The sequence below is a fragment of the Erigeron canadensis genome, chromosome 6, assembly GCF_010389155.1.
Source record: "Erigeron canadensis isolate Cc75 chromosome 6, C_canadensis_v1, whole genome shotgun sequence".
NCBI classification, from domain to species: domain Eukaryota; kingdom Viridiplantae; phylum Streptophyta; class Magnoliopsida; order Asterales; family Asteraceae; genus Erigeron; species Erigeron canadensis.
This window is the reverse complement of record NC_057766.1, coordinates 6,317,411-6,461,589: the sequence shown is the minus strand read 5'-3', so window position 1 is coordinate 6,461,589 and position 144,179 is coordinate 6,317,411. Positions and strand designations below refer to the sequence as shown.

At 33.4% G+C, this 144,179-nt stretch overlaps 9 protein-coding genes across 10 annotated transcripts; 5 read left to right on the top strand and 4 right to left on the bottom strand.

Moving 5' to 3' along the window:
* Positions 1-10,334: 10,334 nt before the first annotated feature.
* Positions 10,335-19,695, bottom strand: LOC122606288 (protein argonaute 1-like). Its single transcript, XM_043779248.1, has 22 exons — positions 19,590-19,695; positions 17,825-18,621; positions 17,516-17,724; positions 16,711-16,860; positions 16,492-16,625; positions 16,246-16,355; positions 15,975-16,081; positions 15,742-15,880; positions 15,550-15,666; positions 14,920-15,027; positions 14,751-14,822; positions 14,501-14,623; positions 14,240-14,408; positions 13,587-13,846; positions 13,348-13,490; positions 12,801-12,863; positions 12,613-12,676; positions 11,678-11,813; positions 11,514-11,587; positions 11,315-11,409; positions 11,192-11,223; positions 10,335-10,735 (listed from the first exon to the last, which is right to left on the bottom strand). Exons 2-22 carry the CDS (start codon positions 18,611-18,613, stop codon positions 10,524-10,526), a joined length of 3,306 nt encoding a protein of 1,101 aa, XP_043635183.1. The 5' UTR covers positions 18,614-18,621; positions 19,590-19,695; the 3' UTR covers positions 10,335-10,523.
* A 3,932-nt stretch (positions 19,696-23,627) lies between these two features.
* LOC122603153 lies at positions 23,628-35,132 on the bottom strand. The gene is made up of 12 exons (XM_043775780.1): positions 34,961-35,132; positions 33,781-34,106; positions 33,158-33,232; positions 33,019-33,077; positions 32,482-32,617; positions 31,425-31,521; positions 31,278-31,344; positions 27,834-27,932; positions 26,885-26,974; positions 26,150-26,304; positions 24,951-25,052; positions 23,628-23,987 (listed from the first exon to the last, which is right to left on the bottom strand). The coding sequence occupies exons 2-12, from the start codon at positions 34,031-34,033 to the stop codon at positions 23,849-23,851; spliced, it is 1,272 nt and encodes a 423-aa protein (XP_043631715.1). The 5' UTR covers positions 34,034-34,106; positions 34,961-35,132; the 3' UTR covers positions 23,628-23,848.
* Positions 35,133-37,913: 2,781 nt separating this feature from the next.
* On the bottom strand, positions 37,914-44,442 carry LOC122606228 (dol-P-Glc:Glc(2)Man(9)GlcNAc(2)-PP-Dol alpha-1,2-glucosyltransferase). 2 transcript variants are annotated; one of them, XM_043779191.1, is made up of 8 exons: positions 44,241-44,442; positions 44,031-44,119; positions 43,231-43,564; positions 41,392-41,659; positions 40,749-40,886; positions 40,094-40,298; positions 39,218-39,360; positions 37,914-38,471 (listed from the first exon to the last, which is right to left on the bottom strand). In XM_043779191.1, the coding sequence occupies exons 1-8, from the start codon at positions 44,328-44,330 to the stop codon at positions 38,212-38,214; spliced, it is 1,527 nt and encodes a 508-aa protein (XP_043635126.1). In that variant the 5' UTR covers positions 44,331-44,442; the 3' UTR covers positions 37,914-38,211. The 2 variants fall into 2 exon arrangements, with proteins under 2 accessions (XP_043635126.1, XP_043635127.1); XM_043779192.1 differs by lacking the exon at positions 39,218-39,360 and having other exon boundaries at positions 38,248-38,471.
* A 6,547-nt stretch (positions 44,443-50,989) lies between these two features.
* LOC122605787 (zinc finger CCCH domain-containing protein 3) lies at positions 50,990-54,707 on the top strand. Its single transcript, XM_043778742.1, has 5 exons — positions 50,990-51,147; positions 51,228-51,295; positions 53,503-53,584; positions 53,691-53,762; positions 54,400-54,707. The coding sequence occupies exons 1-5, from the start codon at positions 51,003-51,005 to the stop codon at positions 54,507-54,509; spliced, it is 477 nt and encodes a 158-aa protein (XP_043634677.1). The 5' UTR covers positions 50,990-51,002; the 3' UTR covers positions 54,510-54,707.
* Positions 54,708-73,272: 18,565 nt separating this feature from the next.
* On the top strand, positions 73,273-77,282 carry LOC122602887. The gene is made up of 4 exons (XM_043775496.1): positions 73,273-73,631; positions 73,885-73,967; positions 76,514-76,569; positions 77,061-77,282. Exons 1-4 carry the CDS (start codon positions 73,460-73,462, stop codon positions 77,137-77,139), a joined length of 390 nt encoding a protein of 129 aa, XP_043631431.1. The 5' UTR covers positions 73,273-73,459; the 3' UTR covers positions 77,140-77,282.
* Positions 77,283-78,056: 774 nt separating this feature from the next.
* Positions 78,057-80,541, top strand: LOC122602886 (thioredoxin F-type, chloroplastic-like). The gene is made up of 3 exons (XM_043775495.1): positions 78,057-78,487; positions 79,665-79,764; positions 80,324-80,541. The coding sequence occupies exons 1-3, from the start codon at positions 78,177-78,179 to the stop codon at positions 80,456-80,458; spliced, it is 546 nt and encodes a 181-aa protein (XP_043631430.1). The 5' UTR covers positions 78,057-78,176; the 3' UTR covers positions 80,459-80,541.
* An 828-nt stretch (positions 80,542-81,369) lies between these two features.
* LOC122606068 (aspartic proteinase 36-like) lies at positions 81,370-86,046 on the top strand. Its single transcript, XM_043779030.1, has 10 exons — positions 81,370-81,647; positions 82,264-82,393; positions 82,626-82,873; positions 83,457-83,681; positions 84,544-84,706; positions 84,944-85,017; positions 85,196-85,286; positions 85,369-85,444; positions 85,565-85,636; positions 85,791-86,046. The coding sequence occupies exons 1-10, from the start codon at positions 81,430-81,432 to the stop codon at positions 85,934-85,936; spliced, it is 1,443 nt and encodes a 480-aa protein (XP_043634965.1). The 5' UTR covers positions 81,370-81,429; the 3' UTR covers positions 85,937-86,046.
* Positions 86,047-96,715: 10,669 nt separating this feature from the next.
* On the top strand, positions 96,716-103,687 carry LOC122603031 (calreticulin-3). Its single transcript, XM_043775644.1, has 14 exons — positions 96,716-96,843; positions 97,837-97,944; positions 98,643-98,835; positions 98,924-99,182; positions 99,807-99,863; positions 99,969-100,016; positions 100,457-100,543; positions 100,628-100,685; positions 101,108-101,175; positions 101,281-101,373; positions 101,700-101,756; positions 101,848-101,931; positions 102,544-102,564; positions 103,405-103,687. The coding sequence occupies exons 1-14, from the start codon at positions 96,735-96,737 to the stop codon at positions 103,414-103,416; spliced, it is 1,254 nt and encodes a 417-aa protein (XP_043631579.1). The 5' UTR covers positions 96,716-96,734; the 3' UTR covers positions 103,417-103,687.
* Positions 103,688-124,468: 20,781 nt separating this feature from the next.
* LOC122603365 (protein HEADING DATE 3A-like) lies at positions 124,469-128,342 on the bottom strand. Its single transcript, XM_043776042.1, has 4 exons — positions 128,145-128,342; positions 127,976-128,037; positions 126,814-126,854; positions 124,469-124,741 (listed from the first exon to the last, which is right to left on the bottom strand). The coding sequence occupies exons 1-4, from the start codon at positions 128,340-128,342 to the stop codon at positions 124,518-124,520; spliced, it is 525 nt and encodes a 174-aa protein (XP_043631977.1). The 3' UTR covers positions 124,469-124,517.
* Between the last annotated feature and the right edge of the window lie 15,837 nt (positions 128,343-144,179).

The window sequence follows — 144,179 nt, the reverse complement described above, 5'->3', positions numbered from 1 at the left end:
TATCATTTGCCATTGAAATTTGTGCAAAACTAAAGATTTTTTGATGCATGCATTTAAGCTATCTCTAATTTTATTTTATTTTTGTATTTAGATGTAAGGATATGTAAGGATATCTGCATGATTAGAGATAAAACTAAAGGATTTTAAAGATGTGTAAGGATTTTAAGGATTTGTAAGGATATGATGTGACAAAAACGTCCTTAATATTGGAGATAGGCTAAGGCTCAGTACCAGGATCATAGTGTACCAAAGATATAATATGTTGGATTAATCGGGTCATTCACGAGTTATGGTTCATCGGGTTAAACGGGTCAAGACTCACCGGCTATGGGATTTGGATATGGGTCGGATTTGGCTCCATATATGGAGCAGGAGAATTCCATATTAGTCACGTCTAGTATAGTTTATTGAGTATGTGGACTTGGTAAACAATTTAGTTATTAGCCAGCCGAATAATTAGGAAAAGTGGACGTTAAGGTTCAATGAAGTCTAGCAGACTTGTAGGATTAAGTTAGGATAATTTTTAGAGTTTTTATTTGTTTCTCACGTAGCATATTTGAGGCTATAATCAATTAGACAAGGTATACAAGTTCACTTGAAAAAAGAGAAGACATACAAATTCCATAGTACTAAACGTCAAAGATTTTTTCCTATTTATTTTACTTTAATATTTGTTTTACAATACCCATCCCTACATGTAGAACACCACTATTAACATGTCTATTATAAGCAGATTGGATTTAAGTTCGAATTTTCAACTCAATTATTGAATGAGTTGGGTTTGGTTAAAGTATATGAACCCATTAAAACGCTAGCCCGCAGCCCGTCAACCCAAACGACACTATTGCGGGTACTCACGTCTTTGGGGTTTCTTTTTTTTTATATAAGTTTTTGGGATTATATATTAATTGTTAATAGTAATCATTAAACATTTCACATTTAGATTACAGCTGAAAGGATAAGTACTATTAATTATCTCTAACTAACAGTACGTAGTTTGCTTTAGATAATTTAATTTGTAGGTTACAACTAAGATCATGTCAGGAGGAGGAAGAGTAGCAGTAGGTATTGATCTTGGAACAACATATATACTCGTGTGTGGCGGGATGGTTCGATAAGCACAACCGTGTCGAGCTGAGATCATTCCTAACGAACAAGGAAACAAGATCACACCGTCATGCGTTGCATGGGACGGTACACAAATCTTGGTTGGCAAGTCTGCAAAAATCAAATCGGCAGGAACCTTCATAACACGATTTTTGGTGAGTTACTTCAATTCCTTCATATGAAAAACCCTTGACTTACTCTTTGTTAATTAGTGTATTAGCTGCACAATATGTTTTAAAAAAATAAAATTAAATGGACGAACCCTCTTGGTCCATGTAGCGTCTTGACACGCAGAGCACATACCGCATAAAACTTATGTTTGTTAAGCCACCATTCTCACACATGTGTCACAAAAGATATAGTTTCTCCACTTGCCTATGACAAGTTTCGAACCCGTGACTTTCATCTATGGGCAGTTGGGCACATGTGGTTGTACCACTGGGGTTTCACTATATTGTCCTAACCGGTTAATTATGGGGCCATGGCCTAAAGTGAAAATGATTATCGATTAAATTTTTTACATACAAGTACTGGACTATACTAAAGCTTAAACACACATACTTTTGGTTGGTTAGTCTGCAAAAAAAATCAAACTGGTAGGAACCCTAGTAACACTGATTTTGATGAGTTAATTAGTTCATAGTATATACTAGAGAAACTCCGGGGGAGGTTTAGCGAGCCAACATCAGCAGCAATTGCTTATGGTTTAGATAGAAGTGCTGAAGTAAATTGCCCAAACGAGAAAACTGTATTCATCTTTGATAAGCTGTGGGTGGTGACACTCATTTGGGTGGAGAGAATTTTGATGGTGAATCATTGTGTTCAAGAATTCAACAAGAAATTAAGAAAAGAAAGATGTGACTGTGAATGCAAGAGCAATGATGAGGTTGAAACTCGCGTGTGAGAAAGCCAAAAAGGATCTTTCGTCCACCACTCAAACTCCAATTGAGATTTTGATTTCTTATATGAGAGGATTGATTTTTCAACAAAGTTCAGCAGGGCAAAATTTGAGGAGTTAAATGCTCTGATTATTTCAACTTGTGCATTAAGCATGTAAAGAATTGTCTAAGAGATGGGAAAACTCATAAGGATAATGTTGATGATATAGTAATTGTTGGTGAGTCAACTAGGATTCCCATAGTACAGAGAATGCTAATGGAATACTTTGACGGCAAACCACTTTGCAAGAGCATCAACGCGGATGAAACTGTTGCTTATATATGGCGCAGCGGTGTTGGCTGCAAATTGATACTGATGGATGTAACCCCTCTTAATGGCATCTTCCTTGACTCCTTCGGTCTTAATGGCATTCCAGCAGCCCCTGCACATCAAGGAAAGGTAAAGGTTGGCTTTAACATAGATGCCGATGGTATTCTCAATGTTTGGGCTGAGGTGGTATCAACGGGTAATAGAAGAACGGTTAGAATTGCAACGACCCGAGATTTGTCCAAGGATGAAATCAAAAAAGGGTGAAAATAATCAAGTAATAAAGCCTAGAATGAGAAACATGTTCTGATCTGTGATTCTGTTTCTATTTACAATGTATTTGTTTTTTTTAAGTTATTGACTAGTTAAAGTTCTAAAGTATGTTGCCTTTATCTATAACACTATACAATAAAGTTTTCTAATCGAAGGAATTACAAGTAACTGTAATCCATATTTCAGCTTGTGTCTCTAAAGACTTGCTCGATATCACGCTGGCTTCTGGTTTGGTCTATAAACATCCTATGAAAACTTATTAACGAAGGGTTAACGTATTCGCAACAAATGATAATATTCGTCATTTATGTACATATTGATTGTACGAAATGTAAATATCATATTCTATATATATATTCAAGTCCATTTTTGAGAGTTTAATCTCGCTTAGACTATATTGTTAAGTTAAGTTATGAATGAAAAAGAAAAGAGAGGGAGAGGAAGTTTTCCTTCCTAATCACCTCAAAAATGAGGAGAAAACTTTTGAAACAAAATTAACTATAACTTCCTTTACGTCTCCTCTCCTCTCATTTCTTTTCCATGTCATTTAAGAATATGCAACTGTATGAACCGCTTGTGTAGGATTTCCCCGCATGAAACAGACAATATTAAACATGTTCTTAAAAAAAACACCTTCTTGCCGACACATGGATTCTACTAATTGGATCGATCTCTTAATATTAGCTTTTGATCTGTCATGTGTCAGCATCAGATTACTAGGCATGTTTGTACGTCGATCACATTAGTCGCATTTATCATTTTTTTTTGAGAAAATTACATTTTTGGTACCTCAACTTGGCAACTTTTGCACTTTTAGTCTCCAACTCAAAAAATTGCAGCTTTCGTACCTAAAGTTCCGTTTTTTTTCAGTTTTGGTATCACGTTTATACGGCGTTAAATCTTGCCGTTAACGCCCTCACGTGACAAACACGTGAGGGGTATTAGTCTTTGACCCCCTTTTTTTCTGAGAAAATTACAGTTTTGATACCTCAAGTTGTCAATTTTTTCACTTTTGGTACCTCAAGTAGACAACATATTTTTATTACACTCTCCAATTTTCATTTAACACATTAGCACCTATTAAAGAACACACACTCAAAAATCAACACACATGATTTTTTATTTTTTTTAACGACTCCTAAAAAAACTCCCAATGGTGTGTATTTATTCTTGAAATATTATATGTTGTTGGTGTAATTACGGGTGATGGTGGAGGAACTGAATGCATTGGTGGATCGATGGCTGGAAAAAACTCATGTCACGGGATAAATCCTCTCTGATGGTGTATGATTGATATAAGAGATTTGAATCCTCTCACCCCTAAATTACCCTCTTCTTCTATTGGAATATGCTACAAACGACACTTGATCGGAATCTGCTACAAACGAGATCTTAACGGAATCTGCTACAGATGAATATATTTGCTACAGACGAGATTAGATCGGAATCTGGTGCATGGTGGGGAGGGAGATAGTCGGCAACCTTTTCTGGTGGTGTATGATTCATATAAGAGATCTGAATCTATTTATGCATGTTTATGTATTGGATTTGGTATGTTATAAAGATATATAGGATACATGGATTCATATGAATGTGTGTTGATTTTTAAGTGTGTGTTGTTTGATAGATGCTAATGTGTGAGATGAAAATTATAGAGTGTAATAAAAAAAATGTTGTCTACTTGAGGTACCAAAAGTGAAAAATTTGACAACTTGAGGTATCAAAACTGTAATTTTATCAAAAAAAAGGGAGGGCTAAAAGACTAAAATACCCCTCACGTGTTTGTCACGTGAGGGGGTTAACGGCAAAATTTAACGCCGTATGAACGTAGTACCAAAACTGGAAAAAAAAAACACAAAAATTTAGGTATGAAAGCTGCAATTTTTTGAGTTGGAGACTATAAGTGCAAAAGTTGCCAAGTTGAGGTACCAAAAATGTAATTTTTTTTTTTTTTTTTAACCAGGAGGCTTTGATTTTGTACTCACTTACATAGTCAATCTCTGATTTTCAATAAGTTAAAATAAAAAAAAAAAACACATAACACTGTCAAGGAGGAGTGTGTGGAACCATTCGTACTGACCTATCAACCAAAATGTTGCGGGTTAAAATCAGGTTTGTTCATCATAAAGAGAAGCTAAAACTGTTGAGATTTGATACAACATCTTACCTATAAAGAAAGTGCCAACATCTATTTCAACTCCGTTGTGGCAACATCTTACCTCTGGATTGCTATAAGTCGGGATTTTCATACAGATTGGATTGATAATCTGTTTTACTTGTAGTGGTTTTGTAAAGCAGAAGGCTGCCTGATTGAATATCCTTTCTGTATGTTTTGATCGTAGGTTCAAGTTTACAATGTGCTGGCTTTTTGATGTTTGGTTTCGCATGGATGTTGTTGTATATAAACTTACTAACTAGGGATTATGACCTACAAGTATAGTTAAGTAACCCCGAATGTTTATGTTATGTATCACTCTCGTAAAATGTCTATCTACCGTAATTAACTACAAAATCTGTCCAAAAAGGTGACGTGTAAGAAGGGACTGAGCCAGAAATTATTATATGAGGGGCAATTTTAAAATTTGTTTATCATACTTAGAAGAGACATATTTAATAATGTAAAGAAAAATATAAACCCTAGCTTGAAAATAAAAAATGAACCCTCAAATAAATTATTACTCGCACTGGGTGTAACACTCACATTTAAAAATACCAATTTTTTTTTAATAAATAAAGACCACTGTCAGACAAGGTCTTATTAAATGAAAACGTATTCAATCATAATATACGAAACTCAAAAAATATACTTTTTAGAAAATGATTAGCTTGTAAAAATATCTTTTCTACATAACTATTATCATTATTATTATTAGTTGTTTATTATAAATATATATAATAATTTGAGAGAAAATAATTTTTTCATAAATAGTTACACTATTAATGTATTACACATTTACATACTCAAATGAAAATATCTATTTCAAAATTAATAAAAATCTTTCTTAATAAAAAACTTTTTTTAAAACCTTTCTTTATTCTTTTAATAAAAATCTTTATTCCCCAATGAAAATATCTATTTCAAAATTAATATTTCGATGATAAGTGGACTTTTAAAGAATAAACTTATAACAACGAAAGTAATATTTGTATTTATTTCATACTTATCTTTTCTCAATTTTAGAAAATAATCACAAATATACCATTTAAATTATGAAAAGTTACATTGTACTAAAATTGGAGTGGGGGCAGGTGACCCCACTGCCCCCATGTTGTCTCCGTCCATGCGTGTAAGGCCCCCCATCGAGTCTTCTTAGCTACAGTGATTCACTTAAATTGTTATATACATGTATATTTGTAGGTTAAAGATTAAATTTGTCATTTAGAATATGTGAAAGGAGCAAATTTGCCACTAATTTTTTTAAAGGCTTAAATTTACTACTGCATAACCTTAAAAACAGCAAAGTTGGCACTCGAAATATATGAATGACCAAATTTACTATTGATTTTTTTGAATGACTCTTATTTGCCACTTAAAAAGTTATAAATGTAAATTGCTATAAAAAAAATATAACAATAGGTAAATTTGTCACCAATCATTTTCCACCAAATGCTCCAATTATTTCAAACTATTGTCGTATATTTCAAATATCGTACATACATGTATGTATACATACTCTAATATGTGATACTCTTATGAAACAATACATATTATGCTCACGATTTACTAAAATATTTCATTATGAACATGACCAACGGGAAAAAAAAAGTTGGTTACTTGAAATACTGTTTATATTAATCAAGCATGAATCTAGGGTGTATTGATCTAGAGTTTTTGTGTGTGTATGTGTATGTATTTTATAAAAGAATTTAAAACTTTACATTTTTTAAATTATATTTTAAAACGTCATTTAGAACATAAGGGCATCTCCAATGGAGGTTGAGCAAAAGCTTTTTTTTGAGTAAAAAAAGTCTTTTAAAAGCTTTTTATCATTGGAGTAAAAGACTTTTTTGAGGTAAAGGTTGAAGATTCTTAACCCTTTGAGCAAAAGCTTTTTTTGGTTTAAGAGAGAAAAAAAACTTTATAAAAACTTTTCCATTAGAGTGTATAGCTTTTTTATAGGTTAAAAATAATGGATTGGGAAGGTGTCAATATAAAAAGTTATTGAAAGGTTTTTCCCATTGTGGAGGCTCTAAGGGAACAATTACAATGCTTATTGTCAATGTGTGAAATCTAAAATAAATCTAAAAAAAAAAATATTGTAAAAGGTTCCGAATTTGGTCTTATTATAGTTATTTAGTGGCAAATTTGGGCCTTTAAAAAAAAGGAGAAAATGAACTGTACTGCAAACTTTATCTAAGCATAGGTACTACCACATTAAAAAAAGTTACATATTAAACATTTGAATTTGATAAACATACATAACCCCCTTAATATTTACATAAACCCCCCTGAACTTTATATAATCTCCCCCTGCTTTACCTAAGATAGGTACTGCATGTTTTACCTAACATTTTCCCTTAAAAAAATTAATGACAAATTTGCTCTTGGCAAATTTGCTGTTTTAACCTAATTTGTAAGATTGAGTTGGTGGAGTTCAAGTCTTTAGTAGAAGTGTGGCCGGTCACGACATTGGGTCGTCTTTTCTTAGACAACAACTATTTTTGGCCTGCAATTCGTTTTCGTTTCTTCTATGATTCGATCCGTCCCTGTTTAGGGATATATCAAAAACATCACAAAATAAAAATTGATGGGTTAGTATTCGTTGGTTGGGAGTTTTTTCTTATTGTCTTGGGCCACTATAATTGCCACGACTTTTTCATTCTTTTTGTAGTTTTCGTAGATAATTTCTTCGGAAGAGTTTAGATTAGTTGCATTTGATATTTCTAGATTTATACTATGTTTGTTTTTATGTTTTTTTATGTTTTTGTTTTTGTTTTTTGTGACTAGTGTCTTGGTGGTTGTTTAATTTAATAAAATTTCTGCAATTATGAAAAACAAAAACCAAAAAAAAGAAAGTGAATGAATATGGTTTGTCGATATAGATTAGGTTCACCAATTGATATACATAAAACTTGGTCTTAATAAACTTTTCACTTTCTATGTGTTCCATGTTTAGAGTAGTTTGGTTAGCGAATTATTGGTACATTATTTACGAAGAATGTGCACCTACGCAGTGTTAAGTCTAATTGAAGTATGAAATGTATCGACAGTTTATTTACCGTAGCCATAAGGTTTTCTACGAATAATTAGTCAATAAGACCCCGCGAAGTGAAAACTATTGGCTCGGCCTTCGTTGGGTGAGGGTTTTTTTCGTGTTTTGACGGAACCAGAACCGGAAGTAACCGGTAGCACAAATTTTTTTCCACTAGCATTGTATCGGCATAAAGTAACGATAACGACTAAATTTTTACGATATTTAGCATTTTTTAACAGATTTTTGACCATTTTTAATAGATTTTTTGGAATTTTTGGTAGTTTTTCTTTATATTTAGTTCTACAGATACATCTTTAAAAAATTTATTGATAAAAAGATGTTTCAAAAGTTTAAAGTTGGTTACAAAACCGGTATCCCATATTTATTTGACTCATAGCACCAATAAAAAATACATCATTATTCGAAAAATTTTAACTACATAAATTTAGCGGACCCGTAACCTGGGTTACCCCTTGTGTCAATGTAGTTCCGCCCCTGTATTTGTAACCGACACGAGTTGTTTAGCCCTTTTGTGTGTTCTTCGTAGTTCAAGCTCCAAGAAGTTTCTAAGAAATTGTGATTTTGTTAGTTTCTAGATAATATAATTGTATTTGTACTCTTTGTACTGTTTATTGGCCTTCTAGCACTTTGTTAGTTGGCCCTTTTATTTAACATATTTACTTATTTTACCGTTAAAAAAAATAAAAATATAAAATAAGCCCCCAAATTCTCAATTCTTGGATTCAATGCCACTTCATTTTCCACTTCTAAGATTTACTTTGAATTTGAATCTTAGAATTTTATTCATGAGCTTGTTGGTTAGTATAGACCGTATAGTATTGAAATTGGAATTTAAAACTTTTCTTCAAAATACTTAAAATTAAGAATTTACAATCATTTATTACTCATGAAAAGTTTATAATTTCTATGTAATTCAATCAGGTTGACAAAATAAACCCCGCAAAGTATACAAACTTGATTCTTTTTGACAATGTCAACTTACTTGTCGCCACCAAGCACATCCAAGGCAACCACCACCACACCTATAAAGCCTGCCATTAACCACCATTTCTTTTGGACCAGACACATCACCCGACCCACTGACTGCCACCATTTATTGATTGACTAAATACACATTGTTAGACCACCGTTGCCAACCACCCTACCCAGTACCGTTGTGGTATATTTTTTTTCTCTCCTTTTTATTTGATTTAAAGGACAATCTGTTTCATAAACACGAAATCTTTCAGAATGAGTGTGCGAAAGGCGATGCAAAGAAGGACGTCAGGACGGCCAAGATTTCAACTCCATGAACCGTTATTGACTCTGGCCTTACTTGATATTTCATTACAACACATTACTAAATTTTCTATTTCTTTGAAATAAAAAAAAAATGTACATTTTCTTAGACTTGGCAACGAAATATATAGATAGTATATTTCATATCACAAAAGTAATTTAAACTTAACACTAAATTTTTTAGGAAAGTCACCAAATTTAGTTGCTCTTTACCTTTTCATAATGTCATATGTACCCAAGGTTGTAAAACTCCTCCGAGTCAGCCGAGTTTCCAAAATAAACTCCTGACTCCCCACATCGCCAAGTCGAGTCCGAGTCACGAGTTCTCCAACTTTGATGCAGACAAGATGATGATGAACCATGATCTTATCAACTAATCTAACGTTTAATTTTCAAGCTTGAATTATTATGTTAATGTTTTTAAACAATTATGTTAAATTTGAAGTTTGGAATATATTTTTAAAGTTTTATTACATATAATTTCAAAAATACTTATATTTCCATATAAAGTTACAATCTGAGTTCTCCCCGAGTGGAGTCCGATTCTCCAAAAACCCCTAACTCACCCCCTCGCCGTGTCGAGTCCGAGTCACTAGTTCCCCAACCTTGTCTGTACCAAATTAACATCTCAAATCTATGCCAACGCCCACCTCGTTTGTTTATTTCATCTGAATCTTTGTTCAAGTCAAAAAACATTTCCTACAAGTTGTGCATAATTCAAAGTCCATGTTCGCTTCAAAACCAAATAAAAACCTACCAATTGAGACATTACCATCCCAAAGTTAACACATTAAGTTACTTATATTTTGTATATTTAATAAATATCAACTCTTTCAATGATTAACAAATTGCATCAATCACTTCTATTATAGGTCTCGATTATTGCGTGTTACAGTAAATAAACCGGACAGTCGTGTCAAGTTAACAAATCAATTGAACAGCAACATACCACCGAATAAAAAAAATGAAAATATATCTAATCCTCATAAAGTCGGAATAGGTCGAAACTCGAAAGTGGAGCAAGCAGGGAGTCATAATGTAGTCCATTGGAATGGAATCCCTTGTACAGGGAAACAAGTCAACAGATTAGAAATCAGAACGGAGTTGTATACCTATTTCCACCTTCCTTTCCTTATATACAAAAAAGCACAATAAACTATGTACAGTACACAACTGTTGGTTGTATATAGGAAAGATGGAATTACCTACGTTGTATAGCCACGCTAAATAGACACATCAGCAGTACATGTAATATGAGTAGAATAGCATCAAACATTATTAAATCACAAATCACAATACATATTTCCTTCAAACAATAACATCTTCGCTGGTTTAAGTCGTTACTAGACAAATGCCACAATACAGTACATATATTCAAGCACAGAAGTGGCAATAAAACAAACATGTCCCAATATACCAGATAAATAATACCAGAGTGTTGATCTAGCAATAGAACATAACCCGCTTCACATTTTCCCTGAGGGGAGGGAGAGGTCTAACAGCTGCATTTGTGCCTGGCACACGAGTGTTTCTACCACCTGCTCCCATACCACGTCCAGCAGCACCACTGATCATGGACCCACTGTCAGATGTATCTGGTTCCATGTAAAACCTTGCTCGGAAAGCAGCCAGATGCGCATAATATGCTGGGGGTACTGCATATCATAATAGACAAAATAGGTTTAAGAAATGACAGAATTATTTCCCATGATAAACAACAAATGTCGTAGAACTAATTGGTGGAAAGCCACAACTTTGACCGATTTCCACATATATGTCTATGTTTTTATCTCTATTGACCGATTTCCACATATATGTCTATGTTTTATCTCTAACAGGTCAAAAGGTAGCTAAAATGTTTTCCTAACTAAAAGTATAGCAGGTCAAACAGTTCAAACATCAACTGAAATATTTTAGATTAACATCCTAAATATACTCTCAATTGAATAGTTAGACAAATCAACTACATGTTAATCGCATTTTCCTAGGAGGTATTGTTGGCACTTGTTACCCGGTACTACCCATCCATGCTTTGACTCGTTATCTAAAACAACTGGCCCCCTTTTAATTGCTACAACTAGTCAAACCGATAGCCAAGATAACAAACTCACCAATAGACACAGAGCGTGTACACCTTGCATAACTGTTGAGCCAGAAACAAACCAATACAAGTTAGAGTAAAAATAACATGTGTTATGCAAGTCTGAAACGAAATAAAAGAGTAGTTAGTTTACGTGTAGCAGAGATTATTTGTGAGTGATTGCAGGTCATCAGCTGAAAACTTGTTCTCATCCCATAAAACATGGTAATGGGCAGGACGACTTGTACCCTGTTCATCAACAAACAATATATTGCAAATCCAATAAGCACACAATCACATCAAATCATATATCCTAATGCACTTAAAAGTGACAACTGGTATGTACAATTTACCTGAATGCCAGCATGGCTACATAAATAAAAATCAAACTCTGTAGGATGGCAAATCTTGGAATCAACTACTGTGCCTGAAAATTCCAATATGGCAAGGAACAAACTTGCAATCAAATTAAAAAAAAAAATAGTTGTCAAATAGATTTGCGGAAACTATAGCTTACCTGGCAGTATATTTCCACTCCTGTCCACAGAATTACGATCATTGTGGTTGTTAGCAAACAATCTAGTGTGATGCCGTTTTTGAACCACAACAAATGTGACTGGAGGCTGATAATTAGGTTCCAATGAAGCACAAGCCTGAGACGAGTTTATAGCAGTCATCATGGTTACATAACGAAAAGCAAAGGTAGCAACTTCAACTCATTTATTTGTGTTTTGTATCTAACAGATCAAAACAGAAACTAAAGAATATACACCTTAAAAGGGACAGACCGAAAATTATCCAGGGTGTTTTAAATGTAAAAGACCTATCCTAAACCAATAATAGAAAGATTCAGTTGCTACTGAAATTACATAACTTCTGTGATCATTCTGGACAGACCAATTACTAATATTGATGATAATTTGAAGAATTAAAGCTATGAAAAAGAAGTGTTCCAGGTCAAAATTACACATGCCATAAATTTACATGCTTAGACCAAAACTCATTTTGACAAGTTACCCAACCCGCATAGCCCACCCACAAAAGAAAAGGAAATCGGGACTACACTTGAATAATACTGCATATCAGATGTTTTTTGGTAAAAGGGGTCAACCCGATCAATTTAAGAACAAAAAAGAACTTTACAAAACAATGGTGTGGTACAGTGGTAGGAAGAATATCTAGCGCACACACAAAAAAAAAGAACCAAAAGGATCTTACTCAGGTAAATTTCATAAATATCTAAAACTATACAAAGGGATAGCATATCTACCAGACTACCACACATGGAAAGAAAGAACGAACCAAAGGAATCCTGGCCCGGTAAATTTCATAATTACATAACTTTACAATATGATGATATATAATACATTACAAGATGATGGTGTGGTAGCATATGTACCACATAATGAAAGCAAGAATAACCAAAAAAACTACATATTTGATGTGAATTACCTTACGAATTGCATCAAGTTCATACAGTAGGACTTGGTAAAACTGTCCTTCACTCACACCATCCCTTGATAATCAAATGCACATCATCAGATGAGTATATATATTTGTAAACATGCAAGAATAAAGATACAGCTAAAAAAAACATTTCATGAACATGTAAAACAATTAAACGTTTAAGCAAACAATACCTGTAGAAGATAATACGCTCTGGTTTTCGCCCAGTTGCTCGACGGAAAGATACAAGGAGTTCCCTGTTGTTCGGCAAAAGAGAATTGATTTCAAAAACTATATGAATCATATTCCAATACTGACACATTCTAATATTTTGTGCTTGGTTAAAGTAGAAGGGTCAATTTTGACCTACTTAAAAGTGAAAGGTCCCATATTTTATCCCTAACAGGTAAAAGGTGATTTATTAAAAGGTTTTGCTTAATGTTTTGCAACCTTTATTTTAAAAATTTAGAATATTATTGTGATAACAGAGTTTTAATAATTACATAAGTTAGAATGTTACTATTGTGATAACAGAGTTTTAGTAATTACATTAAACTTATTAGCTATACAAAAGCAACGACAAGATGGAAAATAATTGTTCTTGGTTCAACCTAACAAAACATGTATCACCAGTACAAAACACAACCCATTTGAATATGCTACCTAACCCTACCCATTTTGCCACCTCTAAAGCACAAGTATATATTGCCAGAGACATAAGAAAGAGTAACGAAAGCCTACTTTATCATGCCACCCGACACTTTGCCTCTATTCGGATCTTCCCATTCCTTATATAGATCTTGAATGAGTTCTTGGCGGTGAGTTTGTGCACAAACCAACCCCGCATACTTGGTAATCTCGGGCCAATCTTGAGAAGCTACAACCTACATACCATTCAACTATAATCAAGAAGGGCAACATAAAACTTAAATACAAAACATGTCCATCGAAAAATAATCGGGACAGGATATGTATCGTACAGCTGCAATCGAAGGGCTTGTATCTTCTCCAGGGTGTGGATGAGTGACATCAGCACCAAAAATGATTGTGGGAACATCACTGACATTAGGAATTCTCCTCGACAATGCATCAACTAGAACAGTATTCCTTCCACCAACCTTGACATTTATTTTTAATGCCACGTTGGCAAGGTACTGCTTACTCATCCTAAAGACATGCTTTGTTAGACAGCACTGAGAAACGATGCCAAGATCAGTCTCGCAGATCCTCTTCAAGTCACCTGCACAAATTACATAAATATATAATCACTCTCAAGAACAAGATTGAACATTCCAAAGAGGTGATAATTTCAACCTATTAATTTATTGAAGAATCAAGTTGTGTTATGTTTCATCTCTAACTGCCAAACAGGTAAAATAAAAATAGCTATAACCATGTCCCAAGCCAAATCATATTGTTATAATATCATATATGTCCTTTCAAAAGTTAAAAAATTTCATATATATATCCATATAAAACGTTAACTAAGATTTAAATGATTTAAAACACTAATTATTTATATAATTACATGCTTAGGGTCAACCTGCCTGATTACCAAACCCGCTAGACCCACCGTTTTCATCGGTCAAAAAAACCGATTCCAGTTAATAAACACATGCACAAAATTTGATACCATAAAGTGTGCCATTGTTGTCTGGCAGAATGACGATGAGCAAATCAAGTTCCTTCTTGTTGGTGGTCTGAAGTTTAGTCATGGCTTCATGAAATCGGGCTTTCAAAACTCTCTCGACCTGATTAGAACGACCACTAAAGGCAGGAAGCACAGGCTCAGGATTATATGACTGCATACGAGAACAGAAATGTGAAAGATAGATAAGCAACAGGCATTTGATTTGTAGATAGTGAACAAACAAAAGAGTATTCACGACAATACCATGCCAGAAGTATTACACATTTGTGCCAGCTCTGAACAAAAAGCACGCGCAATATTATCTTGCACGTTCTGCGCAAAGTTTATGCAGATCCAGTTGGCAACTGTTCCACCATTAACCATTTTCTGCCACAAATACCAATATTTAACAACACTAACCAATAACCTATAACTGATATTCCTAAACAAACATATATAAATGAAGGAAAAAAATGCAACCATTTACAAAACAAACCACAGAATCAGCAAATACCTTGTTCATCATATTCCATTGACCAACTTGAGGCAGACAGTCCCTTTCACGACCCGTATCGTGATACTTAAGCTGACAGAAGAAACAAAACATCGACTAATAAGATTCTAAACAAACAGTTAGAATTGATGAAGATCGATGGTATAAAAAAAAAGGCACGCTCATTTACCCGGGGAGGAGGCAATATTCGTGCTTCGACAGAGGCTAGGTTTGTGCTAATTTTTATCCCAAACTCCTTTGCATAAGGATCCTGTCCGTAAGCATTGTGCCTGACAGTCTAAAAAGGTAATATACAAGTAAGCAGATGGCACCCAACAAAAGTAAATTAGAAGTAACACGTTTAAAGAAGGGTTAATTGCAGAATAAGGTGACTAAGGTTGGTCGAAACTCTTGTGCAACATACCAAAGTTTTGCCCAAAAAGAAATCCCTTAATTCAATGAAAGCAGCTAAAAATTCCATTGATGTTTTAAAAAATGAATGAACTTTTCCAAAAAGATTAGCAAAACTGCTCAAGCATTCAGCAAGAAGCATGCTGAATTTTCTTGTGCACCAAATTGGTGCTGATGGGGAAATATTACTTAATGCCACAGTTCAAAATTCAACTTATTATTCGGTGCTAATGGGGAAAATATTTACCCATTACTTAATGTCAAAGTTAAAATATTCAACTTATATTAAAAAAATAGGAAGTTCGGGGACACTAAAGGTTGGTTACTCAAAATATGACCAGAGTAGATAACTTTTAAATGCAATATTCCCTTTAAAGAACAAAAACATCCATTGAACACAAAATCAAACCTTGAGAATATCACCCTCTCTTTCCTGAGGGCGTTGACATGTGACCTTAAGAAGGGCAGTAATTTGTCGCTCATTTAGCCTCTTCGAATACCTCTGGCCCTCCACGATCTTGCAGACCTGTAAGTTTGTTACATTAGAGAATGCACTTCATGTCAAAATATCACATACGGGAAAATGAAGTAATGTTAGAACCTCCATAGGCAAATAATTGGGTCTCTGAGTATTCCCGACTTGCAAGCACGGCCATTGTACATGTTTGATTGAAAAGCCATAAGTCTCCCGGAAGTATTCAACTACCGATTTCATTGTACCTCTGTCATCAACTGGAAAGCTGATGAACAAAAAAAAGAGAGAAGCATGTCATAATATGGAAAAGAAAGTCGGTACATAAAAATATAAGAACTAAACGCTTTTTTACTTCTCACTTTAATTCCCGCGTAGCCTGAGATGTCAAACCAGATATCCGATACTTCCTACGCATATTTCCCCGGTGAGTAACTTCAACCTTGACCCCTCTCAGTGCCTTTTTGATCTAGGGAGTATAAGAATGAGAAAAATGGAAACCGTCAAAAATGATATCTAAAAGAGATTTGTTAGAGAAACAATTATGCTGCAGAGGCTGCTTTGTTTTAAAAACTACTTAAAGTGGTAACCATATCAAAACAATGTCGCAACAGTTACTAAAATAATCCTTACCTTCACACGGTCAGCATCAGATAGTGGTCTTGCCGAAACTTCCCTATTTAGAAGCTGCGCGACGAACTCAATCACGGGCAATGGCTCAATGAACGCAGTGGAAGACATATCTGCAAATCAACATGTCACACAATTACATAGGGAAAGGTAAATCTAGATCAAGGTTGTTAAAACTCTAACGTTGACTACAACTCAATGTTTTTTAAGCAGCAACCTTAACTATCCGATTAACGGTAACAGACTAACCGATATTTAGGGACAGCCCCATCTGTGTAGGTCGTATGCTCTGATAAAACCCACGCCAGCTTTCCAACCCTTCACCGAGTGGTTGCCTACGACCTAAATGAGGAGAATAGAATGACCGTCCCACTGGAGAATACCTACATAAAATTTCAACCAATAATCAATTGGTAGGTCATTATATATGCCATAAGATAGCGACCAAAGATAATTGTCAAAGCATACCGATTAGTGGGCAACTCCCTTAAAACAATATCCAGAACCTGAAGCGCTTCTTGTGGAGCATCTGCTTGTCTCCCTGCTAAAAACATTTCCAAGTGATGCAGATCAGCACGAGAAGCTAGTTTGATCACAACTTTAAAGTCTCTTTCTCTCCTGCAATATGTAGAATGGAAAAATCATCAGAAATACATCCCAACTCATACATTAAAACAATCAACAATGACAAATAGGCTTGTTCATTGATTTGAGTTATCAACCGAATCTGAGACCAAACCAAATGCGTATTTGGAATTATCAAACCAAACCGGAAGCTAAATCTGCTATTGCTTCAATTTGGTTATGAACATAACAACTGACTACCACCAATGTACATTTGAACCAAACTACTGAACTTCTTCAGAAATACATCCCAACTCATACATTAAAACAATCAACAATGACAAATAGGCTTGTTCATTGATTTGAGTTATTCAGTTTAGCGACTTTCAACCGAATCTGAGACCAAACCAAATGCGTATTTGGAATTATCAAACCAAACCGGAAGCTAAATCTGCTATTGCTTCAATTTGGTTATGAACATAACAACTGACTACCACCAATGTACATTTGAACCAAACTACTGAACTTCTTCAGAATATACAGAAGCCTACACATGTACATGTCTACATATAACAAGATATATTCGGTAATCACACACACTGAATACCAAACTTGGTTTCCAATGCAGCAAATCACTGATAGCCCTTTTTTCACATACAACATGACCACCCACAATAAATAACCGCAATTAAAAAGAAGAAACAACTACCTGGTGCCGCCTGCGCCATCATCTTCGTCTAGAAGAGTGATTTTGAACTCTTTGGAAACAAAGGGAAGAGGACCAGCAGTATACAAACTCTTTCTTCCATCATATGCAGGAAGCCTCTTCCCAAGATGAGAGTCCCTGTACAATGTCACCAACTGTGCCATTACAGCACGATTAACACCGCGTGATGTCACCTCTGGATTGATTGTCACCTATATTGACAGAGAAAACAGAATGGTCACGTGTCAAAATAAGAGTTCAACTGCAACAATAATTAGAACAACAGAACAAGCAACTAGCATTAAAACTCACGTCATACTGGTGTAAATCCTTATCAGGCAGTTCAGCAAAGAAGTGGTTAGCCTTCACCATGCACCTGGTTCCAGTACTACCCTTTCCTGGACGCAAAGGAAACCTCAATGATTTGCTGGATGCAGGTGCGCCCTGAATAGGCTCTTCTTGCTGCAGCGAGAGCTGCTTAAACTGATCCATTGACTCGTCTACCATCTGTTCTGTTGAAGACGAAGACTCTGCTTGAACAACAGGCTGCAATGTTGCCACAGGCTGCTGAGGAGCTTGCGTTGCTTGGTACAGCTCGGGAACTGATGGCCTAGAAGGTCCACCAGCATACGAAGATCCACCACGATGTTGAGGTGGAGCAGTTTCTCTTGGAGGCCTTGGTTGTTGACCTTGTTGTGGTTGGTCATGAGGTCCGCCATAATACTGCTGGGGACCACCACCACGTTGTGGCCCTCTACCACCACCACCACCATAACCACCCCTCTGAACATAACCTCTTCCTCCTTGAGGCTGTCCTCCACCTTGATAACCCCCTTGTCCTCCTTGATAACCACCACCCTGCTGCCCTCTTCCTTGATAGCCACCACCCTGCTGCCCTCTTCCTTGATAGCCACCACCCTGCTGCCCTCTTCCTTGATAGCCACCTTGTCCCCGTCCCTGATAACCACCACCCATTTGTTGCTGTGGTTGCTGTTGTGCGGGTGGCCTTTGAGCAGCACCACTAGCTTGTCCAGTACCAGCCTCCTGGGGCTCAGAGCTTTCACCTCCGCTGGCACCATCTGTTCTCCTCTTTCTTACCATTTCGACAACTAGAACACACAGATACTTTTGTCAGATTAACGATCATTAAAGGAACACCATATATTAAGCATCTACTACAAAATCAATATCACAATACATACATCAACATATATATCCCGACAAAATATACATTGAAAAAAAAAAAAGTTAGTATCATATATATATATATAAAAAGAATAACCAAAAAATATATACACACAACACTACAACAATTATCTGATTTCTACACACCACACACGTCTATAAGACATGTAACATTTTCTCAATCGGTACCACTTATAGAGGTGTTTAAGATGTTTACATTAACAAGTGCGAACAAAAATTTTTTCAACGCACATTAGCAAGCACTTCATAAACAAAATTGGTGTTTGTAGAGGCACATGATTTCGCACAAAAATTAAACATGATTTCGCGCAAATATTAGTTCCAACTTCCATCATACATGAAAAAATATATCATACACACACACACACATGTATATATATATATATATATATACATCACTAATGACCTAAGTAAATTTAGCAATATAATTCAATATCAACTGACCAGAAATATATAATAAAAAGTAAATTATAGCTATGTTCACAACTAAAAAGATAACTAATATGAAAAAAATAATAAAAATAAATAAAAAGCAAAACACACAGCTAAAAATACATTTTAAAAATATTTAATACAAACATAAACATGAGAAATTTCATATAATGTGATATTTTAGATATATTACCTCAATATTACTATTATTATAATAATTTTTATTTATTATTATTACAAAAAATATCACACGCACTATAAAACACACATAACAAAACTATCAAAATGTAACATGTAAACATCATATTATTATACATTACAATATTAGCTGTATAATTTACATATACTTTTTAGATTTTTGATTTATATAAATTTATAACAAAAAGTACAAATAAAATATAGATGATGAAGTAATGAAAAAGAAAAAAAAAACACAAACCCTAAGAAATCGGAAGAGATCGTGCAAGAGAGGCGGAAAGGAAAGTGTAGGTATGTGATACTGAATGATCAGCAACAGTTGAAAAACCCTAATATTATTATTATTATTATTATTATTATTATTATATAGAAGAAAGAGAGAGAAATAAAGATAGATAGATATACAGTTGTCTCTATCCTTTCTGCTTAGTAAATTCCCCCAATTATTATCTCTACATTTGGAGTAGATTGTATGTATAATGTGATGAGTATTTAAAAGTGTTAGGTATGAGGAAAATGACATCATAAAAAATATTAATTAAATAAAATATCCTTGACCTAGTTATTTACTTCATCAAAGAGTCAAAGTGAGTCAATTCTGATTTGTATTGTTGTTTTTGACACCATTGATACTACCGTCTATATAAAGGTTTGGTTATGTATCAACAAAAACTTCTTAATCACATACGTTTAAAATTGTTTTTTAAATTAATTGGTTTGTTGACAATGCTTTTATTTATGTTTGTATCCGGGTAGGGAACCGAAAAGTTGAATATTTCCATATCTCTTCAACCATCCAATCAAAATACTTCAGCCTCATTTCAACCCTTCAACTTTTTTCTCAACTTTTTTTAATGTCAACCGAAACTCTCAACCTTTTCTTCAAATTTTCATAATTTATCCTCAACATATAAACTTTACATAATTAACCGTTTTTTCAATTTATATGTTTTATTAATAACAAAACACATTACGTAATATTAAAAAACACATTACATAATAAAAGTAAAAATACTACATAATTGGAAAAAAATAGTTTATACTATGTTAAAAAAAAGGTTGGAAAAAAAAAACAAAAAAAGTTGAAGAAGAAAAACAAAAAAGACTTATTCATTTTTATTAGTTTAAAAAAAATTTAAACAAAAAATTGGGATTAATTGGGATTTAACAAGCAGCTTAAAAAAAACAAAAAAAAGAAACACTTAGGGGGCATTTAGTTCGCGGAATTCATTGGAATTTTTAGGAATTAGAATTTGAATTCCATTGCTAACCATGTTTGGTTTATAAAAATGATGGAATTGGAATCTACAACTTTCCATCCAATTCCTTAAATCATTGAATTTGAAATTCCTTCCATATATTGATGGAATGTATTGAATTCCAATGGAATTCAACTATTTTGACAAAAACACCCTCCTCCTAATTAAACAAAAATTTATTTATTTAGCCTAATCTCCCTCCTTTTCTTCTACATATTGAAGAAATGGAGTAAAAGTAGCTTACCGGAATAACAACCACCACATTCGCTTGTTGCTTATCGGATTAAAAATCATCAAATCGAAGTAACAGTAGCCAAACGTTGTTGCTTATCGAAATAACAGTAGTCACTAGTCAGTAGACACCACCGCCGCTGCTTACCGGAGTAATAACCACCACCGTCGTTAATTACCAGAATAACAGCCACCGTCGTTGGTTGTTGGCTGTGTGTTTTGTGTGTGCGTGTGTATTGTGTAAGTGTGTTAGATCCCTATTAATAAGGCTATCAGAGTTTAGAGACATGAAAATGGGGGTTTCAAATATGGTGAATTGAGTCGTCGGAGAAGACGACTGATGGCCGATGGGGTTTGGTGAATATGGTTTTGAGTTTTGACTTTTGTGTGTTGTTTGTGCTAAATTAAATCTATGGATATAGTTTTTTTTTTTTTTTAAAGAAGTCGTATAGTATAATTATTATTATGAGAATATTATTATTATTATTATATTATATTTTTTATTATTGTTGTTTTTACCATTATGTATAAATAATATGTTATTATAATGAAATAAAATAAAAGTATAATAAAGGTTAATTATGTCATTTCATATAATATATATTCCAATTCCATTAAAAACATTCTGCGAACCAAACTGCCCCTTACGTACAACTAAAAAAAACAAAAGAAAATAAAAGTTTCACCAACATGTCAAGTTTGGTCCCTTGATCTTTCTTTCTTTCACTTCTGGTCCTCTAACAGTCATGATCCAAGGTTTCTAAAGTTGCCACTTTTGGTCCCTGTCTTCAACCTCCCCCCTCATCTCCCAGCGAGCTCCAAGCTCACGCCACCCATCTCCCTCTAAGTTCGCAGCCATGGCATCCGAAGCCCTTTCCATCTCCCTCAACCCTCTCCATCTCCCTCCTTCGGCTCCCTCCCCCCTTAGCAAATTTTTTACGTCATAGGATGAAATATATATTATAGTTAAGATACATTAAATACCAGGAATGGCAAAAAAAAACCGGACCCGACGGGGAAACCCGATACCCGAATCCGTTCGGGACAGGGACTGGGACATGTCTACCTCGACCCGACCCGATATCAATACATATATATCTATATATTTATAAGTAATTAGTTTTGAATCTATATTTCACACTAATATCAACAAAATTTGTATCTACGTTCAATAACTTGTACATCCATTTCTTAAAACATCAAGAATAAGCAGTACCTTTCTCAAATCATATAAGTTTTAGTAAATATTTTTGAAAAATAAATATCCTTATCGGGTCGGGTTTCGGGTTTTGGGCATGATTTTATCCCCGATGGGGTCCCCAATGGGTATCGGGTCGGGTTCGGGTCGTATATTCCTTATCGGGTTTGGGTTCGTGTTTAGTACTACACGCCCCAAACCCGACCCATTGCCATTCCTAGATGCTAAATAGTATTTTATTGGAATATATACGATGTAAAACTTGATCAATTGCAAAATTTGCATCAAAAACTAATACATTGAAGACAATTTAAGGATATAACATTTTTCTTTTATTTTGTTTCCAAAACTTCATATATCGAATGATAGGATCCAAGTATAAAAGATTGACACAATTTAAGGATTTAACAAGTAACTTTAACTAAAAACAATACAAATTGCTCATACATAACATAGAAAACACATGATAGGAAATTTAGCAACTTCAAACCTTGAATGGACTTGTAAATCTAGGAATTTGTATCATGATCTGCAAGAAGTTTCATTTATATTAGCTAAGAACTAAACTTCACAAAAAACATCTTTAATTTATTTAAATAATGTTAATCACTTATTGCATTTTGTTACGGAGAAAATATACATGTTAAAAGCACTTACTGCATTTCATGATGGAGATTATTCTCTCACAAAATCATTTTTGTTTTATAAATTATCATTTTAGAGTTATTTAAATAGTGTTAAAATTATTATATAACAACCAACATGCCATTCGAATGACACATGCGAGTCATGAGCTACATCGTATGCAAAAAATAAGAAATTAATTAGAGCATACATAACGGGCATGGGGTGGAGGGGGAAGGCAACCACTCCAAGGTTATCGTGATCGCCCAAAGTTGGTATGGCTCCGACATGAAGTGACTAACGTCAACCATACAACCATGAAAGAGATGTACAATGGTCATGATCTTAATGCATAGGTATTTTTTACTTGGATATTTGGTTATTGTGGGGTAAAAATTTTAAAGTTCTCGACTTATAGTTATGAAAATGGGTAAAAATCCTCTCTAAGTTATCCTTAATTTGAGGGGTAAAGTTACGATAAAGTTACGATGACCTCGACATTTTGATTAAAATTACGGGTCAAGATTTAAAAATAATAACTGAATCTTGACCAAATTAATGGTCAATAACGTTTCAACTTTTCTCCTCAAATTACTTTTAAAAAGTGTGGTGGTTGTGGTTTGGTGCAGTCGTGTAGATGTGACACCATCTTGACATGGTGATGTGACCACTACTAGGGCTTATTTATAAGACTAAGCGATTACCATTTGCCAACTAGACTTGATAATACAAAAGTTTAACTCTTAATTGCATAAAATGACCAATGGATACTTTGCATAAATACATGCAAATTTCATATTGTATATTAAAAAGGGACGTTACTTGACACAAATTGTGTGGATTTATCCTTTTCTACAACTGATTCAATATCACCGAAGTAAAAGACTTATCAATCATCTCAATTCAAGTGTACGATATGTGTATTATTTTAAAGCATCTACAAAGCAAATGGTCTTGGTCTTACACAAAGATCTGAACATTGTACAAGTTTCATATTTCATATTAAACACTTGGTGTACATATTGTATACATACATTTCTATATGAACGGATGATAACGCTTTTGAACAAACTCACCACCAAAATGATTCATAAAAAATGAACTTGTTGAAGTTACAACAGAGTGACGCTGACCATCTTTGATTGCCCAGATTCACAGCATCATGATCACATGATGTCATATTTGTTCTTAATCTTTGTTGTTGTTCCCAACATGCGCCTTGTTGACGTTTTCATTATTCCATGAGGAGTCCACATCAGGAAGTTGATATTCATCCGGCTTCAGAGCCAAAGCAAAATCAGGTAAAGTTGGTGCTGTTTCCATGATTCTACACTCATAATAAGATATTAGTACAAGCCTACAAGGTTCTACCCATATAAAAACAGATAATTAGTTAAAAGATACATACATGTTCTAATTATGGTGTTTGTTCGTCCACAAGTATAATTAGAGGTGGCAGATGTAACCTATTTACTTATAAACTATAAAGTAAATGGATCGACAAGCATTATCTTTTCCTAAGAGGAATCAGGTCACCTGCCGCAAAAAGGTTACCATTTGACCGATACCCAACCCCTTTGATCTTCAGCTAATTTACAAGCTTTAGAAGAAGATAGTAGAAGCTATTTATTTAAGTAGAGACACCACTTTTTTGTGAAAAAGAATGATATTGTTTCATCTTGTGACACTTAGATACAAATATCTATATACAAAAACTAGAGGGTACCCGCACAATGCAGCGACGGTGATGGCGGTGGTAGGGGCGGCGGCGATGAAGGATGCAGTGGCAGTGTGGTTATTAATATAAAAATAATTAATATAAATGAGGGTAGTGTAGTTATTTTGAGGGTTGAAGGATGTATGTTGTAAATAATTTCATTTTAGGTATTATAGGTATATGAAGTGGAGATATTTATATTAGTGAATAAAGAAGAAGGGTAGTTTAGTCGTTTAAGTATTTTAAAGGCTAAAAGTTGAAAAAAGGAAGTAGTAGTTTGATTTATATAGGAGTAAAGATATATGTATGTGGTCACACTTAATGCACAAACTTGATAAGTTACCATTAAAGTTCTATTTTGCATTGAATACTTGTACGAATTAGATAAAGTTTTTTTACACCATATTTCCATATATATATTGGGTATTTCTATTTACCCTGTTACTATGTACAACTGTACATATGCATGCATTTTCAGATATGTATGTAACACTTGTATAGTTGTATTTAGGTATACCATATGAAGAAAATATACAAAATAGATCTAAGCGAATAAAACTGATCAAGACTTACTTTTCATATGTGTATAGATCCCGGTTGATCCGCACCTTGCTAGAAGTGTCTTTGGGAATTTTTTCAGAGAGATACTTCATAGTTCCCCAAAGAGGAGGAGTTCTGCATCAAAATGCATGATCTAGATTAGAAATAACAAAATAACTACTTTATTTCAGCAAACACCAGACTTTGTAATTAAAAAAAAATAGCAAACAAAACTCAAGATCATGTAATAATACTCTTTTAGATAGTAAAGCTAATTGATATTGATGATAGAAGTGAAGATTTTGACTCATTTACTTATGAATGTGGGATTATGTTTTACAATCAGATGGCAAATGGGTAAAACTACAATAGGTAGTTAATAAAAGTCTGTGAAAGGGTCAAATAGGTCGAAAGTCTTCTGAAGTGCATTTTTTGTGCCTACAACCTCGATTGTTTTATTTATGAATTTGCATAATTGTAACAATGTACTTTGTAATACAGTGATATTATAAATGCAATCAACCGAAGTTGACCCACATCAAGAAGTACTTGTTTTGACCTGTAGCCCGCCCCATTCACATTTGCACCATCTAAGTATATAACAAATGTAATGAATACTACATCAACAAAAATACTACAGCATGCGCACTCAGATGAAAAGAGAAGACATAAATATTGTGATAAATCTAGAGTTCAGAAACTAATAATTAAAAATCAGGTTTAGAAAATGGGAATCGATTAAGGCGCTTTTGGCCACATGTTTGTGCATGTAAAATTTGTATTCAAGTAGCAAATTAAAACTTATGAGCCGATACTGCTGTTTAGTAGCGCATAACACTTCCCGTCCTTGATAGTTGAAAGATTAAAGTTACGATTTATCACTTAAACTTAGTATAGGATCTACTGCTATGTACAAGCACAATAGATGCTCTCACTTAAAGTTATTATTTTGGTACTCATGAAGATATGGTATACTGCTGTGTACAAGCACAACTGATGAAATGATTAGATACTTGTCGTATTTTTTGGTTTTGTTTTAGCAAAAACTCATCTTAACGTAAACGATATAACAAGCAACCAGATTCACATATGACTTGATCAAAGCAAAAATAATAATCTAAATATGCCCTAATACATGTGATTTATACATATTTTTATGCAAGTTTGAGTAGGATTACACATTTGATACTTCTATATCCTTATAGATCCATATCCAAATTAAGAAATTTTACCTAGAGATAGGAACTGCTGTATTGAAAGCTTCACATGCCTTTTTACTTTCTTTAAGATATTCATCTGCTGCTTGTAAAGCAGAAACAGCCATTCCATGTGATTTTTCTGTGTTACCTTCGTCAAGAATTAACCCATGATAATAATACGCCCCTGCCTACAATTCGCAAACAAATTATAATTACGTTACAAGGCATGCAAATATTTGTCAAAGGATATAGGGTGGTACAGAAACAAGTTACAGTGAATACGAGATGGATCTTTTTCTGTATGTAGCCAGCAGGCTGAAAATCATTTGATTATAGAGGTGAAAAAATGGAAAGGTCCAGTGGGTTGGGTACCGGTTTAGATTCTAAACAGGTAATGTTGGTTGGAGACGAACTTTTTGCCTAAATTTTTATTCGATTGATTGTAGATAATAGTGTAAAAGATGATTTTGCAATTTTGCAAAAACTATATTAATTTTAATAATATACTCATTTCTTCATTTCTTGGATAATATGACTTAGGACTACCAATGTATTAAAGATCCACCTTGAGCAACTTTCTTTTCTCCCACTTCCTTATTAGCTATTTTTTTTTAACAGCGCTATTATATTAATTTCTCCATGGCCCGTTAGAAAGGATGCATAACCAAACTGCCAAGCTAAATTAAATGAATGAAATTTTCCATTAATATCATTGTAAACGGTCCTTTTAGAGTTAAAGTACAATATAGGAAGTAACCAGAAAGATACCTTGGCTTCGATGTATTTCCACTTGATATAAAAGCGGTGTTTCTCACCCCAACCATTTGCTAGCGGAAGGTTTGTAATATTATCTTGCGCCTGCGTAAAAAGTTTTATTTATTATAATATCAATAAATTTATATGCATCTACCAAATTTAATCTAATATGTCAAGTGAAGTTAGAATAACATATGGCCAGAGTTCAGAATGTCTATTTTAATATGATAAATAACGATGAGATATAATCTCAACATCGACATGAAATGGTAAACACGGACACACAAACACAAAACAAAAATGTATGCCAGTTGTTTGCATCTAGATTTATAACGTTGGGAATCAGAAGTTCATAAATTTATATTTAGATAAGAAAACATGATGGCAACATATATGAAGCTTTTCAACTATGGTACTTTTATTCATTACTGCAGTCAGCAAAGTCCAGAAGTGGCAATTAGGACTCATTTGCTTATAAATGAACTGATCTGAGTTATGTTCTACCTCTAAAGAGTAACATAGGTAAAACAAAACTTGCTGAAAATAATTAAGGTTGAAACTTGTTCAAGTGTGCTTACATATGCTTATTAACTATTGTATTCAAGAGATCGAATCATTAATGAGATTATAGGAGCTTAAACATATATGACACACTTATTACAGTATTTATATAGAATAATAGTTAGAAATTTGTTCGAACAAGAAGCTTTCTGGGTCACTCCAAACCGACACAACATATTTCTACCTGCACCAAAAGACCCATTTTCCACCGTGACCTGCCCATTTTCTTACCTTTATGATGAACAGAAAAAGCTATCAGTAACAGTTCCTTTACTATTTACATTAAGGCATTAGAGCCATTAGAACTTCTAAAAAATGATAACATTCATGGAAATAATTACACAGAACGATTGCTTCTTTATCAGTGAAAATGTGGTAAGGTATAATATTTAATATCTACCTGTTGCCAATACTTGACCATCTCACAGGCAAGCCTTCGTTTCACCGCGAGTGTGGCTTTGGTGCTATCAATTGCAAGCCCAAGTTGTATGTCAACTCCCTGATTGCCAAGGAGGAGAGATGTAGTCAATACATACATACATATATATATGCGCGTGCGCGCGCACACACACACACACACATATATGGAAGCTCCTAAATATAAATCTCTAACAAGAGTGAAACAAAATTAGCAACATATTAGAGAAATTCTCCATGTTCTTTGTAAACCCCAAGTAAGTCAGCCTCTAGAAAACGTGTTATATCTTTGATAATTATAACCCACTGGGTACAAAAAGGTTCCCAAGTCTGATTATATGTTTAATGCGTTGCTTTTCAGAAATAGTTAGCTTCTATATATTAATTTCGAAGCTTCCAGCAAGGTCTAAATAGTAGACACAACAGCATTAAAGGTGCAAAGTTGTACATATATGATATATCTTAAGCCCCAATCATTCATTCTTTCGCAAAGGTTCAAATGTTCAATGTGACAAAGTGTCAGTATTAGTCGACTCACAAGGGACAGCTATCCGACATTGATTGCCTCACCATTTTCTCAGTTGAGGGTAAGTTTACAAGTCATATATGGGTTCGTTTGGACACTTGTTGTCTATTTACTACTTTTACAGGTTTCCCTCACAGAAAAACCCACAACAAAGCCTGGGAGTTGAACTAACTTTTTTTTTTTATTACTTTGTCTCAAATATATGGTATCTATGGAAATGAAGGGGGGGAAAAGCTGTATACATAATCTAACAAGGGCATAAAACACCCTTTTACCCAAAAAAAAGCTGTATACATGTAGTATTATAACATGTATAGCCCCTACGTATTATTGATATCCTAAAACCACATGGGTTAGCTGGTTTCAAACACAACTAGCTTTTTATGAAGTAATTACAAATAGTATTTCATAAAACAAGTTCCCCTCAAAACAAGGGGGGCTTTAAATTACTTGAATATATTGAGATACTGCCTCACTCCAACACAACAATTCCCAATCCCACTGACATGCAGCGTACGAGGGGTATTATGTAGGATTGTAGATAGACATATCCTTACCCAAGGGTACTGCCTTACTCCAATAAAAGGAATGATTGTTAGAGAGGACTAGTCTTAATAATGTGTCTATTATCTCCTTTAACAACTTTATTATTAACCCACGTAGCTTTGAAGAAAAACTTCTCACATAAATTTTTATGAAAACAGAAAACAAGCATTCACTATCCTTAAAATGACTCAAAAGCTTAAGGAAGTGATAAAGATAATTTTACTCAAATAAACAAAATTAAAACTATTATATGAACCAAGTTGTTGCAAGCATAGCTTGAATATAATCATTGACATAGATTTATGTCTCATTTTACATGCACTTGTAATGTAGCTAAAGCCATTGATGCAACAGGAGCATGACAGTTAGAGTACATTAGGATGAATACTGTGATAAAACTAGAGAAGTGATTCAACCCATTTACGGGCAGATAAGTTATTTTATAGATACAAATAGAATTTGCCAGTCAACATAACCCACTTCGACCAAAAATGTACTTGTTTTGACTTTTGACCCATTACCCTACCAGCCAGTCCATCCTCTATTACCACATATACTGATCAAACAGGGATTGAACTTTACACAGTTTTTGGTCATCATATTAAATAAAATGTAACTAGCGTGGTACCCGTGCAATGCGGCAGCAGTGGCGGCTACGGCGGTCTAATGGTGTCGGTGACGGGTGGTGATGACAACGACTATTGGTGTCGAGTGTGTAAGTTGATGTAAAGGTGATAGTAGAAATAATTTAGAAGATAAGGTCTTAGAACGTAAATTAGCAAAATAAGGGTTTAGAGTGTAAATTAATTTATTAAGGGCAAATTTGGTAATCTCTAATAACTCTTTCCAATAGGGTATTAATGGCAATTTCGTACTTTTGCATGTAACTATTGTGAAATACTTCCTAAAAATAGGAGTATAGTCGTATAGATATTAGTATATATACTAAAAACCAACTCTTTTTTTTACTCTTTTTAAAGCTTTTGGTACAACTTCTTAATGCATATACATGGTACAACTCCATAGCACAACAATACAAGTTACTTATTTCAAACATTAAATGTTAATATTTTTGGAAGGCCCACCTAAATAATTAGTAATTTTTAAAGCACATATAATAACTTAACTCATCAATCTAAACATTTACAAAAGTATTAATTAAAATTACTTTCAATATTTTATAAAAATTAATTGCTATTTTTCAAATAATTAAACCTCACTAGCACGACACTCACGCAATGCGGCGGTGGTCATGACGGCGACGGTGTGGTAGTGGGGCAATTGTTGGTGGTGGAAGGGGTATCAAGTGATGTAGATAATTAATGTAAAAGTAATTGATTTAAAGGGTTAATGGAGATATTTTAAAAAAACTTTTTTTCTTTCCTTTTTTAGGTATGATTGTGCTATATAACTACTTTCATCATCAACCGAAAAAATTGCGCCATCATATTCAATAGCAATCAAATATTATCGTTGTGTTATATGGAGTTTAATACTCGATGAATATCATAGAATCAAAGATTATACTCCAGCTAAATAATAACTAGAAAAATATATACGCCATGAAAAAACTCGGACCTCAGCAACGCTCGGGGTATGTAACTAGTTGCATACTACGTTCATGTAATTGCATCAACTGACACAAAAACTGTGCCATAAAACAAAATTTACATAAACACAAACACATATAAAAAGAAGTTTCTTCTAGTCTTTTGGCTTGACATAGATGTGAATACAAGGCAGAAAACTAATGATCCTATGGTTAAGAACAAGGCCAATAGTTCTTTAGTTTGTTGTTATATACTTGCATGTATGATAAAACAATATGTATTAGAAAAGCATCCAACTTCTCCCATATGATGAATCATGACAGCAATGGTTCTGAATAATAATGTTTGCTTCTAGAAGACCCACTAGGGTTATCTTTTATCTCAAATGGGGGATAATGGGTCAAAAGTTAACCTTACGAGCTTGTTAAAGTCGTACTAAATATTACCCAAACGGAACCGAATAAATAGTCAACTCACTCATTCTGACATCACTATGATGAAGTTCTATGTGATCTTTTTACTACAGTTCACCTTTCCATTAACAAAATTTTGTTGTGCATTGACCAATTATGAAAGAATGTCTATGGTGCCACAATTCCATGCATATTTCATAGATAGTTTTGAACTTGTATCATATATTCCACATTTTAATTAAGAAATACGCCTGTAAAAAATCTTAAGACAACATCTCAAGCACTATCGTTCACTTGCTAATAAGCCTGTCATATTTAAAAGCATGAAAACAAAAGGACCATTTGATGTATGTCATTAGTCTAATCAAAAGCAAGATTAAGCGGAAGAATACCTGTCCTAGTGCTTGAAGGCAGAGTGCTCTCAAAACTCCTTCAGCAAGGTCCACTGGCAGGTCTCTCCTAAAAAAACAAATTGGCTTTACAAAACTAAATTCCTATAAACAACAGATATGATTACCAGCCTTTACAATTCTATAAACCTGAGTTCTGGGGGCAGCTGTGGAAGTATGTGCCTTACTGCACAATCAAGGTATCCGGCTGCCTTTAACAAAATATCAATAGCAGATCTCCTGCTTTCTGTGATATCAAACAACATATCATATGTCATGTGACACAACAGCAAGATTGAACATGCAATATATACCGGAAATTGCAATTATAAAATTTTTTAATAGGAAATAGCAGCTAACCTAAGAGATCTATCCTTAAAATTAAACTAACTATGCTTTCTTAAATTACTCAGAACATCTTCTTACAGCTTTATTCAGGGGGTCGCAAAATAGGAAGGTCGGCAGATTCAGTAGAGGCCAAAAATGGGAATTGTCGACCTAGCAATTTTTGTGTAAAAAACTTGAACTTTTTATAAACTAGGGTGTTAAACTTGATAACAAAAATGGCATTTCAAAATAATATCTTATGTTCTGAAAAGAGGTGTTATAAGAAATTTTATGCATAAACACATTTTCAGAAACTTTCAACCCTAGTTGCATATCTCAAATATACGTAAAAGTAATATAAATATCCCGATAAATGTAAGAACCAGATTCTGAGGAAAAAAGTTATTAAAAATATACAATTTAGTAATGATAATTCTACTAAACCACTAGTAACAACCGAGTAAGTAGATAAAAGATGGAGCCATGTAGCATGACAAGAATAAGAGTAAAGATCGATTATTACTCCATAAAGCTCTATCCATTCCTAGATCTGTAAAGGTCCATTGAACTTCAAGAACGGCTTACAAACTAGTAGAGACTAAAGAGTAAGTCACAATTGTCACTACCCTCCACCATGAAGTGTCTATCTACATTCATTGGTTTGATTATATTACTTCAGATGGGGTTTTGGATATCCTGATACTAACAGGAGTAAACTTTTTGATTCTTCAATTGTACCATACATTGTTTTAGTGTCACATTGAATCTTGAATGAAAGAGTTTTTGATTAATGCTTATTGTAGCAAGCATAATAAAGTAGTAGATGAATTCATGCACATATATAAGCAAATTTCATCATCTCATGTGACACCACCCCCACCTTCTGTTACTTTAGGCAAATAACCATCACTGGACATTCTAGGGAGAAGCAGCAAGTTTGCTTGAGATAGTGATAACGTTGCCATCAAGTGCAAAACAGATAATATTTCATACCAAGCACTATACATCGCCATTTCCTGAAAATTATATAAAAAAATGTATTCTGAGATTTCCACTTCTTTCATAATAATGTGCTGAAATAAGACTATCAACTCCCCATACAAAACTTAGGTGGTTGTTTGAACCTTGAATTATCTGATAACAGCTTTTTGGCAATCAGAATTATCTAGGGGTTTAAATAGAATTGCCTATTTACACATTCATTATACCTAATTTATGAGACTTTACTCTGATTTCAAAAATATTTCCTTTTTGGTTAATTTTCCATCAGTTCTTGATATGTGATCATTACAAATTGAAACAGCAGAAACACATCCAATTAATCTCTCCCTGATCAGTTTTATTTAATTATAACTATCTAATATCATATAAACACTTGCAAACACACATCCCAATTCCCCTTATATTACTGTCTTACCTCTGACTCATCCTCCTGGTTTATCCATGTAAATTGTACTTTATGTTGTAGCGGGCTTCCTGAATGATAATTAATAAAAATTGTAACATCATATGAACAGAGCACATACATCAACAAGATAGATTATAAGATGATTTACCATCTTTAACCAGCCCTAGAAGGACCGGTAAATAATCTTCAAGGGCTTGCAGAAGATCGCCTAAAGTTGAGCCTCCTGAAATGAAAAACCTACCAGTAAATATACTACTATCACATAAAGGTGGCCATCCCGACTCATTTACATATGGATGGCTCAAGTTGGGTTTTTGTTTTTACCTACAGATCGAAGTAAAATAAAATTGCTACAAGGGGGGACAAGGTCAAAGGAGCTGAAAGTCCCCAAAATCTAATATAGTGCCTATGATGACGTGGTGACTAATATATGGAAGCCAAGTAAGCAAACATACCGTAAGATATATATCATATATATTGATTATTGAAAGTTCGATACACTTAATAGCAACATCTAAAGTAGGATACATGCTACAGGTTTCAGGCTATATAGTCAGATACATTTCCAAGCACTAAACCCAATACATAAAAGACAGAATAAAAAGTTTTCAACTTAACTCTACCCAGTTGGTTTTCACCCATACTAAAAAAATTGATCCGTTCTACCCAAATCCCATTTTACCCGTTTCCCAACCCACTCATCTTGTCTCCTCTAGTCATCTAGTTTACACTAACAACTAAAATATACAAGCCTTTTCTTTATGTACTAACCATGTTGGGTAGCACTTCTTCTTCGTGTTCTTGTGATAGATGGAGCTTCTTGTCCTGCCATAACAACTATACGTGTCCTAAGAGCAGAAAGTCGTTCCACTAAAGTTTTACACAAATGATCGCCGATAGACTCATTAAAATCTACAGGTTTTGGAATGCGTAAACCAGGAACAAAAACCGCTACTTCACCAATGTTTGCAGGCCTCCTCCTTTTGCCACCTGTATCCTTCGGGGTTGATTGAAAGCATCCCATACTATATTTAACCTATTTATTATCTTCCACCCGAGATTTAATATGAACAGTGATCTTCACCAAAATATCGATCCTATAAAAATTATAAAAGAGTTAATAAATATAAGAAATTTATCATCACTGAACAAGTCACAGATTGTGTCAAACCTCATAAATGTCCTCAACTAAAAAGCAGCAGACTACTCACGAGCACAACGTAAAAAAAAATAATAACAATAAAATAAAGATTACATTTTTATGATTGAAGCAAATACCTTTGAAATAGTTATATAAGAGAATTCACAACAACAACAAGAAAAAGTTGAAAATAAAGTTAACAGAAATATCACAAGAAAGGCATGATATATAAAAGTGACAGGTGTGTATTATCTAGGTGGTTTATGGTTCATCCAAAATAAAGTCCAAATAATGCATTCATATTTCATACATACATAATAACAATTTTGTATTACAAAATTTATTTCAACATATAAAAAGTACATACTTTTTTCATCTACAAACCTTTTACCTTTTTCCTGAAATAAAAGCAAGATGCTAGAAATTACAAAGATACTAAAACGACCGATAATACCGACCAAACCGATTCTAACTTTCCGATACCGACACACCCTCTTTATAACTTACAAACTTCACTTTTTATTCTTGGCCACACAATTTCTTTAAACTAAGAAGCAATAAAAATGAAGCTTAGATACAAAAAGTTTAAAACTTTGAACACAAAATGAGTAATTAACAATTCAACATCTTAGAAAAAAACTTGCAGTAATTATATATTTATATATATATATGTAGGAAAATTCTGTATAGAATTAGCTAAAGGTATAGCAACTAAAATTAAACAGGAACAACAAATTATAATAATGATAAATAAAAAAGAAATAAATAGTGTGAAGAGACAAAATTGAGCTTAAATAATTGAAGAATTACCTTGCTGGTGGTGGTTGAATTTTTGAAAGATATATTATATATGTTAACTTATATCCATATATATATCTTTTATAATTATTATTATAAGAATTTTTAAGTGAAATTAAATGTAGATGTAAATTGGAGAAGAAAAAAAGAGAGATTTGATTGGCCTTTCGGCCTCAATTTTATTATTATTCTTATTATTCTAGAGAGAGAGAAAGGGTGAGCGTAAAGGTTGATATATATATATATATATATATAATATAATATATAATTGAGGGGAAGGAAGGAAAGAAAGAAAGCAGGGAAGAGTGGATGATGATGATTAAAATTGTAAGATGATTAGTGAGCAGGAAGGAAGGAAAGAAGACTTGTGTGGGTTTTTAGTGGTATAGTACTGTGTGTCTGTTTGTTTGCTTTAAATGGTAATACCTTGCAACTTCCGGCAATTCTTATTTTAATTTTCAACTAATTTTACCCCACAAACCAAGGTCACATGTTGTTTTTTTTTTTTTTTTTTTTTTTTTTTTTTAACTACATATAAACTAGCCCTCTCTAACAGATAAATGGACAAGAAGTTTATAAAAGAAAACCGGATTTTCAATTTGAAAAACAACTTTACCTATAAATAAATTTATGATTTTAGGAAGGAAATTGATAAATCCTTCTAACCAAATAGCCTAATAATTATCTTAATACATTAAGAAGGTGACATGTGGTATCCACTAGTTCTCTTTCCTAATCTTGTCCGTGATTTTTCACATGTCATCATGTCATAGTTCGAATGATTATTAGGCTATTTGGTTAGGAAGATTTATCATTTCTCTTTTATGAAAGAATAAAAGTTAGTAAGATAATAAACCAAACCCACGGTAAAAACCCCACAATTTGTATACTCACGTCCCTTATATAAACATAGATATATGTGATCTAACTTGGAAAATCTCATGAAAATCTTATGACCATTTTCAAACAATTTTCTCCTATGGTATAATCGTCAATTAAATCGGGTTTCTTTACCAAGGATATGCGCTAGATGAGGTATCTTTCCTTTTTGTTTTGTATAATAAGTTTCGAAGAAAAAACCGGTAACCCGATATTAGTAATGCGGTTTTTACAAAACCACCTCAATCAAGCATTGCCAATGCTGAAAACCAGAATGCAAACTAGCAATGCCGCTTCATACTATATCACCTCAGTTTTTTATTATAGCACGTGTACAAGTTTTCAGTGTACTATGTAATTGCATCCAGACTGGTAGTATCAGTTACCACTTTTTGCTCAATGTTTGTTTGACATGTAGATGAACCCGGATTGAGGTGATTAGGAAGAACCCAATAGTAATCCAATACTGCCAATGCAGATTGCAGTACACTTGTTTTGCAAAATGAAAGGCAAATATGCCACTTGTGCCAAAAAAATTTCCGGTAATAATCGTTTCTTCTAGAAGACTTATAAAGGTTACTATAATTTGTTGTTACGAATATAGAGTGTATGTACTTTATATATTAATAGTATCACTTTTTCAAAAATTCTAGTGAACTTGGAAATATCACTTTTATAATGATCCTTAGCAACCTAATGAAAATCATAATAAAATTTAACTTTACCAACATAAAATCAACCACCACTATGATCATGCATTACTATCCCGTAAATTGGTACACTTCATGTAACATGAAGTTGATGTAACTGCTTGAAATCTATTCGTTATATAGGTAAGTTGATGTAATTTTTGTTAATGTGACAGTTCATGTAGGGGTCTATGTCCGTATCTTTTTCTCCAATAGACTTTCAGGAAAGGTTTTAGCCAATTTGTAATTCCTAAGAAAATTTAGGACAACTCAAGCGTGTTTTAAACAAAAAAGAAAAAAGAAAACTGATGAGTAAGTATCCATTATATAAACATGTTCCAGTAAAATTCTCAGATAAAAAATGCTAGTAGTTGACTCTTTCAAAAGTGTGAAGATTTTTATGGAGAAGAGTTGGTCTCCTAAAAAAGATGCTATTGAAAAAACTGCATTTATTCTAACATGAATTATTGTGTCATAAAATCTTAGCATTCACAATATATGTAGCACAGGGAACTGACATTTGGCATAATACACTCAATTGTAGATTCCATACGGTTTTCTATATTTTCATATCAATATCAATATTCAACATGTATGCTTACATCATTCCACCTTCGATAATAATAGAGATATAAGCTCCAATAACTTTAAATGTTTTGAAAGTACTTAGGTTACCAAAACATCAACTAAAAGAATATGAATTATCTCCGAAAAAACATGCCAATGTGTAGAATCAAAAGTTACAGTTTTGACATCTTCAATCAACCAGGCAAAAAGCATTTTATAAATTTTTTAAAAAGTTTCTTTTTTTAGCTTTAGTTTTTGCTTTTATCGAATTGTATGCATTGAAACATTGGGTTGGCCAAAGACTATTTATCAAAAACTTCATGGGCTAGCTAAAGTCTTTTGATCGAACTCTAGGCAAGTATGTATTAATCTAGAAAAATTGCCATTAATGATTTGTTAAACGCATAAATTGTGGTTTCATATCGCATGTGTGGTACAAACTCCACATACTGTCCAACTGGATATAATTGTAGTGTCTCAAATGCTAACTACTAACTTGCTATTTAAAAAAAAAATCCCTTCAAGGATGGAAAATGTAGAAATTGATTGAATTGGATTCTTGATGGTGTTAATCATTTTATTCCATAATTTAAAACCAAACAACTAATTTCCATCCCATATCAATGGTTTATGCTATTCCTTCTTTCATTACTACCTAACTAGGCCACATATCAAATTCGCTTAGAAATGCATATAACAGACTAAACCATTTAATTGGAAAATTATAACGAACTCTAATAACATTGTCTTTATAATTGTGGTACATGTAAAATTAACCATAAAGACATTAACAAAAAATGATTGCCACTCAACTCAAGTTGACCGTTAAATAGATACTAAAAGATGATTCATTCCACTTGGAGCTCATTTTGACAAGTTAGGTAACCAGCCTAGCATGTCCATTTTGCCATCTCTTAAGTTACCTAACCACAACTAGCTGGTACTACAAAACAATGATACTACAATATTGAAAGGTCCTAAATCCTAATATACTTGTAAATCATTAGAAGGAAGAACAGAATATTTACAAATCCATGTTGGGGTTACATAACAAGTGGGAATTACAAGACCGGATGTAAAATTAGCAAAACTGCAAATGCGCCTCATTTCTAGAAGAATAACAATCATTTACCATATGAATCTCTGAATACCAGGCTCATGATCCCAACGAAAAGGTCGATATAAGAACATTATCATTGTGAATATATTGATGGATGTATATAGGAGTCCCATAAGCAGCCACATTCGATCGTTACTGATATGACAATGAAGAACTAAGATAAAGAATGGGATGGTGTAGTATCTGAATTCTATGAGTGGAGTGGGGATAAGAACGGCAGCTGAAGCTAGGAAATAAACCAGGACCCACACTTTCTTCTGAGCTTTTGCTACAATAAAATCCATGGGCTTTCCGTGAAAAATAAATATATGGGGAAGTAAAGGTGGTACAATAGGTGGGTTTTGTAACAGGTCGAAACGGTGAACTAACGGGTCAACAGGTTGGCCTGACCAAAACTTTTTGTGCATATCCCTTTTTTTTACATATAACTTGTGTAGTAAATCAAATAAACAGAACTTAGAGGCAACAAGTTTCACCCGTTCACTTATGATGTGCTCATTCAGATCTTACGGGTAAAGTAATGAAAATAGCTTGAAAAGAAATGGGTCAAACAGGTCGAAAGTCACCCCAAGTTTTTTTTTATGCATAAAAACTCGTACATTATAATAAAAAAAAACTGGACTACGTAACTTTTGTAATCATTTAGACAGAAACTGTACTAAAAATAGTTTTTTGAGGTAAATCCAACTTGATCGGCATGTTTTGATAGGTACCAGAATAATCTTTTTTTGACCCTTTCCCCAAAGAGCACAGCCCAATCATTTTTCCATTTTTACAAAATATATACTTACATTCAACAATCTAACTTCTTTAATAAAGTGATTAATGAGGTTGTAGGTATATGAATACACCCATTTTACCTGACATGTTTCATTTATAGATACAATATTGTACTTGGCCTATTTGACCCGTGAGAGATAAAACATCACTCAGGTCAACCCATTTTTAAAAAAAAATGGTTGAAATTGTCACTTTTAAGGGGAAGTAACAAAGTGCACGAAGTGGCATACTGACCTAAAATATTAAAGATAGAAGTCCACGAGTACACATATAATGGAACCAGCAGGTATCTCATTGAGCTATGAACATTTATAATCTTTCTCCATAGATAAAAGGGATAGTGACGATTATCAGCAAGTATATAGGGGTGAGCAATGCTGAAATGATAGGAGAATCGTATTATGAAAAAATATATGTAGAAGTTACAGAAGTAGGCTACATTTCGATATACATGCTATTGGAGTCAATGTTCTATTTAACCGAACTAGACTGTAAACAACAAAGCCAAGGAAAACTTAAATCTGGATCTTGAAATTTAAGGGGTAGTTGGACATGTGATTTGGAAGTGATTATGTGATACTGAATAATATAGCACTAGTATGTGCGTTTCCTATCGCAATTATAGTAATCACTTCTGATGGTAGTGCGTGTTAGGGGAATTCTAATGCTTTAAGAAGGTAACAGTTAAAAGAGGCCATCAAAATAATCTTACTTTCAGGTAATCATAGGTAGAAGCAAAGAAACTAGTTACTGCGACTTGACAAAAATTGGTAAAATTTTGGTAATCATTTCCATTACGCATATCCAAACTTCCCTAGAACTAGAGAAAATCAAATGAAATCACGACTTCAAATGTTCAGTATACTATGTTCCAAGAATGTTAAAAGATAATCATTGGATAAACCAACAGGCCTTTAGCTTAGTGGTACCTTGGTTACCAAATAACCAAGAGGTTGTGGGTTCAAGTCTCAGCTGAGACAATATGTGTGTTATTATTGGTGAGTGATGGCCTGATGGGTTTGTATGTGTGCGTCTTTACCATTCAAAATATAAGGTAATCAAAGGATATAACAAATGGAACTCAAATATAATCCAGAAGAAAGATCAAACCTGAAGTAGTGCACTGAAAGAAACCCAACTACGATAGCAAGAAACGATAATAAGAAGCTAACGGGGCGATTCTGCCAGAATGATCTGGCCAAATTTGCAGCTTGACTAGTACTGAAGTGCACAGGAGCCATAAAACAACAAGAGACCAAACTGTAGTACAATAACTGAGCAAAATGTGGAGAAACTGTGTGAGCTTCTTTAGCCCCTGCAAAACATATACAAGGTTGCATTGGTTCGGTTTCAATGTTTGAAATTCTCTTCATCCCAAACCCAAGTCAAACCCCGATTCATAACACCAAATCATGTTTGTAACTTAATTTATGATTTTGCTTCGAATAACCAAAAGATGAACAGAAACCACTTGATAACTTCACAAAATAAATTACTGTTTTCATGATAAAATATATACACATACATATGAAATTCTTTTTTAAGGTTCAGTGCAATGCAAGTTGAAAATCAAGCTGAAATAGAATACCAAATATGGTACTTGAAACTAAAGCAAAAACTCGATACAGATTTAGTTTAACCTGGATTTAGTTTTTATGAGTACAAACAAAAACTGAAAACCCATATTTTTTAAGGTGAAAGTAATACATCACACACGTGAAGAATGGAAAAGAAACATATTGTAAAGAAAGGAACTGAGTTGTACCAAGAACTATACTGCCATTCCAAACAACAAATGCTGCAAAAGCCACTAGTAATGCAAAGAAGGGGCTAAAAGAGACAAGGAGCTCCCATTTCAGATGCCAAGCCACTGATGATATGCTCCAAATCTCACCAAACAAATCTTCAAATATATTATAATATAAATATAAATATGTTCAAAGATCAGTTAAACGTAATAGCGGGTTCAAACGGGTCAGCAACGGTCATCTTTTGTGTGGGGGTTGATTGAGCAGATACAATTGTTCAAAGTAAAAGGTTGATGTATTCATATAAACGCTAATACATATATAATTTAAAAATCAGTTTACTATTAAGATACTCTTTAGGCCACTCTCAACCTGTTCGACCCATCTGACCCATTTCCTTTTAGATTAATTTTCTATTTATTTAAACCAGTTACCCTTTGAGAGAAAACCATAACCCAAATTGACCCACTCAAAAATAAATGGGACAATTTGTCAGATGTAGTCATATTCAATTCAATATTAAGCATACTACATAACACAATTGCTAGCTTATAATAACGCAAATAAGTTACAGGGTAAATGGGACAAAACTGCCACTCTACTCATATGATACGACATGACGAATTTGTGAACTAATAAGGCAAATAAGATGAAGCTAACCAGATGAACGGTCACGATGACGGAATTGCCTTGATCCATTGACAGAACCAGTAGTAGTATAAGTAGCATTACCCGATCTTCTCTTTTTCAAGTTGGAGCTGATAATAGCACCTCTACTCGAAGAAGCAAAGCGGTCATCTTTAGACTCTGATAACAAGCTCTCTTCACGCTCTGGATTAGATTGAATAAGATCGAGAACTCCACTACATGCAACAAACAACATCCAAATAATATTTGTTTGTCGTACAAGGACAGCAACACCTCCAAGCTGCATTAAAGTTAGTTTTGATTAGTTACTAGGAGACACACACATCAAGATATTTTACTGAAGACCCAAATTATCACTCGAAAAATACAAAAAATACAAGTCTAAATTAAAAAAATTCACAAAAGGTAGTTCGTTGTTTTAGCCTACCACTTATGACCAATAATATCAGCACAAATTGGGCTAGTTGAGTAACATGTTAAACTGGCTACAGATTCAAGGCATATCAAAACAGGATGGGTCACGTTGGTTGACCTGCCAACATTTTCTTAAACATTATTTTACATGTCATATATAATAATTATGTCAGATATATACTAAAGTGCAGACCAACTCTATTGAGCAATTTAGGATGTTGCAAACGCTTGAGTATATTTGGGCAACTTTTAAGCTATTTGACTCATTTCATATTTAGAAAGATACTTTTCAGTTTATACCTGTGCAGGCCATTATGACTAACTTATCATCTACATTTACCCATTTTGTGGTGAATGCATTGAAATTGCCCCCTATAAAGATTGCAGATGATCTTTAGAATATTTTACAGGATAGTTATCACATCACCAATTCTAATGATGTTGATGATATGGCAAATTCAAACTTTTTGAGAAGCAACAAGAATACCCAATACTACTAGAGGGGGAGAGGGTATGTAGACAGTCATAATCACCCAAGGGTGGCGTGATTGCTTCCAAAATGACCCACGTCTTATAAAGTGCCATGCATAGATTTTGGGGGGGAAAAAAAGGAAGTGAGTTTTAAGAAGTGTCTATAAAAAACTAAACTGTTTGAGAGGTTACTAAAAAATAACAATAAAAAAACAGCATATATAAATAATGTTACACTACAAACGTGCAAATTCATAATCAGTTCTGTTGCAGCTAGTATCAAACTGTTATTAAAAACTGGCCATTTTATCCCTAAATAATCTGATAACCATAAGCAGAAGTAGGTTACCCAAAGTTCCAAACACTATAATCTGATAACAACATTAAAAAAGCATCCAAATATCTCCTAAATCATAAGTCTCTCCACAAGGTAAATAACTATGATTGATGCAAGCATTACATAAAATGGTCAGCATATCATGATTCTCACTACCACAGCACAAACCTGGACTGTATGCAGGAAGGCGGGAAACAATGTAAAGATCTAAACTAATCAAGCTAGAGATGGCATTTTCAAACCATTCACTTATGAATGTGTAGAGTACTAGACACTGGTTACATTTTTGTCTAATGGTAATGATTAGATTATTAAAAAAATATAATATAATTAAATAACAATTGATGCATTAACTATTCGTTATAGTGAAAGGTAACACTATTGACAGAAAGTGTTTTGGATCAATCCAGCCGGCCCTTAAAACCCATATCAAAATAGTACCTATTCAGACCAGTTACCCCAGGCTACATGACCAGCCGATTTCGCCACCTCTACATATTACAAAAGGGCTAAGAATACTCTCACATGACCCTCAAAGTATGACTGCATACACAAAGTCAAAAAATAACTACTTCATAGAAAAAATGACAGCCACAAAACTAAAATTCTGAAATAAAGCCAATAGTTACCAAAGCACTGGCCAGGTAGTTCTTCTTGAGACACATAAGATACATAGCAAGAACTACTGTAAGTGATGCAACATCTGTATAGTAAAGAAAAGTGAAGAACCAGTGGAGGGGGTATAGGGCTAGAACAATAGCATAGAGTGTTGCTTTTCGGTCATCAAGTGAAGGCTTCAATTTTTTAGTTATATCATAAACCAAGATGCTGCAGATTACAGCCAGAAAGCCATTGGTAGAGCGAAGAATGGCTGTTGAGCAGGCATTAACAAGATATGAGGTAGGTTGTATAAATTGCACGGTGGGAAACAAAGAAGCAACATAGGCAAGTGAAAAGAAATACCTGAAAAAAAAATTGTACATATATTTCTGTCAGACTGTCAGCACTCAGCAACATTCTTTACTTTGAAATCAACAAGTTCTATGTGTAGCCTTCTCAAAACAAATGCTAAATGTTTATGCATATTATATATTGATAAATTTCAAAACCTTAAACTGATACATGAAATAAACAGCTTTCTTAAACACAACTACAAGAAGGATCAATGACTATTGAAGTAACCTTAAAAACAAAAGTTATTGTTACAGCCGCAAAACTTAGCTATGATTCAAAAATGTATATTAACTTAGTTGAGCCCTTCCAGCCACAAGGTCCCCTTGGAAATCTTACTAATTGCAACTATGATAGTAGTACAAAGAGGTTACAAGCAAATGGATCCTATTTCAACCTATACATACATTACTAAAACCAAAACACATACATAACATTAAAAAAAAAAAAATCCAAACAAACAACGATAAATCCTTACAGTCCAGGGGGAGTTGTTATCATAGGATCCCAGCTTCTAAAATTGCCTTTACAATACTCCTGGACTTGAGGAACATGAAATATCTCATCCTACACCAAATAAGTATTTAAACTCCATTAAATTAATTTAAACATCAATTAATCAACTTTATTATAAGAATATATAAAATTGGGTAAATGAAAGTAAAAATTATATATATTTTTTAAGTACCATGTAAGGTTGAGGAACAATATGATTGACAAAAATGGAAATGGGTATGACCCATGAACTGACAACCAATGCAACTGTGATCCGACCCATGAACTGACAATCCGGGTCAGGATCAGTTGGATCCGAATGAAAAACCTTAAAATCCGGGATTCCTCCGAGTAAAAGAACAGACACAGTGGCACTTCTTAAAATGGTTAATCGTTAGTTACACTATGTTATTGAGTTTATTTTGTGAAAGGAAAAGAAAAGAACTTAAAAGGATGTTATAAGTTTTTGGGATTTTTAAGTTTTTTTTAAAGGAAGGAATTGAAGTGAAATGAAATGAAAAGGATAGAAGATTTAAATAAATTTATTTTAAAGTACTTTTTTTGTCCCTGTGATTTTTCGAATAAGCATTTTTTATCCTCGCCGTTAACTTTTGGTTAAAATCGTCCATGTGGTTTGCATTTCGTCTCTGCCGTTATAACTTTGTCGTGAACCCCCTCACACGCAAGTCACGTGAGGGGCATTTTCGTCTTTTCATAGAGTTTGCAAAAAACGTCCCTGTGGTTTACCGTTTTTGCATTTTTCGTCCTCGCCATTAACAATTCCAGGAAAAAATTTCAAAAAAAAAAAACAACAAACAAAAATTACCGTACCAATTTAATCCAAACAAAACAAAAACCTATATACATTTGAGGATATGCTCAATCAATTTCAAATGCAAACACGTACATATAATATTTTAAATACCGGTAGTATACCCGTAATACCGATATCGGAAGGTACCCCGCTACAACTATTTCTGATATTTTCGGTATTGCCATTCCGGTACTTCCGGTATTCACATTTTTTATTTTTTGAATTTTTTAAAAAATTATTTTTACAATACTTTAATGTTATTTTTTATAATTTGTGAACTTTCTTGTAATTTGTTATAAAGAACCTATTTGGTTTTTTTTTTTTTTTGAGTAAATTCTAATTATATTTTGACTATTTTCGTTATATTATAGTAAGTTTTATAACATTTTAAAAAAAAAAAAAATAAATTAAATTAGTTGTACCAGCCGATATTAAATTAGATCCTCATATGTAGGTGTATATATAGGTTTTTAATTTGAGTTTGTTTTGATTTTTAATTAAATTTTTGTTTTGAAGTTTGTTAAATTCAAGGATGAAAAATGCAAAAACGACAAACCATAAGGACAAATTTTGCACTTAACCAAATGAACAAATGGGTAAAAAGACATATATGCCCCTCACGTGCCTTGCACGTGAGGGGGTTAACGGATCCAAGGACGAAATGCAAACCACAGGGACGATTTTAGCCAAAAATTAACGGCGATGATATAAAGTGCTTATTCGAAAACCACAGGGACGAAAAAAGTACTTTGGCCTATTTTAAAATCAATTACCCCATTTTTTGGGTGATTTGGAAGGAAAGAAGTGGTGTCTTTTCATTTCTAATCACTTATCTTTTTTTCTTTTCTTTTCTTTTCTTCTATGTTCAAACTCAAGAACACAATGTTAAGTTGTTTGGTGATAGAAAATTATTTTTTATGGCCCTGGTTTTTTTAATGTGCGGTAGGGCGACTAAAACCCAAATGAAAACCATAAATTCCAAATTGAAAAAATCAAAAAAATCAATGGCTTTGGTTTTTAAAAACCGAAAGTTATGGTTCGATTTTGGTTTCATATGAAAACCGAACCGAATCAAAAATATATATTGTATAGTGTATATAGGGATGGCAACGGGCCGGGTATGAGTCGGGTTTAGCTAATCCCGGACCCATACCCGATTAAAAATCACCGTCCCAGATCCGACAGGTCCCCATTTACTTACTAACTGTCGGGTAACGGGTTTCCCAGCGGATAACCGGGGACCCGTTAGAAGTATTAATTTTTTGAAATCCGGATTATTCGTAACATCATGACTAAACTTACATTTTACAACTCCAAAAGTATGATGTATGTTATGAATTTGTGAATTCTGATAGCTAGAAAAGAAACAAATATGTAGAAAAATATATTATTAGTTGGCCATATTTATGAACTGCACAGATTTTATATAATCACTGAACTACTGAATTATATTAACTATAGCCACTTATTCACACTGAAAGTGGTGGACAAACAAGTGATTCGAATAAATTGGACTTTGTAGAGCTAATAGAAATATGCTTTAGATGTATGCATATTATATATAACTTTTACGTGAAATAATATATAGGCCGGGTATCCGGGTTCGGGGCAGGTTTCAGGTATATGGGTCAGGTATACGGGTTTTATTTAAAAACCAGACCCGAACCCGCTAAAAAAAAACTAAACAATTAAAAGGGTTGCAAAATCTATCATCTATCATTAAAGGCAATAAGTATTAATAAATGCTAACGGTAAAATTGATTAGTAGTATAGCAAATAAAATGTCAATGGGTTAAAACACCAGTGGCATGCTCATGCAGTGATGTTTGGATCCTGGGATACCAGGGTTCAAGTCGGCGAGGTTTTACTTCCAATTTAATGTCGAACCTTCTGTAATGGTTAAATTGGTGGGTTTTCCCTCCCCTGTGGTCCCAATTTAATGTCGAACCTTCTGAATGGTTAAATTGGTGGGTTTTCCCTCCCCTGTGGTCCCTGACTTCGTGGATCGATCGCTAGTGACTGCCTGCCCGAATGAATGTAACGGCTAGTCGTCCTGTGACACAAATGTTAAAAAAAAAAAAGCAAATAAAATCATAAGTAAGAAAATCACCTCCCTCATTTTATACCCAAACTAACAATTATTAATGTTTATTGACAATATGTAAAATTTAAAATATATAATTTTAAGAAAAAATGAGTGACAAATTCTTTTCTTCAGTGTTACTTGGGTGGCAAATTTAAGGTTTTAAAATAGTTAATGGCGAATGTGCTTTTATTTTTCTTTAATCATATTTTGATACCAAATGTATTTTTAATAGCAGGGTTTATCACCTCAGTATGTAAATAATTTTATGTGATTTGTCATAGTATATATCAAACTTGAATCATATGTATGTATGTAGTAAACTTTCAAATTCTGATTATTGTATGCATTCGGGTGTATGTGTCAATAATCCACGTCCATTGCTACATTGTCAGTTTGCAAGTTTTTGATTGACCGGTTACTTATAATAATCAAGATCTGAATTTTCATTATATACCATGCACATAATTGAAGTTCGATACACACTATGACAAATAATGCAAAGTTGTTTATTGTCTAAGGTTAAATTCCTTTGAAGTATCTACTCAAGGCGAGAATGTTTCCAAATTTTATATAAGATAGAAAAAACTTTCGGTTTGTAAAGACATGAGTCAATAGTTTATTGGTGGCCTAAAGGCGGAGCCAGGATTTTACGTTGAGGGGGACTCAACCATACTTTTTTTCTCGATCGTTGTATACAATATAATGTGAAAGACATAATCATTTAATAAAATGTTAATAAAATAAAATTTTATTGCGATGGTTTACTTTTATGGACAAAATGTAGAGATTTTACTTAGAACTATCATGGCTAAAAATCATACATTTATAGATTGAGAGTGGTTTGCTTCAAAAAACCTATTAGTTGGCTATGAGCTAGCCTTGCAATGGAAAATATGAATGGTTGGCGGGGGCTACGCACCCCCCAGTCCCCCTACTAGCTCCACCCCTATGGCCCATTGGTAAGGTCTTTGACCTTAGGGGGATCCACCTGAATTCGAGTCCTACTTCTCACATTTGTGGGAGTAGATTAATAGGGATTTTTCGAGAGCCTTGAGTTTCATCTCAGGCATTCGTGTAATTTAGAATTATGAGTAGATTAGAATGTCGTTTAAAAAAAAAAAACAAGCCTACTATTTCTACATTTTATAAGCATGTAAATATAAAAGAATGCTTAGTCAAACCATTTGACCGGTTGGAGCCTTCTTTGAGAGAATTAACGGAAAAAATATTGGCTTGAAGACCTAAATCAAATCTTAATTTTTTATAATTTCAGGAATTTATCTCATAAGTGGGTAGGCATACATGTTATTAGTAGTTTTTTTTTGTAAAGTGTATGGATTCCAATCTACCAATATACTAAAACAGAATTGAAGGCTTCTTTCTACGACACGTGGCGTAATCCTTGCTCGATACGTGTCATTTAGTTTATTAATTAAAATTTAGTTAGTTTTTAAATATGTGATGATAATCCTTATCTAATACGAATATAACTATAATATAATATTTAAAAATAATAATTCTATCTAGATTAAGAATCCTATTCAAACTAGGGACGAGCAAACAACCCGTAAACCCGTGACCCGCAACAAAACCGCGCCGTACCCGAACCGACCCGCCCGGACACCAGACGGGTCAGGTCACGGTTCAGTATATTAGTGGTTTAGCGGGTCCGGGTCGGTCTGGCTCAAAAACCGCGGGTTGCCGGTTTAACCCGTCAAAACTGTGACATACTTCATAATCATATATATATGTGGGCTAACTTCATATTATGTATGTATATTCGTTCGTATATAATCTGTAACAATGGAGTTTTGGAGGTGGAGGGTAAATGGTGAAAAACTCAAGAAAGCACATGTATTTGAAGTGGTCAATTTTGTCTTGAAAAGTGTACACACAAGCTTTGAAATTCCCATACGTAATTTATTATATATTTTGTATTAAAATAAAATTAAATAAATAACGACCATGGTACCAGCGCAATGCGGCGGCGTTAGCGGGGATGGCAGTTTTGTGTTGTCGGTGATGGTATTATTGGTGGTGGTGACGGTGTCAAATGGTTTAGGATTTTAGGTTGATGTAAAGGTGATAGTGAAAATATTTTAGAAGATAAGGGTTGAAATGTAAATTAATTAATTAAAAACATAAAATGTCCAAGGACACTTTTGGTATATTAAAGGCAGAACTTTCTAAAAATAAAAATAAGCTTTTGCTTTATAAAGTAGTAAAGATAAACTAAAGAAGTGGGGAGTGGGGACACTGGATAGACATGACATGACCATACAACAATTTTTTAATAGTATCTGATTTACACTTTCTTTTTGAAAGTTATCTGATTTATACTACCCCATCTTTTACATATAGATATAAAATATAGAGAGAATTTCATATTTCTCTTCTCTAAACCATACAAATATCATATATACCCAACTCAAATAAAAAATATTATATTTTCCCTTCTTAAATGCTATAAATATCATATATACCCAAATTAATAATTTAATTGTATTTAAAGTTCTTTAATAATTGTTAACTCGATTTTGTACATTAGCTACCATTATACCTTTTTCAGATTATCTTTTAAACACCAATATCATTTATAGATCTACACTAATGAGCTATCAAAATTAAATCACGAATCAGCTAATTTGTATAATCTAATTTACAAATAATTTATAACTTCAAAGTTTATTTAAAAATTAAAATATAATTAAAGTTCTTGAATAAAAAGTGAAATTAGGACATACGAGAACTGCATGTAACATTTTAGTCGAACAAGATAAAAACAATTCTTCATTGTTGAAATGACATTAATGAATAGTTTGATTGTTACAGATACAAATGTTTTGAATTTGATCCAAAATATTATGACATAAGAATTTGGTGAAAACGTAAGATATAAACAATACATATCATGTTATGACACTCATATGTTGAACATGAATTTAAATACTATCTAAAAGACTACTCACTCCATTCTATTTGTCAACTACGTACATAATGTAGTTATACACTTATACGTAATTGTTAAGTGTTTTAATTATTTAATAATTATCAAATTTATTGAATTGGATATATATGATATTTTTAGAATTGAAAGAGAGAAAATATGATATTATTTATTTGAGTTGGGTATATATGATATTTGTATGATTTAGGGAGGAGAAATATGAAATTAACTCTAAAATATATATACTTACACCTTTTCTCATTATTCATTATATCCTGAAAAGAAAAGAGATGCACGAATCAAAGCACTAGCACAACCACTATCTTGTCACCATGGCAATACGACCGGCGGCTCATCTACAGTCAACATCAGACTCTATCAATTGCTCTGTTCGATATGTAACATACTGATATGATACATGCTTCTGCTGCTACTTCATTTTGGCTTCTTTGTAAACCTTCTCCTCTATGTTTCTATATGTATAATTTGATTGGTGTGCTATTTATATAATTTTAGGTGGAAAAAACGGGTCTACCCTGTTTAACCGGACCCGACCCGCTAAAACCCGAACCCGAACCGACCCGCCCGGGAGGTTAACGGGTCGGGTCTAGGTTCCGTTTTTCTTGCAATTTCAGGTCACGGGTCAAGCCGGTTCGGGCCGGGTTTTGACCCGTGCACATCCTTAATTCAAACTATGTTTCTAATTTATATCATAAAACTCATTATTACTAATAGATGTATACACAAAAACAATCTTTAATATCACGTATATTCACCATTTCAATTTTAATGTGTTTTTATGTATAAGTTAACATATTAGGCATATATTAGCTTTTTGACAAAATACAATTAAAGGTTTTCAATCCTATATTCAAAATTCACAAACCAAAATCAACATAAATAATAACTGACGGATTTATATAATTATAATCAATCCGTACATCGTACGGGTATTAAGACTAGTCTCCAATACTAAATCCATAATTGTTTTTTATCGATAATCGTTTTTTTTCTTTTTTTTTTTTTTTTAATTTAAGAAAAGAATGCTTAATCAAGCAAGTGAGCAACCTCATATGAGCCTAGGCGAAAGAGGAGTGGCTAAGAAAGAATGCCGCTGGGGAAATACTATTGCGATTACTGCGATAAGCAGTTTCAGGACACACCCTTTCACCGCAAAAGACATATTCAAGGCCTTCACCACCAAAAAGCCAAAGCCCTCTGGTACGCCTCCCTTCATCAGCATCCACCATCAGGTCCCTCCTTCTTTCCTTTTTCTTTTTATATTCTCATACATACATACATACATTATATATCATACCATATATATCTGCAGATCACAATCACGTAACATCTTTCATTACTAATACCAATACTGGTGTCTGTAATCGCTTCATTCGTACGGTAATTCCTTCATCATTTTTTATTACTCCTTTTATTTTCATTAAGTTATTTTGTAAAGATTTTAGAATTAGACTGTACTTACTCACTGCACGCGCAAATGGGGGGTGTTTGGCTATAAGAAATATGCTTCTTTTTTTTTTTGCTTATTGTGTAGTTTTGGAAAAAAGCTTAAAAGTTTTGGCCTTTTTAACACTTTAAAAGTATAATAATAACAACAACAAATTAGCTATTAAGAAGTAGGGATTGCTTTTTTCAAAGCATTGGGATATCATAACTTTGTTCAGTTGGGCGTCTTCGGGAAAAAAAGAAGTTCTTTACTTTAGTCTTTATATCAGGTTCTAGCCTTGTTACTTTGTCCCAACTTTTACCCAAATAGACTCGATCGCTACAATATCCATATAGCAACAACAACGATCTCTAATCCATCCTCGGGCGAGGAAAACTACAATGTCAATATGTCATCCGGATAACTTCTTTGCCTACTTTGTGTTTAAAAATAAGAACAGTAAGTAACGTTAAGTTAATAATAATTCTTTGGTTTAGTGAGAGCATAGAAAGAAGTCGAGAACAGCGAAATGAGACATCTTCAATTTCGGGATGTTTTGTGTTCTCTTTTCTTCAAAACTATCTTCATATCCTACCAATTCTCTTATCAATTCCGCTCTAGTTTTCTATGGTGTATCCAAAACTTTTGCCAACTTGAATGTTATATAGGATATCCACGTAGTATAAGATTAAAAGTTATGAATGTATTGAAATGGCAGCAAATATGAGTTTCAGATCATCAATGTCTGTAAATCGTTACTAGTATTTAGTACTATATCTACAGCAGAATATCTCAAGAAGCTTTAAATCAATGATTATATGAATTTCATACACATAATTGAGATGCCAACTTTCATTAATTAAATGACTGACTTGTTTCAATCCACTCATCTCAGTCAGTGATTTGTATCATTAACAACCCTGATCGTGACCTACTATGATGTGAACAAATTACAAATAATAATTTTGTGCGCGGTTCTTTACTAATCTTGTCATGGCTTCTCGGCCATGTATGACTTTGATGTCCATGTGATAGTCCACATGCATACTAAAAACGTTTTTTCTGCAACCAAGTTTTAATACATGCTCGTGCTTAATACACCTGAAATATAAAAAACACCAAACTGGTGTTAATTTTACATATTGAACCGTTTTTCACTCCATTTTTGTTTGTTTGACCTGTAGACATATGTAGATTCATTTATTTGTCCTCGTTGAATAATGCCACATTTTTGGTCTTTAGCTTCAAAATGACATTGAACTATTGTACTGTTATGAAGTAAAACAAGGCTTTTCCATGTACAATCTTTTGAATGTTTAACAACTAAGGGTGTATGTCCAAGCTTATTGAGAAAAACTTGTGTGTTAGCAAAAAGCCCCAAAATCATGGCTTAAGCTTAGTAGCTTATATAGGAACATAAAAACATCATTACTTTAAATTTTACAAATAAGCTGGTTCAATCACTTAGAAGAGCTTAATAACTTAATTATAATACGAATAAGCTATCAAGCTCTTAAATAAGCTAGACCAGACACCCCTCTAACACAACTATCAGAATGGATTGGTGGCCAATTGGGCCATTGGTAAGGTCTTTGACCTTGGGAGGATCCACCTGGGTTCGAGTTCCACTTTTCACATTTCTCAGGGTCGATTAATAAGGGGTCTTCCGAGAGTCCTGAGTTCCATCTCAGGCATTTGTATAATTTTGGAGTAGGAGTAGAATAGTATGCCATTTTAAAAATAAAAAACTGAATGTCAAACAATGTTGACCACCACAGAATCTACTGCCAATTTCTTTCTAGACTCGTTTTCTATTTAACTTTTTTTTTTTCTCTAAGTATATAATCTAGTGATTTGGCATAAAAGTCCGAATATCCAGGCTTGATGTTTGAGAGCTTCGGCAAAGCAGAACCTGACATTCTGCTTCCGACCAACAAATCAACATTTGGCCCCTAGAACTGTAAACAATTCAAAGCTTTTACATTTGGCCCGTTCTGACATTTTTCTTAGACTTGGTCCAAAGCATTAGTTTATAATCTTCTTTTTAGGATTTTACATGGTAACAGTTATAATTTCATACATCACTGTAGACTGCATGTCGTCTTTTGTTATGGAAAATTTAATTCCTGACCAATTTCAACTTTCTGTTGTGCTTGTGCAGGGTTCATGCCCATACGGCGATTCATGTAAATATTTACATCCCAATCAAAACCTGCAAAACAGGAATATGCAGGGGTTTCCAGGTAACTCAATGCTCTTCTATATGTTTTCTTTAAATCAAGTCGTTTTAAAAATGATGTTTTTAGATCAAGTCGTATTTAAAGTATTTGCATTTGATGTTTTGTTTAGTTACCAACAGCATGGAAACTCAATTGGTGAGTTTCCCGGGGAGTCAATCTGTTGAGAGTTCCTCATTGCCAGGCAAGTTTTGATATAGGTGTTATTTTGGATTATCTGAGTGGTCTTATTTCCTCACATACGTTATATGTAGACTTTAGAAACTTCACAATTGTGAGGCAATAGCTTGTTATAAGTCTTTACCTATCTAAATATCTAATATCATATGGCAAGGACTGGCTTCTTTAGCAATCTATAAGATGCAGAGGGGATGTTGACCCATTTATTATAAATAGGGTTGATTCGGATTGTCTTCTCTCAAATAAGTCAAACTAAAAGATTAGCTGGAGTGAAACAAGTTTAATGGGTAGCTCATGTAAATTATATATTTAAAATGTTAATGCATACAAATATACAATCTTCTAAACACCTTTATTTGGATATTTAGATTCTTATTGTAAAAATATCATTTTAGTATTTATAATCTACCATTCAACTATATATATATATATATATCTATTCATGTAAGAAAAGGAGGACAAATAGGTCAACCCATCTCAAACGGGTCTGTTTAGATGATCCGCTTCAACCCAAACGAGTTTGACCCATTATCCAACCTTGTGCGAGATTTCCATCTTGCTAGGTTTTAAGAAGATGTCAAATCCAATCTATTGTTTATTGCTAGGTTTAAAGATTGTTTAATATGATGCTGTGTTTGCAGGTGGCATGGTGCTAGATAGGACTGGTTTTATGGTGGGAAATCTACCTCCATCATTAAGACCTCCACCAGAAGGCGGATATCCACCTTTGCCAATTGTAGATTGGGGATAAAGTATGTGTTACGTGTCAATTCTTTTAGCTAGGTGCATTCAAGTGATTGAATTTATCGTAGCCATTATGTGCTTGAGCATGGAAGATACTATTTGTTGGGTTGGTATGCCCTGTTTTTGTACATAATCTGATATCAAAATTTTGAAGGATAAATTGGTATACTAAGGTTACTAAATAGGTGGTATGCACTAAGCAGTATGCAGGACTGGTTCTAAGTTCTGTTTGTTTTACTATTTTGATATATTTTTTCCTTTTCCCGTAACATGCCAAATCATGAATTGTTTGATTGTTTCAAGAACTCGGATATTTTCAAAATCAAGTTGTGCAGCCATTCTTTTAAAAGTTGTGGATCAACCATAAATCATTATAAATACATTCATTGATTTATGAAGGCTACATTTAGTTTATTTAGTTTATAAATGAATACATAAAGCAAAACTCTAAAGACTCGTTATAATGTGTTACTAAAACTAATAATGATCATGATTCCCATATATTTTTAGACAATGATTATATTTTTCAAGTATTCTTTCATCATTCCCTTTTCCCATTTCCATTCCATTTGGAACCAAACACCCTCCAACTGTTTTTTACCTTGATAATTATGATCGAGTTAATTGTTTTATGTTGAGGAACATAAATTGATCCATGGTGCCGTGACATATGAATTGTTGGATGTTAATTACACGGAGAAGAATTGTTGTTTCCCAAATTATTAAGGTCATCAATATTAAGGAGATATGTAAAGTTCCATACTTGTCACTTCAAGTAGATTTGTTGCGTGAAAACTGAAGAGTGAGTTATGACCTGTGGCAGCTGGAGCAGAAGCTTCTTATAAAGTGTATTGTTATTGATGTCATTTTATATTTTAATTTTATTTAGGGAGGAGATTCCTTCAAATTATTTGCTCAACTTAGGTCAAGAGTTAAAGATCATCTCTTTGAATTTTGATCTTTGATTTTCATCTAAAGATCAAGATTACCTTAACATGATTAGTCATGTTAGGGAAAGTTAAAGGAATCTCTTCCCTTTTATTTTAGTAATTGATTTGATTTACCAATCGAAAGGTAAAATAACCTTTTTCATCTAAGAAATGGTAGCTAACTCAAACTAAATCATATGTATTGATGTTGGTGCATTTCCTAGTGACAACAACATTCGTGAAATGTCGTTTTAAATCTTTTGTTATGTAATAAAGTTAAAGGATAAACTATTATGTGTAATAAAGTCAAGTTCGACCTTTGACCAAGTCAACCTCGTCCGTTGACCAAGTCAACCTCGACCTTTGACCAGGTCGAGGTCCAGGTCGAGTTTGGGCTTTGGCCCATGACATACTAGGTCCGTTTAAGTCCTTTTGTATTAGTATAAATAGAGATTAAACCTTATGTTTAAGGTTATTCTTCTAGCTTTTGTTTCTTTCGTATTCTCGTGTTTAGGAACTTGGTATTTACTTGTAATTGCATTTACTGAAGTAATATACGGTTCCAGTTTATTCATATTCGTGTTCGTGTTCATATATTGTGTTGATTGCTAGTGTATAAGATTTTCCGCACTTATACATTAGATACTTAATCTCGTGTGATCCGGTGGCTAAGGGACTTTTAATTGGTATCAGAGCTGACGAAGGTATTCTATTGGTTCAGGATTAAGGTTTCAACCACGATTAAGGAGGTTTCAATTGGTTTTTGGTGCAAACAAGCTACATCCGCTTAAGAGAAGATCGAACAGGTCAATCCAAGCTCGACCAGGTCGAGCTCGACCTCCTCCTAGCTCGACCTCGACCAGGCTTCTAGCTCGAGCTCGACCTTCCTAGCTCGACCTCGTTCTAGCCCGAGCTTGACCTTGACCTAACTTTACTTCGTCCCATCTTCTGATTTTTAGTAGTTTTGAAGGTACGTGCCTATATAAACTCGTATCTCTTGTTTGAGTAAGGAACTTTTCGAGAATTTGCAACTTGCTTACTTTTAAGTCTGACATTTGCTGAAGTTTGAACACATAACTCTCTTGAGTTTAAGTTTGATTTCGGTTGTACAAGTTTTGGACTTGTAATCGTGATCAAGTTTGGATTCTAATCTTTTACTCATTGATTTTTCAAGAACTTGAAATTTTGTTTAAGTTTTGGTTTGAAACTTGTCTGAATATTGAACTTGTGGCTCTCTTGAGTATAAGTTTAGTTTCTGTTAATCAAGTTTTTGAACTAGTAAACTTAGATAATCTTTGGTTCTTGTATACGATCTTCTGAACTTGTAATCTTGCTTAACTTTTGGTCATAAATTGTTTGATCTTTGAACTTGAAAAACTTTCTTGAAGTTTTGTTTCAATTTCTGTAATTCAATTTTTGGATCTGAAAACTTGAGCAATTTTAGGTTCATTAATCTCAAGAATGGATCAAAAGTTGTTGAGTCGATTAATGGAGATGGAACATGTTGTGGGTAAATCCATATCTCCTCCGAAACTGTTAAGGATTGAGGAATATCCATCATGGAAGACTCGATTTGAAAACTATCTAAGATGGACAGATGTTTGAATGCTGATTTGCATTAAAGATGGTTTTAATCAAGCAACTATAAGTTTTGCCGATGTAAAAGAAAAGGCAAAATGGACAGCACTTTCTGATGATGACAAACGAATGTTCGAGGCCGAACACAAGGCATATGGTTGTATTACTATGTGTCTGCCTGAGGACATTCTGCACACTTTTGAGCAGGAATCATACTCTACGCCAAAGGAACTTTGGGATGCCTTGGCTAATAGGTATGAAGGAGATGACGTAGTAAAAAAGGGAAAACAAGAACTTCTGAAAGCTTAGCACTTAGTTTTCAAGGCGATGAAGAATGAGACACTTGATGAGTTGGTGAATAGGTATTACCATCTCATGACGGAGATGAGAAATCATACAGTGACTCTAACGAATGCTGAAAAGAATGAGAAATTCCTAGATGCCTTACCATCTCAGTGGGATTTTTATTCGGTATTGATCAAACGTGATCCTACATATGCTCAGATGACTCTAGATACGGTGATAGCGCATTTGAGGGGATTTAAGTTGAATATTAAGAAACGTGAAACTTAAACTGATGTCATACAAAATCCGGAGATTTATCGAGCTAAGAAGCCAAATACGGTTGAGCCATCTCGGTAGAGCAAGTGCTTTCTTTTCAAATTCTGTTGAGCAAATTGAGATGTTAGGAGATGAGAATAGTTATTGCTTTGTTGCTGCTTCGACGGAGAAAAATCAAGGTTCATCAGATTTAGTTGGAAGTTCTCGAAGGACTTTAAAGTCTATGCCTCTAAGTGTCAAATCCGCTGAAAGTCATGTTAGTTTATTGGCTGCTTTCATGACATCCTACGAGGCATTGGTCTCTGGAAATCTGATAGACCCGGAATTGGCTGATCTAGAGTATGAGCAATTGGATCCTGATGATCTTGAAGAAATGGATCTCAAATGGCAATTGGCTATGGTTGCTCGTAGAGCTAGAAGATTTATGGGGCGTACTGGAAGAGACTTGACGAATGAAAAGTAAAGTATGATTAAACTAAGGTTAAGTGCTATAACTGCAATGGATTCGGTCACTTTGCTAGAGAGTGTCACCGACCGAAACAAGAGGCAACCACTAGCTTCTTGAAACCAAATCAAATTGCTGGAAATCAAAATTCTGGGTCCTCTACTGGATCTAAAGCTTTGGTTGCGCAAGAAAAGGCTGAGAAATTTGATTGGAGTACTTTTGTAGATGAATCGGGAAACTCAGCCAATGCTTTTATGGCTGAAATTGTTGATCATGTGACATCAGCTGAAGAAGAGGCACCTAAGTCGACAGAATCAGAATTTTCTTCTGAAAATAAAGTTATTGAAAGTACTAGTGAAAAGAATGGTGGCGGAGAAGTCTTTAAGCTAAATATTGTTGAAGGATTAAAAATTGAAGAAGCCATTGGCTATATGGCTCAAGTTTCTGCTCCAGAAGACCAAAAGGTACTTTTCAACTTAAACTTTATTGCTGATATCTGTGCCATGTATGTTAATTTGTCTAAAAGAAATGAGGGCTTGACTAGACTCAATGATGAATATGCTTTAGGAATGCAAGCTATTCATAATTTACAAGAAGAAAACTCTATCTTTCAAGAAAGAATTAAAGATTTAAAGTCGAAAATGAAAGAAGATGAAAAAGATCGTACTGTTTTGAAAGCTAAAGTTTGTGAGCAAGGTCAAATCATCGATCTGGCTACAACAACTTTTGAAAACAATGTTAAAGAATTGAGCACAACTCAAAAGGAATTAGTTGGCAAATGCTCGAATTACTGCTTTAAAACTTAAGATAGATGATCTTCATTTGAAACAAAAGAGGATAGATGCTTTTGAACCATTACCTAACAAAAAAGGGAAGAATGGGTTAGGTTATGGTGAAGTAGAACCTCCTTTTAATAACAATTATTCTTTTCTCAAAACTGATGAAATAGAGTTGAATCCAGTTAAGCCTGATGATTTTTCTAAGATAGTTAGAACTACTGAACTTCCTGAGGTTTCGACTTCTGAGGAAGTTAAGTCTGATGAGTCAAAGTCAGTGGTTCTGGGTGAGACAATTCCGATAAGTGATAAGTCAATTGAAGATGATAAGTTGGTTAAATCTCACTCAATCCCAAGTGAGATTCATGAAACTGTGAAGAATTCGTTTTCAAATTTAGAAAAACATAAAATGATAACAGTTTTTACATTAAAAGGAAAGTCTCAAGTGTTTACTGAAAAAGAATTCAGTTTGGATAGTTTTAATCCTGACAAAATTGATAAGGTATGGTGTGTTGAAGAAAATGATGTTTTGTACTTAACTCCACCGTCAAAGTTACCTAGAAAGGTACATTTTGATGAAAGTAGTAACAAAGTTGCACACATTGAAAATCTTGAGACATCGAACTCTTCATCGTCTGGTTCAACTGATGAGCCAAAGGGTATTCAAAAGAAACCAGTTGAGCAAATGATTTGTTTTAAGTGTCGTGAAAAAGGACATGTTGCAAGTATTTGTCCTTACAAGAAAAGTAGTGACCCACCAGACCAGTATGTGACTGTTTCACACTCTGCAAAAGTTGAATCCAAAAAGAAAATTGATGGGTTAACTAGTGGTTTGGGTAAAAATTTGAATCATGGAGTCACTAAAAAAAATCAACCGCAAGTTTATACTAAAAGTAATGTGTCAGTTGGAACTAGCACAAGCAGACCTATAACACCGTTAAGGGGGAGAACTTCTCAACAAGTTCGTCCTCCATCAATGGTTCAGAATCGACCTCCCGTACATCACTATGTGACAAGTGCCCCTTTGTCTCATCAAATTAGAAGTCAACTTAGTGATTTAAGAACTTCTACTAATTATGTCCCTGATAAGCCTCAAATTGTACATGTTTCCCTACACCGAATTGGACATTTTGTACTAGTTTTATAGCCATTTATACCTGTTTTGTGGTGCATTATGGTATTTGCAAGTGGTTTCAGGCCTAAAGCAGGTATATTGCCCCAAATGGTAGAAAATAGCTCAGAAATGGTCCATATGCACTAACCAAAGAAGAACGAAGCTGAAACGGCAAATCCCTGCAAGACCTAGCGGCGCGAGGAGGGTGACTCGCGACGCGAGCCAGGGTAATTCAACCCAGTCGCGGCGCGAGAGATGCAGGTCGCGGCGCGATTTGTGGATTTTCAAGACAGAACTTTTCACTGAAGTCCCTAGCGGCGCGATTAGGCCCTCTCGCGGCACGAGCCAGGTTTTCAACCCAGTAGCGACGAGAGAAGGGACCCTAGCGGCGCGAGTTGGGCACTTTCGAAGTCAGAACTTTGGCCTGAAGGAGCTAGCGGCGCGACCCAAGACCCTAGCGGCGCGAGTTCTGCCTGACATCACCATTTTCTCTCTCCAGGGGTATAAATACCATCCACCACTCCACCCAAACCCTAGTCTCAGACACTTTAGCTCACATACTTATACTCCAGCCGATTTTCAAGGGTTTTGAAGAGTTTTTTACTACTCCAACATCATTTGAAGACTTGAAGATTAATTTTAGCTATTGTTACTCATTGTAGCTCGATTGTAACTTCGATTTGGATTCGTTCTCTATATTGGGTACATTATGTCTTCCTTTCTATTTCAATCTTTAGCTTTTAACATTATGAGTAGCTAAATCTTTATACATCTATAAAGATGAAGTGAAACAATTAGTTATGATTGCATAGTATTTTGAATTCAAGTTGGTTTTACTTAACATTTTGTCAAGATCTTAATGGAATGATTTCTTCTACTTAAATTTGTGTTCTTGGTGATATTTGTGTTCTTAAATAGTGGTACTAGTTGAACGCAAGTATTATTCTAGTTGTTTGTCAATGAACAATTTTTGCTAGGTCATGGTATGATAGTAAAGAATATAAGTTTAATAGAAATTAATTTGTTAAGTGAATTTAACGGTTGGTGGTACCACGTTTCCTTCACAAAGATAAAATTGTTATTTAAGTAGTCAAACAAACTAGTTAGTTCAAGGAAGTGTAATAAGGTTGGTGGTACCACTTGCTGCAAGGAATTGAATTGGCTAGGTGATTGAGTCGATTTTACAACCGGAGTGCACGCCGGGTGTGTTTTTGTCTTGTCACGATTATTGTCACCAACAATATTGAATTTTGAGCTTAAACCATATGCAACCTAAACTTCTTGTGTAGCGGATTCGACATAGATGGCTTTTTAATTATTTGTTACAACTCAAACTATTTTCGCATACTCTTGATTGACACCGGTTGAGTATTTAATTTATTTTACTTGTCGATTAATTAGCTTTCTGAAACGCAAAGTGACAACTCGATCACAAACCAAACTTTCTCTTGATTTACATTTTTACAACCTTAAGTACAACATTTAGTCCTTGTGTTCGATCCTGGTCTTACTCATTAACTATATTACATACGAACGGGTACACTGCTCGTAAGTGTGTGGTAGACAGTAAACGGTAGATCTTGTTATAAATTATTAAACTAGATTTCACACATCAGTCCCTGAATTGCGTATAGATACCGGTCCACCATTACGAAGGCCAGTAAATCCTTCGGTTTGGAGGCCTTTAGGATCGAATACGCATTCTGTTACAAGATCTTCTGTTCCGAGTCAATATGATGGGGAACTGAGGGAGATTATTGTAATGGAGGATGGAAGACCCAAGACCATAGTGGCTTGGGTCCCCAATAAGAAGTGATCCTTTGTTTGATTGTGCAGGAACAGTTAAGGAGAGCTATCAGTAAGTAGTATGTAGATAGTGGTTGTTCTCGGCACATGACAAGGGAAAGGGGGTTACTGTGTAAATTTGTAAAAGTTTAGGGTGGTCATGTGAAATTTGTCGGAGAAAATGGTGGAAGCATTACTGGGATAGGAAATGTTTCTAATGGCAAGATTACGTTAGAAAAAGTGAATTTTGTTGAGCAACTCAATCACAATTTAATGCGTGTCTCTCAAATTTGTGATAAAGGAAATGCAGTACATTTTAATGTGACTGAAGCTGTGGTACTCAAACCGGGATTTGTGATACCTGAAGATTGGATAGTTATGCGAGCCCCACGGGTGAAAGACACTTACATCATGGATATGAGTGTTGACGATCCAGATATGGATGCTACATGTTTGTTATCTAAAGCTTCTGAGTCCGATTCAGTTCTTTGGCATCGTAGGATGGCTCACTTGCATTATAGAAAAATGAACTATATAACGAGAAATAGTTTAGTGCAAGGTGTGCCATTGAAGAATTTTGTGTCTGAGGATAAATGTGTTTCGTATTTGAAAGGGAAGCAACATAAGAAGCCTCATAAGTTGAAGACAGTAAATTCAATTGAATCTCCGTTTGAACTTCTGCATATGGATCTCTTTGGTCCTATCCATGTGAAAAGTGTTGGTGGTAAACATTACTGCTTGGTTGTGACAGATTATTATTCTCAATATTCTTGGGTATCTTTCTTAGCTTTGAAAAGTGAGACGGTAGGTGTTTTGATCAACTTTTTCACTGAAGCTGAGAATGTGTATAATACAAGAATCAAAAGGATAAGGAGTGATAATGGTACGGAATTTAAGAATCATGCTATGGAAGTTTATTGCCTGAGTAAGGGAATTCAACATCAGTTTAGTGCACCCTACACACCGCAACAAAATGGAGTTGCTGAAAGGAAGAATATGACACTGATAGAGGCAGCAAGGACGATGCTGGTAGATTCGAAACTTCCTACTATATTTTGGGGGGAGGCTGTGAATACTGCGTGTCATGTCTTAAATCGGGTTTTGACGGTTAAGCGTTTTAACAAGACTAGTTACGAACTCTTGAATAACCGTAAACCAAATTTAACAGGGTTTGAACCGTTCGGCGTCCCATGTACATTGTTGAAAACTAGAGATCAACCTAAGTTTGGTGAGAAAGTTGACGAAGGTTATTTTCTTGGTTATAAGTCTAGTTCACCGATAAAGCGAGCTTGGAACAAAACAGTTCGTGAGGTTCAATGGGTTTTTGACATTGTTGTTTCAAGTTATAAACCTGAAGGTCATGAAGGACACGAGGCATTATTTGATTATGATGCAATTTTTACCCCGTTTACTGGTTCTATGTCTGTGGATGCAGGTACTACAGGAATTGATCTAGAGTGTCTTTTACAGAATGAAGATGATGGAGTTACACCAAGATCAAGCATACCGAGTTCTGTATCTGACACCTCTGAAATTGGATCTCCTCCGCTGGTACATGATGGTTCGTCTTCAAGTGGGACTTCTGGACCTTCTGATGATGTTGGATCTCCTTCGTTTGAAACTATGGAGAATGAAGATGAATTTGAAGGTGAGGTTCCGTTTGAGGTTTATGGGAATTATCGCGTGCATAAGGATCATCCAATTTCCAATGTAATTGGTAGTTTGGATGATGGGATGCAAACTCGATCTAGTCTGACAAGACAAACTAGTTTGTATGCCGAGGTTAAGGATAAAGGAGATTTTAATGAATGTTTGTATAGCTGTTTCATTTCACAAGTCGAGCCGAAAAATGTTCAGATGGCTTTGAAAGACAATTCATGGGTGGAAGCTATGCAAGAGGAGTTATCTCAATTTGAGAAGTTAGGTGTGTGGCATTTAGTTGATTTTCCTGACGGTGAATATCCGATAGGTACTAAATGGGTTTTTAAGTGTAAAAGAGATGACCGAGGTGTTGTAGTGAGAAATAAAGCAAGGTTAGTTGTGAAAGGTTGTGCACAATTACCAGGATTGATTATGATGAAGTATTTGCACCGGTTGCTAGGTTGGAAGCAATTCGTTTGTTTTTAGCTTTTGCATCGAATAAGGGCTTCAAGGTTTTTTCAACTTAACGTAAAGAGTGCTTTTCTTTATAGTGAAGTCTAAGAACAAGTGTATGTAGATCCACCGCCAGGGTTTGCTGATCCAGAATATCTGGATAGGGTTTATCGATTAGATAAGGCTTTGTATGGATTGCATCAAGCACCTAGGGCTTGGTATGAAAAGTTGTCAAAACATCTTCTGGAGAATGGTTTTGAAAAAGGGCAGATTGATAGCACCTTATTCATTAAGTGGAAGAATAAGGATTTTCTGTTAGTTCAAGTATATGTCGATGATATCATATTTGGTTCATTTGATGTAAGCATGTGCAAAGATTTTGAAAAGGTAATGAAAAGTGAGTTTGAGATGAGTGCAATTGGGGAATTAAGTTTCTTCTTGGGGTTGCAAGTTGATCAGAAAAAGGATAGCATTTTTATTCATCAGACCAAGTATGTGAATGATATCTTAGAAAGATTCAAGATGACTGATGCAAAATCAATTGCTACTCATATACCGGTCAATCATCAACTTGGAGCTGTAGTAGATAGTGATGAGCCTGTTGATCCCACTCTTTATAGAGCGATGATAGGTTCTCTTATGTATCTAACGGCTTCTCGCCCTGACATTATGTTTGCTGTTTGTAATTGTTCTCGATTTCAGGTTGATCCACGAGCATCACACCTATCAGCGGTGAAGCGAATCTTTCGTTACCTCAAAGGACGACCAATACTGGGAATTTGGTATCCTTCGGAGGGTGATTTGGATTTTGTAGCTTATTCTGTTGCTGACTATGGAGGCTGTAATCTGACGAGAAAGTCTACTTCTGGAGGTTGTCAATTTTTAGGAGGAAGGATCGTGTCCTTGCAGTGCAAGAAGCAAACGTCTGTTGCTAATTCGACGTGTGAAGCTGAATATGTTGCTGCTGGCAATTGTTGTTCTCAGGTTCTCTGGATTCAACAGCAGTTGCGGGACTACAGTTTGAATTTCACTAACACTCCTATTATGGTTGATAATGAATCTACAATCTCCATCACTAATAACCCGGTTAAGCATAGTAAGACTAAACATATTGAAATCAGACACCATTTTATTCGTGATTGTGCTGAAAAACGTTTGATTCATATAGTTAAAGTTCATTCTGATTACAACTATGCTGATCTTTTCACTAAGGCTTTTGACAGATCATGTTTTGACTTTTTGCTTCAAGCGAACGGAATGAGGAATCCCGAGTAACGGATCTTGCATAAGAAACATGTATAGTATGTGTCTTAGTTTTCTGTTCTTTACTTTTATGTCTTTTAATTTCAGTCATATATATTAAAATAATAATAATAATAATAATAATAATATAATAAGGGGTTACTACTGTTTGTGAGAACAAGATGACGAGATATTAGCGGTTGGTTTGCACCTTAATTTTTAATTTTAAGTTGATTTGACCAATGACTTCATCATATGATGTATCGGTAGGCACAAAGCACCAAGGTTTTCCACTTAATTAATATCGTTCGAGTTTAACAATGTACTTGTAGGGAACATGCTAGGTATATGGCCTAGAATGCCAGCTCATTAAGTGAGACTGGTCCTTAATTCTTACGAAATAGATTGCGTTTGATTTTTATGTTAATTGGGTATATGGGCCATCCAGGGGTGTACTCGCCTATGCTCTCTATTAGGGCTCGTGCTTTTACATCTATGAAGGAGTAGTGATGTGTGAGCATTCGTGCAATCCTTCTGGGGTAGTGTTGGGTTTCACTAAAGGGGCACTATCAAAGTTATGTCTCTCTGCGAGGTGTGATGCCTCGACCTGTTCACCTCTGTCTTTGGCAACCAGCACTGCTTCAGCGCTTGACTAAGTAGGTGTATTACTCTGACCTTAATTAAAGTACGTGCTTTAATTATTAATGATGTCTTCTGTTGCAAGGATGTAATACTCATATATTCTTTTAATATGGAAATTTGAACTCATCCCTAGATTGTAAGGGTATATTTGGTTGTGGGACACACAAGTACGCAAATAATAATTTGGTCATTAGTAAGTTACCTTGGTTACATGGGTAGATCCTTGGCCCGGGTATATCGAAAGTGTCCGTGGGAGCTGGAAGTGCCGAGTGTTTAAAAGGATAAACATATTGGTAATCGTCTTGGATTATTGGTCATACTAATAATAACAAAGAGAATTGTATTTCTCTGTGCAAACTTGGCTTAAAGTGCTAATCTGATTGTTTTCGTAGTAACTCTCACCAAAAGTTGTTTATTTGTTCTTGTTTGTTTATTTATTTATCGTTAAATAATAATAAGTATATTGGTGTTTCTTATGCTGAGAAAGATTGTTACGGATGAACATCATTCTGTGTTAAGCAAAAAGGTAAGATATATTATATCTGTGTTGAAAGACTGATTTTGTCTAAATAATCTTTCATTAGATTATTTTAAAAGTCTTTTTAATGGTTTGACAAGAAAAATTAAATTTCTTAAATACTTAATAATTAAAAGGTTTTTAATTAAACATTTTAATTAGTTTTGAAATTGGTTTTCTTTTTAAATTTCTGAAAAACTTGAATATTTAACAGGTTTTTAAACTTTTTAATTAGTTTTGAAATTTATTTGTCTAAAAACTTGAAAATAAATATATGGGTTAATCTTGATTTCATTTTGAAAGTTAAATGGGTTTTTGCACATGAAAGAAAATTTGGTGTCAAGGGTTGGTCTGGAGCTCGAGTGACTCGAGCTCGACCTGGACCTCAGGTTGGGCTGGCCTTGAGCTTGAATGGGTCAGTCTATCCAACGTTACCCTAATTTAAAAATCCTTTTCACCTTAAAAGCTTTTAAAACCTAAAAATACACTTTCACCTTCTCTCTTTCTTCTTGAGCTCGACCACACACACATCTCGACCTCACACACACACAAACACACTCGACCTCACAAACAGACACATCTCGAACACACACACACACACACAGACACATTCGACTGAGGAAGGTTTTTGGGCTTGAATGGGTTTGTTAGACAAAAATGGGCCGGTTTAACCTAAGTTTCCATAAAATACACCTTAAAACCCTTCACTTTCACTTTTACCTTCATCTTCCTCCATTTTTTTTGTCTCGACCTCGACCTCTCACACACACACAGTCAAACACACATACACACACACACACACAAACCTTAAAGATTTCACTTTTTCGTTTTCCTGGAACTCGACCGCACAAAACCATACACACACGCTACCAACAACAGCTCGAAGGAAAGGGTTTTGGGTTTCGAATTGATCTTGTTTTGGTTTCAGTTTCGAGATTTCCTTGTTTTCTTCTCTTTTCGTTCCACCACCAAGTAAGTATTCCTTTTAAAATCCCTTTGATTATGTTCTTGATCGACATTGTTAGGGTATTTGAGGTTGAAGATGATGAATAGTGTTTTGTTTCAAAAATCGTGTTGGCTCGTTTTTCCCTTACCCTAGCTCGACCTGCTGCTTCACTCGAGCTCGACCAAATTCAGCCGTAATACTCTTTTGTATAATGGAGCTCGACCTAGCTTTTGTATAATGGAGTTCGACCAAACCCACCTTTCTGTTTAGGGTTTTTGTTTTACTCGAGCTCGACCTAGCTCTTGGATAAAGGAAGCTCTTGGTTACCTTGATTAATGGAGCTCGATCCACTAGAATGTGTAAAGGCTCTACTCGAGCTCGACCTGCAGTCTGGTCTGTTATCACTCGAGTTTGACCTAGTTTGATGTTTGATGATTCGAGTTCGACCATTTTGGTTTGAAATTCAATACTTAGCTTTAGCTCATGCTTAATTGTGCGTTACATGCTCGACCCATTAGGATTCAGAGAACTCGAGCGCGACCCATTTGGGTCACTTGACTTGGGTTCGACCCATTCGGGGTCTAAAAAATGTCAGGCTAATGAAAGTTGTTTTGTTCTTTTTGTGATACTTAACTATATTTACCATAAATTTACCAGGATTGGTTGAATTCGTTTGTTTCCTTGATCTAGTTGATTATGAACATCATTAGTTTCTATGAGTTTGTTTTGCTTAAAATAGACGAGTTTGACTTAAGTAACTTGCAAATAGTTTAGTTGACTAAGTATTTGCTGAAAAAACTTACTGTTAAAATTGTTTTGTATTTCTAAAAGGCTGAATGTTTTTGGTCCATTTGAAGTTTGTGTGGATTTTGTCAACTGCATTGATTATATACAAAACTTGTAAAATTTGGTCAAGTTTAGGTTGTGACTTGTATTAATTTTGAATTTGAAAACTCATTTGGGTTTTGGTTCAGGTTATGTCAATCAAGTTTGCGACTTGTAAATTTGAATAATTTTAGGTTTTGTTTTTGTAAGGAACTTGTAATTTTATTTAAGTTTAAATCTAGACTTGTACTAATTTTAAACTTGAAAACTCATTTGAGTTATGGTTTGAGTTAGGTCATGCAAGTTTAAGATTTGTAGACTTGAATAATTTTAGGTTCTGACTTACAATCAAGGGTTATTTATCAAAGTAAAAACTGGGATTTTATCTTGAAAAATATATGTCTTGCACCTTTTCGTTAGTCTAGTATATAAATGAACTGTGATAGTCATTTGATAGTATATTTGCTGCTCTTTTTATTCTTTTGTGAAAGCTATGAGTTTTTGAAGAATAAGTTGAATTGTATTTCTCATATTTTCGTCTTGGTGCATTTTTGTTTGTCATGTGTTTGTTTTGCAGTGGCACTATGATTTGTGACTCTTCATAATTGTGTGTACGATCCTTTTATTGAAGATCAGACTTCTGAAGCCTTTCATCCATTGATGCGGTTTTTGCAGCGTTCTCGCATACGACATTTGATTTCTATGAATCCAGTTATTTGTGAACGTTATGTTAATGATTTCTGGACTAGTGTTACATATAATCCAACTCGAGATGGTAATCAGGCTTACATTCGGGCGATTGTACATGGAAGAGAGCTAACTTTTACTATGCAAGAGATGTGTACAGCACTACAGCTTGGAGATGCGGCTCAGTTTGATGAATGGATTGAATTTCCTTTGACTTTGCGAAATGGTTCTGCAGATAGAATGGGATATCTCTCTTCGTTTCCTAAGAACAAGGGTATTAAAAAACCTGGTTTCTTTGAGCAATGGAGGTTTTTTGCTCATATTATTGTTTCTTGTTTTGGACAGAAGAAGAGCGGTTTTGATTCTTTGAATGGAAGATAGTTCTCCATGATGATAACTCTCACTTACAATAAACCGTTCAGTTTTGCTAAGTTTTTGTGTGAAAATCTTCGGTCTAATATTTCTACAGCTCTTCATAGTCGATTTTTGATGTATCCGAGATTTATCAACGCTATCATTAATGATCGGTTGCCTGGTTTGGTGCCTGTCGGCAAATTGTTGAAGGTTAATGTGGTTGGGACACGTATCTTCCATACCATGAATTCTCATGATACTGGTAGAACTGATGAAGAACAACGGGTGCCGTTGTTTGGTCATTTGGTGGATGAGCATTATGTTGCGCCTGTTGATGATGGCTGGGAGGATGATGATTTTGTTGCTCCTCATGGTCAAATACCAGATCCTGCTATTGTTGATCCTCAGATTCCGTTACCTAATCCGGCTGTTGTTGTTCCCGAGGTACATGTTGTTCATCGAGACCATCCAATGCATAGACCTTCTGATCTTGTAGATGCTTTTCTTGATCATGTTCTTGAGGATGATGGACCTCTTCCTGATATGTCACACTTATCTATACCGGATGGTGATTTCTTTGCTGACAGTACTGGCTTGGATGAATCTTTTGATTGGGGTTCTGGTACAGCCTTTCTTGGGCTTGATTTTTCTACTCCTGGTTTCGATTCTTCTGTTGGACCTTCTACTAGTATTGGACCGTCTGTTGATCATCCTGCTATAGTTCCATATTCAGTTTCTACTTCTCTTTCAACTGATGATGACACACCTTCTGGGTATGTATATGGGAGAAGTGATTCAGTGTCGCCGGTAGGAACGCGCAAGCGCAAGAATTCTGAAGAAGAAGATGAAAATTATGAACCAGGATCAGATGAACTTGCTTTGGCTAAGAAGACTTCTAAGAAAGGGAAAGCAAAAGCTAAGTTGGTTCCTCGGAAGTGTCGGAAACAATGTGTATTTCGTAAACCTGGTGCGGTTGTTATTGATACACCGGTTGTTTCATGCGCTTCTGTGACTTCTATGGATGTTATGTCTTTTGGGATTCCTGCTACTTTTGTTTCTACTCCCATTTTTACTCCTGCAGTTGTTTCTTCTGATGCTGTGGAATCTACTGTTGTTACTTCTGTGCCATTTACTGATATAGGTACAGATTCTTCGCCTCCACAAACTTCTTCTATGCCTCATGTGTCTGAGATGGGTGATTCTCAGCGGATTCTTCGCTTGGAAAACATGATGGATAATCTGATGAAGAAAGTTGTTGATCAGGATAAGGTTATTAACGATCAAGCTCAACTTGTTGCTACTTTGTCATCTGAAAATGATCGTCTTGCTAAGCTCGAACATGATTATGGAGTGGTGCTTAAGCAACTGGCTGATAGTGAATCCGCCAATGCTGCTTTGAAAGAACATTCTGATGGTCAAATTCGTAATCTTGCTGATGCAATGGAGAAACAGCAAGCTCGCCATGACAGGACGATTGGTGATGTGCAAACTCTTGCTACTGGATTGTCCTCGACTATTACAGATATGAGTACATAGTTGGCGGCTTCTGATTAGAATTGGGCACAACTTCTTCATAAAGCTGATAATATTGAGAATTCTATGGATGATAGAGTCAAAGATGCAAAGACGTTGCTGGGTAAATTAAATGACACACTTGTTGCTCATCAACAGTCGATAAACAGTCATTGGGATACATTTGATAAATTTTCTAGCTGGATAAAGTATTTTGAAGATCAACTCGCGACTTTGGCATCTAGGGGGAGAGTAGTGATCCCTTCTGATGCTTGTAAGGTTGGGTATTCTTCTGGTAATGTTCGGCCGAATGATAAAGATGATGATCCTAATGAATCTAGAGGTGGTGAGATGCCAAAGTGCTCGACATCTCATGCTCAAGGTGTTGCTACCACTCAGGGGGAGTCTGATGCATCTAGAAGCAAAAGGAGCTCTGGAAAATCTCATGTTGTTATTCTTGATGATGAGGTTGAGGCTTCTAAAGCAGTAGGAAGTGAAAGTGTATCTGAAGAGCTTCCTGTTGATAAGGAAGTGGACTTAGATCAAATCATTTCTAATGATGGGATCGTTGAAACTGAAGATGCTGAGGCTGATGTTGTTAAAGTTGTCTATCAAAAATCTAAATCGATAAAGACAATTAAAGAATCTTTGAGTAGAAAAGCACTAAAGAAAGTTTTTCGTGAAGGAATTTCTGATGAAGAAGAAGAATGTTGTGAAAAGAAGATTAAGAAAGTTTCTAAGATTCTTTATATAAGCAAATTTAAAGATTCTTCTTTACCAAGAACTGGTGGACGTATATTGAGTTTCTTTTGGGATAATGAAATATATGCGTTTGCTGTGAAAAGTACTTCTGGGGTAATGTATTTCAGATCAAGTAAGATAGCATTGAGTACTCTACCAAAAAGGGATTTTGTTGATGTTGCAAAGGCTCCTTTTTTCAATTACAGTAAAAGTCCACATGCTGATCATTTTGTTAATCTGATGAAATATGAAGCAAGTACTGGTTATTTTAAAAATTTTTGTCCTCAGAAGGGTTAACTGTTGATTAAACCGAATGAAGTCGACCCTGTTACTAAGAAGCCGAAAGGTAGAATCGTTTTTAACGAAATTCAATGCTTAAAAGAAGTTCCGATAAAGAAGTTTGAGCCGAATATTTTGTTAAAAATGAAATCTTGGAGAATGGACGTAAAATCTTTTGAAGCTGTGGTTGAAGATGGTGATTCAAATGAGCTTCTCAGAATCTATGAACCATATCATCTAGCCAATCTGTGTAAGGAAGATCCTGTGATGTTAAGAAAGGAAAGAATGAAGACTATGGGTTGTAGTCTTAGATTAGTTCAACAATATGAACTAATGGTAAAGCAGTTGTTAAAAGACAAGTCTTATGCCAAGATTGTTTGAAGATTGGAATATTGCTGCTGCTGAAGATTTCAAGATGCTGATGTCAAGGGGGAGTTTGTTGGTGCATTTCCTAGTGACAACAACATTCGTGAAATGTCGTTTTAAATCTTTTGTTATGTAATTTAGTTAAAGGATAAACTATTATGTGTAATAAAGTCAAGCTCGACCTTTGACCGAGTCAACCTCGTCCGTTGACCAAGTCAACCTCGACCTTTGACCAGGTCGAGGTCCAGGTCAAGTTTGGGCTTTGGCCCATGACATACTAGGTCCGTTTAAGTCCTTTTGTATTAGTATAAATAGAGATTAAACCTTATGTTTAAGGTTAATCTTCTAGCTTTTGTTTCTTTCGTATTTTCGTGTTTAGGAACTTGGTATTTACTTGTAATTGCATTTACTGAAGTAATATACGGTTCCAGTTTATTCATATTCATGTTCGTGTTCATATATTGTGTTGATTGCTAGTGTATAAGATTTTCCGCACTTATACATTAGATACTTAATCTCGTGTGATCCGGTGGCTAAGGGACTTTCAATTGATGCATACATGAAGCCTGGAAGAACAATTAAAAAAGTCTTCAAAGGAATTATCTTCGTCTCTTGCTGGTGTATTTGGCGAACAAAAATTGATAGAATATTCAATAAAGGAACGACTAACATCAAGAAGTTCTTCCAAAATATAAAGGCCACTAATTTTTTTTAATAAAAAAAAGAGCCATGAGGTATAGTATACGTTGACAAGATTAAAATCAATTTAACATTTGTATATAAGACTATAAGTGTATATTGTAACTGGTGTCTGCAAATATAAATAATAAAGACCATCCTTAAACCGAATCAAGAGCCATGTTTAGAAAAAGTAATTGATGTGAAATCCAATCAATCAATTAAAATGCTTAATACAAGTACTTTATAATTATTCAATTAGAAGATCAATATACTTGAACTTAAACTTTCTAATCTCTAATTAACATCTTTGTAATAAGGGAAAGCTACCATGCTGTTAACAACATCTACCTGGCACATCCAGGGAATGATTAATATGGGATTTTCCCGTTTTCTCCCCACTCGAGATATCCCTTGTTTCGCCCACGAAAGATTAATGGAATCATCAAAAATTTGGAGCGTAAAGTGCAATTAGATCCACTTTTTGGGTGATTCGAATTACTATTATCAATTGGAAGATTTTATAGTTGGCTTAGTTGGAATACTACATTGAAGTATCCAGGTTCCGTTTAAAAAAAACTCTTACAGAATATATTTTCCCTTGTAATAATTAATTAAACTTAACTTTAATTCAATCAATTGAAACTTAAATCTCTATAATTAGTACCACACACAAAAAGAAATTTAAATCAAAAGCCTCGTTCTAGATAAACTACTTTTTTGTGCGAGTGTGTGTTGCGAGAGGGCAGGTGTGCTGCGTTGCTGACGTCACGTACTAAAGTTAGAAGAAGCTACCTACCTTCCTATACAAGTAAATAACAATAAATCAAAATCACACACACAAACACACAAAATCAATCAATCGGTAAATCAGTGAGAGAGAGAAATGGGGTTACAATGGATGATGTTAGGTTATGTAGTTGCAGCTGAAGTTGTGGTTTCCGTTTTAATCACTCTGCCATCCCCAAGGCCTTTGAAGGCAACTCTTGTTTCTTTTGTTTCCCTCATCTTAAACCCTTCCATGTTCATCCTCCCCTTTGCTTCCTTCCAGCTCCTCGGTACCTATACATACATATATATATCTTATAATATGTGTGTGTATGTATATAATTTTTGTAATACGTTGCACATAAAAATAACCGCCCCTAAAAGTAATTATCAACCGCCAGGGCTAGGGCTATGAATAGCAAACTCTATTTTGTAATATATATATATATACTGTATGTATAATTTTTGTAATATGTTGCACACTCCTTTTTTGTAATAATATTTTTAGCTGTTGATGTTGATGATGATGTGGTGTTTTTGTAGATATTTACTGGAAGAATGAGCACAGGCTGATGTGTTCTGGTGAGACTTGTACTGCTTCCGAGAGAGATCGTTACGAAAAATCGGTACATCTCTCATTCCTTTCTTTTTTTTAATTAATTTTTTATAATTAATTGTGGTATCGAATTGTAACATGATAGATTTTGTTCAAAATTGGAGTTATTGAGTTGTTAGATATGAGAAACATTGTGTTTGGAGGTTAATTAAGCTGCTATTGAAGGGTTTGGTATGTGATTCGAGTGTTTGGTTTCAGATAAATAAACAAAAAGTGTTGTTTTAGAAGTTTAGTTAAGATGTCATTGTGATTATTTTTATGAGTAATTAACATATAATGGTGGAGTATCTCTATCTATTTGTGATCTACTCCGATTGGTCATAGTGGCGGATTCTTTTACAATTCATTTAGTGTTGTGACGAGTAGTAATACGGATCGTCGCTTACGAATGTGTTGTTCAAAATGGAAGTTGCAAGAGCTCTAGGTGGTGAATGCTTTATTGGATTGTGACAGTTACACACCCACACACATTGATTCCTTCTTTTATGCAGCAATTGCCTTACTTATATAGCTACTAACTACATGATTGGTAAAAAAATGAGTTCTTTTAACTTTTAAGAGATCCTACCATTAACCTAAAGGAACATTTAGTGAAGGGCGGACATAAATTTGTGAATTGTTTTCTTATACACACATGACGAACTTTTAACCAATTTGCAAAATTCTATTTTGCATAATCTTTTTGGGGGTTAATGTCACAGAAATGTATTCATTTATGAAAAAAAAATTTACAGTGGAAATTTAAACTGGTCTATTGTGTGTATATAACATGTTATAATTGACAAGATAATGTATCTGATCGGCTATAACTAGTAAGAGGTGATGTTTGAAACCTTCTATGGACATTTGGTATATAGTTGGATACACTAAAAACTTTTGACCTATAGTTAGATACATTTCCAGGTACTTTGCTCTTGAAATTTAAAAGGTTAACTGGCTAATGTCTCAGCCGGTTTCATGCTACATCATTTGGTAATTCGTAAGCATTTATATGCATGCAATAGACCAGTTTGAAGGTCGATACACGCTACAGATTTAAGTCATATTTGAATAAGCTTTCGTGACCTTAACCTCGGATATTCTACTGTATAGGGATTACATATCTGTTAAAGAAAAATGTTTGCTACGTTCCATGATTCTTATAGATTAATTTAATATCAATAGTATATATGTACACATTCCACTCTTTTGATTTAGCTGGGAGAGTATGTATTTAGGTGACGATTTAGAAAGCTTAGGAGCAATATTCGCTTGAGCTCTATCTAATATGAATATATGGCCTACATTACAAAGACATTATGCTTTCAAAATGTCACATCAGTAAAGAAAATTGGAAACAATTAGGATCTAAATTCGTACATTGTCAGAATTACAACATCTTGCAATGAAGTATCCTCAGCAGGCCTATAGTTCAAATGTCAACATGAACACGGTACAAAGAGTATATGGAACAGGGTAAAATTTTGGAACATTACATGGTTCAAAATGTGGGTGGGGTGGGATTTGGTTCATTTGGGTAGCTATAAAAACAGGAAGCTAAGAAAATGTTGTGCCTAAAAGAAATTTTGTACATGATATGATAATATTAATCATTCAGTTCTGTATATGTCAATTGAGGTTTTCTCCTGATAATACTGCCATTCCTGTGTGCTAGTCTGGGTCTGTGAAATCCGGTGTCCTGGTATTGTCACACTAGTTCTCGGAACCTTGTTTTGTGCAATTTATGAGAACCATTTACCAAATATTTCCGATTCATGGTGACACGGAGTTATTTATTTCCTGTTTCTTCTTAATTTAATGGAACTCCTGTGGGTTTTTGAGTTATGTTCTTATACCGACAAAATTTTATTAAACTAAATTGGAATGTATCAGAATTTGTGCAGATGTTGGTCAGTTACAGCTATCACTGCTATTACCATTTATCAACTTTAGGCCTATTTATCGTTGCTGTATATCCAGTTCATGGTGTGACATAAGAATGGTTGAAAAGATGATAGATCGGACTGCAATTGCGGGCTTTTTCTACTGATTTTTTTTTATTTTACTTCAACCATTAGAACAAGTTACTTCAATTAGGTCATTACTATGATATACAAGTGTCACTAAAACCTTAGAAATTGTGCAGTATGCATAACACGTTTAATAAATCATTTATAGATGATGGGTGTTTTCTGCTTTTGTTGCTTAATATGTCGAGAGCTAAATATAGGGTTATTGGATTTGAAAAAGGTGTTGTAGCTAGAATGACTGCTTATGAAATTATGTTGCCTTACCAGTAGAAATTATTCGGTAGCACTAGAATGCTAAATTAGGAAAGAGGAAGAAAAACGTAATGATAACACAGTTGGTGAATCACCAAATCGAAAGGATGGGGATATTCTATGTCAGTTGGACAGACTGTTTCATGTTATTAAAGCTAAATTTTACGATGGTTGTGTCACCAGGTTCTACAGAATTCTAGTGTGCTGATGTAATAAAACGTTGATTTTACTCGAATGGGACTGATTCATCAAGTATTGACACAACTCATGTACTAATAGTGTGATGCTTGTGCAGATATTCAAGGCTCAGAGGAATGTAATTCTTTGCTGCTCAGCATGTATTCTCTACTGGTACATGTTCATTCCATCAAATGCTTGATACAATTAACACTAGAAATAAAAATTCGCTAGTCCCCAGACTTGATTTTTCTATAATACAATGTCTTAAAAACCTAGTTTTCCAAGTGCATATGTTAAAGCATAGTTGTGCTAACTGCTTCAGTTTATCTTTACATATGTCTATATACAAATAGGTTGATTCAGGTTGTCTTTTTAATTTCTGACGGCTCAAATGGGTTATGTTAATAGATATAATGAAAGATGGACCCGGTCAAATGGGTCGTCTGTCTTCAGAAGTGGATATTCAAATGGGAAATCTTTTCATTTTGCTTTCTTTAATAAATGTTTATTGATTGTGATTATATACAGTTGTCATTTTTAGCACATAAATTGTCTAAATTGTTCAAATAAAAAGACGACACTGTGTGCTGATGTTCTGATCCATGACTTACCCTATCATTTCGGCAATTGTAAATAAACATTTATATTTCAATACGGTATAGGTGTATCTATCGCATTTGCAAATTCCACAAGGAGATCCAAAGGATGGAGGAAATCGAAAAGAGGGCCAAGGAAGAGTAGCCATTCTTATATATTGAATTGCAGCTACCATGTTTGTATGTGATATCGGTATTTCTTGCCTTGGAGTTTATTGTACCTTAAACCTTGAATATCTGCATTATCCTGTAATAAAAACCTAATAGTTACATAGTGTTACATCCAAATTACTATACTGTCGGTCAATATCTATTGTGATGTTATGTCTTTTTACAAGACACCACTATGGATCCTTTTACCCCTCTGGTAGTTTGAATTGCTAAGTGTGACATGCTTAAGTTGGTTCCTCAAATCTAGGATGGGTATCTTCTAGAATTGGAGTAATTAATGCAGCCCAGACAAGGCTGAGTTTTTTTTTTTACTGATATCTTGGAATTCTCTCATTTAACCGGTCACGCGTTGACAAAGGTCCATTGCTCGCAAGTTGGGCAAACATCATCCCTTTAAGCATGACGGTCTTGAATGCAATTCATAGCATGATATATATTTACTTTGGCATGGGCCTTTATCTGTTTACAGGTTTGCTAATGGAGCATTGTTCCATTCCTATCCCATCAAACTGGATGGGTTTGTAATGGTCATGCTGGATGGGTTATGTCAGAGGGTTGACATCAGTTTCTCTTCTCTTTTTTTCTTTTTTTTTTTTTTTTTTTTCCTATTTAATGAGTTAAGTATAAGCTATACAAATCTTGTTTATAATGCCAATAGATATTTTCTTTATGATATAAAAGTCCTAGAGATAAACCATTGAATACAGTCTCTATAATTTTATATAACGTAGACATATTTTGTCCTATGAAAAATGACAAGCGTCTATCATCTTTGTTTGTATTTAGTTATTTGTGACTGGTGACTATGAATATTGGCCACAAGAAGTTTCTTACCCAAAAAAGATCAAAGTACACCTTCAAAATATTCGCATAAAATCCATCAAACTCAAAAGGACAATTTGGCAATTTCACATCACAAATAAACGATCAAATTTTCCTTCCAAAGCTTTCAAATAGCTCCACCTATCTCACCCACACAACAATATATTTTACATACACATTGCTTCAAAAATGGCCTTGCAGATTCATCAAGTATGGCGTCTGGCTCCAGCATCATCATCGGTGAACCAACCACAATCATGCTTCAGGAAACAATCTACTTTTATGGGAGACGTTAATCGGTTTCCATGTATGATGACGTTTGATAACAAGAATGTTATAAGGAAAGGATTGAGTTCATCAGTGAAAGTGAGGTCGAGTTTGGAAACCACAAGCCCCACGGTGGTTGTGGGTCAGGTGACTGAGGTTAATTTGGATACGTTTTGGCCACTTGTTCATGCTGCTGGAGATAAGACTGTGATTCTGGATATGTACACTCAATGGTAATGCAGTTAGTTCAAATTCCTTTTTACTTCATTTGTCTATTATACACGTATCCTTGCAACGTTAATACTCTATGCAATAACTAGTCTTTGTGATGCTGATTTTGGTCCATAGGATCGACCATAACATGTAATTTTTGGATTTTACTGATGATTTTATTTCCTATTTCTATGTGTAAGAAAACATGAACAGAAAACTATAAAGTTAGGCAAAAGTGCAAAACACTAACTAGTTTAACATAGGCAAAATGTATAAACACAATGATATACTTCTAAAACTTCTTCAGTGAAACAAAGTTGTTTAATTAGTAATCTCATATGGGTCGCTGAGTGGTGACAGTTTGGGATTAGGGTTAATTAATCAATTTAACGAGACAAATGAAGGGAAGTTACCATTTGGTGGAGAAAATTACCTACTTGTTATTTCATCTACTAATGAAGTATTAAGTTGGTAATAATATGAGAAAGGTAGTCGCCCGTTAGTGTGCATAACCTGGACCTGATTCACACACTTAACAAATAGGATTATATTGTTAAAAGCTACATGAGCGCTAATGCATAGGCGCATAGCTAATAGAACACAGAACTATCTGAATGATTGAACTAGTACAAGTTAATATATCTACCACACTCCTACCAGTAAGTCAATAAACGACCTCCTTTGAAAGTACCCACTTCATGACTTTCATCCATTGGTTCCAAAGTCCACAGTGGCAGGCAAATGGCAAGCATTTGGTGACTTGACATTTGCCTACGGGCTATGGTTCAGATTCAGAAAAAAGAAGAAGAATGCAACCCCTGCACCAAAACGTGCCGGCTTTGCAACTGTTGGTCCTTCTACGTCGTTTGCTTTTGTACCCTATAATAGGCTATTTCTTGTGACTGCGGTGACAAATATTAATCCATTTATCTACTGCAGATGTGTTGATTTGGGTTATATATTATATCTATAACGGTTAGACGAGGTATTAATATTATTACTATTGTGATAATAAAATTTGTAGTAGATTCATTGGGTTCCCTTGTCCTTGCCACAACACATTATTTGCGAGACATAGAGCTAACCAGACAGTCATACTTAAATTACAACTATGATAATAAGATTACTAATCTGTCTTTCCTTTTCTTTGCATATTTTCCTTGTGTTTGTGGTTTTGACTATTGATCAACTTGATAGGTGCGGTCCTTGCAAGGTTATTGCTCCAAAATACAAAGAATTGTCCGAGAAGTATCTTGATGTGGTCTTTCTAAAGCTTGATTGCAATGCAGAAAACAGGGTTTGTGGTTCACTTATATCTTCCATAAAAGCATCTTATTTTATCTAGACACAACCCACTTCAAACACGACAACTCTAGTGCTTTGACCCCCCAAGTTTAGGATCGTAGAGGCACTCATACTAATGGTGGCAATTTCGATCCATTTACTTATAGATAGGTCGAGTTGGCTTCTGTTTTATATATGATGAGTCAAATAGGTTAAGCTAAAAGATTTGAATACAGAAGAAACGGGTCAAGTAGGTCAAATGAGTACCCAAAGTATTTCTAAATGCATATAACCCGGTACATTCAATCACCAGAAAAGTTAGATTACTATTAGTAGTCTTACTATCTTCAAAATTGATGTACGAGGTGTGATGTCTTTCAAAAGAAAAGGTTAGTATTGTCATATATACAGTTGAAGTAATCAAGTTATCGACATTTCTTGGGGTCTAAGGAAATCTAGCCTGCACAACCCATATTGGCCTGCACGGAAATATTATTTGTACTAGCCGTTGCCCAACTTGTGTGACTCATCCATTTTCCCGATTTTAACTAATACCATGGTGAAAATGGCAGGTGTTGGCAAAGGAGCTAGGATTAAAGGTGCTTCCTACCTTCAAGATTTTGAAAGATAGTAAAGTTGTAAAAGAAGTTACAGGGGCTAAAATTGAAAAACTAATTAGCGCATTAGAGGAAGTTAGATCTAGTTGAAGTACTAATAAGTAGATAATGATCTTGATACATCTTCTTTGTGTATAATATTTGTGATATAATGATCTTCCTACCTTAAATAACGTTTTCATCTCTTTTTAGAAATACATGCATTTATGTTCACATGTGTCGAATTAGAGTGAACTAATACTGATGGTGGCAATTTCGACCCATTTACTTATATTGGAAACTTCTCATGATCGAAGAGGTTCCGAGTCCTGTTTTACACTTTTACACTTTTACCAAGTTAAGGATTTTGGTTTTGTAACAAGTTCACCAACTCTTCAAGGTCACCTAAGCCACAACGGTGATATACGGTATACCTCTTTCCGTGATCTGTATTTATCAGTAATAAATTAAGGGTTATGTTAAACGAAACCCTAAAGGCTTTCGTTAAAGTGCATTAAATAGTTGTACACTCCGTTAATCTTCCAACCCAGATAATGTTCTGCCAAAACTCTCCGTTAACATCAGAACCTGAATTACTCGTATTAAAAACCCGAGTCAAGGTACTTCTATACGTGATTTTGTTTGTCATGCTCGGGATATCATAACATACTGCACCTTTTGTAGTTTAAGGGATATAATTAATTATCCACTAATGAGTAATGACAATCAACTAAAAGGACTAAAACAGATCATACTTCAAAGTATAAGGATCATAATAGAAAAGATTTGTAGAAACTCAAAAGTCAAAGGTAAATAAATTATTGATTATTTGATTTCCAACAAGTCTTCACCATGATCCTCATGCCAGCAAATCTTCCTTAGAAAACATTTAACATGTTTGAACCAAACCAATCATATATTTCCGTTAAATCCGTTACATCTTTCTGCATATGTCTTTTCTTTCCCCAAATCAAAACTTATATCTTTTCAATAAAATTATATACAGACATATATATGAAACATACATTTAAAATAAAAAAAATTTAACGTATAGTTTAGGATTTTAACGTCGAATTATCGATATGAATAGAGAAAGAGTTGTTTTGAGAATCGGGTTTATTGTTTTTGAATTGTGTATGTTGGCATCAGCCAATGTGGTTTTTCATGTTCATCATAAATTTGCAGACATTAACAAAAGATCATTGAATGCACTAAAACATCATGATGCCAATCGTCACCGAAGATTTTTATCTGTGGCTGAAGTTCCTCTTGGTGGCGATGGAAGCCCCACCTCTGCAGCGTTAGTTTCTCGTTCTTTGTCAATACGTGCATTCTCTTTGAATTGTTTGTTTTTCGGCTAAATTTTGAATGTGTTTTGTATATATGTTGTTTATTGCTTGATCACCTGTATCCTTAAACATAATATATTTGTCAATGGTTTTTCGCAGTTAAATGACTTGTGTCACGCCTTTCGAAAGTGTTCAAAAGTTAGCATGTTAAGAGTTTTTAATTTGAACCGTTTTTGGAAAGTTGAATGGTTTTTACATTAACTTTGGCTTGTTGAAGAGCAGTGATAAATATGTCTAAAACATGAATCTTGAAATGGACTTGATCCATCCAAATATTCAATATTTTACTCATGGCATATACATTTCCTCATGAATTTTGTAATGTTACTGTCAAAATGTGTATACCTTGTTACTAGATCTGCGTCTGATATCAATGCCTAGTTCTTTGAGAACGGCTTTTCAGCGAACTTTTGGATAAGTTGAACTTTTGAGCTGACTTGTTATACGAGTCTTACGTTTACAAAGGAATATCTATCAAAAGAAATCAACCTTATCCTTTTATAACAAGGTGGTTTAAATTTTATAGAGAAAATCTGAATCTTTATCTTATATGTTATGTTTGTACAGTCTCTACTACACCAAGATTCAAATCGGGTCTCCTCCAAAGGATTATTACGTGCAGGTCGATACAGGGAGTGACCTTCTATGGGTCAATTGCATCGAGTGTGATAAATGCCCTTCCAAGAGTGACCTTGGAGTATGTATGAAAATTTGTTGATTTACATTTTTACAACTGATTATTTCGACTTCAAGTCAAGTGTCAATTACGAAAAATAAGTAAACTATTTCCCTCTTATTCTAAACCTAGTTTGATAGACTTTTAAGCCCATTTCACAAAAATGTTCAATTTGGTCATTTTAGTATTAATTCCATACATATTCACAATTTTAGTAATCACTCATAGCCTGATTACCCTATGCAATCTATAGGTACCCCTCACATTGTATGATCCGAAAGGCTCATCAAGTTCCAAAAAGGTTGCATGTGACGATGAGTTTTGCAAAACTACATTTGATGCCTCAAGTAATGAGTGTAAGGCCGGAATGCTTTGTGCATATTCTGTTGCCTATGGTGATGGAAGCTCAACTGCAGGTTATTTTATCAACGATAATATAAAACTAGCCCAAGTATCAGGGGACCGTCAAACTACATCTATGAGTGGAAATGTAACTTTTGGGTGAGCTTTTATTTGTCTTAATATGTGTTATCATATTTACAAATTGGATAACACAAGTTATATGGGAAGATTTGGAAAGAAGTGAAGAGAACTGGAAGTGGCAAAATGGGTGGGTTGGAGTTGCACAATGGTCAAAGCAAAACAGTCAGGGAGCTGATTCACAAACACATTGCTTATCTAATTTAAGTTTTTTTACACAAGCAGTCAAAGCTATTGATATGACAGGCAAAACTATACTTTTACAAAAGTTGATTTTAGTAAGTTGTGCTCCTAACTCATCCAAAGTGTTTATCTAATTGGCTAAACCTCTCCTGTCATTTTATTCAAAATATAGATTATAATTCAACCTGATATATTTTTTGTAATCATATTTGACATACTATATAAAGGTTTGCAAAGTTTGGACAAAAGTTGTTTCTAACCCGACCCGACCTGCACAATTATTACCCGTTTTGTCCTAAACCGATTTTGACTGGTTATCCAGCGTGCATGACCTGACCTGCACAAATATTACCCGATTGTCCTAAACCAATTAAGTCTTTAGTTTTATGTATAATGATTACAACTATATGATCCAAGATAGATGTGGAGCTAAACAATCTGGGGAGCTAGGTTCATCAGAACAAGCTCTCGATGGTATTATTGGATTTGGGCAGTCAAAAACATCGATGCTTTCCCAGCTTGCTTCGGCTAAAAAGGTGAAAAAAATGTTCTCACATTGCTTGGATGGTAACAAAGGAGGCGGCATTTTTGCTATTGGGGAAGTTGTGCAACCAACAATTAACACAACACCACTCCTAGATGATAAGTAAGTTATCATTCTATTTTCCCTGAATCCTTAAGATTGTGAGTGAAATAGAACTACTTAAATGGCCTTCATACACAAGTTTTGTACTTTGTAAGCAAAAAGTTATACAGAAATATGGACCAAGGTAGTGGAAACAAGAAATAAAAACAAATAGGATTAGAAAGTGGCTAGTTAGAGTTCCGTACTTTATCGTTGATGATGTTTAAGTATACACGTGCACAATCTAGTAAAACCAATGTGGATAAACTTCATAGTATATAGTCATATCTATACTCTCAACTATCTTTTGCGTCAAATATCAATGCTAGTATTTCGTAACTAGAGATAGCATGTGAATTAAAAATAGAATAAAAGAAAACTGAAAAAAATCTTATAATGGGGGGAAAGTTGCAATGAGAGGCTAATGATGGAAACTGGGTCTAATTATATGGCCAACATAGGTAAGCCCTTTTGTCAAGGCAGGCCATTCATTATGACATTTACTTGAGTAGTCCTGGTCTCCATAAATCCTCCAGAGATCCATATTCCACACAAAAAAAAATTAAATACCCAATTTTGTCTGTAAAAGGAATTAAGGTCTATCCTTTTTGACAAAGATCCATATTCCACACAAAAAAATTTTTGAAATCAAAAGGTGATAGAATTAAATTCCTTAAACATAGTTAAAAGTCACCCTAAGTGTATCTATTAATAGATTATAGTTTTATAGAATGTATAAGAATGTGCGTGTGTGTATTGATCAACCCAGATTTGAGCCATTACCCAACCCGCCCATTACACCACCTCCAAGATTGAATATCTTTGCTAACTCATCAATGTCTTCTGAATTATGGTTTAACATTGTGATTTATCTACATTGAAGGACACATTATAATATTGAGCTGAAGTCAATTGATGTGAACGGTGAATCGCTAAAAATCTCAACTAGTATATTTGACTTTATGAAGAAGAAAGGAGCTGTAGTTGACAGTGGTACGACTTTGGCTTATTTTCCTGATGAGGTTTTCAACCAACTAATGGAAAAGGTATTCTGCCAAGCCGCCTGAACTTCATTTGATTTATACAAAGTTTACCAGGATGAAACCCTTTTACCCAAAAAAAAATAGAAAATGTATAGTTATAAAATCGTAGTGTATGTCTAAACGTTGTCGTGTATCTATCACCTCCCTTATTAATGCCCCAATACCTATTTCTCCTTAGTTTTCATATCTATTTGTGTCTATGCTGTATCTTTAACTCTTGATGGTATCCTTTGGATCTAGATCATGGTTGCACAACCCGAAAACAAGCCACAGACAGTTGAGAAGGTGTTTAAATGCTACAAATACTCTGGCAAGTAAGGGTTGACTTTTTCATTTTAAAATGAAGTTTTTCATCTGAGCATTTATTTGTTGTGACTTCTTGTATATACAAAAACTTTGAACAATTTGTTTTTGGATGTTACAAGTCAGAATTAACTTTTCAAATTTGAACATAAAGACTCATTTTATGTTCTTATTCCTCAAATAATGCAGCATTGATGATGGTTTTCCAGATGTCACTTTTCATTTTGAGAATTCACTTTCACTGAAAGTTTCTCCCCATCAATATTTCTTCCAAGTCGAGGTATGTATCTTCTTGCTTTAAGCATAAACGTTTATCTGCTTTCAACTTTAAATTAACCATTTATATCACCTCCTCTTTTCAGGATGATGTATGGTGCATCGGTTTTCAGAACAGTAATATTCAAGATAAGGCTGGAGCAGATTTAACTTTGTTGGGCGGTAATTTTCTTATATAGACTCTACGAATTCTTGAATACTTAAACATCTAAGCAACACTACTTTAGAAGGTGTTTATAAGTGTTTAGACTAAATTTTATAGAAAAAAAATTCCATATGCAGATCTTGTTCTATCAGATAAACTGGTCACATACGACATGGAAAATCAGGCCATCGGATGGACTGATTATGACTGTAAGCACATTTACAAACTACGAGTACTTGTTAGTACGTCGTGATTTGATATTGATTCTCGATGTTACAAAAGTTTGTTAATTACTTTCAACGCGCACATCAAATGGCATTGACAAAATTTTGCTTAATCACTTTGGTTTCGACATCATTTTAGGTTCATCAAGCATTAAAGTGAAAGATGAAGAGTCTGGGAATGTGTATGAGGTTGGAGCCCAAGATATATCGTCTTCACATTGTACATATAATTCCCGAATCATTTTGGGGTTGCTCTTATTTGTTGTAGCAACTTTCATCAACTAGACTAACTCAAATGTGGAATAGTGTATAATCTTTGGTTTGGGGTTGTTTAGTTTGGTTAGCCCGAGTTGATCGTGCATTGTTGTCTTTTTATGGCTAGACATTCTTTGTGATACATTTACCCCTCCTTACTTTTCTAACATTAAGATTTTGATAAAAACCGCAAAATTACCTTTTGACAATTTTAGGCATCACCTACATATTACACCTCTAAACCAAAACCAGTTTCTCATAATAGGGTAAGGATATAGTTCTCACACGTACACGCATACATGTAGTCGCTACTATCATCACCACAACCATCGCCAACCCAATCACTCACCAACATAAATTATCATAAATTATCGCGTCACGTCATCTCGTGTGCTATAAGTTAAGGCCGCCATAACGCACATATCCCGTGCTAGTAATATTTAAGACTTAAGAGTGCATATATAGTTGTTTAATGGCAACTTTTTAAGTTCCCGAAACATAAAAGATAGAAAATCCAATTAAAAAAAAATATATATTCAATAGAAGATACACAAAAGTGCTCATCTTGTCAAGGATTATAATTGTATTTTGTATAAGGTCATATAGACGGGAAAAAAAGTATTAGTAAAAAGTAAAAATGAGGATAAAAATTTCCTATATTTCCTACTTTTTCTTACAATGTATTATTAAGTCAATCGATTCTTTAAATAGTTGACAAAGCAATGCATATATTTCTTATCTATATCTATATTTACTATATAAAAATAATAAGCTCATGTTCAAAAGTTATCAAAATAAAATATGTGAATTGACCAAAATACCTTTAATGAATTAAATTACCATCAACTCTTAATATTAAAAAAAATGCTAAATAAAGTCCATAGGGCTTCACTTAATGTGCATAAAAAGGTGGTACGTTTCCATATCAAAAGTTCACCCTTGATTTTTATGGTAAGTGTATAACTATTTAATGCACCTTAACGAAAGCTTTTAGGGCTTTGTTTAGCAAAACCCAATATTAAATTACACTATTAGTCCATTATATTATAAAATATCTTTACTAACCCCATTTAAATCAAATACCTTTACCTACACCAATTGATGTTGCCACCACCATCACTATCCATCGCCGCCACCACCGTTACCGTCATCGCCGGCTCGCCGCCGCATTATGCGGGTACCATGTTCGTTTTTCCTTACAAAAGTTGGCTCACAACGTAAATTTTATTATGCCATTTTTGGTGTATCTATATGAAATACTAATTGTGATGTTACAACATAAAATTTTGGGATAACTAGTTGTGATTAGATCTTATTGTAACGTTAATAAGATGTGTTATTTTTTTATTTTTATTGAAGATACTATTTTTAGAATCAACTATAAAGAGGGACATGTGGTATACAATATATTAATACGATAATTAAATAAAAATAGGCAAACGCCGAGTCTAATACGGGCAAAGACTTTGAATGAGAAGTGAAAGCGACGGTCAACTCCCAAAGGTCTCCATTTAAATCATTTCGATCCTCTCTTTGAACAAATACCCTTAATGCTTTCTGAAATTACGAAAATGCTTTGTCAAATTTGTAAAATAAAGGGGAAAAAACGTATAAATATATGTTGTATGACTAAGGATCTTGAAAGAAGTTTTTAAGTACTAGCACGACACACGCACACGTTGCAACGGATATTAATATCAGGTGCAAATGAAAGAAAAAAGAGAGATATTGAGAGAGAGTTACATGTGTGTGAGTGAACAAATGAAAAGGAAAGAGTTTTTTGTGAAGGGTAATTTATACATTTCCTCTCATGTAACTTTCAACATGAAGGGTTATTCTCTTTATTATGTAGTATAGATAGAAGATAATAAAATTAGTTTATTTATTTATTATTATTTTTTTAATTAAGACATTTTCAAAAAAATATATAAAAAATTAAAAACAAAAAGTTTCCGACACGAATCAGTGAGCTATTTATGTAAGGGTACAGTATAGGCTTCACCCTTAAAGATATACATAAGGGTAGTTGATGAGAGTGATAAGTTATAAATGTGATAGGTTTTAGGTGATCGGTGATAATGTGATCTATCTACCTAACGGGATTTTCCTTTAACCGTCATGGCACCGCCATAAACGGATAGACTTCTCATATAGCTTAACGGTTCTTTGGGATAAAGAATTTCGAATTCTTAAAAAAAAACTTTAATTGAATTAAAGAAAGAATAAAAAAGTGAAAAAAAAGCAAGCTAATTTTATTTATTTTTTTACTCTTTTCTTTTAAAGCTATCTTCTCTTTTGATCTTTATCTTATACTGTATATTATAGAATATAATATAATACTTTATATCTTATATACACGTATATATACTCTTCTTACTAATTAACTAACTACATACTAAACAATATTAATGATTTTTTTAGTTCGTTAAATATTTTTAGTTTAATTATAAGATGTCATCAGATTTGTGACGGTAAATCAATTTACAATTTCAAAAAAATAATCCGTCCGACAAATTTGTGTGGTATTCGATGTTGGTGATATTAGAAAGGAAGACATTGATGTAAATTAATTGGGAAATGATATTTCTACAATACAATTTGGCAATTTACAACAATATCTGCATTATGCAGTTGTACCCTGTGCAATAAAATTTGTATCTTTATTGTAGATGGCAAAATTATATTGTAAAAATATCACTCTCCAAATTAATTTTGACTCAGTATTAATTTGTTTTCCAATTATTCATATAATACTATTTTTTTAATTAGTATATACATCTAGAGATAATATAATTATTTATTGTATTTAGTTTTTATTGTAGAATAAAAAATAATTATTTATATATTTTATATAGAAGAATAAATTTATTTTTATATATCTAAATATAATGTAGAAGCATTGGTTAGACAATTTAAATGTTTTTTTTTTTCAAACAGTTGATATTTGGTGATATTTTTGTAACATCATGTTATGTTTGAAAAATGATTTACAAAAAGAATAGAAGTCCAAGTGGGACGCCCCACACATCCGCAATATGTAAAACAGAAGTATTCGATTGGCTGGTGCGACGTGTTCAGAAAATCAGTCATCACAAACCAAATGTCAATTCAAGTCAATTTCTTTTTTCCTTTTTTTTTTTCTTTTTCCCAATCTTCATAGAATTTCCACAGCTTTTTATACCTAATAATATTGGAGTGATGAACTCTAAAGTTAATTCAACTTTACAGGTGAAGATAAAGGGACTCAATCCTTATATTAAAATTAAAGGTTAAGATTCAAATTTAAGTTTTGAATCTTGACCTTTGATTTTAATCCGATGATTAAGAATTGTCCAACTTCACTTATGAAGTTGGTAAAACTTTAATAAATCTTTATCCAAAAATATTAAAACGTAATAAGATACGAGGTTTGTCTTGAAAAATAAAAAACTTACTAAAACTATGAGTTGAAGACTTGGATGTTGATAATATATCTAATTAATTGGAAAAAAAAAACTCAGACTAACTTTTTAATTATTAATTTTTATTAAATATTTAACTAGAAAAAGTTTTCAAAGTAATAATTATGCTTTTTTTAAGTAATGATTATATTATATCTATCCTTAATCAAAACAAATATTTTTATGTTTTATTTTTTATTTTTTTAAATATGTATCAAAATGATCATATAAAAATTTAAAGATTTAAAATTAAAAGTTTATTTTGAATCTCTAATAATGAAATAATGAAAGTACAAACACTAAAATAATAGTAAATCACATGTATTAATAAGACTACTCTCACGTCGAGAAAGGCAGATATCTAGATCTAGACGTGACCTATACATGATTTCTCATCCGGCTAAAGACGACCCATGGTGAAAAGTCCAATAAGACGTGATAACAGAGATTTGGGTACTCTCCTTCTAATTCCACCATGACAAAAGGAGCTTCTCCATTTATAAGAGCAATTGTAAGAGCTCTGTGATGTTTAATATCTTCTGGACTACTCAAAAACGTATAAATTGTCGTACTGTCTCTCTTGTCTAAAGAATAGACGATTACAACAAGCTTATTAGCAATTAGAACATCAACGCGGGGCTTGAAATTCACTAATTTGAATTAATGCTACAAAAGAAAGCTTTCTTATCACAATTTTTTTTTCTCTGGTTCATACTAGAAGTAGGAGACATTGTAATATCATTAAGCATTATGCTAATGAACTGTTCTATTACTTCATCTTACATCCCGCATCAGTTTTCGAATTTTATCATATCGGATCCCATTTGGGTTATTATTTCTTTCAATTTTTCTTGAATTTTTGCACAGTTTTTTTGCTGTTGTATTCTCGACAAATATACTTGGCAGTGGCACGGTGCTATTGGTCTATCTTACAACTCTCAAAACTATTTGGATCTTAACATATCGGATTCTGTTTAAGTTTTTTATTTCCTTCTTCTTGGTTTTATCCACACATTTACTTTTATGTTCTCAACTTATATATTGAAAACTTTTATTGAACATTTTGTTTTTTTTTTCTTTTTTTAATTTATTTTTGGTTTTCTTTTACAAAAACTAAATGTATGTGTTCGATATTGCAAAAGCGTATGTGGTTTTCATTCAAATATATATATATATATATATATTGGTTTTTCTTGCATGTATGTATTCAATGTTGTAAACTTTTCAACACATTTGTGTTATTGTTCTTGAGTAATCATCTATTTTTTATATCCATTGCATGATTGTAACACCCGTAAGTTGACCACGAAAATTTCAAAGTCAAAATAACTTTTAAGTAAAAAACGACCTCGTAATTGTAAAACGGCATCGTATTCTAGTATTGACATCGTATTTGTGATACGACCTCGTATTCTGTCTGCATCGCATTTTTGAGTTAGCATGGAAACCCTTCTATTTTACTCTACATATAAATACTCTCATTCTCCAAACATTCTCATTTTCATCACCTTAGCCACCTAGCAAAAACACACACACCTTTGCTACCTCATTTCCCCTTACTACCTCGTTTTTATTACCTCACCTTTACTACCTCATAAACATCAAGTTTTATAGAAATCGAACCTTACTTTGTTTAGATTTAGTGTCAAAAACAGTGTTTCCACCTTCTAAGCATCATTACAAATATTTATTTTGGTCAGATTTGATGTAAGAATCAAAACCCTTTTTATGCTCTTCTTTTGAATATTTTCGGTTTTTCTTTTAATACACACACTATACCCACCAAGTATCAAACTTTTTACGCCCAAAATGTTTAGAAATATATACCAAAACTTTTGTCAAAGTCTCGTGTGATTTCATTAACAAAATCTTGCGTTATAAGAATTTTTGTACACTTTTTATAAACTTTGTTCAAATGGGTTTTCGGGTATAAGTGCGTTTCCGAGTTTACAACTTTAGTATTGTTTTCCTATCGTATTTGTGGGTCTAAAAGTACAATCTGATGTTAAAAACACCTTTCAGATCGAAAGAAACAATTAGGGTTTTCTAGAATGAATTTTGGGGAAGAACAACCCAGTTTGCGACCCCCGTCGATTTGAGACCTCGTATTTCCATTTGCGACCTCGTATTTCAAATGTGACCTCATACTTCAAATGTGAACTCGTATTTCAAATGTGACCTCGTATTTCATTTGTAACCTCGTATTTTAAATGTGACCTTGTATTTCAAATGTGACCTCGTATTTCAAATTGAGACCCCATATTTACTAGCCTCTCAAATTTAATTTTGTCTTTTAGTGAAATAAGACCCCAAATTCAATTTAAGACCTCAACTTTCGATTGAGACCTTGGATTTCGATTACTACCTCGATTTAGTCAACTTTGGTCGGTTTAGTCAACTTTGATCATTTTTAGTCGATTTGGTCAACTTAGTCAAACTCGTAATTTGGTCAACTTAGTCAAACTCGTAATTTGGTCAACTTTGGTCAAATTTGTAAAATGTTGTCAAAGTCAAACTAGTACGCTTTTGGACAACTTAGTCAACACTTGGCGGCACGTTATGAGCACGTTTACCTATAATGAACACATATTTAATTATGATAACCTTGAAACAGATTGTTGCGTGCCGGTTACTTGCTTCTGATATCTTGCGTAGCTTAATCTTGTTGCTAGCACTCTGGTGAGTTTCGTAGTCCCCTTTGTCACATGTTTTCATGGGGCTGAAAGGATACGAATCATTTGTTTTTATAGTAAAACGTATATACTTTGATACTATATGATATGACTTTGTGCAACCTATTTTGGATACACATATGATTAAGTATTTTGGAAATGCTTATAATTACATATTTTGGATACACTTATAATCTCATATTTTGGATACACTTATGATTACATATTTTGAAAACGCTTACTATTACATATTTTGGATACATAATCGGTTTCACTTTTGGCATACATTTGATTACATATTCGCTTACATTATGGATACTTTAATGTTATCTTGATTATAGACTATACTGCATGATACCCTGTGTGTGCTACTATTATTCGATGGCTATTAAACTACTGTATGACATTGTTATTCATTCTAGCCAGGTCTTTTCTATGACTCTAAGGGCATGCATTGTTATTCATTATAGCCAGGTCATTTCTATGACTGTAAGGGCACGCATTGATACTCATACTAGCCATGTCATGTTTATGACTGTAAGTGCACGATTAACAAACAAACTAGCTAGGTCATGTTTATGACCGTAAGGGCATGCATAGATATTCATACTAGCCAGGTCATGTTTATGATTGTAAGGGCATACATGGATATTCATACTAGCCAGTTCATGTTTATGATTGTAAGGGTACGAATTGATATTCATACTAGCCAGGTCATGTTTATGGCTGTAAGGGCACGCATTGATATACATACTAGCATGGTATTTACATATTGTAACGTCGATAATTTACAACCTAGATGACGTGATGGTGACAATTTATGTTGGTGATTGACAGTGTTGTTGAGTGGCGGTAGTGATGATGATGTTGGCTAAGACGACATATATCGATGTATACGTAGAAAGATATGTGACTTTCTAATAAGTGGGTTATGATTATAGTTCCGAAGAAATGTCATAGTTTAGAATTGGATTTTAAATCAGTGATGCCTAAAATTATTAATGAATTATACAATATTTTTGGAGTTATCAAAATCTTAATCTTGAAAAGAGATAAATGCATTATAGGCCATCTCCAATTGATAGTTTGCTCATCGGTTTGTTTGACTGGACAAACTAAACATTAGTTTGCTTACAAAATTGTGTTTGTGGGATCATCTTCATTTTTCTTTTAAGTATGTGTGTACATGTATTTATAGATAATTATATATGAATGATGATATGATATGAGCAAACTGAGTTTCAGTATCCTTGATTGAAGACAAAATGAGTTCAGTTTATTACTTCAATATTGGAACAATTTACTGACGTGTTGTTAAGGTGGTCGGTTTGCTTGGGCAAATTGATAATACTATTGGAGATGACAACTTCAACAAGCATAGAAAATTTAATTTATATAATATGAAATATGTTAAACTAGCCCATTTTGTAGAGACTCTTACTTTTTGTGGTAGAGCTCATTTTTTAATTTTACACAATGTGCTATTATAGTATTATTATCTGGTGTAACCTAATAATATAGCAGTATATATGCAGTTAAAAAGATAATTTGAAATAATTTAACTTAAATAAATTCAATAGTTTCAGCATGATTTCATTGAAATCTGTTGAGTCTCTTTCATTTTCAAGCATTGAAAATTTGTGTTTGAAAGTTTTAAAGGATACATAGATCTTAAAGGTCACTTCTATTGCTATGAATTGATTGAAATTTGCATTCTACTTTCTACGGTTATAAATAATGCCACATCATTAAATAAAAAGCCACGTAATCAAAAAATGCCCACATCACTAGTTACACATGTTAAATGTTACTACTATTTCTCGTAATAAGTGAGAGTTAATTGCTAAAAGTAAAACTTAAAAGGTTCACTGATATTTCCATGATATAATTGAAAGAAAGCTTTATATTTCCCGTAGTTAATTCCTATTTTAATCCAAAGTTGAAGGATATTCATCCATCCTACACAGTTAAACAAGGGACCGTAAAATAGAGGATAACTGCAAAAAATAGAAAACACCTTTCGACTAATTTACAAAAATAGCAGTGACCTTTAAAAGTTTTATTTTTTAGAAATTAATTTTCATTTATTACCGAAAATAATAACATTTTGACACGTGTACATAGTGACGTGAACATTTTTTTTTTGATTACGTGACAGTTTTAATGACATGACATTCTTTATAACATTGAAAATAAAGAGGTCCTTTCAACTAATTTACGAAAATAGCAATGACCTGTAAAAGTTTTACTTTTTAGCAATGAACTCTATTTTATTGTCCAATTACTCAACACCTCGTCAGTGTTGGATGTGAAGATGGTTTCTTCTTTGATTTCTTCAACTAACTTAGAAACCTCTGACAGTTTGTTCGAGTTCGAGCTAACTTCTGGACCTTCGCCATCTGGATCTATGTCATTCGCGGACAAACTCTTCTTAAACTGCCCAAATCCGGCTTATATAACTCTTGTTTCATCTTAAACATCCTCATGATCTCTCCCCGACAATAACGCAGACGTTTTGGCATCTAATTTTAGAGATTTTCAATTTCGAGATAGACGAAGAATAGATAGATCTATGTCTCCTTTATGATCTTCATACACAACTTTTCAACCAATTGATCATATATAGATCAACTGGTACCGTCAACATGTGATCACAAATTAAGGTTGCAAGTCACATGTTCAAATCTTGTCAAAGGCAAGAGGAGAAACTATATTTAGTGACTCATGTGTGAGAATGGTGAGTCACTCGACATGAGCTCTATGCGGTGTTCCCTTTGGGTATCAAGACGGTACATGGGATCTGATATGTCCATTTATATGCATATTCCCATATCGTTTCTAAGATGTTTTAAGCTTAATTATGTGTAAATTATATGTATATTCGATGCTTTGATGGTGTTGCTAGTGATTTCAGGCTTAGAACAGGTAAAATGGTTAGAAACAGCTGTTGGACGACTTTAAGATGCATTGGGATGGTTCGTGGACGCATACGAGTGAAGATGGAATGGAAACTACAACTTTTGGCTGAAAACAAGGTTGGTGCGTCGCACCATGTAAGGAGGTGCGGAGCATTTTCTATTCAGAAACTTGGAAGAAGTTGGAAAGCAGGGAGGTGCGACGCACCAACCCTATGGTGCGTCGCATATCGGGCAGCTTCAAATTTGGTAACAAGGTCAGGTGCGCCGCACCTGAAGCTTGGTGCGTCACACCTGTAGGTCGGTTTGTGAAGACCTCTTGCAAACTCTATAAATACAAGGCCATAACCCTCCCATTCGACACACAATCACTTCTAGTCGACTTTAGGGTTTTTTGGGGGTATTCTTAGCAGCTTTTTCGTCCATCAAGGTCTAAGGGTTGTTCGTGATCTCCAAGGCATTCGGTTGTCGATTTTCTTAGCGTTTACTTGTTTTCTACACATTGGTACAATATGTTCTTCTATATTTTTACTCTTTGTGCTTTGTTTTTGATTATGAGTAGCTAAATAATTCGTCATCCACTGAGATGAAGTGATACATTGAATAATGGTTGCATAAATCTTTTGAATTCAAGTTGATTTGATTTAACGTTGTGTCGTAATCTTAGCTTATTAATTCTTTGTTATTTAACTCTCAATTGCGGATAATTTTTGCATAATTTCAGTGGTAACTAGGTTGTGTAGAAGTTATTTTGATTGCTTGGTTAGAAGCAATTGTTTCTATGACGGGTACGGTAGGAAGTAATTGATAGTTAATAAGGGTTAACGGGTTAATGGTTGGGTACAATCAATAGACACGATTCTTTCGCGAAGCGCTCTCTCAGCAGATTCCATTCATGAAACCCTTCCAAGTATCTAAATAACCAAAACAATTAATTGGCTAGGAAAGTTATGAAAGGCGTCTTGGGGTACCGGTCTTAGTAATGGAACTAGTTAATTAAGGGAATTTAATAAAGTAACGAACTTGACGGGTACAGGGTGAGTCTTTGTTAGTTCTCGGTTATAAAATCAACATAATTGAATTGTTTCTTCAAATATATGCAACCTAAATAATGTGTATCATGGAGTCGAAGTAGATGATCTTCTCATCTTATTTGATTTAAAACAAATCTCTTTTTTCGATAAATTCTACGGAATTTCTAACTCTTTCAATCAACTAACTTTCAATTTAAAATCAATATGACGTGGTGTCTTTAAAAACCAAACTCTTTTTAAATTACTTAAAACTCGCTAACTCTTATTAGTCTCTGTGGAACGAACCTTTACTTACTTTAATCTATATTACATACGAACGGGTCCACTGCCCGATTGTGTGTGGTAAACGATTCGGAGTATTTATAGGATTTTAATTTAACTAGATTTTCACACATCAAGTTTTTGGTGCCGCTGCCAGGGACTGATTTTAAGAGTTTAGTTTGAGATTTTGTAGTTTGATCCTTTTTCGTATTAATTTACGAGAAAGTTACTTGTTTTATTTCCGGTAATAAATGAAAGTTCATTTCTAAAAATTAAAACTTTTAAAGGTCACTGCTATTTTCGTAGTCCGAAGGTGCATTTTATTTTCGGCGGTTATGCAAAAATAACATGGCTGCTTTAATTTGCAAAAAAGATAAAAACAGAATGGCAAAGGTTGTAATTAAACTCCAATTGTGGACCATTTTGGAATTAAAAAGTTCTATAAGTAACATTCATTATTCAGCAAATTATTAGTATTATGCTATAGTGTAACTTGTAAAAAAGACATGGGCAAAAAACAGAGAGGAGGTGGAGTTCCATTTCTACTGCTGCTGGTGTTACTCTATAACTTCAATCTTTGTTTCTCAGAGATCATCTTTGAAGAGAAGTTTGATGGTCAGTTTTTTACCCACCTTTTTTTTTTTACCGTAGATGGATCTTTAATTTTTGCATAATCTATATGTTTTGAACTTCTGTTGGGAGTACTAATAGTAAATAATAATAATAATGATAGATTTTGAGATTTTACTGTTAATTTTGTGTAATACCAGATACTAGATATTATATAATGTTTACTGTAGTAATATTCATATTTTGCTACATGATAGTAGTACTTTAGTGCATAGTTTACCAAAATAGTCTTACGTTTGTCGAAATAGTCCACGAGGGAGGTTAACTTTAGGTTTGCTATAATGGTAAAAAAAAAAAAAAAAAACGGATTTGATCCCTTTTTCTTGCAAAATGCCGGAGGTATTTTGGAAGCAGTCTCTTTACCTTTGGGCAGGGGTAAAAATGTAAGATTGGCTACATCTTACGGCCACATATCTCATGAGAGACAAGATTGGGTAACTGTTGACTAATTTTCTTAGTTAATATTAGCATTTTTTTATTTTTTATTTTTAATATTTGGGGTTTAAAGTTCAGAAAATAGCAAGATATTCAGACTTTTAGCAATGATAAATATTGAAAAATAGGAGCACACATATGAGTTATTTATGGTTTAAATCTAAAACAATCATTACCTAAGTTGTATGATATAGATGGTAGTAGTCAACCTTGTATGTCATGTTTGCATATAAGTAGAATGTACTAAACAATATGTAAATATATATAAAGTTTTCCAGAAGATAACAATTTAAAGTAGGTTGATATAATTGGTAAAAAATGGAAAGATGTTACTATTTTTGGTAATTCGATGAAAATTGTCACTATCCCTTTGAAAAAAAAGTATGTTAAAGTAGGCAGTTAATTTCGGCAGTTATATCTTTTAAGGGGCCATCATTCATGCCTGGTGTAGTATAATTTGGGTTAGAAATAATGTATTTCACATACAGGGTTTTGTATGTGATTATTTAACGAAGTATTATTTTTGTGCTTTGTGGCGAATAGATGGGTGGCAAAGCCGGTGGGTGAGGTCTGATTGGAAAAGAAGTGAAGGAAAGGCCGGTACGTTTAAGCACACAGCTGGTTCGTGGGCTGCTGATCCGGATGACAAAGGTAACATTTATCTTCTTTGCTAATTTGGAAGTGTTAATGTGGGTTAATATGTCTTTGAAAATTTTCTTTGCGAGGGCCCATTTTTAGGTAGGATGCACATGATTGGTTTGTTTGCAAGTTCTTGCAAAGTTGCAATGCTTTTAACGGATTATCTTTTCTTCCCGTTTTCAACTGCAAAGGCCAGTTGTTGTGGCCTAAACTGTTTTCTGCCTATTATAGCATTTTTTCCATTTATGTGGCAAAGTAATCAAGGGTGTAAATATCGCTTTTCAGAATCGTCTCGGTTGACCACCACTAAGCGATATATCGGGGATATATCGTCTTAGTCGACCACCGAGATGTGATATATGATAACCGAGATTTACAACACTGAAAGTAATTGAAACGGACTTTCTTCCGCATTACATCCTTTTTGTTATCTTGGATTTATTTTCCACATGATAGTTTGTTATATGCAATAATACAAATTCGTTTGTTCATACCGTCATATGTTTCTATTTCTAAGGGAATCCATATCAATTTAGCAATTAAAGTAATCTGAACAAAAGTTGCCAAAATATAAAGGCCGAATTCTTATTTGAAATCAAGATTTGTCAACACCCTTTATATTTTGTGTTGTTGTCATTTAAAAGAGATTCAGCGAAACAAAAGATATCAATGAATATTTCATATGTTTGACTCATTATCGATTCTTCCAGGTATTCAGACAGCAACTGATGCCAGACATTTTGCCATTTCTGCAAAGATCCCAGAGTTCAGCAATAAAGATAGAACACTGGTATTACAGTACTCGATAAAATTCGAACAAGATATCGAGTGCGGTGGTGGTTATATCAAGCTGATGTCTGGATATGTAAACCAAAAGAAGTTTGGTGGTGACACTCCTTACAGGTTTAACGAAGAACATATCTATACGTTTATTTGTCTTGACTGTGGTACAGTTTTATGTGTTTACATTTGTTTGTTTCTCTTTTGGAAGTCTGATGTTTGGACCAGATTTATGTGCGAAAGAGACAAAGAAGCTTCACGTTATCGTGTCATATCAGGGGCAAAATTATCCTATCAAGAAGGATCTGCAGTGTGAAACTGACAAGTTAACCCATTTCTACACGTTTGTCCTTCGGCCCGATGCAACTTATAGCATTCTTATAGATGGCAGGGAAAGAGATTCTGGAAGCATGTATACAGATTGGGATATCCTTCCACCGCGTAAAATCAAAGATGTGACTGCCAAAAAGGTCAGTTTGTGACTGAATTTACAATGAATAGAGGTGGCCAAATGGTTGACTGGGGCAGGTTGGGTAATAGGTCAACATGGAAATTTTTTTTTTGTGACCAAACGAGATGGGTCGCCTTCGCTCGACTCAAAAGACTTTTCTCCATTTGTTTTTTTATCAACTAATTACAAATAGAGAAATGCTAAGTCTACAAACGCTTTTTACAACTTGGAGAAATCTACATCATTTGGTACGCTATTTTGTGTAACTGTAGCATAGCATTTCTTTAACGAATACATCCTGTGTCATTTATGCCAACATGAATTAGATTATTACAGTAGTACTCTAATAGTATGAACATAATAATTTAGGAATTTCTATACTCATGCTTTCAAATGTACCTTGGACAACTTTCAACCAATTTGACAGCTTTCCTATTGAGCTATTTTTTTAAACCCATTTGAGCTGTTGGATATGAAACATAAATCGAATCAACCCTATATAATGCCAGTGCATTTTTCTTTTCGTTCCCTTTTAACCCATGTCTGCTGGACTGTAAACATGAAGTTTTCTTTTCGTTCCCTTTTTTTAATTATTTATTTTGTTCTTTGAGCAACTTTATAAGTGGTTTTTTTGATTTTTCAGCCTGTAGATTGGGAGGACAGAGAATATATTGATGATCCAGATCATGTCAAGCCAGAGGTAGGTAGCAGTGTAGCACTGTAGCAGAATGTATGCTTTTTTGCTTGAATTTTCAGTTGATCCGTTATTTATGAAATACAATTCTTATGTAATTTAATATCTCAGGGCTATGATTCACTTCCAAGACAAATTCCTGACCCGAGAGCTAAAAAGGTTAGTTGCTCGGCAAGTCGTAATTCATCAAGTTCTAGCTTGATTTTGTTAAATTTTGGCATTATTGTTTTTTTGACTTGAGTATTTTTACATTAAACGCAATTATTAATATTGTACTTATAAAATTTTAACATGTGTATAATTTATTTTTCATTTAACTTTGGTGACAACATATTTAGACATTTATTTTAGTTTACCATTCAAACTGTCTTAAATTCTTAATAGTTCTGCACTTTGACTTAAAAGATCACCCCTTAACATTTAGAACAAGTTTCAGTTTTCAGACCTTAATCACTTTGAAATGGAAAGCATCTCCCATATCTTATGTTTATGTTCAGATGTGGTACTTGAGTTTCATCTGCAAGATTATATACTGTTCATGTAGTTTCCCAAAAAAATTGTGCTAATCTTGTCTCATTATTATGTTGAACTAATTATAGCCTGATACCTGGGACGAAGATGTGAAGGGCGTATGGACACCGCCAAAGATTCCAAATCCAGCATACAAAGGGCCGTGGAAATCAAAGGTATAGAAAAGTTCTACCATCTTTTAACAGTTTGCCCATGATCCTGGCCATATATTAGCTTGAACAAATTTTGTGTTACTACAGAAAATTAAAAATCCAAACTACAAAGGGAAATGGAGGACCCCTTGGATTGATAATCCAGGTACATAAATCTGCATGTTATTGTTTACTATTGAAGTAGTGGTGGTTAATTGGGTGGGGTGGACAGTAGCTCATAGTAGGTGGCTTTTTGTATAGGTTGGGTGGGTTTCCCTGAATTTTTTTTTGTAAAAACTTTTTACATCTTTGAGGAATAATTTTTGTCTCAAACATGTTAGCAAATATTAATCACACGTTGTGGTAAAATTAGTTCGGAGGTATTATGCTTAACAAACTTGGGAAAACTTTTGGTCAAGTTTAACCTCTAAGTTATCATGTATTTTATTCCATCTGTTTGACTGATTTGAGATGAAATTAATAGTAACCGAATCAAATGTTTTACAAGTAACTGGGTCAAAGTTTTCACCTCAATATTATCGAATTTTTAAGTTAAGCATATTAACATATATTTTTATAATTTCCCAGAATTTGAAGATGATCCTGATCTTTATGTGCTCAAGCCTATTAAATATGTGGGCATTGACGTTTGGCAGGTAGGGTCGTCTATCATACCTTAGTCAAGGATGCATTTTTTAACACTTAGCAACCATATTTAGATTGTTCCAAAACTAGCTTGACCTTTTGTTAAACTGTTGCAGGTGAAAGCCGGTTCGGTTTTTGACAACATTCTGATCTGTGATGATCTAGAGTATGCAAAAAGTGTGGTGCAAGAAGTTTTCACCCACAGAGAGGTATGTCTCTGCTTTTGTGTTTCAAAAATATCTTGTTGTCCATTTTGTTATGTAAATTGATGTTGTGTTTTATAATTGCAAAAACTATATTATTGAAATAGCAATGTAAATATTCAAATATAACCATTTAGGAAATTCTATGAATTAGAGTATATTTTTGGATTTGTCCCATATGATATGTTGTTTATGTATCAATTTTTTAATTACGTTATTTGATCTATTTGAGATGATCCAAACTAGTCCTTAATTAGTGAATGGATTGAAATTGCCACCTTTAACAAGCATTCATACATCCTCTAAAAATCCGTTTTCTGTTTGAAATCTAGGTGGAAAAAGAAGTTTTGGATGAAGCCATGAGAAAAAAGAAAGAACAGGAGGAAGAGGTGAGTTACTGGACGAACTGCGACTAGCTCGCTAGATTCAATACCTTAATTGGGTTGATAGATATGCATGAGAATGTTATAAAATGCGCAGGAACACCGAAGGGCAAGAGAAGAAGGCGAAAGGAGGAAAAGAGAACGAGGCGATGATAGAAGGCGCAGGGATAGATACCGAAAGGTTAGTATAGATAATGCAATGTTTTTTAGGCTTTAAAGGGTGTAATTACTTCTTATGGCCAGGTCAGGTAAATTAAGTTTTCATAAAATTTAGTAGTGTCAAATATAACAAGAGAAGTAATATACTTGTTAACGAATTGAATAAAATGATTGAAGAGGTTTTATATTTTAAAAATAAATTTGAAAGTAGGTTTTAAATAAGTATTTTACCTGTCAGAGAAGTTAGTTTTTAAGAATCAACATCTCTATTTATAGCCAATGATGACTAGTCCAATTGGTCAGAGGTATCCCAGGTTTTACCCAAGGTCTTGAGTTCGATCCTTAGGGATGACAAGTCTTGGGGTTTTTTCCTTCGAATACTTGTAACGGCCTATGGTCAACATCTCGTTGTCTAGGGTACGTGCAAGGCTTCACCATTATACGGTGAGGTTTCCTTGATGTCGCATACCGACTGAATGTTCGAAAAACACCTCTATTTATAATGGTTTGACTTGTCACTTGTTACATCTGTTATCATACTATATAATCAAAGCTTAGTTGGGATATTTTCCACTATCTTGGTATTGTTTATATGAATTCTTCCTAATCTAATCCTCATTTTGTTTTCATGCAGCGTTATTATGATGATTATCATGTAAGTTTGAACTCTCTTTTTTACTTATTTTTTTATATCATATATCAGATATATAGTGATGTGGAGATTGTTCCTTGTGGTAACATATAATACATGAATCATGAATGTTCCAAACTTATGGGTTGATTCCCTTAAGACGATAAAAAAAGGTTATAACTATATGGCTCATATCCATACCTTAGATGTAGAAGGGCCAAATGGTTGTCTTATAACGGGTCAACACGAAAAGTTTTTTCTTACTAGCTGGATCAGGTTAACTGTAAACCATTTTTTCCAGATTTATTTTTTAAGTTACTGATATGGAACAAAAAACTATAATAAAACTCTTTTCTGATTTGTGACTAAATTCGAAAATTTATTAATCAATAAACTGTAAAAATAATATAAATCTTAAGCCCTATATTTGTAGAGTGAAGGATAAAATCCTTGTAAACATATTATCCTTATAATTTGGAAACTAATACTAATCATTTCTTATTTAATAAACGTAAAAAAACAATCTTAATAAGAACATAAAGCTATTTCTAAACTTATCTGCTTGATATTTTTCATTGAAGTAAACTTTGTATAATATAAAAAATTACCCTAAACTAGAAAGGTGACGTCCTAGGTTGTCTGTAATCTCGTACTCAATCATGTCCTCTCCAGTTATCGTTTCGTTGTTGTGTTTAAGATGATTCACGACTTCACGAGAGTGTATGCTTTCAAATGTACCTTGTCCACCCTACGACACATAGACCTGTTTCTTTTTATCAATTTTCTGATCAGACTAAATCATATCCCAAATTGATTCATTTGTAACTTTTCTGACTGTTTTTAACAATGTTGCTGGTCATGCAGGATGAGCTGTGAGATGGGGAGAATTTCACTGATTGACGTTTCCATTGTCATTTTACATATAACACTCAAGATTGTTGTACCTTGTTTCATCAATTGTACTGGTGTGTTGGGATACGAAACCCACGTGAACCTATGAGGTGCAGCTAAGCTGAATATTTTCTTTATGAAGAATGATTGTTGATACAGATTTATGTTGAGTTTCAAACTCAGATTAGGTTTCTTATAATTTCAATATGTACTTAGAATCTTCTTTTACATCCAGCAAGGAAAGATTTTACAGCAAGTAACGTTCATGGTTGTCTTATCAAGTAAAGGTGCAATGGGTGGTGGTTTACATTTCTTCTTTTTCATATCCTATTCAGAACAGGATCGAGTATCGATATTTACGTTGATATACATTTGGTGGATTAGTTTGTTAAGATTTGACATTAAAAATAACAAGCCCTCCTAATTGAGATGATTCAACAATTAAATTAGATACTAGTTTAAAGGGAGTTTTGCAATCTGGTACATTTTGGTGTGGTATGGGGTTCATGAATCTTTGGGAACAATCCGAAGTAAATTGACTTATTTTTATGAGCATTTGCATCGTACCAATAATAATCTATACTATATTATGAAGCAAATTCATTTTTGAACTTTCAACATTCAACATTCATATAATATCCTTAAAAAAAATTTCTAACCACTTATTTTTTCTCTCTCTTCAAATCTCAATCGCTTATTTTTCTCTCCTTCATAAATCATTTTATTCCTCTAATTCATTCAAAATCTTTTATTTCGAAAACTATACATCGATAAATTATAATAATTATATGGGTGTTCTTAATATTTCATGCTTTTTCATTGTCATTCGATATACTTTCGGTGAATTTTTAAATTCGAGGGCGGAGCCCAGACTGCTAAGGCATTTGGCTATCACACTCTATATCCTATCACCTTCTGTTATCTATCATACTCTATGACCTATCACCCCACCATCTCACCGCTACAATGCGCGGGTACTTTGTCTCGTTGTTAAAATGTCTGTTTTATCATGTTTGTATAAAATTTAAATTAAACTTACATTTAACCAGATAATTAGAAGAAAGAAACTTGATTAAATATCCCGTAAACGATTCCCTCAAACATCCAATCAGATAAACAATCATCATGTATACACAAAAACTTTGCTCTCTTCCGCATCATAATTGAAGACCTATTTATATATAGATGTCACACAAGAGACCAATTTGGCAAGTTTGTGTTTGAATCTTGAGTCAAGACTCAAAATAACATGTTGAGTTTAAGATCGTGAAGTCGATCAGTTGTATCCGTCTATTAGATGGAATCCAAGCCTCACGCACCTCTAAGGAACCTTCGGAAACCTTTGTCTACGTGTCATGCAATTTATATGTACGACAATAATCAAGGTCATTTTTGATTCCCGATACTTGTGTGAAAACTTAGCTATGATGTTAAATAGATATGGTATAGAATTGCATTGGTTTTTTTTCGTGATAACATGACATTGGCCTTATCAAACAGGTTAACTGGGTTATGCATTTGTAATTGTGTGAACTTCGACCAACTTACGAAAATAGCAGTGACCTTTAAAAGTTTTACTTTTTAGAAAATGAAATTTCATTTATTCCCGGAAATAAGAACATCTAACACGTGTACATGATGATATGGACATTTTTTATTACGTGACATTTTTGAATGACATGACATTAATTATTCTTTAATTATTTATTTATTATGTAAGTTTTATCAGCCATGTCATTTCCCCTCCAAAAAATGACATGATTCCATTTCAATTTCGGTTCCGGCAAGGTATTTCTTCTCGTAGTTTTCCTCTGAAGCTAATTTCAGCTTGATTTTATTGATTCTTGTTGAGTCTCTTTCATTTTCAAGCATTGAAAAGCTGCGTATGAAGATCTTAAAGGAGACATAGATCTAACTCTTCTTCGTCTATCTCGAGATAAAAAATCTCTAAAGTTAGATGCCAAAACGACGTCGTTTTCGCTGGAGGGGAGATCATGAGGATGTTCAAGGTGAGACGAGAGTTTCATAGGACGGATCTGGGCCGTTTAAAGATAGTTTGTCAGCAGATGACATAAATCCAGAGGTTAGCTCGAACTTGAACAAACCGGCTAACAATTTCTACATTGGTTGAAGAAATCGAGAAGAAACCATCTCCACCTCCAACACCGCCGGTGGTGTTGGAGTAATCCGAAAAATAATGAGAGTTCATTGCTAAAAAGTGAAACTTTTAAAGGTCACTGCTAATTTCGTAAATTGGTCGAAAGCTCCTTTTTATTTGCAGTAGTTATAAAGAATGTCACGTCATTAAAAAAATGTTACGTAATCAAAAAATGTCCATGTCATCATTTATGCGTGTCAAATGTTATTATTTTCGGTAATAAATGAAAGTTCCCTGTTAAAAGTAAAACTTTTAAAAAACACTGCTATTTTCGTAAATTATCAAAAAGTACTTTCTATTTTTGCATTTATCCTTTTGTAATTCATAGTTTTTTTTTTTTTTGGAACAGTGGCACCATTAGAGAGGAAACAAAAGATGATGCTGATCAACGTGGCCAAACTAAAAGCTATAGTACATGTTTTAACACAATGTCAATTTGACCCATTATCCATTATGTCGGTTTTGGCCGTTTCGCTACAAGTTTGATTAACCATTACTACAATTACTTTTACATCAAGTATTAACTCCATTCACCGTCGTCTCTACCACTAATACTCTCCAACCACCACACCATCACCGCCGCCTCTACCACTAATACTCTCCAACCACCACACCATCACCGCCACTAATACCATCGTATTGTGCGAGTACCGTGTTAGTATTAATCTTCATGGATTCTGGGTAGAAAGCTGTTTTTGTGAAAACACATTTGCTATTAGAGCGTGACAAGGTTCCAATTTATATTTTTTCAAATATCTGCTAGGACACATAAGAAATCTCACTTTAATATGCGCTACATACACATGTATAAGTCGCATATCTATAGTTTCCCAACTTTGTTGTAAATGCTTAGATATTATTGTAGATTATCACTACCTAAAGTATTTTGTAATTATATATTTTTGTTATATATCAACCATCAAAAAGATGGATCCGAGGGAACTTAAGACTTTGGGGCATTGAGTTCAAATGTTGGTGCGCACAAAATGTTCTCAACAATGGAGATCAGGGTTATCCAAAAAATGAGTTTCTTTTAAAATTGGAGTTGAGTATATATATGAAGAAGCATGTCGTTAAACCCAATTTTGTTGTTCAATATATATATATATATATATAATATATTATGTTTTGAATTGTCATTCGAAAATCGACTTCTAGGGAACATCTCCGAGGAACACCAGACTATACAATGTGTAACTCCCAAACCTCATTGTTTTCGTTCTGTTTAACTCATGTAATGTAAGTATAATGTATAACAGGTTCTTGGGGTTATTAGGCAAGCACGGTAAACTATTCTTAAGTGTTTTTGAAGCTCAACTAAGGTAAAATAATATATTTCGTCATCTGAGGGTACAACAAAACAAACTTTTTATAAGATAAAACTCCAAATGAATGTAATGCATGTTTGTATGTTAACAGGAATGTGGTTATTATGGTTATATATGATTACCATTGATGATGAATGTTAATTTATGCATGATGTGAAGGTACGATGTTATGTACATGTTATGAAATGAAGAAATGCATATGGTATATGGATTGAACACCGAGTCACTAGACACATGAGTAGGATTGCCATGACACATGCACGATTAAGAGTCTTAAAGTAAAAAAATATACATTTGATTAGTTTAGGTAAAAGTTAACCTAAGCTAATAAATATAAAGAAGTCTCGAGCATATGTATGATGTTGTGTCAACCTTAACCCATGCTAGTTCCAAGAAGTTAGTGTGTACTTGGTCACGTCATATGCGACATAGTTACGTTTGAGTATTCCGGGTAGAGTAACTAACCATCAATGGATAAAGGCATAAAAGATTTATTCAGTTGGAATGATATAGTCTTTCCTTAACGACGCCGATGGACCAACGAAAGATTTACCGCATGTTGGTTGTGAGGACTCTATGTATGGTGTGAGGACTCCATGTATGGTCTATGAGCACATGAGCACCTGCCCACAAACCCAACATCCCTATGTACTAAATGACAGAAGTCATTTAGCCTATATACCATTAGCAAAGCTATAAATAAAAAAAGAAAGATATGTACCAATGGTTAGACACTACTCTAAGTACGATGATCCTAATGTATTATGTTGAGTGTGTGTTGTGCTAGTTATGTGATACTAACACTTAAGAAACATTATGTGAATATATTATGCAATACTAAATGTTTTCAAATACATTTTATCTTAGTTCTTAAATCTAACACTTGCTCTTTTGAAAATGTTGTGCCTTTACAGCGTGAGCTAGTTAAAGGCTTAACTTGGTTTGATGGGTAGAAAAATAAAGAAGACTTTTAATAGTTTTCTCAATACTTAGACATTTATGCATAGCTGTTATGTTTTGGGCTACTATTATTAAGACTTATTTTGCATTGACTAATGTTGGTATTTATGTCGGTGTAAGAGACTTGACTTTCTTTCATTTTTGTGTCGACACAATTCGTAACACCAGTTTTATGTAAGATACCATCCGTTACGGATGACACAGTTTTTAATTGATTGTTTTTCCACGAAGTTATACGCTGATAGGCGAAGTTTTGATTTTTCCCGGTTTTTTATCGAAGGGTGTTACACAATGGACCAGCCCATAACAACACTATGGCCCGCTAGAGGTTAGGAGCTGTTATTGACATTCAGGGAAAAATATATCGACTTGTCACTTTTAAGAGTCAAATGCAAGATCTATGAGAAAAACCAAAATTTCATTTTACTAGTTAAACTTGCCTTATTTGCTTATGTATGATTAGTTTTTACTAATTATTATGTCATTTATACTAGACCCGAATATTTAGAAAGTTTGAACATGTTTGTGTAAGGGAAATGATATTTGTGCCATCATTTTTGATGGATGTATCACAATGTACAAATTATATAGCTGACTGTATAAGCCAGTAATGCACATTTGTGGTACATCCATCAAAATAAATGGTACGAATATCACTTCCCTTGTGTAATCTAATAGTGTGAGAGAATGGGAAAGGGTTCACGTTCAGATATATACCATTATTCTATTTAGTGAAACAACCACTAAAAATTGTCTTCAAAAATGTAAACTGTGACATCCGTCAACAAAACTGGTAATTTATTATAGTCTCTAACTTACATTCCAAATTTCTTGACTAGTCAATGTGCCTATATAGTATAACAAGCATAGAAATGTGGAGATCATTTCCAATATGGGATCTCTATTACTTGATATTCAATAGTTTAGGATTGAGATATTTGATCTTCCTAAACGTAGATGACTATAACTATCCCCGTAATTTCTAGACTTGTAGTTGTTAGTCATATTTATTTATAGATATTGATAAATTAGTATACGCTATTTAGTGGTGAACGAAATCAATAATTATAAAAGTAATATATAATTAGTATAAGTCGTAAGATGGTAATAGTAATAGTAAAATATCATATGTTTAGTAAAAAAATTTTAGTCATATATATATTACCACAATTTAATGGTGAGCAAGGAATTTTAATTCCATTAGAATTCTTATGATACATTAAGTCTAATCATAAACTAACTAAAACACTTATCTCCATATATATATATATATATATAATAAGTATACCCTAAATAATAATAAAAAAAAAAAAACAAAACTTCTCCTTGCTTTGCTCTGCCGTCGAACAAAGAGGGAACACCACCACCAAAACCAAATTTTTATCACACAATTGTCAAGCTTCCATCTTAAAAAAAAAAAGTTAGTATCGTAAGAGTGATCATCGACTTTGGTGGTAAAATTCTTAATCTCTATCTTTTATTAAATTATATATATTTATGTACAATCTTTGTAATCTATTTGATGAATATATATTATGGCAAATTTATAATAATGAATGAAAGGGTTTTTTTTGGTTAAATCAAAAGCTTGAAGTATAAATCATATTAATGTTAAAAGTTTAAAGTATTTAATGAAGTATAATAATTAATGTAATAAAAGAAATCCAATTACGAAGGCATGAAAATCATAATAACAGATTTAATTAGGTGTTGGAGAGATTTGAAAGTTTATATATAAATATTAGTTGTAGTAGTCTTTAAAACAGTAAGTTTGAGTTATTTTAGAATCTGGACAGATTCGTTTTGTTAACTTTGAAAGGTCGTATCTTGGTCATGGGAGATGGTTAAGTCACGTTTTTGGTGTCTAAAATTAAGTTCAGGAAGTCTACTTTCTGGTGGAAGCGGTTTCGTGTCAAAATATGAAGTTTAAGGTTGTCAAACGAATTTTATAACAAAACTGCGCAAAGCTGAGTTTTCCGAACAGATTTTGGTCGACTTCAAATAGTCATATCTTGGTCGATTTTATGAACTGGACAATTATTTTTCTCCAGAAACTTTTTTGAGATGTTAAGATTGTACAGTAAAAAAATTGGATTTTTTTGAATCTTCGAAGGCCCTTAACTTTTATAAAACTTTTCTGTGTGCGAACAGTGATCTTTCTGACTAGTCTGTAATCATTGAATTTTTAAAAATAGTTAACGTGCCAAATAAATTATGTAAAAATTCATGTAAGTATATAACACTCTAAGGTAACACTAGTTAAGATTTGGAATCTTGAATCATTCGTTTCATCCTAATAAAAAATAGATAAAGTTACAAAAATTTCAGTTAATATGAACTTGTAGAATTTAATCTTAAATCAGTAAAACAAATATTATATATTAAGTTATGTGACTTGTAACTTAATAATATATGAAAAAAAAAAATCATTTGTAAATATTTTGAATGTAGCCATATGTGTATTTCATCAAATACGGGTTACAATGGACGGTTCTTGACCATGTCCATAATTGTAACTTGTTCATATTTATATGTTGTGTAGATTCTAGCGACCTTGTTGGATTTGCACAACTACTTGCTTGTTGAGGTGAGTTTCGTGGCCCCTTTTTATATTATTTCTTTGGGGGAAAATGATGCTCAAAACACTTTTCATTTCTTTACTAGCTGTGTCAAAACTTGTTTGTTTTCATGGACAAATACATGTAATTATGAAATGTGTATGCTAGCTTGCTTGTATTGATTTCTTTGATGCAATAGATGTCTTTTGATATCTATTGAAGACTATTGGAAAACTATCGACCAACTTTATACTCCAGCTGGTAGTTGTTGGTATTTAAAGCATGATTGAGTTGTTAACAGGAGTGATGGGGATTGTGTTGTTGGATAACTATGATGGCATTGATCAGTATTTAGTATGCTACTACATGTTTATATTTACGCTATTGTCCAAAACTTGATATATCATGCACAGCAAACTCATTTGTATTCCTTTAAACCTACGAACTCACCAACATTATGTTGACATTTTCGAGCATTCATTTTCAGGTAATAACAATGCTTAAGAAGATTGAGCTTATGGACTTTAGGAAGACCAATAAAGAGATCCTTCATGGACTCCTAGATTGCATGTGAAACGTTGAACGCTATTTGCAATTATTATTTCTTTGCTATTTGAGGCGTGCTGCCTAGATTTTCCGTTTATGAAATTTACATTTATTTGAATTTCATTTAGTATGACTCTATTATAAAGTCCATGTGCCATTGCTATATCTTTTAGTCATATCCTACGATTCCGCCTAAGGTGGGGTGTGACAGATTGGTATCAAAGCCGTGGTTATAGAGAATTAGGTGGTTTGGCCTAGACTATAACCTAAGTACCCTCATATAGTGTACATTATAGGAACTATTTGTGCATCGTATATGTGTGAGTACTTTCATTAGATAGCACTAGTTATGTGAGCCTTATATTTGCGTTTAATTGCTAATTATGATGAAGCCTTATGTGCTTAGATTAGTGCAAAGTTTCAGCCTGTAATTTTAACGTAGCTAGTTTTACTTAGTCATGGCACGTACAAAGAAAACAGCCCGTAAGAGTTCCGCATGGAGGGACATAATCATCCGTCGACAACTTAAAAGGGACGCCGCAGCTAACAAGGAAACCCCCGCTCAAGAACCATCTCAGAAGCCTAGAGTTTCCTCTGAAAGCGAACCGTCAGAAGATCCTAACTACTACTCCAAGACAGTTATAATCATCGATTCTGACAGCGAGCCGGAGGAAGAACCGGACTATGATTCTAAGGCAGACCCCGAAAGCGTTCATAAGGGAAAGACAATGGAGGCTACGATAAAGGACAACAGAAGCTATAGTCCTACTAGCTCAGTAAGCTCTCAAGAGAGCCGGATCGGACCAACACGACAACAAGCTTCTTATCCTCCCACCATTTCCTCCAACTCCCCTTATGACGCCACTTGCACGTGGGAGGGCTAGCCTTCAAGGACTATCTAAGAATCCTATTGAACTTGCATTAGCTTCTTTTTCTTACTTTTGGATTTTATGTCTTGGATTCCTTCTTTCGAATTTGGATATTTCTTGGATTTATAAATTTTTTTTTTTTAGATTGATTGATTAATCGAAATGTCGTGCTTGGTATATGGATCTATGTGTTTTGTGGCAATTATTTATGAAGGATGTGCTGAATTTGTGACATGTGAATTTGGACGATAAAAACATGTGTGGTGGGATGTAGTTGTAATTACGGTGCGCAACGTAATTACAAATACATCACAACACACATGCGCTTATATGACCAAGTTTGCTGATCAAACTCAACACAATTAACAAATTGGACAAGGTGTAAGAATTTTGCCATGAGTAGTAGTTATTCATTGAAAGTCTTCATCAAGTACTTATAAATCCTTTCTCTTTGTGTAGAAAATGAATAGAGGAGGAAGAAATGGAGGACGTGGAGGTAGAGGTGGTGGTCGTGGTGGAAATAATGGGGTTAATGATGGAGAAGGTGATGGTGGCAATCCGGATATTGCAAACATGATCACTCAGCAAATAGCTGCCGCTATTCCTACTATTGTTACTCAAGTGACCGCTGCTGTTCTTAATGCAAACAACAATAACCCTAATAATAATAACAATAATGAGAATAACAATAACAACAATGAGAACAACAATAACAATAATGAGAACAATAATAACAATAATGAAAATAACAATGATGGTAATCAGAATAACAACATCATTGGAGGCAATAATAATGGATGCACCTATAGGGAGTTTCAATATTGTAAACCACCAGATTTTGATGGCAAGGGAGGAGCATTGGCAGCCACTAGATGGATAGAGAAAATGGAAGCTGTCATGGATATTAGCAACTGTGCAGAGAATCAAAAGGTGAAGTATGCCGCAGCTTCACTGACTAATAAAGCATTGACATGGTGGAACACTGAGATACAAGCTAGGGGTAGAGTAGCAGCTGTGGGGATGACATGGGACGAGTTTAAGGAATTACTACTGGAAGAATTCTGTCCGAAAAATGAAATGCAAAAGTTGGAAAATGAATTTTGGAATCATTCAATGGTAGGAGCCAAACATGCTGCTTACACTGATCGGTTTTATGAGCTTGCCAAACTAGTACCTCATCTAGTTAGACCTGAATCAAATAGGATCCAGAGGTATATCTATGGTCTTGTTCCCCAAATTCGTGGGCTTGTGTCAGCAACTGAGCCAACCACGATTCAAAGTGCTATTCAGAAAGCAGGATCTTTAACGGATGAAATGGTGAGAAATGGGTCATTGTCTAAGGTTAATGAGAAAAGGAAGGATGGTACTGAGACAAGTGGGTCAAAGAATACTAATGGAAATAACAAGAAGGCAAAAATGGCAACGGGGTTGATGGCAACGGATGCGACTAAGATCGGATATACGGGTTCTGCTCCAAAGTGTACAAAATGTCAATTCCATCATTTCCAAAATTCACCTTGCCGTTTGTGTACAAACTGCAACCGATTTGGACACCTTGCTAGGGACTGTCGAGTGGGAGTCAAGCAGGTGGCTCCGGTGAATGCTGTTAACCCGATAAATAACCGTGGAACGTGCTATGAGTGCGGTAGTCATAACCATTACCGCAACACGTGTCCAAATTTGAACCGAGCATGGGGTCAGAGGGGTAATAATCCAAATCAAGTACTAGCTATTGGTGGAACTCAGAATCAAGGAAATAATCAGGGACAAAGAGCTAACAATCAGAATCAAGTGGTAGCTAATGGAGGGAATCGGAATCAAGGGAATAATGCCAACCAAGCCCGTGGTAGAGCTTTTGTCATGGTAGCAAATGAAGCTCGTCAAGATCCAAATATTGTGACGGGTACGTTTTCCTTAAACAATCACCTTGCTACAGTATTATTCGACTCTGGTGCTGAGTACAGTTTTGTTTCTATTAAGTTCATGCCACTCCTAGATAGAGAACCCATAATATTGAATACTTATTTCTTGGTTGAGGTAGCTAATGGAAAATTTGATAGAGTTGATAGAATCGTTAATGATTGTACCTTAGAAATAGAAGGTCATTTGTTTAGTGTTAACCTTCTGCCTTTCTCGTTAAGGAGTTTTGACGTAGTTATTGGTATGGATTGGCTATCGAAGCATAGAGCCGAGATAATTTGCTATGAGAAGGTGGTCCGTATACCGCTAGGAAATAGTGAAATGCTACTCATATACGGGGAGCGGGTGGAGGAAAATCAGAAGCACCTCATGGGCATTCAGGCTAACGAGAAGAAACTCGAAAATATTCCTATCGTACGGGTTTTTCCACAAGTTTTTCCCGAAGATCTAACAGGATTACCTCCTGTAAGACAAGTTGAATTCCGTATAGATCTTATTCCGGGAGCGACGCCAGTCGCCAAAGCTCCATACCGTTTAGCACCTACCGAAATGCAAGAACTGTCTAATCAACTCCAAGAGCTCCAAGAAAAAGGCTTCATCAGACCTAGTCATTCGCCTTGGGGAGCACCAGTATTGTTTGTCAAGAAGAAAGATGGTTCGTTTCGTATGTGCATCGATTACCGGGAGTTGAACAAACTGACAGTTAAGAATCGTTACCCTCTTCCTAGAATCGACGACTTATTCGATCAACTTCAAGGTGCGAAGTTCTTCTCGAAAATAGACCTTCGGTCCGGATATCATCAACTCAGAGTTAATGAAGCAGATATTCCAAAAACAGCATTCAGGACTCGATATGGACATTTTGAGTTCTTAGTCATGCCTTTCGGTTTGACTAATGCACCCGCAGTTTTCATGGATTTGATGAACCGTGTATGCAAACCCTATCTCGATAAGTTTGTTATTGTATTCATTGATGACATTTTAATCTATTCGAAGTCTAAGGAAGAACATGAATCTCACTTGAAAATGATTCTTGAACTACTTTGGAAAGAGAGATTGTTTGCTAAGTTTTCGAAGTGCGACTTTTGGTTACAAGAAGTTCATTTCCTTGGGCATGTAGTGAATAGTGAAGGAATCCATGTTGACCCCAGTAAGATCGAAGCAGTAAAAGATTGGAAGACTCCTACGACGCCATCAGAGGTTCGTTCATTTCTAGGCTTGGCCGGGTATTATCGACGATTCATCGCTAACTTCTCAAAAATCGCTCAACCACTTACTCAGTTAACCCAAAAGGATAAGAAGTTTGATTGGGGAGATAAGCAAGAAAAGGCATTCCAAACACTGAAAGAAAATCTATGTAACGCTCCTATTCTTACCCTCCCCGATGGTCCGGACGATTTTGTAGTTTATTGTGATGCTTCAAATCAAGGCTTGGGATGTGTACTAATGCAAAGGGGTAAAGTGATTGCTTATGCCTCTCGGCAACTCAAAATCCATGAGAAAAACTACACCACCCATGACTTGGAGCTTGGTGCAGTGGTTTTTGCACTCAAATGTTGGAGGCACTATCTCTATGGGACGAAAAGTGTGATCTACACCGATCACAAGAGTCTCCAACATATTTTCGATCAAAAAGAGTTGAATATGCGACAGAGGCGGTGGATTGAATTATTTAGTGACTATGATTGTGAGATTCGTTACCATCCGGGTAAGGCGAATGTTGTGGCTGACGCGTTAAGTAGGAAAGAAAGAATTAAGTCAAAGCAAGTACGAGCATTGATCATGACAATTCATTCGGATATAAATCAATGATAAGTCGGGCTCAAGATGAAGCATTGCAGAATATCAATGTAGAAAAAGAAGGGTTACGTGACCTTGATCAGCAAATGGAGCGTAAAGAGGATGGAGTACTGTACTTTGTAGGACGAATATGGATTCCACTTGCAGGTGGATTAAGAACAGTGATTTTGGACGAGGCACATAGTACGAGATACTCCGTACACCCGGGAGCTGATAAAATGTATCACGACCTTAAGGATTTGTATTGGTGGCCGAGAATGAAAAGAGATATAGCCAGTTATGTCAGTGGATGCTTAACATGTCTAAAAGTCAAAGCTGAACATAATAAACCACCGGGTTTATTAGTGCAACCACAACTTCCCGAATGGAAATGGGAAAGAATAACCATGGATTTTATTACAAAGCTGCCAAGAACTAGTAGTGGGCATGACAAGATTTGGGTGATAGTAGATAGATTGACAAAGTCTGCGCACTTTATAGCTATCCGTGAGAGCTACACAATGGAGCAGTTAGCAAGGATTTATATAAAGGAGATAGTGGCAAAGCATGGAATTCCGGTGTCTATTATATCTGATCGTGATAGTCATTTCACATCACGATTTTGGCAGTCATTGCAAAAGGCATTGGGAACACGTTTAGACCTGAGTACGGCTTACCATCCTCAAACCGATGGCCAAAGTGAGCGTACTATTCAGACTTTGGAAGATATGCTTAGGGCGTGTGTGATGGACTTTGGGGGAAGCTGGGATATTCACCTTCCTCTAGTTGAGTTCTCGTACAATAATAGTTATCATTCAAGTATTAAGTGTGCTCCATTTGAAGCTTTATATGGGCGGAAATGTCGCTCACCTGTCGTTTGGGCTGAGATTGGAGAAAGTCAGTTGATTGGCCCGGAGATTGTACAAGAGACAACAGATAGGATTTTTCAAATCAAAGAAAGACTGAAAGCAGCTAGAGACCGCCAAAAGAGCTACGCCGACAAACGGCGAAGGCCTTTAGAATTCTATGTTGGTGATAAAGTGTTACTTAAAGTGTCGCCTTGGAAGGGCATGGTTCGATTTGGAAAGAAAGGAAAGTTGGCACCAAGGTACGTTGGACCGTTTGAAATTGTTGAACGGATTGGTCCGGTAGCTTATCGTTTAAGACTACCTCAAGAACTAAGTAGGATACATGATACATTCCACGTGTCAAATCTCAAGAAGTGTCTCGCGGATACAAGTTTGCATGTACCGCTAGACGACATTAAGATTGATGACAAGTTACATTTTGTGGAAGAACCAGTTGAGATCATGGATCGAGAACTTAAGACATTAAAACGTAGTAAATTCCAATTGTCAAGGTCCGGTGGAATTCAAAGCGAGGGCCAGAGTTTACTTGGGAGCGAGAGGATCAAATGAAAATCAAATATCCACATCTATTTAATGCTACGACTTCCAACCGTAATTCCAACAAAATTTCGAGACGAAATTTTCTCAAGTAGGGGAGACTGTGACATCCGTCAACAAAACTGGTAATTTATTATAGTCTCTAACTTACATTCCAAATTTCTTGACTAGTCAATGTGCCTATATAGTATAACAAGCATAGAAATGTGGAGATCATTTCCAATATGGGATCTCTATTACTTGATATTCAATAGTTTAGGATTGAGATATTTGATCTTCCTAAACGTAGATGACTATAACTATCCCCGTAATTTCTAGACTTGTAGTTGTTAGTCATATTTATTTATAGATATTGATAAATTAGTATACGCTATTTAGTGGTGAACGAAATCAATAATTATAAAAGTAATATATAATTAGTATAAGTCGTAAGATGGTAATAGTAATAGTAAAATATCATATGTTTAGTAAAAAAATTTTAGTCATATATATATTACCACAATTTAATGGTGAGCAAGGAATTTTAATTCCATTAGAATTCTTATGATACATTAAGTCTAATCATAAACTAACTAAAACACTTATCTCCATATATATATATATATATAATAAGTATACCCTAAATAATAATAAAAAAAAAAAAAACAAAACTTCTCCTTGCTTTGCTCTGCCGTCGAACAAAGAGGGAACACCACCACCAAAACCAAATTTTTATCACACAATTGTCAAGCTTCCATCTTAAAAAAAAAAAGTTAGTATCGTAAGAGTGATCATCGACTTTGGTGGTAAAATTCTTAATCTCTATCTTTTATTAAATTATATATATTTATGTACAATCTTTGTAATCTATTTGATGAATATATATTATGGCAAATTTATAATAATGAATGAAAGGGTTTTTTTTTGGTTAAATCAAAAGCTTGAAGTATAAATCATATTAATGTTAAAAGTTTAAAGTATTTAATGAAGTATAATAATTAATGTAATAAAAGAAATCCAATTACGAAGGCATGAAAATCATAATAACAGATTTAATTAGGTGTTGGAGAGATTTGAAAGTTTATATATAAATATTAGTTGTAGTAGTCTTTAAAACAGTAAGTTTGAGTTATTTTAGAATCTGGACAGATTCGTTTTGTTAACTTTGAAAGGTCGTATCTTGGTCATGGGAGATGGTTAAGTCACGTTTTTGGTGTCTAAAATTAAGTTCAGGAAGTCTACTTTCTGGTGGAAGCGGTTTCGTGTCAAAATATGAAGTTTAAGGTTGTCAAACGAATTTTATAACAAAACTGCGCAAAGCTGAGTTTTCCGAACAGATTTTGGTCGACTTCAAATAGTCATATCTTGGTCGATTTTATGAACTGGACAATTATTTTTCTCCAGAAACTTTTTTGAGATGTTAAGATTGTACAGTAAAAAAATTGGATTTTTTTGAATCTTCGAAGGCCCTTAACTTTTATAAAACTTTTCTGTGTGCGAACAGTGATCTTTCTGACTAGTCTGTAATCATTGAATTTTAAAAATAGTTAACGTGCCAAATAAATTATGTAAAAATTCATGTAAGTATATAACACTCTAAGGTAACACTAGTTAAGATTTGGAATCTTGAATCATTCGTTTCATCCTAATAAAAAATAGATAAAGTTACAAAAAATTTCAGTTAATATGAACTTGTAGAATTTAATCTTAAATCAGTAAAACAAATATTATATATTAAGTTATGTGACTTGTAACTTAATAATATATGAAAAAAAAAAATCATTTGTAAATATTTTGAATGTAGCCATATGTGTATTTCATCAAATACGGGTTACAATGGACGGTTCTTGACCATGTCCATAATTGTAACTTGTTCATATTTATATGTTGTGTAGATTCTAGCGACCTTGTTGGATTTGCACAACTACTTGCTTGTTGAGGTGAGTTTCGTGGCCCCTTTTTATATTATTTCTTTGGGGGAAAATGATGCTCAAAACACTTTTCATTTCTTTACTAGCTGTGTCAAAACTTGTTTGTTTTCATGGACAAATACATGTAATTATGAAATGTGTATGCTAGCTTGCTTGTATTGATTTCTTTGATGCAATAGATGTCTTTTGATATCTATTGAAGACTATTGGAAAACTATCGACCAACTTTATACTCCAGCTGGTAGTTGTTGGTATTTAAAGCATGATTGAGTTGTTAACAGGAGTGATGGGGATTGTGTTGTTGGATAACTATGATGGCATTGATCAGTATTTAGTATGCTACTACATGTTTATATTTACGCTATTGTCCAAAACTTGATATATCATGCACAGCAAACTCATTTGTATTCCTTTAAACCTACGAACTCACCAACATTATGTTGACATTTTCGAGCATTCATTTTCAGGTAATAACAATGCTTAAGAAGATTGAGCTTATGGACTTTAGGAAGACCAATAAAGAGATCCTTCATGGACTCCTAGATTGCATGTGAAACGTTGAACGCTATTTGCAATTATTATTTCTTTGCTATTTGAGGCGTGCTGCCTAGATTTTCCGTTTATGAAATTTACATTTATTTGAATTTCATTTAGTATGACTCTATTATAAAGTCCATGTGCCATTGCTATATCTTTTAGTCATATCCTACGATTCCGCCTAAGGTGGGGTGTGACATAAACATACATAGGATTAATGACATATGTCTGGCTAAAAAGTAAAGTTTTAGATTTCACATAATGCTTTTGAAAAAATGAAATCTTTCAAAGGAATTGGAATCTAAAGGAATGAAATTTGACGAAATATTTTTGATTTTTTAAGAATTCAAGTGACGGAAGGAATGAATTCATTCCTTCATGTCCAAAGAATGGATCGGAGATTCTATCAAATGATAGAATGTTTACATTCCTTCGGAGTGAGATTCCTCCTTCTTTAAACAACCAAACACACTAAAAAATGGAATTCAATTCCATCAGATTATGTGAAACAAACGCATCTAATTGGATAGTGTAGTGAATGATACGTTTGGAGCTTCACAAGTTTACAAATTAGTTACATTATCTCCGATGCTTCTTGTCTTTAGAAGTTTTTACACATCATTTGTTACATTTTATTTTTATAAATTTTTAAAAACTCATATATTATTTCTAGCTTTACAAATATCTTTACCCTATATAATTTTATTCTCAACCATATCCATTACACACGCACGGTATATTTAAAAAATAACACACGTATGTTTTAGTTTAGCTTCATCCCATTGTAAGAAATATATGTTCTCGTGCAAAGACGTTTCACCCAAAAGTTTCCCAAACTTGATCATGTTCCAATGATAAAAACATCTCCAACAACCTATAAAAACACGTCTCCAAAGACACCGTTATATAGGTTTATGTTATTATGTACTGCGTTAGTAGTATTGCCTCTCATTTTATAAGAAAAGTGATATTTATAACATCATTTTTAATACATCTATCATAATATACAACTTATACAGTAGACTGTATAATTTATTAATGCAGCAATGAGGTAAATGTATAAAAAAAATTGGTATGAATTAACGAATATATATCATCGCTGTTTTTATACTTGGCCAATATATTTACGAGCCAACCAATGATCATAATGCATTTCAAGTATAACAAAGGTTCCTTACGACTCAACCCTTATTTATACACAATTTAATTTATTCATGTACCGAATTTTAGTGTTAATGGACAAATATTCTCAGGTTTCCTTTTTAATCTTTTAACCATCAAACACTTCCCACAAAGCTTAGCAATGTCTCTATATAATCATGAGAGGATATCTTTTTTACTAAATGACAAGCCTAGTGGTAAGGCATGGTGACCTTAAGGTCTCAGGTTTGATCCCTGCTGAGCACAAAAAATAATTTCTTTAAGGTACTTGTTACCAATGAAGTCTAGACCCATATGCGAAGTTTAAATACGCGGGTCCGATCCTTCATGGTGCCCAGATCATATGGGGATTAGGATAGAGGTATTTTACCGGCAATATATGACTCATACGGGGTGGGTCGATCGGTATCTGGCCAATTGTGGTACCAGGGCTAGAGTTCTCCCATTACCCTTTTTTTTCCATTTTTAAGTGATATTTTTAGTTTTTTGCCACATTGAATTTTTAATGTACGTGATGCTATTTTTCCATTAAAATTGCTATATTTATGTTGCCATGTGTGATATTAATCATCAATTCTTATCCTAATCATCAATCATAATCCTAATCATTAATTTTTATTTTTTTTTATACGAGTTTAAAGATATTTAAATACATTATACTATTTTTTTTTGTTAACTTAATAATATTTATCTTTTTTCAAATGAGATTGTTTAGTATATTATATTTTTTTTTGAAAAGTATTTATTATATTATATTTAAAAAATACATATCATAAAATAGATTTTTATGGTTTATAAATATTTACGTTTCATTAGTCATGTTTTAACATATTGAACGTGTATCACATATCTATAGAGTATAATTTTATTCTTTGCATCAGTTGTAATCTAACAGTTTTCGATCTATATCATAAGTGATGAATAATAATGTAATTATCAAAAAAAAAAGTGACATATATATCGATTTATTAATTAAGCCATTGATTAATTCAGATCAAACAAACATCAATAATTTTAATTTATATAGACAATAATATCATTCCAAACAAATAATTTATATGGAGCATAGTCACTTGATTCACGGGTCGCTTCAATTCAGGTTTGCAGTTCAGGATCGTAGGTTGCCAGGTCTCACGGATCTGGTTCAGAGGGGGTAGACTTATTTCAGTTCGCTTAGGTTCAATGAACATGAATTTAAAAATACAATAATAGATTCGAAAATTATAATACTCTAAAGTTTAACCTTTCTTTATACTTCAAAAAATAAATTACAAGTCTTTAAACTCGGGAATATAATCTTTATATATATATATATATATATATATATATACTAAAAAAATTGACCCAATAACTTATTAAGCAATTATAGTTTTGAATTTTATCAAATTGGAAATTGCTGATGCCATTATTAGTTTAATAATAAATTAAAAATTTTAATAATAATTATTCAAATATATTAGTATATTAATATTTACATTAGTATTTGTAGAAAAAATCTTAGTAATTTACATTGTTTTGTTTTTCTTAATAATTTACACTTTTTTAATTTCACTAAATACTTATTTTATAATTATTACAAATTATAGTTTCAAATTATTACAATTTATATATTCAACTATAGAATTTTGTTATAGATTTTCATCGTTTAATTAACTAAATAATTTCAATATATAATTTCTAATTTTTTTAACTATTAAATATTAAAACTATATGTTAACTTATATTTTTATTTAGTATAGAAATCAGAAGTATCATATATGTGTAAAATTATTTTTAAATATTTTACTACAGTTATTTTAACTTTTTGCATGTATATTCGATACATTGTTTTATAAAAGAAATAAAGGGTACAATGCTCATGTAAATTGTTATTAACTATTTTCATCAAAAGTTGAATTGTAGTTACAATTTAAGTACGGATAATTTTACGTTGCGATATCTCGAGTAAAATCGAAAAGTATCATATGATGATGATAAACAACAAATGTCAGATTAAAAAAGATAAACAAATAGTGTCTACAAAAAAAAATATTATAAAAGATGAAATACAAAATATATGTGTAATGTTTTAGAATTACATTCTTTTAATTTACATTTTTTACAATTAAACTTACATATCTAAGTTATTTTATTTTGAAAAAATGTTATTAACAACCCGTGTAGTTGATACGGGCATAAATCTAGTTACATAAAATAAGACAAATACTTAAAAATTACTCAACCCATAGTACACGACTCGGTTTTGAAAAAATTTTATTTTGACAGTTGCAATTTTAATTACTCGTTAAATCAAAATCTTTGAGATCAAACATAATTCATCAAACCCAATCTACCACTCTCTACCAGTTTGAAGTTTTTTTTGTCTTCGATTCACGAATCGGTTCGTGAATAAGAATTGAATTAGATCGTCGAAACAAGAAGAAAATTCGCTGGATGTTTAGTGATCCTGTTACTATGATACAAAAACTAATTTATAAATAAAAAAGAAAGTACATACGTTAAGTAGAATATGTATAGTGGTGTATTTGGTTTGGGAAGGCATGTCAAATCCTTTTAATATGTCATCTTGCATATAGAAACTCTTGCAATGGGTAATAAAAAATGTAAACATGCTATAAGAATAAATTTTGTGTTTAAAAGTCAGAATCTAACAAAGATGGGTATGAATATTGAACCCATAATATCTACCTCCAGAGATAAAGGCTACAACGAATGATCCAACCCAATTGATTTTACGATAGTAAATATCTATATGTTAAAATATTTAACTAAAATGCACCATTGCACCCATTAAGAATGCGGTAATACAACTACCATAAAAATGAATGTGTAACTTATATAATCTATAATATAACTAAAAGAGTGGATTGGGGTATACTTGGCACTCTTAATTTCTTCCTTTAGTCCAATACTCTATCCTTATTAATCCTCTATTTTTTTAATATATATTTAATAAAAAATGGTCGACCTTTAATAAAAAAAATTTATAAAAAAATCTTTATTATTATTATTATCTATATATATATATACTACTTAAAAAAACTCTCACATATTCACAACCCTAAGAAAAAACATACGACAAAAAAAAAAGAAACTACGATCGACTGCCAAAAAGGTTTATTTATTTATATACTTTGTTTATATTCAATCATTACTATTATTATTTAACATTGAATTCTTATGTTATTGTTATTATTATCTCTTAAGCCAACACATGTTAACCATCATCTACGATTTTGTGTACTTTACACTTTTTACTTAACTAAAGTTGAAAAAAAAGGTAAACAAAAATCAATATTTACATGGAGTTAACTTTCATATATTTCTTCTTTAGCTTTCGTATATATTAAGTTGTGATATTGGTCATTAATTTCTTATTTCTCTTTTTATTTAACTAAAGTTGAAAAAGAAAAGGGTAAACTGGAATCAATATTTATATGGAGTTAATTTTCATATGTTTCTTCTTTAGCTTTCGTATACATTTATTAAGTTGTGATATTAGTCATACACTTTTTGTTTCACAATTATTATAAGATTAAAAAATTTCGAAACTACCCGTCCAATGGACGGACCTGAACACTAAAAAGATATATTGTTATAATAAATATTTTTGTGAACATGGCGCAATACTTGTTTCTTGGTCTGCCAATAACCACTAAACTATAACTAAAAGAGACATGATAACAAAATGATATCTCATCTCGAATCATTGAACTCATTTTCCTTTATTCCTTTGTCCGTCAAACCAAAGTATTCTTATTCCTTTATGATTAGTACGAGTATTGTTCTTCACATATAGTTACACCCTTCTTTATACTATTATATTAATATTAATTATATATAACTATACTTATAATATAATATCATTAATAGTTAAATAGAAAGAAGACTAGCATCTCCAAACATCTACATATAAAGCTTCATCAGCTACATGCCATAGGCACGCCTTTCATCTTATCTCCTTCTTCCACCAAAGCCACTTTCACGTTGGCAATTGAAGTAGACGGCCGCGACCGGAGATCCGAGGTTGTAGAGCTCTGCAAAGTCTTTTGTGTTGAAGTTCTGACGCCATCCCGGGGCGTACACGGTTTGACGACCCAGCTGTCGAAACAACACGAAAACCAAGCGATGAATTCCCATTGATGGCCTTGGACTCTCGTAGCACACCACTTCTTGACCTACATCAACACAATAATCATATATTATCAGATCATAGAATACAAATAATTAAGTTCTGTATATATGAAAAAAAGGGTAAATGCGTGAGATCCCTTAATTTGGTCTTATGTATCGTTTTGGTACCCAGAGCGTATACTGCATTGAACTTATGCTCGCTGACTCACCATTCTTACACATGAAGCACAAGATATAATTTTTTCACTTGCTTTTAGTAAGAATTGAACATGTAACTTACAACCTTCATCTGTGACCTCGTATATGGTTTGATAAGTTCTCTATATGTAACCGCGAAAAGTAATTGATGAAAATATTGCATGCATTAAGTTTGGTACTTTTAGTCTTTTTATTTATTATTAGTAATCCGACTTCAAATTAAGTTTGGTTGTTACTAATAACTTGTTACGGCGTGTTACTAATTACGCCGGTGAATTGAACTAGTTCTCGAGAATAAAGGATCGTATCATCATATCATGTCATGTTTATATATAAAAGAATCGGACTAGTACTAGATTTGACTCACATTTAGAAAATCTTCAACGAACTCAATTGATTGTATTACGTGAACTTGATTTACTGTTTGATTGCCTACCTATGTTTTTCTTTTGCTTTTGGGCAGAAAAGATTCGTGGACGATAAAGCCTATACTTTTCAGTTTTCACTTTACTTGGACTAGCCAGTCACCATATTTTTTTGTATTGATTCGTACGATAAATGAGTCATACCTTTTGACCCTTATTTTGAGAACCAATTTTTTTTAAAAATCTTAAGAATTTTTAAGTTATGTATTGGATCATATGTTTTGTTTTTGTTCATTCACATGTGAAACGTTAATAAAATATATGTTGCAGAATAAAGTTTTTTTTTCAAAACCTTATAAATACCCATTTGTTAACATGTGAACGAAAACGTGAACGTATTCATTCACAAGTTTACAAAATGCTATTTTGAAGGTTTTAAAAAAAGTTTCTTTTACAACATACTTTTTTATATCATTTCACATGTGAATGAATAAAGAAAAACATGTGATCCAATACATAAATTGAGGATTCTTACAAAAATAATGGTTATCAAAATAAGGAAAGTCTATGTATAATATATATATATATATATCAAAAAACCAATATACTAATGGCTCCCTTGTAGTCAAAAGATCCGTATTTTTTATATTCTTAAGCATGCTCCAACATGTTTGTGAATAAACTGTACTCCTAATCGATAACGACTTAAAGAGGGGAAATGACATAAAACGAGATTTCCAACGACTTTAAGCTTGTAATGCCTTGTTATGAAAGCATATATAATCTTTTTACCGGGGAAAACTTAATTTCGAACAATCAAATGTACAGCTAATTAAAAGTATTTTTGCCGTCCCAAATAAATGTTTTGGTGTAAATTTAGGAGAGATATGATCATGGCATTGTGCAAGTGTAATAATACGATGACTATATTATTGTTGATTTTTTTATATAATAAAACCTTTAAAAAGTCATTTGTGTATGGGAAAATGACGGGTATAGCTTGCTATACCTGCTTAGGTACCGCACATACAGAAAAAAAATTAAACATTTTACATTTTGATCCTTGATTTTCTATGGGTGTCATACCGAGAATACGTACAGCGGTTGTACGTATAATATGCCTTTTGTGTGTTACTATGTAGCTATCTACATTCCTATCTCCTTTCATAGTCATTCCCTTATGTGTGTATTTACATTATTGTATGTGTCTTATACACAGTAGCGCATGTTCAATGGATCAATGGAAAATATAAATTTGTACTCTTATTATATGTTGTCATTGTAATATTACTTAGATAGATCAAGTTAACATTTATTATGGGACAGAAATAAGTTAAAAAGAAAAAAAAAATACTAAATGCAGCTTTTATGGTGAGTTGTACTTAATATGTATAAAAAGTACATATTTTCCATATCAAAAATCCACCATTGAAATTTATGATATTTAAAGGTTTAGTAAAAACTCTCTTAGGGGGAAAAAAATAAAATAAAAATGTAGACACACACGGAAATTGTATGTAACTTTTATGTTGTGTGGAGAAACAAAAACTCACCGAAGCGTGCTCCTGTAGTCGCTGGAATATCAGTCACCAACCTACAGAGAATAAAATGTTAGATGGAAAAGAAAGAAGCATAATTATCACACCAATCAGAAACAACATAGTTTATGAGGTATTTGTCAAGAATATTTTTTTTTACATACAAAATGGAATTTAGGATAATATATTTGAAAGCAACATAAAGTGTAAAATATCTAGCTAGAAAGCACAAGCTATATTATTATTAGAATACTAGTTGACCAATGAAATTCAAGAATGAAGCCATAACCTTGTATATGTGAAGCTTTGCTTTTGTTTTTTGTTTTTATCTTATGTACCTATGTGTGGTAGACAGAATAAAGCCGGGGCCATGAAAGCCACTTATATCTCCATACATTATTTATATTTTGTAGTCTCTTTATATTATTCACTTCACAAAGATTCAATGATTGCTTTTTGGTCAATTACCCTTTTTACGAGTATAAAATAAAAAAATAGAAAAGAAAAGTGAAAAAAGCTGCTTGCTTTTTCGTTACGTACGTGGCTCATTAGATCTCGAAAAGTATTATTATTATTATTATTATTTTGATCTAACTTAGTTGTTTCGAAAACCCTTTCTAAATGGATATTTGGAGAAACATGTAGTTGCCTTTAATTAATAAACTTGTACTTGTTAAATGGGTAATTTCTGACATACGTATGCTACTAGCTTCCAATGCATTTTAATACATATATGTTGCTTATAGTAGCTAGTGATGGGTTATTGAAAAAAATGTAGATGGTCGATACTGTGTGCACGAGATGAAATGGCCGGTTTTCCGAGAAAAATGAGTGTATATTATATTGCATTACATATATACAAGCCATTTTATCTTTATATAATTTTGGAAAACGAAAGCCATTATATCTTAAAATAATTTTGGAAAACGAAAATGTATAGTGAAAGCCACATCAGAAAAAGACTACCATATTACTCCGCTGCTATAGTCACAATAGACGTTTTCAAAAGGTAGATGCTAACGTTAGATTTTTTTTAGTTGGGCACTCAAAAGGTATTTGAGACAAGTTAATTACATCACTTTCCAATCAATTATTGGATAAGGATTCATAAATTCTACTCGGGTTGTAAATTTAAATAAATAATTAAATAAATTGTAAATTAGATCAAAGAACATACCAATGCAAGTATTCCCTAAGGTTAGGGTCACTTGGACTTGGAGCATCAGGATCCACCATGACCTAAAACAACAATATTGCAACTTAATTTGTTTGCAATTGCTCAAGGCTGATTTTTATGTAATTGAACAATAGAAGAAACCAATGAAGTTAGAACCAATTAAACGTACTAGAGTGTGGAATGCGCGCAGATCATCACCTCCGATTTCAACTCTAGGTTGGTTTACAACCTGAGAGGGCTTTAGCTCACACCCGTTGTTAACCTCCCTATCATTATATGAAACGGTAAGATTAATCGACTTACTACAACTATCAAGAACGTCCCCAATCACACGTCCAACGACCAATGGGTCTCGTTCCCTTGGCATTATATAAAGATGGGCAAATTGAATGCTGTTAAATGTTAATTAAGTTGATGGGTTTTTTTTTTCTACTTCTTTTCAAGTTAGTTGGTTTTGGTACTGCTTTGCATGGAAATAGAGTTTGTATTTATAGGGAGGTTTTAGAAACATTGGTACCACACAACTTAGCCCACACAAAAATATATTCTCCTTAGAGATGTGGTGAGTGTAAGATATCTCGACGATTCTCATATGAAAGATAGAGACCAGCTGTGGTGTAGGCAGAATGATTTGCCTGTCATATCTCTTGTCTCACTATATACTATACATATGCTCACCCCATAGAATCTTGGACTGTATATGCCACCACAACAAGAACTAAGGCTAACTAGCAGTACGTTATTTCTAGAGTGAGCCTTCCAGTCCTCTATAATTCCACACATACATATCTTGAAAGGCTAATAACTTTAGGCACCATATATATTTTTATGAAATTTGGGTTATATATATATATACAAATGAAACAACAAACGATATTAGAAGCCCAATAGGCCCATTTGAGTGAAAAACGAACACATACTACCCTTATAAACGACTTATATACACACTTGACACGTTAGGCCCAGACAAACGATCAGAAAAACAAATAAGGCCCATTAGGCCCAATGATGATACGAACAATAAAAATGAAGCTTATTAAAGTTAACAAAGATATGGATTCATATATAAATAGATACATATATACACAGATGAGACAACAAACAATGTTAGAGGCCCAATAGGCCCATTCGAATGAAAGACGGACATAGACAACCCCTTTGAACTATTTACACAACCGGTGAATATTTTGGGCTCAATATGCCCAATGGTAAGACGAACACTGGAAATTAAATTTTCTGAGTTATATAAGAAAGAGACATCCATCCATACATACATACATACATACATATATACATATCGATGAATCATATCAGGTCTATTAGGTTCACATGAGATTCCAAAACAAGGTTTGAGGCCCAATAGGCTCATTTGAGTGAAAAATGAAAATATACGACCCATTTGGCAAATTTACACAAATGGTGAACATATTGGGGCCAATTGGCCCAATGATTAGACGAATATTAGAAATGACTTTGAATTATATAGACAAGCAAACATCCATATATATATATATATACACATCATTAGGGGACCCTTTGAAAAACCATTTTTTTGTAAGAACCTTTAGAACTCTTAAATTATGTATTGGATCACATGTTTTTTTCGTTCATTCACATGTGAAACGTTATAAAAATATATGTTGCTGAAGAAAGTTTTTTTCAAAACCTTATATATAGTCGTTTGTTTACATGTGAACGAAAACGTGGACATATTCATTCACAAGTTCACAAAAGGTTATTTTGAAGGTTTTTTAAAAAAGTTTCTTCTACAACATACTTTTTTATATCATTTCACATGTGAATGAACATAAAAAACATATGATCCAATGTATAATTTGAGAGTTTTCATGGTTTTTGCAAAAAATATTGTTCTCAATATAAGGAAAGTCTACATCATTAATACTTATCGATTAATCATATTGGGCCTATTAGGCTCATGTGAGATAACAAACCAGATTTAAGGTGCAATAAACGCATTCGAGTTAAAAAATGAACACACATAACCTATTTGACCAATTTACACAGATGGTGAACATATTGAGCCCAATAGACCCAATGATTATACGAATACTAACAATTAAGTTTTTGAGTTATATAAAACAAACATACATTCATATATACATGTATATACATATATTCATACTTAGCGATGAATCATATCGGATCTATTAGGCCCAAACAAGACAACAAAAGAGGTTTAAAGGCTAATAGGCTTATTCGAGTGAGAAACAAACAAACACACAACCCCTTTGGCCAATTTTCATAAAGTGACTTAGTTTTACTAACCTACCTAATTCATTTTATTTATATTAACAAAAATAGTACTATGCAACATATTATTATGATAATAAAAAATATATACAATAATTAATATTTATAAAAAATTATAAGTAACATATATAATAAATAATCTTTCAATATATTATAACTTTTATAGATAATAAATTCATGTATATATTATAATTATACTTTAATATTAATTTATGTATTAATATATATATATATAATGATACAATATATTAATATTAATATATATAATTTTAACATTATATATAATTAATTATTATTAAATTATGTTTAATTATATTAAATAATCATTATTATATATAATAAAATATATATAATACAACATATGTACGCATATTACATACAACTGGTTTGGTTGGTGGGAAGAAAAGGACAAAATAAGTTTTTATGTCCTCGTTGTGTCTATTTATACAAAAAGAATTTAAATTTTCATTGAGAATTTCACGATCATGTCACGAGAAAAAAACTTCCAAGACTATATTTATATCTTGATGTCTCATTCTCTCAAACACACACACAACCACTAGCGGCAACAACAACACCCCATCACTACATCCTTGTCTTCATGTCTTCACCACCATCCACCGTCATAACCGTTCGATGTTCAAGAATCGACCACCAGCACCACAATAGTCACCACCACCACCGCGGTCATCACCCTCACAACCACCTCGATATCCCCACAACTGTGGTTTTGAATTTTCAAGTTTTTTGTTTTGTTACCATTAAATTTGTATAGTTTTGTTAGTGAAATTTTGGTAACTTGTATAATGTTTTTGTGTGTATTTTGTGTTGTTTATATATTTGTATAATTTTAATATAAAATATTTTTGCTAGTTAATTAATTGAATTTTAAATATTGTTTATATTCGTATGATTTTAATTATTGGTATATTTTTGTATGAAAATTTGTATAGTTTATATGGTTTTATTGGGTATAATTTGTTTATTAAGTTGTGTTTTCGTATTTTGAATTGTTAATTAATTTTATAACTACAGTTTACATAAATATAAATATAATGCATATACATAGTAATTGTATATGCACTCGATTTTCTTTTAAGAAAAAAATTATCGCCAATAAAACCGTCACCGAAAGTAAATTAATTTTTTTTAACTTTTCTTTAATTCATTAATTTTAATAAAAATTAAATAAAAAATTATTTGGCGACGGACAAATGTCATAGGCGAATCATTTTCCATTTTCTTTTGGATTTTCTCTTTTTGCATGTGGGGCCCACTTTCGATCATTGCCAAAAACTTTAAGTCACGACAAATTGGCGACCAAGCACTATTTGTTAGTGCTTCTATTTGGTGTGTTAATTAATTATAACCGAATTTGCACAACACACCTTTTAAATTTTCTAGACTGTAATTGTAATATTTTGCATTTAGCGTTTTGTTAGTTCCCTAATTATTTATAATATAATCATTTGGCTGGGTTATTTAATAGTTTTAAATCAATAGAAAACTTAATAAAGTTATTTAGAAATACCTAGTAAATAATTTAAGGTGTTACAACGTTGTATTAATTAGGTATATAAGATTTTCATTTTATCTTTTAACTTCAAATTGTTTGTTGAGGATATATAGTCGATTCATGTCGGGCATGGGGTTTATTATTACTGGTTGACACTTCATTAGTTGCAAATCCTAGACTACAAAAGGTATTAGATTATGTAAGTGCTTTCGTCATGGGTTGCAAGTGTATGTGTCTTAAGAACCAATAAGAAAACATTAGTTCAAGCGACAAGTACCTGTGGAAACCTTCACATCATTCCCAAAAGGATCTTTACAACACTTGGTCACAAGACCACGAGATACTCGTCTCCTCAAACGATATGGTAATTATACAAAAAGAATTCGTTTAACGTACTCTATGTTGGGGAGTCTTCCTTCATATTCCCTTTCTCTTCTAAAACCAACTCAAAAACATATTAGTGTTTTTTTTCCCATTTAAATTGTGTATAGTTATATAGAGATAGTAATGTGAAAAGTTATTTTGAGAAACTTTTTTTTTGCGAGAACCTTTGAGAACTTTTCAAATCAAGCCCAACCGATGATTATTCTTTACATGAAAATTGTTTTTTGATTGTTTTCTGAATAACTTATGTGTAATTTGAAATTTATAATTGTGTGAAGGCATGGATTATCATCCATTATACAATTATGTGGAGATTTGGATTCTTGATCACATGTGCACGAATATTGCTGTGATTACATGTGATCGACTTGCATACATGTGATCATAGCAATATTCGTGCACATGTGATCATGAATCCAAATCTCCACATAATTGTATAACGGATGATAATCCATGCCTCCACACAATTATAAACTTCAAAATTACACATAAGTTATTCAGAAAACAATCAAAAAACAATTTTCATGTAAAGAATAATCATCCGTTGGGCTTAATTTAAAAAGTTCTCAAAGGTTCTCGCAAAAAAAAGGTTCTCAAAATAACTTTACCCAAGATATAATAACTAATTGGCTGGCATCAATGGTTTCTATTCTACAAAACAATGAACTTTGTCCATACTTATAATCAACGAAAAATTTGAGTAATTAAAACAAAAACGTAGAACATGAAATTCATTGATTTGCAATATACTAATAATTTTTGTTAAAAAAACATTCATTGAGAAGAATGTAAATTAAGTTGACAAACACATTACAAAAACCATCCTAATTATGATGTGTATATTTTACGCTCTATATCCATCCCTTGTTAAAAATTAGAGTTTTGTTAATGACAACCTTTAGGGCTGTCAGTATTAATTACTTTGATGCATTAAAATTTGTACCTTGTCTTGCGAAAATTCAGGGGCGGTTATTGATATATAAAATATTACTTTTTATGCATGTAATAAGTTGTTAATGACAACCCTTAGGACGGTCATTATCATTTTATATTGTAAGCCACCCAAAGTTATTACATAAACTGTCCCTCATTTAACGTAATGTCCAATATACCTTTTTAAATTTTAATTTATTGATTATTTATCTTATGATTTTATTGTCTTTTCTTTGTTAATTAATTAATATGTTAATCAAAGAAAAGAAAAATATACCTGACTTGTCTTTTAAAACTTTCTAACTAATACCTCACATCCACTCACGTAAGAATCTCGAATTCTTATTTAGCTTCTATCTTACCTTTGAAAATTATCTTACCTTTTATTCTTTTAGCTTCTATCTTACCTTTTATCCATCCCTTGTTGAAAATTATTATGCGTTTGTTGGTTTGAATTGTCGATTTAGCGACGACGGACGAGTGAAGCTAGGAGGGGACTTGTTGGTTCACCCTCAATTGGAGCCGTTACTTCTTTCTACTTTTTGTTGCTACAATTTAATATATAATAATATGTCAGTTTGAAAGTGCTGATGTGGCAAGTATTGATTTGACAAACTGATCACTAATGCATGTATAGCCTTAATTGGCACAGGGTAACACCACCAGACAAAAGTCAACGCGATCAAGGTATTTGCGGCGACGTCGCCGCTAATACTCTGACACTGACAGGGGGCCCGCTATTTTCTCTGTCAGATTTACCATTAAGGACATGGGGGCCCGCAGTACTAGCGGCGACGTCGCCGCTAATACTACCTGATCGGGGTTTTAATTTTTTTTAGCCTGATGGACTTACGCTCCTCATTAATTAATTAGTTGTGCTTGTTGGTTATGTGGCCGGTATTGATTGACACGCCTTCATCAGTTGTGCTTGTTGGTTATGTGACGAGTGGAGGACGAGACTTGTGGGTCACCTTCCTTCAATGTGAGCCGTTTTAACTTTATCTTAATAGTAACAATCAAAGTAATCAATTAGTAGTATGTGATTTTAAAAATTATTGACATATAAATTATTTGTACTTAACAAAAACACATTGTGAGTTTCACCACGTACCCTTTATGTATGATACGTAAAAGGTACGTGCGTAAAGGGTACGTGGTGAAACTACAACGTATTTTTGTCATCTATAACAAGTACAAACAAGAAAGATGATTTGTTGTAAATGGCAAAAATGCATTGTAAGTTTATCGATCACTACCCTGCTATGAAACCGACTCATGATTTGGATCATATCAGAGCCTTTACTTTGATTTATAAAAGATGTGCACTCCCATCAATCATTTTCTTTTTTATTCTTTAGCTTCCAAATGTGTGGTCAGGATAATCAATTCATGTCTCCATAGTTCATCCGGCCGACAAGTTCTTGTGGAAACCTTGGCATCATTCTCAATAGGAATTTCCATAGATAATATATGGCCGGTTACTTGTTAATTAATTGATACTACATCTCATGTGTTTTTCAAATTGCTATCTCTGCACAACTTTATGGAATATGATATCACGATCAAAAGGATGACATCTATGTGCCCATGTATTATGTGGTAGACAAATTTCATTTCACAATATTATGCATGTCTACATATATATGCAACAAGCAAGGTTGTAGAAAATGGGTTTATGGGCCAAAAGCTTTTTGGAACAAATTATACGCCAACTCTAGGCACGAACGCATTGAGTTTTATTAGTGTTTTTCCTTGGTCTAATGACCGGGCTCATTGTTAGACCAAGAAACACACCCGACAAATTCTAATAAACACAACCAAGAATCAGTGTTACACACTATGTTCTCATGACACTTTTCATGCAGAGTCAGTCAAGTCCGGCAGTACGCTGCTTTGGTTGTTGTACTGTGGGAAACTAGACGAGAAATATCTGTTTTTTAAGGAAATCGTGTTGAACACGGGCTTCGGCCACATTCTTTTTTTTTTTTTTTTTGGCCTACTTTGTTAGTCCCTTTTGTTAATATTGTAATCGTAAATGGTTTAAACGCCTCGTAATTGCAGTGTTGTCACATGAAAATTAAGGTTGATTCAAAAAGGCAAGGTCAGGCGGTCAGCTACTCAGCTAATTATAAAGCACCTTTGATATAAAGTCTGTTGTAATCTTGTCGGGCAACTTAAGATATAAGAGGGTTTCATTGGCTGTTGGTCTTGTCCACTTTCACCCCCGCTTAATTGGTCGAATATATATCTTTCGTCATGACAAAAGCTTGTGGTTGCAATAAACATTCAGTAGTGGGTCGAGGGTAAGACAAGTAAGCAAAATTATACCTATTTAAAAAAGTGATTGCAAAATTTTGTGGATTATACCTACGTTACCATTTGTCTTACATTGAAAAGTGTGCTAAAAAGTTACGAGTATTTAAAACAGATCATTTAAGTTAAGGTTATTATTCAATTTAAGTCATTAGGTGATCTAATAACTTGATCTAAACTACAAAATTTAAAGGCTAATTAAATGATAAAATTTTATTTAACATATGCATACTTTTCATTTTGTTCATATTGATTGTCGTAATAGAATACGTTATAATTAAATCACTAAAAGGTAATATTGTTATCTCGATTAAGTCATTTTTTTTATTTGACCGATTTTTCGCTTCTGGAGAAAAGGCCTCAAATTAAAAGTTTGCTTTAGGCCCTCTAGCGTATATATGTTTTTCTACTTCTAAAAGATAATTAAATGAAATTTCGTACAAATTCTTTACGGGCGTATTGATAAAACTTTCATAATATGTTCTATCTTAATTTTACTAATCAACTCTTTGATCATCAATGAAATGATAACATTATCTATGTCTAATTAAAAAAAAAAAAAAAAGAATTATAAACATCATGTTTAATCACATGCATGCTTATTACAAGCAGGGGAGGCTCGAGGGAAGGACTAACCCGATTCCTCTAAAAGGTCCTCTTTTTGTCGGCAAAAAAAATTAATTTGTTTTTACACATGAATTATATATGTATAATGTGTTAGTAACTATGGTATATATTTTTAAATATATCATTTACTATATATATTTTTAGAGTTAATTACTGAAATGGTACCTCACGTTTGCGTCATATTACTGGTTTCATACCTTTCCTTTCGAAATTACGCTGATCATACCCAACGTATGCAAATCTCCACTCGGACCATATTGGAGGCTAACGCCGTCAGCTGGCCGTTAAAACCTCCCCCACGTGACTTGCACGTGAGGGGTAGATATGTAATATCGCGTTTCCTAATTACTGAAATGGTACCTAACGTTTGCACGATATTGCTGGTTTCATACCTATATGTTTCTTAATTACTTAAATGGTACCTAATTTTTAGTTATTAATTTTTTTATTTTTTTTATTTTTTTAATTTGTTTTATTTTTCTTTTATAAAAATTCTCCAAAACTTGTTACAATTTAATGAAAATAGTCAGAATACACTTATAATCCACTCAAAAATAATACCAAATACTTATTTCATAACAAAATATAAGTTTTAAAGTTCATGAATAACCAAAAATAGCAATAAAGTATCATAAAACAATTTTAAAAAAATTTGCGAGGAAATTTTTTTTTTTTGAAAAAATTCCGGAAATACCGCAATGGTAATACCAGAAATACAAGTCAGTATTTACTGCGACACGAAGCTTAAAACAATGTTTTAAATACCCGTAAATACTGGTTGATATTTCTGGTATTCCTGAATATTTCTGGTATTACCGTTGCGGTATTTCCGAAATTTTTAAAAAAGAAAATTTATTTTTTTTAAAAATTATTTTTATGATACTTTATTACTATTTTTGGTTATTCGTGAACTTTAAAACTTATATTTTGTTATGAAATAACTATTTGGTATTATTTTTTAGTGGATTATAGGTGTATTTTGACTATTTTCATTAAGTTATAACAAGTTTTGGAGAAATTTTATAAAAGAAAAATAAAACAAATTAAAAAATATATAAAAAAATTAATAACTAAACATTATGTACCATTTAAGTAATTAAGAAACATATAGGTATGAAACCAGCAATATCATGCAAACGTTAGGTACCATTTCAGTAATTAAGATACACGATATTACATATTTACCCCTCACGTGCAAGTCACGTGGGGGAGGTTTTAACGGCCAGCTGACGGCATTAGCCTCCAGTATGGTACGAGTGGAGATTTGCATACATTGGGTATGATCAGCGTAATTTCGAAAGGAAAGGTATAAAACCAGTAATATGGTGCAAACGTGAGGTACCATTTCAGTAATTAACTCATATTTTTATCATTATAATGGGTTTTTATAAACAGTCAGTTGGTATTCGATATCAGAGCACACCTCACCGTATAATGGTGAAGCCCTGCACGTACTTTAAACTACGAGATGTAAACCATGAGCTGTTACAGGTGATCCAAAGAAAAAACCCCTGATACATGTCATTATAGAGAGTCAAACCCATCATCTTAGGTAAATTATAATGCTAGTTATAATTTATTTTAAAAAAAGTTGTCTATATATTTAAATTTACAAAGGACTAGCTAGGGACCTTTATTTCTGATTTTTAGTCGAAGTTTATGGCCCGACTAATAACTAACTATTGAAACAAATTCAACTAAACAAACGTCAAATGTGGTTGATTTTGTAAACTCTCCACTTTAGCATGATAGTAACCAATGGTAGCATGTCATGTCTCCTCCCATTTTCCATGCCAAACCATGCTATTTACACAATTTGTGGGGTGTAGATCGCAAATTTTGGCATATATTTTCAGCCAAAATGCAGTTATTAAAGACAAAAGTGTATATGTAGATAAAATATCACTGAAAAGATATAGCGTATGCATGAAATTATCGTAGAATAAAACTAAATGAGTAAAAGGGATTCGGTGAATCCAGACATCATATATAAAGTACAAAATGCATAAGGAGCAAGTATCCATCAAACGTTTACAAAAGACTATCAAAAGATGACTATCAATCCTAAGCATGATGCAACAAGTGGGCAAATGAATCTGAGATCCACGTAAGTCCAAGCCCGGGTCCAACACTAGCAACAATAAAACTTCACGTCCAAGATTCACCTGATTACCTGAAAAGTGTACTAAGCAAGGTCAACACTAAGTTGGTGAGTTCGTAACGATGGCTCACAAAGAACCATCGTCAGTCAATCACAAGGTGAACAAGAATAAAGCAATTAATAACTTACGAGATATGTTACACATGAACGTAATTTAGGTTTACTCAAGTGCAACTTAGCCACACACATAAGTATTCGTACAAAGAACCACACAAGATAGTTAGAGAACGCGTAATAAGTGAGTGTAATAAGTGTGCACACGTAATGGTATGTCAATTTAAGTATCATAAGTATCCCACAACAACAACAATACAACCTCAATTATTTATTAAGTATAAGATACTTAGGAGTACGTCGTACCGAGTAATATCATAAGTGTACAACACTTGGGAGTATGGTGTACAAGACCATATCATCAAGTGTATAAAACTTGGGAGTACGTAACACTAATCATCAAGTATGAATACTTGGGAGTACATCGAACCAATCAACAAATACATGCATATGGAATCCAAATCACAAGTCCATCGTACAACAAATCATCCAAAACCACAATGCACATACATTTCATACGACTTTACATTTAAGGAATCATAGATGCTTATATATAGGGTCACCCACAGCCTTCCCACCACATCTACAACTCATTAAAGGTATCATCGTCTTCCATGTATGTACAACTATCCTAATCACATCATATAATAAAAATCAAAAACATAATCCAACAAACAATAAGTTAAACCGTCAATCAAATCAATAAATCAATCAATCAAGCACGTGTACACTTTTCAGCCTGAATCTCAATCGAGTATGGGATTACGGAACTCACGTTGATCGGCAATGGCAAGTTATGAAAGAGTTATAATTGTCCAACGAGCGTTACAAGTCCACACCTATAATATATATACGTCACACACAGATACACAGATATATATATATATATACACTTCATGTACAATTCTAATAAGGTTTTAGATGTGATTCAAAGCTTTGACCAACTCCCAAGACCCGTCATGGTTGATAAAGAAGTCAGGAATTGGTTTGAAACGAGTTAAAGTCATCTAAAGGCCATCTCGTGTCCACATTTTATCCTTATGTTTATTATACACATTATATTACAATTATATGTTAATCTTTCATGTTCATATCGACTCTTATGTTGCACACTCGACTTTGAACAACTCATACAACCAATATAGGACCCCATAGGAGTTGAGGAAGGACTCAATTGAAGGCTAAAGACGACCCAAGGATGATGGTACCCAAGCTGGAACAAAACAGAAATTGCATAAAGCCTGCCACCGTCTGGGACGGCAGCACCATCGTCTGAGACGGTAGGCTAGAAAACTCCTACGCCGGTTGCCCCTATCTTACACTAGGTTCTGAAGTGAGACGCTGAAACCTTGCAAGCCAGACCACCGTCTGGGACAGTGGTGGTTGGCATCTCAGACGCTGGAAGGTAGCTGAACAAGCAGCAGCAGATTTGAGCACCCAAACTAGACCCATTTCGTGAAAAAGCTTATTTTTTGCACTTGAACCCGACTTGGAAGGTCTGAAACTTATTTTGAACACATAAGTAATCACGTTTACATCCAACCCATCTCCTAAAATCGATTATTAACATCATAAGTGACATTCGGCCATGATTATTTACCAAAACCCATTTAAAGTTTGTTTGTGACCTCAAAATCGGTTTAGGGAGCTTCAAAACGAATTTCCGCCACCAACTAACCAAGTTTAAACATAATTAACCGTAACCCCATTACATAAAGACATACTTTATCATCAATGCATTATCAAAAATCATTTTGACCTAATTAATTTGCATAAACCTAGGTTGATGTAATTCGGGTTTTAACTTAAATTTTGACCAAAGATTGCTTAGATACCACTAAAAACATGATTTGTAACATAAAATGATGTTATTGAAACAAGTCTTACTTACCAAAAGTTCCACAAGTGTGTCAACCCGAATTTGACCTAATTTGTTCTTGCACTTTAAGCTTCAAATTTAAGATATGATGGAGAAATGATGGTTATGATAAGGTTTCTTGCACTAATTTAATTCAAAAAACATTTAATGAAGAAGAAATTCAGAGAGAGAATGAGTGTGTTTCTTGCATTTAAGAGAGGGAGAGAAAGGATAAGGAAATGAAATGAATGGATGAAAGAGTGAAAAGGTGGGTGGGGATAGGGTTGGGTTGTCTTATGGGTCATGGATCCTAACCATGGGTTGACCCGCCTACACAACTACTAGCATAAACAATCATTACATCATATCGCTTAGCATCATAACATATAATAAGTAGGTCAATCGACCCGTCAAATGTAATTGCCCAGTCATTGTTAAATCATAAAATGGCTTCAAGTACATCACAACTTATAATTTGTTAGTCAATTTGCATATAAAGTCAATCGGTAAAAATCTAAGATATTACAGGCATATATTTACACAATAAGTATAGATGAAGAAGCTATTATTTATTTAAAGACAAAAGATACAGTCATTAAAGATGTCTTTTTAAAATGGACATAATTTGAACTACGGGCTTCTGTTTTCAGCTTATAGCTTATGACTAGCTGAAACTATCGTTGAAACAATGAACACATTTCTACGAACAACCTATAGTGGTTTGGGTCAACATCCAGGCAAAATAAAATGTCATTTTCTATGAGTTATTTCAATATTATGCATTATTTCGATTTTCTTGGACCTTTTTTTTTTATAACTTTCGGCTCGCTTGTTCTTTTGACTCATTCGAATTTGTCTTTCATTATTTATGTATGTAATAATGGGCAAAAAACTATTTTTGCAATGTATTTTTCATCCTACATTGAAACTTGTAGGGAATTTTGTATCATCCTATTCCTTATAAACTGAGGCTAAAATCTCTTATTTTAGTTACAACTCTCTTCTCTCTGTTTGAGACTAGGGTCGAATTCCACCCCCATTGGTGGGGGAATTCGACTAAGCCTTTCTAGTTATTGTTATATACGGGGGTTATTTTTGTTATAACTTGGAGTTATATCTAGCACTTAGCTAAGTGCCGAAAATTCATTCGTGTGTACGGAACTAAGGTGGAGTTTTACTTTGTCTCTAGTACGTGACGGAATTTTCAGTTCTGGTCTTCTATAAAGAGGTTAGGTTTTCTTTCTTTTTTTATTTATTAGTTGATTAGATTGCATGCACGATAGATCATTTTAGAGAATTAATTAGTTAATTGTTTTATTAACTTATATCGCATATATCAATAACTAGGTTAATCAACAATTGCATAAATAAATTAAATTATATTAATTTATTTGTTTAGTTAATTAATCCTAATTAATTAGGATGTTAATATTTTATTAAAAGGTTTTAATTAAACGTTTTAATTAATATGAGTTTTAATTAATTTCACTTCAAATCTTAAGTTTTGAATAAACTAATTTGAGTTCCTTTTAAGAACGTTCAATTTCGATACAAACTAGCTAGTTGTATAGTTAATAAAATCTCAACAATGGTATCAGGATACAGGCTCATGCATGGTATAAATCACTAATAGATATACAATTCATTAGGTTTTTCGGCTTGTATATATTTAGTTGATTGCCGTATGTGCGTACCAGGTCGATTCACCCATGTGGCTACTATAGAAGTTAGTTTTTATTTTATGCCTATGTACATGTACTCATAATCATGACCGTGCGTAAACCATTTTTAGAGATTGAAATAATATGTGTTTTATTTTTGAGAAAATATATTTTGATTTTGAGAAAATAGAATTAAATTTGAGAGAATTAAATTAATTTTTATAAACATCTTTTAAAATAAGTTAGTGAGTAATTTTGTTTTTGAAATCAAAATTAAAATACATACTCAAAAGGAAAATCTTGAGAAACGGAAATCATTTTGAGTTTCTTTAAATTGATAATCTATACTCCCTTATAAAGCATATTGAACATCTATTTTAGGAAATTAAGCACATTTTTTAGTATTCTCATAATACCCCTTACACCCTTACTTAAACATAAAACTCTTATATATCCTTTTTTCCCCATTCTTTCTAATCATTACACGCTCTCATCAACCTTCTATCATCATCCGCACCGTCCTCTTTTTCCACCGCCCCCTCGATTTCCACCACAGCATCCCTTTTATATAGTCTACGCCTTCTAGCCGCTGCAGCGCGCGGGCACTATGCTCGTAGTTGTTAAAGTAAGTGGAAGCTCGATAAAGGATAAAAAAAATAATAGACGTAGTAACCTGCTTGTCACATACGTTATATAGGAATTACATGTAGAATTATGAACTAGTTTATGCGTGCGAATATATATGTATTAATATGGTTTAAATGATGCATTGTTTTAAACCCTATAGATTAATATGAAAAGTGAATATAAGGTTGTCTGACATTTAAGTTTAGGTGTGAATCCTCTCACATACTAGTTTTTTAATATTTGTTGAATTTTAATTAAATCACATGACCCCCATAAATTTTATGGATTAAAAAAAATATATGAGTGTTCCATACCTAAGCTTAAGTACCTAACAGCCTTATATTCTCATTCCCCTATATAAGATTTAATAGGATTTTTTTTGAATTAAAACCAAAATGAGTTTCATAAAATAGAGAATTTAAGAAACATAAAAAAAAGTTTAAATAATTTATATATATTGCATTAATCTTTATATAACAAAAAGAAAAATATTTAAATTCAAAAAATTCAAAAATTCAAAACAAAAAATCTAAACTTGAACTGAGAAGTGTTAGTTGTATCTGCAGAATATTTAGCATCTTTTATGAATTATATATATCTTAGGTCATCTGAACTTCAGTTTACTTTTAGTTTATCTTCTTTCTTTTTCAAAGAAAAAGGACATTAGATGGAATCAAATACTTTGCCAACAATATTATGTATTCGTTGTTTCTTTTAACGCCGATTAGAAATAACTGGACAGCAAATAAAGAGTTTCCTTCAATTTTCACCTTAAACTGTATATATTCTTGTCAATATAAACTACAGTATAAGTTTCAAGGTATATGACCCCCCGCCATCAATTGAAGATTTTTAATAATTTTTTATTTTTTGCCAACAACAAAGATTTGAATAAATAACAACATTTTTTGGGATAAACGTTTTTTTTTTTTAAAAGAGAGAGATATATTTTTACACTTAATGACTTAATCATGCGACGGGTTAATGGTATGTTTGGCAAGAACGTTTCAAAAATAAAACAGTATTTATTAGTTTTTAGTTTGGATGAAGATTTTAATTTATAAAAGGGTAAATTACACTTTTAGTCCATAAAGTTGGCGCATTTTACACTCTTAGTCACTAAACGCAAACAATTTAAAAAAAATATATTAAGCTTGCCACTTTTTCATTTTTGGTCACCACGTCAACTTCGATAATTTTTTCCATTAACTTTTTCACATTAGTTAGTTTTTTTTCACTTTTTGTTCTTCCCATTTATTCGTATTCTATATTTAAAAGTGATAAACGGCCAAGGTTCAAGTGTTAGATATTTTTTGGTCGATTAGTGAATATACATATTTATTTATAGTGTTTGAAACATTTTTTTAAGTTTACATGTACTATGATGGTTATAAAGTAGTTTTGATTTGTTTGACAAATCTTGTTCATTTCTTTTTTGTTTTAGGTTTTTGATAAGAATATGTTAAAGATAATTTTCTGATTTGGTTTGTTCTTGATACTTTTCAAAAAAGTTTGAATAGGTGTTTTTAGTGATAATATTTTTAAGTTTGATTAGATAAAATAATTGTTATTTACTTTTTTTTAAACGATGATGATATAATTGTTCGTTAAAAGCTTTATTTACAAAGTTGGAATAAAAAATTAACTATTACATAAATGTTATATAACACTTGTTTCTCCTTATTAAAAAAAAAGGCTAAATGCTCATGACCCTTTAGTCCCGTAGAAGAATTTTTTCTCTCAAGCTAGCAACCCTACAACGCTGCCTGGTGGTGAGACTCCAGAAACCTTGGTTGGTT

Excerpts from the sequence above, each read along its gene's own strand:
- LOC122606288 (XM_043779248.1), bottom strand. The coding sequence starts at position 18,613 with ATGGTAAGAAAGAGGAGAACAGATGGTGCCAGCGGAGGTGAAAGCTCT. Across the intron at positions 14,409-14,500 it reads TGTGTAATACTTCTGGCATG|TCATATAATCCTGAGCCTGT; the intron begins GTATTGTCGTGA and ends TCTCGTATGCAG. Across the intron at positions 11,814-12,612 it reads AACTTGATGCAATTCGTAAG|GCTTGTGCTTCATTGGAACC; the intron begins GTAATTCACATC and ends AACTCGTCTCAG.
- LOC122603153 (XM_043775780.1), bottom strand. The coding sequence starts at position 34,033 with ATGGGATGCTTTCAATCAACCCCGAAGGATACAGGTGGCAAAAGGAGG. Across the intron at positions 27,933-31,277 it reads GCCTTCAAGCACTAGGACAG|GGAGTTGACATACAACTTGG; the intron begins GTATTCTTCCGC and ends CTTGGCAATCAG. Across the intron at positions 23,988-24,950 it reads GATCTATACACATATGAAAA|AATCATGGAAACAGCACCAA; the intron begins GTAAGTCTTGAT and ends TTATGAGTGTAG.
- LOC122606228 (XM_043779191.1), bottom strand. The coding sequence starts at position 44,330 with ATGGGTCGGATCACAGTTGCATTGGTTGTCAGTTCATGGGTCATACCC. Across the intron at positions 41,660-43,230 it reads ACTACCTGGCCAGTGCTTTG|CTTGGAGGTGTTGCTGTCCT; the intron begins GTAACTATTGGC and ends ACTTTAATGCAG. Across the intron at positions 38,472-39,217 it reads TTCTATCTTTAATATTTTAG|CAAAAGCTCAGAAGAAAGTG; the intron begins GTCAGTATGCCA and ends ATTTTATTGTAG.
- LOC122605787 (XM_043778742.1), top strand. The coding sequence starts at position 51,003 with ATGCCGCTGGGGAAATACTATTGCGATTACTGCGATAAGCAGTTTCAG. Across the intron at positions 51,296-53,502 it reads GTAATCGCTTCATTCGTACG|GGTTCATGCCCATACGGCGA; the intron begins GTAATTCCTTCA and ends GTGCTTGTGCAG. Across the intron at positions 53,763-54,399 it reads TGAGAGTTCCTCATTGCCAG|GTGGCATGGTGCTAGATAGG; the intron begins GCAAGTTTTGAT and ends CTGTGTTTGCAG.
- LOC122602887 (XM_043775496.1), top strand. The coding sequence starts at position 73,460 with ATGGGGTTACAATGGATGATGTTAGGTTATGTAGTTGCAGCTGAAGTT. Across the intron at positions 73,632-73,884 it reads TGCTTCCTTCCAGCTCCTCG|ATATTTACTGGAAGAATGAG; the intron begins GTACCTATACAT and ends GTGTTTTTGTAG. Across the intron at positions 73,968-76,513 it reads GAGATCGTTACGAAAAATCG|ATATTCAAGGCTCAGAGGAA; the intron begins GTACATCTCTCA and ends ATGCTTGTGCAG.
- LOC122602886 (XM_043775495.1), top strand. The coding sequence starts at position 78,177 with ATGGCCTTGCAGATTCATCAAGTATGGCGTCTGGCTCCAGCATCATCA. Across the intron at positions 78,488-79,664 it reads CTGGATATGTACACTCAATG|GTGCGGTCCTTGCAAGGTTA; the intron begins GTAATGCAGTTA and ends TCAACTTGATAG. Across the intron at positions 79,765-80,323 it reads ATTGCAATGCAGAAAACAGG|GTGTTGGCAAAGGAGCTAGG; the intron begins GTTTGTGGTTCA and ends TGAAAATGGCAG.
- LOC122606068 (XM_043779030.1), top strand. The coding sequence starts at position 81,430 with ATGAATAGAGAAAGAGTTGTTTTGAGAATCGGGTTTATTGTTTTTGAA. Across the intron at positions 82,394-82,625 it reads CTTCCAAGAGTGACCTTGGA|GTACCCCTCACATTGTATGA; the intron begins GTATGTATGAAA and ends TGCAATCTATAG. Across the intron at positions 84,707-84,943 it reads TCAACCAACTAATGGAAAAG|ATCATGGTTGCACAACCCGA; the intron begins GTATTCTGCCAA and ends CTTTGGATCTAG.
- LOC122603031 (XM_043775644.1), top strand. The coding sequence starts at position 96,735 with ATGGGCAAAAAACAGAGAGGAGGTGGAGTTCCATTTCTACTGCTGCTG. Across the intron at positions 99,864-99,968 it reads CAGATCATGTCAAGCCAGAG|GGCTATGATTCACTTCCAAG; the intron begins GTAGGTAGCAGT and ends TTAATATCTCAG. Across the intron at positions 100,686-101,107 it reads CCCTTGGATTGATAATCCAG|AATTTGAAGATGATCCTGAT; the intron begins GTACATAAATCT and ends ATAATTTCCCAG.
- LOC122603365 (XM_043776042.1), bottom strand. The coding sequence starts at position 128,342 with ATGCCAAGGGAACGAGACCCATTGGTCGTTGGACGTGTGATTGGGGAC. Across the intron at positions 126,855-127,975 it reads CTTAGGGAATACTTGCATTG|GTTGGTGACTGATATTCCAG; the intron begins GTATGTTCTTTG and ends TATTCTCTGTAG. Across the intron at positions 124,742-126,813 it reads GACTACAGGAGCACGCTTCG|GTCAAGAAGTGGTGTGCTAC; the intron begins GTGAGTTTTTGT and ends GTGTTGATGTAG.